The sequence below is a fragment of the Pinus tabuliformis genome, chromosome 5_2, assembly GCF_031772625.1.
Source record: "Pinus tabuliformis cultivar Carrire ecotype Pingquan chromosome 5_2, CPIR1, whole genome shotgun sequence".
NCBI lineage: Eukaryota > Viridiplantae > Streptophyta > Pinopsida > Pinales > Pinaceae > Pinus > Pinus tabuliformis.
In genome coordinates this window covers 840393331-840537509 of record NC_142306.1, presented here as the reverse complement: position 1 = coordinate 840537509, position 144179 = coordinate 840393331, and positions in this window count along the sequence as shown.

The following is a 144179-nucleotide window of genomic DNA, read 5'->3' as shown; positions in this document are numbered from 1 at the left end:
GGATGTGGTGACGATCTTTCCCTTACTTTGGGAGTGAACCAGATAGAAAATGAATTTCCTAGTCTAGGAGATGAGCTTGCTGCCTTTCTTGGCAATGATCAAAGAGGTGGTGGTAGGTGGGGCTACCTTCGTTATCCTGTATAATGAATTACACAAAGAAATAATGACAGCATGAGGCCTTGACTCATACACAGGATGTCACCTCCACAAGTATGGGTGGCCTAATAGTACATCACAAACATCTAGAGGTGTAACATCACACAAAACCTCGTTTGTGAAGGGTTTGATGCTGTAGGGAAGGCAACATTGTTGGCAAACTCGGAGATCTCTTCCTTCATGAAGCCACCCGATACTGTACGACTGCGCAAGTGGTGTAGTCGGTAGGCCCAACCGCTTCACGACCTCTACTGAAATGAGGTTCTTTTGGCTCCCACTGTCAACAATGAATTGCAGCAGTGAACCCTTCACCCACATTTGTGAGTGGAAAAGATGCTCCCCCTCCTCTGGATCTTCGGGCTCATTCTTCTAGATCTTGGCATTGGAAACAGTGACGCTAGGCTCCGCATCAATGATCTTCTTCCCTTTTCCATTCCCCTTTTCGGGTTTCGACTCAGGGTCAGAACATGCATCTGATTCTGAAGCCTTCAAATCAGCCACCAACGACTGCTTGGTCCGACACTCACTTGTGTTGTGAGTGGGACTCTTATGGAACTCACACCACTTTCCTGTGTCCTTCTTTGACTTCATGGTGTTGTTCTTTTCTTGCGGCTTCGACGGGTTGTCTTGGGTCACCCCCCCTTGGCTTTGTCCTTTGGTCTTCGGATTTACAGATCCAAAGTCTCGCTTCTTCTATTTGAACATTTGCTCAATTTTGACTTTGTATCGGTACACCGTGCCAAGCGAGGAGATGTTCAGGAACTCCATCTCTTCTTAGATGTACCTGTGTATGCAACCACAATATTTGAATATCAGATGCAGCTCAGAATCATTGATACCCAACTGTGTGAGAAGGGTATGAAAATTTTTTGTGAACTCCGCCACATCTTGGTCCCTTCCCTGCCGCATTTTGGTCCATTTTATGTATTTGTCCTCATAGCTTTTGATAGGGTAATACTACTCCTTAATGGCATCCCAGAATGAATTCCAAGTGGGTGTGGCTGAAAACAGTGTGCCCGTGTTTTCATCCTTCTGCTCGTAGTAGGTTTCCCACCAGTCCTTGATGTGGGGGGCTTCTTTGAGAAGTCCGAAAGTGATCTTTTACTAGCTGGAAAAGTCATGAACAGAAAAATAACCTTCTAGTAGATTTAACCATTTATCTACAACATCTGTGTCTATTTGACCCTCGAAGATGGGGATTTCAAAATTAACTTGTACCTTAAAGGGCGTGGCGTTTCCAGAGTAGCTGTTGGAAGCGATGCGTTGCATTTGGGTAGCCGTTGAAGGATCTGGGCAAAGCTATCCATCATCACATTCCTTTGTCGCTCGAGGGCTTCTTCGAGCAAGATTTTGATAGGATCTCCTGCCCCCTCATATTTCTTTTCATCCGCCATGGGAGGCCATCGTGATTTGCGAGGCTGGTCTTGCAAAGGTTTGACCAGTTCAAGCCCTAACTCATATCCCGACCTCGTTGGGGACATGCAAAGAAAAACAGAGAAAAAGCAGACTACTCTGATACCACTGCTACAGATTTAAACAGGAACGGAAAAAATTACAGAGATAACCATAAACACAAAGATGCAGTGGAAATAATACTTCATTTCATTAATGTAAAATACTGAGATATGCTTACAAACAGAAAATGGAAATAAACAACTAGGGCGATGGTAGCTCATCTCTGAGAAGAGATGTAGCAGCTACATGTCTCTGAACTATGTTACAATGAGGCTCGAAGGGCTATTTATTGTTGAGAAACAATGGAAAACCTTTAACATTCCAAAACCTAACCCTAGAAGATGAAACGCCAAATTGTGGGCCCCGTTTTGGGTAAGTTGGTACATCAACTTCCCAGGGTCGTAACTTTGGTACCAATCTTCGTTTGACGCGTACAATACCTCGTTAGAAAGATCTATCTGAGCACTACGACTTTGGGAAGAGAAACATTAGCCCATTGACCCTTGTTGCTCCCAGATTTCCCAAAGAAACGTCATTTAGGGCCTCAAAACGGCTCTGGAAGTTCAAGACCCGAAAAACTGCTAAAAATAGTAAATTGTGCTACAATTACGGAAACTGAAAAAATGAAAGAGACAGTTGTGGGAGTCCAAATGGGATAGGTGGGTGGCCACCAACATCCACCTGGATCACACACCATGGTCTCATCAAGTTAATAGTGGAGGATGTTTTGAGTAAATCAAGATTTCTTGGCCTTTGGTCCACATTCGAAGATATGGACAGAGAAGACTTCCTTGATGCCCAAGTCCTTGCACTTGGTGAGAACCCAACCTCAAGTGCTAAAGAAGAGGAATGGGAAGAAGAGGAAGGAGCAGAAGAAGAAGAGGTAGAGAAAATAGAGGAAGAACCACAAAAAGAGGAAGAGGTTGAGGAAGAACAAAAGGAATAAGAAGGGGAGATGTCTCCAGAGAAGCAAAGGTTATCTCCTGAACCCACTAAAAAGGAGGCAGTTTCTGCCCTAGCTGCCTTGAGCACACCTATCAAATCCAAGAAGAAAAGGCAGAGGCAAACTCCCCTATATTTCAAAACAAGGAAAAGCACTAGGATTAGACAAGGGAAGCCTCAAACACCCACAAGGACCCCTATTCTGATTGAAGAATCACCCAACAAGAGAGAGGAGCTGGAACATATTGAAAGGAAGGTTGAGGAAGCCACATCTCTTGGAGCCATCTCAAAGACTCCCATAACCTATGTAAGGAAGTCTGCCACTAGGGGAACCTCCTATAAGTAGCCCAAGGCACATGTTACACTCAAATATAAAGGAAAATGCTTGCTACAAAAAACACAAACAATGCTACAGGAAACACAGGTAGTGCTATAGGAAAGGCATAAAATACTATAGGAGGAGAAAAATGGGAAAAAAGAAGGCACAAAAGCAACACAATAGGTACAGGAGGGGGCAAATTCTCCAAGAAAATTTGAGAGAGATTTTCTAGAACTTCAGGAGCCTAGTCCACAACCCAATTTGAGCTCCTATTACAAGTTCATTGAAGGAGGAAGAGTGATCCCACAAAAATTTGCAATCCCTCTCTTCTTTGAGCTTGAAGTAGAGAGAGGAAGGACACATAGGTGGATGCAGATTGCCAAAGCTAAGAAAGTGGAAGATGTGGGCCTTATGGAAGAAAAACTCATAGAAATGGGCAAGGAGTTGAGTGAGTTGAGGGATAAAGAATACACCATGAGAACACAGCTGCAAGCAGAAAACAAATGGTTGAGGAAGAAATTACAAGAGAAGGAGACTCAATTGGCCACAATGGAAAGCCTCTCCATGGAGGCACTTCAATGCAGACTTCCATCCAAATCCTATGCACTTTTCCTAAAATACCAATGGATGCAGTTATAGATCAAGACATTAGCAGAGCATGGGTCCATGCCATTGTAGGACTATAAACAATTCATTGAGTTGTGTGACAAAAGTGGCATGGAAGAGATAAGTTCTACCTACACAACCTCACCCTAACTGACATGAATGTTTGGGACCCCAATGCAAAATTAGGAGACTTGCACCTGATGGCCCTTGCATCCTGGATAAGGCATGAGGAAGCTAGGGTTGAGGAGGTGGAGAGATTATTGGCAAAGGAAGAAAAGGAGCCCCTCTACATCAGGGGAGAGAAGATAAGTTCTGTGGATGTAATCAACAATCATAACATCATTTCCAATGATGCTAAGTTGGCACCTAGATACCTTTCCACCTAAGAACAAGCCATCTATCACTTTGAGGACACTCTCAGGATGTTGGAGACAGAGAGCCAACAGGCATGTAAGAGAAGGTGGACTACCCTTCCACATAGTCTCCAGATCAAAGAATATTTTTGGGTTGTGTTATATTCTTTCCACGACTAGTGCACGTAGTTAACCAGGGGGGTTTGAGGGGTGCAGGTAACCCCCCTTTATGGGGTTCGGGGTAGCGCCTGTTGGGCCTCCAAATTAACCTTAATTTTCACTCCATTTTCACCTTTTATCCTCATTTTGTCATCTCATTTCACCATATTATCATTACATAATCCTATATTTCCATTACCATATGAGTTTATATTCTCATTTTCCAAAGTTATTAATTTCATGTATTTAGAGTGAATTTATGATTAAAAGTTAGAGAAATAACATGTATTTTATTATACCTAAAAGTGGCTTGAGTTTGATGACAAGTGTAGATCATTTGGAAGCTTCCAAGGCACCCTTATGTGGCCTCCCAAGATCAAATTCGAATTTCAACTCAAGAGGTGGACCATATTCCAAGGAGAAAGATCATGGAGATTTTGATGTGTCATGGGATTTGTTTCTAGTATTTAGGGATAAGTTGAGACAAGTGTGGGTCTAGTAGATATTTAAGGGATCTACATTTATTGAGTAGATATCCCTAATTCATGTATAAATAAGAGGAGCATCCTCCAAATCATGTAATGAAGGAGGAGGAGGGAGAGAAAACAATTATCAGTTATTCATTAGCATTAGATTTATGTTCATTCAACATGAATAATACCATTTTCTCCAAATCATGAGTTATGAGTGTTGTTTGATTCTTAAGGTGTGATAATTGTTCATGTGTGCTCATTGAGGAATGGAAGGATCCCCATACTGAGATAAGTACACTTTGTTGTAGAATAATGTTGTGAATATACTAATTTCAATTCTAATGTTCATCTTATTTCTTTGTTGTAAATAATTGTAGATAATTTCAATATGAATTCATGAAATGGCCATGTTTTGTTGTGTGAAGGTTGATCTCCTTTCAGTATCTAGTTTTGATGTGAGAAGGGCAACCATGAACTCCTAAGTTAGGAGTCTCTTCTCCATGAGCTAGATTAAATTGAAATAAGATTTACTTTCTCTTATGCTTTCCTAGATTACATTTATGTGAATATTGATTCCCTTTCAGTATCTAGAGAAATCAAGTCCTCCTAAGTTAGGAGACTCTTCTCCATTAAGAACTGAAATGAAAACAATATTTACTTGCTTTCATTTACATGCTTTCTTTCCTGCTTTCTTAGGTGTTTGGCAATGTTATTATAGAAAGATGGTAGGACAACCAGGACTCTTGAACAAGAGACTCTTCTTTATCTTCTAAAGTAGAATAATTCCATTGATCAAACATTATTTTTATGCTTTCATAGAATAGAATCTGATAGTTTAGATTTGTAATATGCATTTCCATTCTAAACAAACTTCTTACACCTGTTTCATCAAAGGTCCCATATATATTGGTTTGCTTCTAAGTTTACGATTCCCCGGATTGATAAATTAAATGACAGGGATTTAGCAGACAACTAAATCGCCCAACAGCGCCCCAGTAAATTTTGTTTTTTGGACCCTATATTAGGTTGGGCGGACCTACCTATGGTTTTGTGCATGATTTTCGCACATGCTTTTGGACGCGATGGTTTTCGGTCCATGGTTTTGGACGCGATGGTTTTCGATCCATGGTATTGGATGCTTCGGCATGTATAAATATGTATTGTAACATTGAAAGGAAAATAATGAAAAATCAAGCTAGTAGTCTCGGTTTTGGGATCTAGGGGAAAATCTCTGTGTATATGTGTTTTATGTGTTATGCTCTCACATTGTTTATTTTTTGTGTTTTAGAATTCGCATGCAAGTAAGTTATGTACGGGGTTAAAACCTACATTTGGAATCAGAGCTATTTTGCTTCAAGGGATGCCTTTGTTGCTGAGGGGTTTCTCTCGGGCCTATGGAAGACCCTGTTCAGTGGGAGATTTGCGGGATCTATTTTGGTTGTGAAAGAAGTTGGCGAGCAGTGGAAAGATAGAGATCGAGAAATTTAATGGTCAAAGTTTTGAGTTATGGAAACTCAAGATGGAGGATCTGTTGGTGGATAAAGATCAGTGGATTGCGGTAGATCCAGGTACTAAACCAATAGGAGTGTCCGATGAAGAATGGGAGAAGTTGGATCGGAAGGAAAAAAGCACAATATGATTGTGTGTCTCATATTTAGTATTGCTGAATGTATCAGGGGAAGCTACGACGAAGGCTTTGTGGGACAAGTTAGGGACTTTGTACCAATCTAAGTCTCTGGTGAATAAACTGTTCCTACGGAAAAAGCTGTATAACATGAGGATGAAAGATGGAGACTCGGTGACAGAGCATCTGAACGTATTTAATACTGTGGTAAGTTAGTTATTATCTGTTGATATTAAAATTTCAGATGAAGATAAGCACATCAGTTTGTTGTGTTCTCTACCAGATTTGTGGGATAGTCTGGTTATTGCAATAGGTAGCAATGCAACTGCCTTGCAGTTTGATGAAATGGTCTCATCCTTGATAACGGAGGAAATGAGACGGAAAAATATGGAGAGACAGAATGGTGATGCTTTTTCTGTACAAGGACAATCCCATAACAGAAACAAAATTAAGTCATCGAGTGGGAGGTCTAAATCTAGAGGGAGATCTAAATCTCTAGGAAAACCGGTAAAGGTGGTGTGTTGGAAATGCGGAAAGGAAGGGCACTACAAAAGGGACTGTAAATCTAAAGCTCCTGATAAAGGAAAGGGATCTAATGATGCTTCTTCTGCAGAGGTGAAAACCACCTCAGATGAAGGTGGGGATGTGTACTTGGCTTCTTCAAGTACACATGTAGATCATGAGGCATGGTTGATTGACTCAGGTGCATCCTTTCACTTCACTCCCCATAGAGAGTGGTTTTGCGAGTATGAGAAATATGATGGTGGTGATGTCTTCTTGGGGGATGACAAGAAGGCTAGAATTGTTGGTTGCGGAAAACTAAAGTTGAAGTTACAAGGTGGAAGGGTTAGAACACTTCCGGGTGTTCTTCATATTCCTACATTAGCCAAAAATCTGATTTCTATAAGCAAGTTGGATGATGCAGGTGTAAAAACAATGTTTGAGGAGGATACCTACAAGATGGTTCGGGGGGCACTGGTATTGATGTGGGGAGTTCGAATTGAGACTTTGTACAAGCTGCAAGGTAGCAATGTTGTTGATGGGTGCAATAGTTTTGTGGTTCCTGAAAGTGGAGCAGAAAATCTAGTGGTCTATGGAGAGAAGACCATGATGTGGCATCAAAGGCTTGGACATATTGGAGAGAAGGGTCTTTGAATACTTCATGGTAAGGGTATGGTAGAAGGTATGAGTAATATCTCTCTGGATTTTGATTTCTGTGAAAATTGTGTATAAAAATCGGTTGAGTTTCCCCTTTGGTGGTAAGAGGGCGAAACATATATTAGAACTTGTGCATAGGGATGTGTTTGGACCTATGAAGGTTCCATCAGTGGGTAAGTCTGTGTACTATGTATCATTTATATATGACTTCTCAAGGAATACATGGATATATTTATTTAAGAAGAAATCTGAAGTCTTTAACAGGTTTAAAGAATTTAAGGCTCTGGTGGAAAACCAGACAGAGAAGAAGATAAAAGTGTTGAGGACAGATAATGGCGGAGAGTTTTGTAGCAAGGAATTTGAATAATTCTGTAAGGAGTGTGGTATAGCATGACATAAGACTACTCCACACACACCTGAGCAAAATGGAGTTACAGAAAGTATGAACAAGACGTTGATGGAAAGGGCAAGAAGCATGCTCAGTGGTGTCGGGTTAGGACAAGAATTCTGGGCAGAGGCGGTGGAGACAACATGTTACTTAGTCAACAGATCACCTTCATCAACATTGGAGGATAAGACTCCACAAGAGGTATGGACTGGCATTAAACCCTCTCTTTCACATCTGAGGGTATTTGTATGTGATGCATATGTACATGTTCCAAAGGAGAAACAAACCATGTTGGATAGTAAATCTGAAAAGTGCATATTTATTGGGTATAAGGATGGTTTAAAGGGTTATAAGCTTTGGAATCCAATAACAAGGAATGTTGTGTACAGCCGAGATGTGGTGTTTAGAGAGGTAAAAGATGTTATTAAACATGAAGTCCAACTAAAGGAACCTGAGAAGATAGAGTTTGAGCTTAAGGAGGAAGAATCAAAATCTACAGCAGAAGAGGAATTAGAAGATGAAGAGCCACAAAATCCGGGCGTGAGAAGATCAGTTCGAGAACGAAGGTAGTCGTAAAGGTACAATCCATCTACTTTCTGTTCAATTTTTTCTTTATCCGTTACTGATGATGATCCCAAAACTGTGAAGGAAGCAGTAGATTTAGAGGATGCAAAACTCTGGAAAGAGGCCATGGTTGATGAAATGGCATCTTTGCACAAAAATGAGGCTTGGGATCTGGTGGGGTTGCCGACTGGAAGGAAACCCATTGGCAGCAAATGGGTGTTCAAGAAAAAGACAAATGCAAAAGGAAAGGTGGAGAAATACAAAGCTTGGCTTGTAGCAAAAGGTTATTCTCAAGTGCCAGGAATTGATTTTGGTGATATTTTTTCTCTTGTTGCCAAGGTAGCTTTTATTAGATTCCTTTTATCTGTTGCTGCTGCTTTTGATTTTGAGGTAGAACAGATGGATGTGAAGACAACGTTTCTTCACGGGGATCTGGAAGAGGAAATCTACATGAAGTGACCCGAAGGCTTTGAAGTGAAGCGTAAGAAAGAACTGGTATGCAAGTTAAAGAAGTCTCTATATGGGTTAAAGTAGTCACCAAGGATGTGGTATCAGAAATTTGATACATTTATACGAGGACTTGGCTTCACTAGAAGCAAAGCAGATCACTGTGTGTATTTTAAATTAACTGGTGACCGTGTTATTTATTTGGTCTTGTATGTGGATGATATGTTGCTGGTTCCAAATGACAAAGAAATTATCCAGGATTTGAAGACCCAATTGTCCTCCAAATTCGACATGAAAGATCTTGGTGCTGCAAACTATATTTTGGGCATGGAAATTAAAAGAGACAGGGAAAAGAGGAAGCTCTGGTTAAACCAGAGGAAGTATTTTGAGACAATACTGCAAAGGTGATGCAGGATAGTAAACCAGTGCAGGTTCCTATTCCTATAGGTGTGAGGTTATCTGCTGAAGAGTGTCCCAAGACACAAGAAGAGGAAGAGGACATGTCCCATGTTCCATATGCAAGTGCAATCGGTAGCCTGATGTATGAAATGGTCTGTACTAGACCAGACATTGCACATGCAATGGGAGTATTGAGTAGGTTTATGTCAAAACCAGGGAAGGAGCACTGGACAAAAGTGAAGCGATTTTTCAGGTTTTTGCGTGGCACTAGTGATTATGGTTTGTAAATTCGACATGAAAGATCTTGGTGCTGCAAACTATATTTTGGGCATGGAAATTAAAAGAGACAGGGAAAAGAGGAAGCTATGGTTAAACCAGAGGAAGTATTTTGAGACAATACTGCAAAGGTGATGCAGGATAGTAAACCAGTGCAGGTTCCTATTCCTATAGGTGTGAGGTTATCTGCTGAAGAGTGTCCCAAGACACAAGAAGAGGAAGAGGACATGTCCCATGTTCCATATGCAAGTGCAATCGGTAGCCTGATGTATGAAATGGTCTGTACTAGACCAGACATTGCACATGTAATGGGAGTATTGAGTAGGTTTATGTCAAAACCAGGGAAGGAGCACTGGACAGAAGTGAAGCAATTTTTCAGGTTTTTGCGTGGCACTAGTGATTATGGTTTGTGCTACCAAGGAAGACCGGGATTGGACAGAGTGTTGGATATTCGTGGCTTTGTTGATGCAGACTAGGCTGGAGATCTGGATCAGAGAAGATCTACAAGTGGTTATGTGTTTAACCTATTTGGAGGTGCATTCAGTTGGATGAGTAAGAAATAATCTTTAGTGGTACTATCAACTACAGAGGCAGAATACATGGCAGCCACTCATGCAAGCAAGGAAGCAGTTTGGTTGTAGAGATTATGTTCAAGTATGGGGTTAGTACAAGGAGCTATAAGGATAGACTGTGATAGCCAAAGTGTAATTTTCTTGGCAAATAACCCTACATATCATTCAAAGACAAATAACATTAATGTTTAGTATCACTTTGTGAGGGATATGATAGAAGACAAAAAGGTGTTGTTGGTAAAGGTGGACACTTTTAAGAGTACTGCAGATGCATTGACAAAATCTGTGAGCTCTCAGAAGTTCTCTTGGTGTAGAGAAACAATGGGTGTTGCAGGGCTTGATAAATGACTAAGCTCTCGTGGCTCCCTGTGGAAAGAAAACAACAAGTGGGAGAATGTTGAGTTGTGTTATATTCTTTCCACAAATAGCCCACATAGTTAACCGAGGGGTTAGAGGGGGGGTGGACCCACCCTTCATTGCGCCGATTATGCAGCGGGGGGGTCATAGGGGGTTTAAGGGGTGTAGGTAACACCCCTCTATGGGGTTTGGCACAGAGCCCTGGAAAATTTTGTTTTTTGGACCCTATATTAGGTTGGGAAGACCTACCTATGGTTTTGTGCATGATTTTCACACATGGTTTTGGACGCGATGGTTTTCGGTCCATGGTATTGGATGCTTCGGCATGTATAAATATGTATTATAAGATTGAAAGAAAAATAATGAAAAAATCAAGCTGGTAGTCCTGGTTTTGGGATTCAAGGGAAAATCTCTGCGTATATGTGTTTTATGTGTTATGCTCTCGCATTGTTTATTTTCCGTGTTTTAGAATCTGTATGTAGTTAATTTCCGTATGGGGTTAAAACCTACAAATATCACAATCCTGCGAGATTGAAAAATGGATTGGCCAAAACACCTATGTACAAGAAGGCCGTGCAAATATTGAAGATCAACTGGATTGAACTGAATCTCAATCCACCTTTGCTATTGGGTCTACAGGAAGGAAGGAAGGAAGAAGAGGAAAGGAAGCAGTGGGAAGAGATATTGAAAAATGCAGGCTCCTATGCTCAGGAAGAGACACCATTTATAGAATCTTGGGATGTTAGAGAGGCCACGAGGGCCATGAAACACATGTATATAGATGAATAGGTTGCTTAGAGGATGCGAAACAATATTAGTAGGGGAGTGAGGATGAGGCTCATCAATAAGTAAACTATATGGGTCACAATGCCATTCTCCAGCTTATTAAATTGTCTTTTATCACATTTATCGATATATTTTTTTAAATTACGATTAATGTGAGGAGTAAAGATGTGTTATTATGTCATGTGTTCTAATGTGTGTTAAATGTAGAAATTGGAGAAAGTTTGAGTTGATTTGGGTGCAGGAACTCAAAGTAGACAAGAAAGAGAGATTTTAGGAGGTGGTCTCGCTCCTTAAGTCGTCCAATCAGTCGAAGATCTCCCACTCTATCTCATCAGCTCAGGTTCACTAGCAACAAAGCATGTTGATTTCATTTGTAGCCAACCCAATGCAAGTATAGGAAGAGTTAGACCCACCTATACTCGAGTTAGGGAGCCAAGTATCCCTATTTTATAGGGATTTGTTGGTAGTTCCACTTTTGTATAAATAATCAAGCTAAGGGACTCATTAGGATTCAAATTTTTGATAGCCAAAGAGGTAATTTTAGCTGGAACACATTTTGACTATCATGTTATGATGTATTTGACACTTTTTATAATAATGAGAAATTCTGTTTTGATCCAACACTGAGTTGACTCAGGGGTATGAAGCTCTTGGGTTAGGGCCCAACCCTAGTAGCATGAGTTCCTCTCTTGTGTATATATTCTTAGGCAAGAATGTTGATTAGTTGCTATAGTTTATTCATGTCTCTTTTAACTTAAAAGATTGATTAAGTTGTTGGTTTATTCATTCTTCCATTAGCTTAAAGGATAAATTAGTTGTTGCAATGCAATAGAGTAAATACATCACCTTCCCGACACTTTCATGACCATCATACACCCTTCCAACACTTTATTTCACCATTATTTCCCTCCAAAACCTCTCAACCAACTTCCTGTAGTAGTTAAGGGTATCCTATAACAGTTCAAGACATCCTGTAGCAACATCCTGTAGCAATCCTGTAGCAGCATGTTTCGACCCTGTTTTGACCTGCAATGATAGCGTAGCCTAGTTTAGGTGTAGTTTAACCCCTAAGCTTGGACTCCATGACTAGAAGTGCCACCTAGACTAGACCTTTCACTCCTTTCCTTCCTGCAAGATTAGATAGAATTAGCCCTTTTATTTCTAAATCCAGCAATTAGAACTTTATCTATGTTGCAAGTGTGAATGAGATAGTTAGTGCATGCATGCTTGAATTATGAAATGGTCGAGTAATTTTATATTTTCAAGCAACCTTGATAGCTAGGTGATTAAGTGCAAGATTAGCATAGTTTCCTTTCTGCAAGTGATTTGTGTCATCTCATAGCATTTACAACTTGGTAGCTTCCATTTCCTGAATTGACAAGCATTCACTTTCTCTGCATTAGAAATAGCCTTTACATTCTGATTTTAGTAGTCAAACTCCTTTGAGTTCAATAGAGGAATGGTCTGGAACCTTAATGGTCAAGTAACCCAATTGAGAGTGACATGAGTAGAATGATGCATCTGTTGTTTATATAGCACTATCACCTCCAAGTTTGTATGAAACCTTGGGTTGATAAAGTAAAGTTGGGAGCTCTGGGAGTTGCAACATCCTTGCTGCAATACTGGGGCTCATCATGGCAGTGGAATTATTTCCTGAATATATTTGTTGTGAGTGGAATGGAATTATTTCCTGAATATATTTGTTGCATCGACTTGATCAAAGTATCATAAGTTTTATTTTAGAAACTATTGTATAAATTTATTCTACTTTAGTTTTGTTTCTTCTCTTCATCATAGTAAATTTATTCTCTATTGTCCATGACCCGCTATTCGAATAGTAAGTTGGGTTGATTTCCATGAGGATACCTCATTTCTAATCTTCTAGACACCACTTATTAGGCAATTTGAACACTACAATTGACAAAATAATATCTAATACTAGTCCATCCACTAATCTCTTTGGTCCTATTAAACACTTTGCTCGTTTCAAATAGAAAGCTTTATCTCTTCCCCTTTCTTACATAGGTTTTAGGGTTGTTATTCATTACTTAATCATAATCTTAGCTAATCCAATTCCTTATTTTGGATTGCTCCATAAAAAATTCTTGTTTTTACATAAGGAGGTTGTCATACTTTGGACTTAAACTGTACCCACTATGATATCTATCTTCTATTATATTGACAACAATCAAAATTTATTTTGTGGAATGATTGTTTTATCCAACAATGATATTTGTAATGCTTCAGATTTTTGGTTGGATCGCATTCAAAATGGTTTTTGAGACATTTTCATACCTAAATTAAATGTTTGAAAACATTTTCATATCTTCCTTAACGTAGGACTTGTAACGTCATCATGTAACATGTTTAATCCATTTCTTCAAAGAAATCGATTCATGATAGGCATTGTTTTTCCCTTCGCTTGATTTCTTAATCATGGAACATTTTCTTTGGCACATCCGGATTGCACAAAAAAAAACAAAAAAAAAAAACTAGAATCTCTTCGTTATTGGTATCCCCGTCGCTTTCACACGTCCTCGCCCCTCCCTTGTCTTTAGATCTTCCATAGTTTTCCCTTCATTTTTTCTTTCCTCCCTTCATGCCTTATAAAGTAAACATTGTAGCCTTGTCCTTCATTTTACTACGCATACTAACTTTGTTCTTATACACTTACAAGTGAATTTTACCTGTAGCTCCTCTCTTCAAACAACAAAGTCACTTCACAATGGAGACAACCTTGACTAGTAATGCACTTTTATTGTTGATAGTCGGTTGCATCGAATTGTAGTCAGCCCTCCAGATTATTGCCATTGAACACATACACCCCACCAGGTCCACAAACCCTTGTTTCCACCTCTCTCTTTCTGACGAGACTCAGATCCATGAGGTATTCTTGCCTTCCTCCCACAATGCGCTTGCAACATCTGAAACCCTGTATATTGGCTCCATTATGCTCCTTATAAAAATCTCATGCACATTTTTTCATTAGTCTTCATGCATTTGCAACTTCCCCCCACCCCCCGGCTCCATTTCCTCCCTCTCCTTTTATCCCGTTTTGACTTGCAATTGATATATTGATGTTTATTTTCCCCTCTTAACTCACATTTTCCTTTCTTCCTATTTTCAGGTTCCTACGTGTCCTCAAACTTGAAATCCTCCAATTTGCAACAGTTATGGTCAACGAGACAACCCATCTCGTTCTCTCCACCGAAAAAAGACTCCATGCCTGCTCATCCTCGTCTAATGCATCCAGATTAACATCAAACCCCCTTATAGGCACCCAAAATCCAAACTCGCTAGACAGTGTCCCTGCAACTACAAACCTACTCTCTTTCAATTCCCTCACCCCATCACACAAATTTTTGTCCATTCAAGGCAAAGTGCTCGTAAAAAAAACCTACGTGAATACACCACCTCAAGCGGCTTTAGGAAATCAATTGGCTTTGACCTTGTTAATTGCAATGATGATGCAATCCATGTTCTTCCTTAAATGACTTGTCAACCTCCCTCCATTCTCTCATTCAAATCAAACAGATATAGATAGTTTCAAATGACAACATAAAGGTTTTGAACCCTGCCTACAATAATCTTAACCAACCTTTCAAAATCATTTTCTTATCCACATCGAACGTGTCTCCCTCTATACATGATGATACACCAATCCCTTCCCATAACTTCCATTTTGTGCTATTTAGTTAACTCAACCTTTCATCACTCAACACATTTGTTGATGTTATTGGTGTTGTCATCTCAACTTTTCCTACCTACATCATACACAGAGGCGATGGCTCTGAGACTCCAAAAAAAACTATCTCGCTTCATGACACATCTAGTTTTAGCATTGATGTGACCCTCTGGGGTGTACACTTCCATGCTGAGGGCCACGAATGGTCCAACATCCATATGGTGCGAACCACTACATTCATTGTGATCAAAGGGGGTCATGTAGTCGAGTTCAATGGTCAAACTGTTGGGACTATCCCCATCACCTACCTTGCTATAAATCCAGATATTGCTGAAGCACGCTAGCTCATAAAATGGGTTTAGGAAATAAGCATCAACTCATACTAGCCCTCACTTAGTTGAAAGTATATAAGCACACTCAACAGACCCATCAAAACAAAAATAATAGCTAAGCTAACTGCAATTTCATGCACCAAAAAAAATTTGTGGGTTTCCCTTCATGCTACATCTACATCTATCAACATGGAATATTTCTAATTTCTTGCATGATCCATTAACATTGATGGGGTGCAATGCATGAAAAAAACTTCCCACCAAAACGAAAACACATCGCATTGTACAAAATCTGAGGGCTTCCTTTGTGAATATGACTACTGCTATGTGCTCTGACTTGAATTGCATGACCACACTAGCCACCTCAACAATGTTGTTCTTTCAATGATTCCACAATATAAATTTTGGGCATGTTCGGAAAGGACCTTAGCCTCCTCTCAAGAAAGCCAGAAAATGTCAGGTAAATATTCAACAAGGTGAAAGATCGACAACTCCTCTTCACATTGGCTTTAAAGATAGACACTTTCAACAAAGTTGAGCACCTTCGTCCAACCCTCATGTGCTTTGAGGAGCTCCCCTACACCACTTCCGGGATGGTTTCCCGCCAGCTATAAACATGCCTTTCCCCTTCTCCTTTTTTCCCCATGTTCTTGTTTTACACACCCTTTCACTATACACCGATGTGTTCTAAACCCACCCCACCCGCGCGCCCAACCCCCCCTTTCTCCATTTATGACCAACTTCAACCTTTCAAATTCATTCCCTACTATGCCACTCCATTTCACTATTGTCAACTCTTCCCCCCTAATTTGCAGTTGCAACATTTCCTCCATACCCTTGCACACATCTGCATGACTTGTTAAAACCCTTTTGTCCACACTTCTATATCTACTCTTAGTTTTACACCTCCCCTACAACATTACTTCCTACTTTTGTATTTCTTTCTCGTAAGTATATTGCCACTTCATCGCTTTTACTTGTTCCTCACAACTGTATGGGCACTCACTCACTTGTAATGCTCCTCATGAATATATTGACATTCACTTGTTTCTCATAACTATATGTTTCTTGTAACTACATAGGCACTCACTCACTTTCAATTCCTACCCTTTCTCATCTCTTCATCTAAACTACAAAAAAACAAAAAAAAAAAACATGTATTCAATACACAAATTAAAATGTAACTTTTCAATATGGATAACATACACAACTATTGCTTAAAATTATGGTGGAATCCAAAACTTATCTTCCTTTAATCCAAACCATCTATGCATAATTATATCCATTCTAATAAAATTAATGGTCATTTGAACATCCCACTATTCACTATTGGAAGGCACCAACATAACAAAAACAAACACAAAAAAACACTTCTCTCAAATTTGTATTTCACCTTAGTTTCATACTCACCACCTCTTTTTGTGCAATGGCAACAAGTTAAACAAACAAACATATCCATTAAATTCTATTATTCATTGCACACATAAACACACACAAAAAACAATTTTGATTTATACACACAAACACAACAAAATGATCCTCCTAAACACCACTCATTTACTTTCCACGTTCCTACATGGCTTGCACAATTTTTTTCCTACCTCCCTTTTCATTCATAAAAAAACCTAAAAAAAACAAAAAACATCCAAATAACAAAAAAATTACATCCTCCTCTCTCAAATTAGCACATGACATGTATTGTTCCTCACTTTGTTCATCGTTCATATTGCTTACTTTCTTGCAAAGATACATGTTTGTTGTCACATTTCCATTAAACTTTTTCTTTTTTTTGTTATATATTTTTCAAATGCCACCCAGAATATAGTACCTCTGCTTGAATCACAACAAAAAATCATTCACTGCATAGACTACTTACCTTTGACATGCATGTTATACTTGCCTTTGCTTCAAATTCAACTTCTACGTCTAACTTTGAAAATACTCTTCTTTCTTGACTAGCTGCGCAATCCACTCCGGTGACTAACGTACGACAAATGCTTCGGCAATGAAACTACGCACTTCACAGGGACAAAATAAATACACATCATTGGATTCTCTACAATTCTCGTCGATCCACACTACCACATCGCACCACCCCATCTCAAACTTCCATACCTTCCCACCTTTCTCTCCCTCCCCTTCCATCCACCCCTTCTCCTTTGCTCCCACTTTCATTTCCTCTTACCAACCCACCAATTCCCTCCCTTTCCCTTCCTTCACCTCGCGCTTTCCCTGCCCAACAAGCCCCCCATGTTGCTTCCTTTTCAAATTCCCAACAATTCCACAACAACCGTCTCCAACAAGCACATCATCACTTTCGTGAACGAATTGATGCCCTCACCCCCATGCAAATATTTTCTACTTGTAATGAATCTTACCCTTCCATGAAAAAAAATGTAATGGCTTTGGTTCCTGCTCTTGTTGTATCTCCGAATGAATTGTCCATCGTTTCTCGTCCTCAAACAACATGGAACTAGGAAAAAAACTCGCGGTCCTCTCCTACCTAACTCAAGTTGAAGAGATGCTGATTGCTCATGTCAGCCCAGTTCTTCAAGTTACCCATGCACGTGGGGGCCAATACAAATATTTTGGCCATACTATTAGCTTCCCTTAGGATATCACTAACATTGTCACCTCCCTTCCCCGCGTGCTCTCAGAAATAGAAATCCTTGTTGTCAACAAAAGTACCTCTGAGCACACATCTTATGAGTTCTTTCTAAGTAGATCTTGCATCCTTGCAACATTGGAACTCAAACTAGAAAATGATCCATACTGCATTGATGTTCATATTGACCCAATTGCGCTTTCTACTTTGCTTATTGTCCTTACAGATGTCACCACCCTTCTACGCCATGTCACCACTAACTCCCCTTCACCCACCAAACCTACTCTGAAACCCCCACTCCTAAAATTCACCACACATGCCCGTCTGACCTTCTCTGAGCTTCATCCATCCTCCTTTGTTTCAACTCTTCCAATTTCTCGTATTGATATTGATGAAATACTTGCCTACATAGAATCTTCCAATCTCACACCCACCCATTCACTTCAATGGCCAATTATTAGTCTTTCTCCAATTAATGAATACAACATTGAGGGCTTCTTCTCTATGGCCTTCCCCACCCTCTTCCCCACCAGGTCTACCATGATTAACCAACCAAGAATTGTAAGAGTTGATATGCAAGAACATGCTTTGCATCTAATGCACTATCACAATAACTTTTTTGTTCGACACCCCAGGTTTCGCTGTTAGTTGTACAACCTTATAATGCACCATTGCAACTAGGCAACTGCCTCTATCTTCATTAAAAGAGACCTTGCAAATAATTTACTGGCCACCATTGCAGACCTTCGTCATCACCTTCAACAACTTTCCCACCAACCATTCCATAACATATTATGTGTTTTGGCTCATCCCTCTAAGGGATCCGGGCTTTTTGGACCAAGGCTAGAGGGGAACTTAGTGACATGATCATTCAACAAGGTAGCCCTACCTTCTTCTTCACATTAAGTGAAACTGATACCAAATGGCATGACTTGCATATGGCCATGCCTTCTAAACCTCCATCCAATGCACATGAACAATGTCAATGGAGAATCCAAAACATTGTTGCAAACCCGCATCATGCATCTCTATATGTCCATTGCAGATTCACAATCTTCTTAGAAGAGGTCCTACTAAAAGGGTTCCTTGTAAAGGATTTTTGGTACAGGTCTGAAACTACCCTTGTTTGTCTTCTCTCCTTTATGTACAATTTCTTTCATGCAAACCTCTTACTTGTTCTCCTTTTTTTGTACCATGAGTATGAATGACAACATAGAGGATTTGCAAATATACATGGATTCCTATGGTTCTCAAATGCATCTTAAATGGATGAACTCAACTCGATTGACGAAGAAATTGTTGCTGCTGCTAAAGTGTTTTTCGATACATTACTGTTAGGAACCCTCGCCCCCTCCATCAAAGAAATTCCAAAATCCATCAAACATCGGTTCGTGATCCTTGCCTCCTTGCAACACCTGAAATCCTCTCTTCCAATGAACAAAATACTACGAGGAGCTTGTTAACTATGTCCAAAGGCACACAAACTACCATTCCTCTACCTACCTTTGTAGGTTTTAACCCCATACAGAAATTACTTGCATACGAATTCTAAAACATAGAAAATAAACAATGTGAGAGCATAACACATAAAACACATATACACAAAGATTTTCCCTTGGATCCCAAAACCGGGACTACCAGCTTGATTTTTCATTTTTTTCCTTTCAATGTTACAATAGATATTTATACATGTCGAAGCATATAATACTATGGACCGAAAACCATCTTTTCCAAAACCATGTGCGAAAAACATGCACAAAACCATAGGTAGGTCCGCCCAACCCTATATAGGGTCCAAAACAAAAATTTTCCTGGCCACTGCCCTGGACCCCATAGAGTGGGGTTACTTGCACCCCTCAAACCCTCTGTGACTCCCCTGCTACGCAAGTGGCACAACGAAGGAGGGGGCTCCGCCCCCCTTATAACCCCTCGGTTAACTACGTTGGCTAGTCATGGAAAGAATATAACACAACCCAACAACCTTTGCAAAAGGAACAATTCCACATCATGCCGCTTTGGAGTCCCCTGGGAATTGGGTGATTCCTCTTCCATGGACATCAATACTTCAGGTCGTAAAACATATTCTCTTGCTAGAAATGATGACAAGCTTAATGTCCATAACCCTCACATGCTTGCGATTTGTAGGGCCAACATTGACTTACAGCCTATGCTTTCTCACCAAGCCATTTTGAACTACATATCAAAATATGCAACAAAAACAAAGTCTAAATCAGAAAGCTACCACCAAATGCTTGCCTACCTTTCCATGAGTTCTCCCCTCGACACCCCAACTGTCACTGTCATTCGCAAACTCTTGACTAAGCTCGTTGCTGATAGGGACATTAGTGCATGAGAAACATGCCACATGCTCCAAAAACTCCCACCAACAAAATGTTGACGCTCTTTTGTCTCCCTTAATGTTAAGAGAAAAATTTTCAAACATGTCTCACATAGCTTGGATGGCCATCTTCCAACAACACCCTTAATCACTTCATACATGCAAAGACCTCCCTCACTTGAATCATTGTCTCTTATTGAAGTCACATGTTCTTGGTCATTTTCCTCCCGTCGTAAGACATCACCATGGAAACACATCTCCCCTTCCATGGTCGTACACGTCATTCCTCGCTATACCTCTATTCCATCTATAGATTTAGAATTTTATGTTGACTTATGTTGGAGTGAACTTCTCTTGTACTTACCTTTCAATAAAATACCAAATGATATTGGCACAAATGACGAGGTGATTGTCGCACATTGGGAATAAGTTAAACGCACATACCATGCATGGTATGTGCATCGTGCACCTATAGACCTACCACTCCCCACATCTCCTGACAACTCTACTGTTGAAACGGACCCCCAATGCACCATGGACATGGATGAATGGAAATTCCTTTCCCAACTCCACCCAAGTAACAATATTCTCTTTGATGAGCTATAACTACTTGGCCACAGTGACTTCGATGAAAACCATAATTGGGCTTATTCCATTATCCCTTCACACTTGCAAGAGATGACCATTTGCTTCATAGAATTCAAACGCTCCTCCACACAACTGCGCCAAATCCCCTCCCCAACTACGCATTCCCTTTCCTCCTTGTCCCCAAGCCAACACATGGATTTCAATATCATTTTTTCCCACTTTTCTAGCAATGCCTCCAAACCACCGCTAAAGATGCTTGTCCAAGGCACTACTGGCACTGACAAATATTTCCTAATTGAATTCCTCAAAAATGCCTTCCTATTCACCTATGGCAATACAATGAGCCCTTTACTCTTGCTTGCTCCAACTGGTGTTACAACATTCCACATACATGCACTTACAATACACTCTGGCCTTCACACCCCCGTATCCTCTATGAAACCTCTTGAAATTCAATCCATACTAAACCTTCAAGGACAACTTCAACATGTGAAATACATTCTTATTGATGAGATGGGCTTCATTGGTCCTAAAATTCTTGCTCAAATTGATGACCGTTTGCAAGAGGTATTCCAATCCAATAGAAACACTCCATTCGGTGGCTTCTCCATAATCCTAGTAGGTGACCTCGGTTAGTTGCCACCTATCAAATATACACCAATGTATGTGGGCACATATTGTAGCAATTCTCTTTGGCAAATCTTTGATACAACTATCACACTTTCAACGATTTTTTGCCATTAGGGCACAAGCATTGCTTAGATTGCATTCGGACAACTCTTTTCCAATCTTCGTAATGCAACCCCCACACTACATGATTGACAACTTCTTATGGCACACACAAAATCCAAGCTTCCACCTGATGAGCAACAAAGATTCGACAATGCTATGCACCTTTATGTAACTAATGCATCTGTATCTCTCCATAATAAATCCATGCTAAAAAAATGGACCTGCCAACTGTGCATTTCTATGCTCAACAAAGGAAACAAATTCCATTTGCCACTCAAGAGGATGAACACCTGGCTACAAATTTACTTCTATGCGTTGGATAACAAGTCATCCTAACAAGCAATTTGTGGGTTGATGCAGGGCCTTGTTAATGGGTCACTTGGCAAAGTTGTTGCTATCTCCTATGCATTAGTTCTTGGTCCCCACAATTCCCATCATTTGTTGTTGTTGATTTCATTAACTACAAAGGTACACCATGGGACATTTCACATCTAAATTATGTGCCAATCCCCCCAGTAACAAGGGGCTCTCACACACAAATTCCCCTTCGCATGGCATGGGCCCTAACAATCCACAAATCACAAGGTATGACCCTCTAGAAAGCGACAATCAACATTGGAAACATCGATCGACAAGGCCTAATATTCAAAGCCATATCTAGAGTTAGATTGTTGAATGACCTTTGCATCTCTCCCACTTTTTCTTTCTCACACTACTCACACATGCAAGATAATCCTTACATGATACGTAGGAAAAGAGAGGAAACATACCTTGCCTCTAAATCTATGCAGCCACCTCCTTGAAGAAATTCTATTCAAGGTAGCTTAACTTCCTTCGCAATGCATTTTCAGATGTTTCACCTCATCTCTCATTAAAAAAACAAAACTCACATTCATGTTTCTTTTTTCCCTTCTCTATTCCTAATGTGTTGTGGTTGTTGCATGTTAATGCTATATATCTTCTATGTTTTAGTTTTCAATTATTCATTTATATATGTTTACTTATAACCTTTTATTTTTCTTGAACAGGAAAATGGATATACAAGCTGCTTCCCAGCTCTACCAATTTTTCCAGGAAATACATGAACAAGAAGCTACTCTTTTGGATATACAATCATGATTCCTACTCTCACCAAATTTGCCTCTATACCGTTTGTGCCCTACTCTCAAACTACTTAGAAGGATTAAGAATTTCATGCATGTCCTCATCCATAAACACAAAAGAGATGCAAACAGGCAGCTCCACTCAGAGTATCTTGACTGTGTCCCAACTTTGAATCTCAAATGGTGTTGCAGATGCCATGCACCAGCTTGTATTTACGACTAGCATTTTTTCAAATGGGGGACACACACAACTACGTTGTTCGACTACAAACATTTCCTTTCCCCCATCCACCGCATGTTTCTACTTTCATGGATAACACAAACCATTTCTTTGTAGCACTCTGCTTACTTGTCAATGTCTTATAAACACACCTCTTTTTCTTACATGCCCATTCGTTTCTTCTCACTATTTTTTTTCCTTGATTTCCTGCCTTTTTTTTATCTTCTCACCCATTTCCAAACTTTACAAACAAATAAATGCTATACAAAACATGCAAACTAACTTTTCGCATTACAACCATACAAAATAAGACAATACATCTAACAAAACTACTAAGTACATGTCCAAAACCGACTCCTGCCATGGTACTACAAATAGAAAACAATACATATCTAATTATCTATTTGGAAGCTAAATAACATTAATTCCCTTTTTCTTTTACTGTTTTCATTCAAAATTTTGGTGCCTTTCAAACACAATTGTTCTTGTAATACAAGAGGAAAAAATAACTTCAGTGCATGAACATATCAAAATGAACCCTTTCCCACTTGAAAGCATGCTACCTATTGGCACTTCAATCAAAAGCACAAACAACATCAATCACAAAAAAGGTTGATGCAATCATCTACTCTTAACTCATAGAAATACCCAACTAATAAGACAAACAATTACAACTTCCACATTGAACATGTCTCTTCTACAAAAAATCTAAATGTGTGGGAACAACTAGTCACTAGTGCTACTTAACACATTGATACAATAGGTGCTTATGCATTCGTAGACCAACATCTGGTGAAATATGACACTCATTGCAAAAAAATGGCATTTTTAATTATTTATAAAGGACAACTTTAATAAGCATTTTCCAAACTACATTGCCAATTGCAAAATTAATCTAATTAACATCCTTGAAAAAAAAACTATTCACACCCATGGAAATTAGATCTATATTATTACATTGATACCAAATATTTTGCAAAACAATTCAAATTTACAACTTTAAAACACTTTCATATAAAAACAAAATAATGCTTTGCATCTCTTAGGAGAGTACTGGTCATGGAAAATCAACAAAAATGACAAAAAAAATCAAAAACAAAAATAACACGCACTTTCACTTTTCAACCTTAACTACATTCCTTTTATTCCCTATATCACTCTTGTGGCTACGTATTGCCCTTGGGGTTAACTACTCACACTCAACTAACCTACAAAAAAATATACAAACCCATTATACTTTGAAATATGTTGTCTTAACCATTGTCTTCCACATTCCCTGCTCCTCCTATCAATGTTCCTTTGCACCTCTTGGTGCAATTGCTAGTATAATCACATATAAAATACTTTGAAGAAAAATTTATATTTATTATTGTAAACTATATCTTATAATAAATATAAAATGTGAAATTTATTGAAGGTGAGTATAACAGTAATATAGACTAATGATGTTAAATTTTAAAATAATATTTATGTATTAAATTAGCATAGGTATATAAATTAAATGGCTGATAAAATGCTAATAGGTAGCAATCCATAATAAACATCAAAACACTTACTACGTGATACATTTCATATTGCTAAAATTAAAAAACACATAAAAACTAAGTTTTAAGATTATTTTAAACTACTATTATTATTATTATTATTATTAAAATTTAAAAATAATATATAAGTTAAACATATATTCATTTAACAAAACACAGAACAAGATTCTTAACCATGGGGATTTATTCCTCACTTTACTATGGAGATTCTCAATTGTAAATAGACTTTGTTATAAGATGCATGCCCAAAAAGCCATAATTCGACATGGCACTTGTTCATATCACATTTTGTTAATTAATCAATTTAAGTAAAAGAGAAAAAATGGCATAACTACTTTGGAGATAGATCTCAACCTTTGATTTGTGTATACTATTATGAATATTCTAGAATGCTTCATCGATTTCTACCATCCACCTAATAATTATTGATAATTAAATTAAAATTATGGAATTTCAAATTGTCTTTTTAAAATAATTTTTATGATGTATTATTAATTTTTAATCATTTTATTGATGAAAAGAATTGAAATCTTATTACATAAATAAATTGAAAAATAAAATAAAAAACAAATTAAAAGGAAAAAACAAATGTACATAATACCACATGTACAACATGTACACAATGCCATGTGTATAACATATACACAACACCACATGCACAACATGTAGACAACACCACATGTACACCATGTACACAACACTACATTACACAACTGCAATACAACATATCTGAAGACCACAATGTCTCTACCAAGCAACCTTGCTTCATGTATCTTCCCACGCTTTATTGTTTGCATCCACAATCCAAATTCTGGGTTTATGGTTCCTTCCACCATCCAGGCTTATCCCAACATGGTGTAAATCACACTGCTTTCATTCAGTTGATGTATCCCTAAGAATAACCTATCTATAACATAAACACAGGCATAGTTATAAGCACATAATATCAAATCATATCCACATGATACTAACCTCATAGATTTTTCTGGGCTATTCTTCTCGCTTTCTCATAATACCAAGAACCTCTTCATGTCATTCACTTGCATAGGAAATCATTCCTCCACAATAATAATCCCTGATGGCCTTGTCATACAACGAAATACATACATGCATGTATACATATATAGACATCAACAAAATCATTATCATAACATAATTACTAGATATCATAAGGTCAAGGTTAGGAGAACTCCCTTTATCCATGCAATGCATGCACAACAATGAGAACAATAATTCCCAACATAGCCAAGGCATCTAACGCCTTAAATCCATTTACTTTACCTTTCCCGTTACATTTCTCATGATTTTCCTGCCACCGTCCAATTATCTCGATGGACCTAACTGACTTAACTGGTTGTTATATTCTTGCCTTCAATGACCCTTATACATGCATTGAGCTTCATCCGGGTCTTACATTTCCTGTCAAGTTTCATTCAACTCTCCCCAAGCTCCATTAAATTTCCTCTCTCCCCAACCAATTCCCAAAGCCCTCAAAACATAAAAGGAAAGAACAAGAAACACACAAGAAGAAAACCATGTCAATCCAGATTAGCATGATACATATAAAATCAAGATCTTAGTTGCAATGACCATAATCATGGTGTGTATGACCGCAATACATATAACAACAAGTTAACTTACACGCATGACCAACCAATGCACGCGCATATGACCACAGTAATCAACTAGCATCTCTCATGCATCTAACCACAACAACAATAAAATGAAATGCATGCATATAGCCACGATGCACATAACATCCATTAACCATCATACCGACATGCCAAACATACAAACCTATATGACAATTTTCTTTTACCCCGACTTCTAATGCTGCAACCTCACTCTGATAATCTGCAGCTCTTGCTCCATCACAGTGAACATATCAACATGATAACATACTAATAACATCATGATGATACAAATTGCATAATCACCACCACGATGTATGTTTGACCTACTATGCATCCATGACCATATATATTTAGCCAATCCAGTCCAAGTGTTTGAACCTAGAAGCTCTAATACTAGCCTGTAGTATCAAATATCACCCAAAGAGAACGAAACCTACTTGAATACCAGCCTATAGTATCAGATATTACCCAAAGAGAATGGAACCCACTCTGATACCACCCTATAACCAATCCTCCCACATTTACCCAATTTCATTGACTTTCGAGGGTAAACATGAGACAAAGAGTTATTATGAGATGACCTGACCTCCAAGCTCCAATTATGGAAGTGGAGTCGACAAACTGACAACTCACAACATCCCTCATGGCTACAAGACACTCATGGGCGAAAGGACCAACCCAGGTGATCAAACCCTGAGCTGGGTCTCTTTTTCACTACCCTAAACCACAACCACATGCATGAGAAGGTTAGGGTGCGGTTATAGGCCTCCAACTGCATGCACAACACTACCTCCATGTGTTTATAGACCAAAATCTCCAGTTTAGAAGGTTCGGTCTTGAGATATGAGCCACCTTTCCAGGCCAACCTCCAGATCACTGCCTAGAACTACTTGTAACTTCTTAGAATGATAAATGATATAATGAAAAATATTTTCATACAAAACTTGAACAAGAACTGACCCAAGACATGCCTAGTCCATAATAGACATTTCGTCAAACACATGGAAAACATGTAAGCTACAGGTCATGAATGCATATTTGATCATAAGAGTCTGAGATTCATCTAAGAATCACCAAGAAGGCCTTATTCCATCTACACATAGCTACAAAAACACTTATTAGTTCATACATTCATGAATCAATCAATAACTAAACAATTCATGACAAGAGCCATATATAATACACATCATATAACCAACATAGAAACCATGACAAGTCAACCATAATATCCCCAACATAATCACTACAAATTCTCATAGATCACAATAAGGGAATATCTCATATTAAGATATGAAAATTACAACCAAGTCAGGGACATCCACGTACCACCCAACCATAGATTGCGTTAAACCAAATCTCTCTTTCAACCATCACCCCCGTGCCATATTCCAAGCATGAATGTGGTATCCCATGGAATAAATCAAAACAAAACCAAACTAGGGCTTCTAGAGGAAAAACCACCTCAATTCTCAACCACAATGATTCCACCTTCACGATTGGACATCACTAACACCAACCAGATTGGTCTCTACCCAAGTTGTCCAAGGCTCCAGGAACTAGTAACTCAACCCACAACCTTTTAGGGCTCTAGATCATTTGTCCAACCTAGCTTCAGGGACTAGTAATTCAACCCAAAAAGGTCTCTATAGTGTTTGTCCCAACCTAAACTCTAGGTATACACTAGTACAAAATGGTTAATTAGTTACTAAAAAAATGAATAAAATTTGCATATAAACGACTATTTTTCGGTCGGTGATCAATAGTTGCTAATTTACAATATCTTATAATGGGACCAACTTTTAGTCATTTTTAGCGTAGTCATTAATTGGTTGTCTCAATTTTAACATTTGGGTGCCAAACTGACTCACCCGACATCATACTGCCCTACCGTAGGATATTTTATACTAGTTGTAGGATAGAGCGACAATAGAACTCCACGGTAGGGAAGGATGCACAGTGAAAATACTAAGTGAACAACGAATCAACATTGAGCAGCTTAGCCTACAACGCAATGAAGCGGTGGCACAAAACCAGCAGTTGGAGCAGATCGTAGAGGAAGCATGTCTCCGCACCCCCGAGTTCGAAATTGCGACAGACCTACCAATAGGAATGCAGATCCACAAATTGGCTAGTGGATTCCACGAGGCAAAGGAGGAAGCTACGAGGATCTAGCTGGACCTCAACCTGTAGATTGCTGAATTGTGATTAAAGGTGCAGTCGTCCACGCCTCCGGAAGTTTGAGAACAACACGCTGATGGTATCCAAAAATGGCTGGAGGAAACAGGATAGGCAGTGCAGACCTGTACAAATATGTTGGAAGAATCCTTCGTGGTCCTCACTTCCTTACAGGAGGACCCCACCATACAACACCTGGAAATAGAGGTGTGGGAGCTTCAAGTACAATATGACAGTGTGCGTGGAACGACGCAGACAGTTTTCCTGACCCAGTGGCTGGCGAAGCTACAACAGGTGAAGGCATTGAAGGAATAGGTGGATGCCGCATGACAGAAAGAGGTAGTACTTAAAGCGCACGTCCAGCCTTGGATTGATGAGTCTTTCCACATCATTGCCGATAGCGAACGAAATCTTGCACAAGTGAAGGTGATGCATGATTTAAGACAGGTATTTTCCCCTGAAAGCGAGCATTCAACAAAAAGAGTAGAACCGATCCAACAGACGACAAAACAGTGCATTGTGGACCTTTGCGTAGTACAGGCACAGTTGGATGGGCTTCGTGTAAAGATCGTCGCACCAGCAGTGACTCAAGACGAGTCATGATGATTGTGTTGGGGGCTTGTAGGGCAATAGATCCCCCCACAACATATTTTTTGGGCTTAAAGCCCGAGTTTTGGTCAATGTAATGTAAAGACTCCATGAAGTACGGGGGTGGAGCACGAAAGTCTAGGATGAGTCATAGGGTTGTCTGCCCTAAGAATTGTAAAATAATGTAAAGTTGAGTTGGCCTACCCATGGTCCACAAACCATGGGATTGTATAAATAGAGCGAGGCTCTAAGTGTAAAGAGAGCTTAGCGGGAGTAGAAAAGAAGAATGATATAGATGCGAAGGCATGGTTAGAAGATAGAAGTGGATCTGAAGGTAGTAGGTCATAGTAGTAGGTAGAGGCTTTGCAGTTGTGTGCATAGAGGCCTAGTAGAGTTTGCAGTTGAGTGTGCAGACCCCTACAGCTGTGTACGTCGAGGCTTAGTAGAGTCCGCAGTTGAGTGTGCAGACCCCTGCAGCTGAGTGCGCATGGCGGAGTCGAGTTTTAACGAAACTTGAGTATTAATAAAGATAAGTTTGATTCAAAATATTGTGCATCTAGTTGTAGATCTGTATTTCTATGTTCTAGTTATCTTTATGCATTTATATTGTTTTCAAGCACACACAATTTTCTGAAATTTGAATAAGTAATAAGAATATTGGGCCCACACAAACTAAGTAAGTACTAATATAATAGCATAGTAAAGATCGGATTGGAATAATACTATATTTACAAAGGTTCACACGGGTTGCGAAGGATAGAAAGCTGCGCGGAATAGCGCAACGCGCAAGTTAAGATCGCGAACCTCTAGAACCTTCATCAAGACATCCCTAGGGTGCGGAAACCTGGTTCCAACACCCTCCCATACTACTTCGAGTGAGACTTCAGTTCGTGCTCCGCGGGCTATTGCCAAAAGGGCTAGTGGTACTGGGATTTGCTTGGCTAAACTCACTTCTGAACCTGGGTCAGGCCCCACGTAGCCAACATCTAACATGAAGCTTAGGTCTTCTGCTAGAGGAAGTGCTCCTAATGTTTTGAAGAGGGAAACCTTCAACCATGAAAGGGAGGTCTCACCCTGCATAAAAGGGATAACTTCAACCTGAAAATGGAGGTCTCAACCTGTGATGGTTTAAGGATGACCAACAACTCTGGAATGCTTAATGAAATTCCTCGAACTCTTCCAAAACTAACAAGAAGCTGAAGTATTTTGCTAGAGGAAGTGTCTCCAATTCTTTGAAGAGGCATCACCAACTGAATGCATGATCAGGGGCATCTTTGTCTCTGGCTACAACTCTAAATCTCGTATGGCAGGTTGTGGCTCAGGCTTGCTTGATGTGGCTTTGAAGCTTGTAGATGACTGTCATTCCCCCCCTGTCAAATATAAGGTGAGATGATGGAGAAAACTCAACTGTAACAGAAAGATTGTTCAATACTCTTGAACAAGTTCGAACATATGACTGAAATATCTTCTTGGATTTTGATGCCCATTGCTAAGAAGGATCCATCCATGATGAATCTTTGTTCTTGCAGGAGGATTTTTTTTGAAGCATATGTTTAAAGAATGACTGGTTTTATGACAGTTCTTATATGTATGAAGATCAAAACAATGATCTTTCACATGGCCGATTCGGTCACAGTGTTGGCATTTCACAATCTGTTGCTGTTGCTGTGGAAGAGGGGCAAAATCTGGAATAGCTAAAGGTGAACTGTCATTAAGGAATCCAAGACTTTAAAACTGGATGGGCTTTGAGTAATCTACAATGTGAAAGGAAACCTCCTTATCATATCCAAGACCTGTTCTATGCTTGTTGTGGATAAGCTCTTCCCAAGGTCTGATGATGGGCTTGGGAAGTGCAAACTAAACTTCTGCATCTGCGTGTGACTTTGCTGCTTCATTGGGTACTAAATCTAAATGAAATTCAACAATATTGACTTTTTGCTGATGGGTGGTTGTCTCAATGTTCTGAACAAAAACATGTTCAAAATGATAACTCTTCCATTTTAGTTCCTTTTGCTGAAGCTGAGATTCAAGCTCCAAAAATTCTACCTCCTCTTGTGCATTATGCAAACAAGTATGAATGTCAAACAGAGTGTCTTTGTTGATGTGTACCATTTCGTCAACATTGGAATGTATTAGAGTACTTAACAACTATAATATATCATCAAGTCTTGCCATCTTTTCAACAACTCCAGTCAACAAATGATAAAATAATGATAAAAAGATAGTCATCAACTTGAGAAAGTATCTCCAAAAACGTTGTTTTTGTAATCAAACTAATCCCCAATGGAATGGATTTCATGCATTCATGGTGGATATCACCTCTAATTTAGTGCTTAGGCCCTTTGGGTTTGAAGTGGATCTGGCTAGCTCGGACCGAGTGTCAGGGTGTTTTACTATCAGCCAATCCTGCTGCCAACTCTAATATCCGACTCTAATACGGAGCCAGCTCCCAGCTCTATTATGCAGCCAAATTTTCAATGTTCTTCATGGAGAGGTATCTTCCCTGGTTTCAGAGGCTCTTGCGAGTATGGGTGCTCACATTTCTTCTGGATTCAAGAGGATTCAAGGTGATACCAGACACCATTCTCAAACTGAATTTCTACACAATCAATTTATTTATTTGAATGCACCACCACCAACTGACATGGAAGCATCCCAATCGCCAAGGGCTATCGCTGTTTGAAACAAAATAGTAAAAGGACGATCATGTTCAACATAATTGTTTTTTTTGTTTCTTTGCATAGGTGACGGGTCCGAATGGTTTCCAGGTACACTACTAACTACGATGGAAAGGCTCTTGGTATGCCAAAGATGTGGTGACCCAGGTTCGACTCCCTGCAAACGCACCAGAAGAGGAGTGCTCTCATTATACAGGAGTAATTCTAACATTTACGAAGTAAGACCTTTCAAACCCCTTGCGACTGTAGTGAAAATCATTCTTTCTCATATTGAAGTTGCTCGGGCTGCTACAACTTCTCTCCAAACCCTTGAACATGATCTTACCCGAAGCATTCCTCCGTTCATGAGAGTTCACCTTCACCTGGTTCTTGATATGTTCAAACATTTGCTTTCGGCGGTTTCTCAAAATAAAGTGATGATATTTCCGAGGAAAGTTTGTCTGTTTTACTCATCACTGAGAGACTTTTCATCAGCCGCGCATTTGTTATCCTTGAATTTGGTCGCACCTTGTGTTGAAAAGCTAACATCGTATTACAGTGGCAACATTTCATCCAATCATTGATTTTGTTATGTAATTAAATCATTGATTCTACTGTGTAATCTACACAAAAGGCTTCAACATGAGGCAACGTTGCAGGACAGGGCCATGAGAAGAACGACCCCTTCTTCTTCGTCTTTAGCCAAGGATCTAATCTTTTCATACCTAAGAAGCCCTCTCTTTATTCTCTCCACCTCGCGCCTCCTAGAAGCAATAATGCATAACTAGTTACAACTTCCATGGATAATGTAAACCATCAAGTTTCAAGCTCTAAATTGATTAGGGATGAAAAATGACTAAGAAAAGGAACAAAGAAGCTCACAATAAGCTATAAAGGTCAAGTGGACGTAGACAAGGGCCTCTGATAAAGTGATCCTGAGCCAGCGAAAACCCTATGTCGATGATAGAGAGCGCTGATAATGGTTGCAATGTTGTATGTTTAAGAGGAGGCAAAGCTAGCAAATCGAAGAATAATCCTTCAGCGCCAAAATCGTTAAACCCTAACAGCCAACCTAGGAAATTTCCAAGAAAGAAGAGCATTTATGAAATGGAGAAAATTGTCGAAACATTAGCAGAATAAATGGCATTCAATGCACAAGACAAGGAGTGTTATGTGAAGTGTTAACTCGACAGGCTATTTTTTATTTTATTTCAAGACTGCAAACAATGCAGATACTGGGCGTTACAATGTAGAGAATGAATTAATCATATTCGATAACTGGAAAAGGATGGAGCAATCGAGAAATGACAGAGGTTGCAACTAGAATTTAGCTGAGAAAATATTCATGAAATGTAGAATTGATGGCAGAACTGACCTGCACAGAAAGGCCATAAAATAAGTGGCTCAAATATGATCAGGGAAGGATATCACCCACTCTGATACCATGTTAGGCACATACATGGCAAATATAAAGTGTAAATGATAAAATTAGTGTGTATCTATTATTGACAATGATATACATTTATAGTACATTCGTGTGACCGTTGGGTTCCACATCCCAAGGTCTCTTAGACTCTCATGGTTGTTCACATTCTACACCAACCCATAGAGGATTAGGTGTCCAACATAAATGAATAAAACCATGTTAAAAGACTCAAAATTAGACGATAAATTCTGGGTTCAAGCAATTGATACTGTCGTATTCATTATAAACAAAGGCTTGCTCAGGAACAATTGTATCATTACTCCGTACAAACTATGGAAAGGAAGACCGACTAACGTCAAATACTTCAAAATAATTGGAAGTAAATGTTACATCAAAAGAGAAGACCAAAAATTGGGCAAGTTTGAATCCTGTGTTGATGAAGGTATTTTCGTTGGTTATTCATGCAAAAGAAAGGCTTATAGATGCTACAATCTAAGGCAAAAACAAATAGTTGAAAGTATAAATGTTACTTTTGATGAAGACTATGTTCTAAAGGATAACAATGAGATCATCTCTTCAAGAAAATCTGAGGGGCTTGAGGTAGAATCTGTGAAGGATGAAGAAGAAGCTCTAAAACAAGACCAATCAAATAAGGAAACACCAGTCAACCAAGAAGAAACAAGAAATTATTAGCAAGATGTACAAGAAGTTTCTCCAAAAGGTTCAAAAGAATGGTATCAAAAGAATCATCCGTCAAATCAGATCATCAACAACATAATTGAAGGAATTGGAACCAGAAGAAGTCGACAACTTCGTTCATCACAACAAGCCCATCTTTCCCTTTTAGCGAATTTTGAGCCTATCAATTTTGAGGAAGCTAGTCAAAATGAACACTGGGTAGAAGCTATGAATGAAGAACTGGATCAAATTGAGAAGAACGACAATTGGGAATTGATTCCACAACCAAAGGATAAAAATGTTATTGGAACTAAATGGGTCTTCAGAAACAACTTGAATGAGGATGGACAAGATACAAGGAATAAAGAAAGATTAGTCTGCAAAGGATATGCACAAGTTGAGGGAATCGATTTTGAAGAAAAAATTGCTCTCGTTTCCAGAATAGAGACTATCAGGATGTTTCTTGATTATGCATGCTCAAGAAAAATCAAGTTCTACCAAATGGATATTAATTCAACCTTTTTAAATGGTGAATTGGAAGAAGAAGTTTACATTGAGCAACCCGAAGGTTTTCTGCTCACTGACAAAGAAAGCTACGTTTTCAGATTAAAGAAGGCACTATATTGTCTCAAGCAATCTCCTAGGGCTTGGAATGATCGTCTTGATAGGTATCTACATCAATAATGATTCAAGAAAGGAAGCGTTGACATCAATATCTATGTGAAAGTGGATCAAGATAACCTAACGATTATCGAGGTATATGTGGATGATATAATCTTTGGAAGCAATGATGACACATTAAGTATACACTTTGTGACAAAAATGCAAAGTGAGTTTGAAATGTCTATGCTTGGCGAGATGACATATAGTTTGGGGCTCCAAATTTCTCAATAGGATAAAGGAATATTCATATATCAAACCAATTACATCAAGGAGATGCTAAAAAAAGTCCAGATGGAAGATTACAAGCTAGTCCTTACCCCCATGATAACAGGTTGCAAGTTAACCTTAGAAGATTCGTCAAAGGATGTGGAAAAAAGATTGTATAGATCCATGATTAGTAGCTCCTATATGTGACAGCCTCCCAGCCTGATGTGATGCAGATAGTTGGACAAGTAGCAAGATTCCAAGCAGCACCAAAAGAATATCATATTATTCTCGTCAAAGTAATTCTTCGATATCTTAAGGGCACAACAGAATATGGTCTATGGTATCCCAAAGGAAATGATCTGGTTATCTAAGCTTATACAAATTCAGAATGGGTAGGAAGTGTTGATGATCATAAGAGTACTAGTGGAGTAGCATTCTATCTAGGTGGTTGTCTTGTTTCATGGTTAAGTAGAAAGAAATCTTCAATCTCGTTATCCACAGCAGAAGCAGAATATATCACGGTAGTAGCTTGTTGTACACAAGCTCTCTGGATGAAGAAAACTTTGCAATATCTTCAAGTCAAGTTTGATGAGCCTGTTCCCATATTTTGCGATAACACTAGCGCCATCAGTATCTCCAAGAATCCTATGATGCATTCCAAAATGAAGCACATTCCGATTAAACATCATTTTGTTAGAGAGAAGGTCGCCAAAAGGAAGATTAGGCTTGAATATGTTGGCACAAAGGAAAAAATTGCTGACATCTTTACCAAACCATTACCTCGTGAAGCATTTGAGTATCTTCGCTAAAATCTTGGGATTCTCCCAAGTTTTCATTAGACCCTTTCTCTTATCTACGCGAGTAGAAAGGGGGAGTGGAGGTGTGTACAGGTCTGCAAGATGGCTGTTTTTCATTGGGATTTACCCTTTGCCATTGATGACAAAGGGGGAGAGAAGGAAGTAGGAAGAGGTGTCATGATCGTAGGGGGAGTACTTGTGTTGCCATCAATGCCAAAGGGGGATATTGTTGATAAGTGGTTGTCATTAATGTCAAACCAAGCAGCACACGGGGCTATCCCGATCTTGCAAGGGAATTTTGACTTGACAACTTACTCTATTTTGAGTCAGTTATCTTCTAGATGGATTCCACTCGTCGAGACGTTTCCATTGCTATATGAAACGCCAAGTAATTCTTCACAGTTTGAGAGATATTCATGTTTAAAGTTAGTAACCCTAGTTAGTGGGCTAAAACCCTATGGGGTTGTGGCATGAAACTCATAATTGGTTGTGGTCATTGAATAGTCAATAATTGATAAAATATTTTTTGCCCCTAAAATCCCTCCAACGTTCACTTGTTGAGGACCCTCTCAACTCAAGATATTCATATAAATAATGACCCTCATATCCTCTTCTAGTAGGGATTTCATGGCTGCTTTTATTTTATTTTATTTATTTATTATTATTATTAGTTTTTCTTTATTTTCTGTGAAGCTGAAATTAAAACCCATTTGAGCCAACATCTTGATGAACATTGCGATTGAATTTCAGGTCTTGTTTCACTATATTTTCGGAGATATCATCTTAGGAATTTATGGTTTTTGCAAGTTCCTGAATTCCATTTCAAACTGGTGACACTGGGAAAATCGTCATAACTTTCTCTCTGAGTATGGGATTCAAATTTCATAAATAGTAGTAGAAAGAGGACGGATTGTAGTTTGTTGAGTAGTGTTTTCCAAGCCAAAGGTCACAACAGTGACACATGGCACTTCTTACAAGTTCTCTCTACTGAACCAATCTATAATCAGGTCATCATGGGATATTGGGCATAATGCTTTCTTGAAGAATCCAATCTTGATCAGACCTGTGGGGTTGGAAAGAGGACTCAGAGGGCTACCCCAAGAAGATATTTCAAACCTTGGATATTCGAAATTACATAGATACAACGGATTCAATATCGAGCTCTTAGAAGGCAATAAAAAGCATGCATTCAAAGATCACTGCAGTAAGGACCACACATCAACAGTCAAGGGTAAGTCTCGTACAACAAGGTAAGTATGATTAGTGTTTACATTTGAATTTTAAGCATCATCTCTGACATATGTTTTTGCAATACAACGTAAGTATATACAGTGTCTCGGTTATATCTCTATGTCTCTATATGTCACAATTAGTTTTGATACTACACATTTTATGCTACATATTCTTGATGCTACACCAAGTTTGCTAAATCTATATGATGTTGAAAGTTCATGTTACTTGTCTTGTCATGGTTGATAAAATGGTCTCTGTTGTTGTACTTAGAACTTGGTTCATCACAAGTCTAGAGTCTGTCATTAGTTTCTATTGTATATATCTTTAGGTCAGTTTGGATATAGTCTTGCATAGAGTCTAGGCCTATATCAAGAGTGGGAGTCTTTGTCTATTGCCGCAACAAGTCAACAAAAAAAGTGACAAGAACACTTCAGGTATGAATTGTAATTTTAATTTGTATTTATTCATTATTATGCACTTAGATGTTTGCAGGCAGAGGTAAGTTGAAGGGTATTTGTTTTGTTTTGGGTTTGGTTTTGCCGGGAAAATTTTGATTAGATTCAAGCACAACATCAAACAAGCATCCAAGAGATGAAGTATAAAATCAAAGGAATCATTACAGCGGGACATCCTTTGAAGACATGGAAACCATCTAAATATTGTGAAGAAGTATCAAGGCCTAAGAGTCATTTGTAAAAGAGTCATCATTGTAAAGTTGTAAAAGAGTCATCATTGTAAAGATTGTAAAACAGTCATTTTGCTTAGAGTCGAAGAGGCATTGTTGGGAGGTATAGGAGTCATTGTTGGGATGATGTCATGGTTGAGTTGCAGGTCATAGAGTGATTGGGTAATTGGTCAAGTACAAGAAGATCATTGTAATATCATTATAACATGGATCATTGTCCCTGGTACGGGAGTCCACACTTTTGTATTTACTTTTGTCTTTAAAGGGTGGCAGGGAGGTGCTAGGAAAGTGCATGAAGTCACCTATAGGTTGGATCCTGTGAGCACTTCAGGGTGGTAGGTTGGTCTAGGGGGTTGGGGCATCCATTCAATTGATTACTGAAGAAACCAGGGCGTTGGGGCGTCTTTCTAGTGGGAGATAGAGAAGAATGGTTTTCTAGAATTCTAGGAAGTTGTTGCTTTCATTTCAGTTGGGGCTGAAGATTAAAGAATTTATTAGAAAAGCGTTCGGTGGTTTTTGACTCAAAGGGATTTTTCCACCTAAATTTTTTGTGCCTACTGTGTTCTTTTATTTATTGTTATTATTGCATAAATATTAATAATAATTGAAGATTAACTAATGCTTTGAAAAAATTTAAAAGTGTTAATTTCTAAGGAATATTGATTCACGCCCCCTCTCAGTGTTTTCAACAATTTGTATCAGAGCTTGGTTCCTTCAATAACATTCTAACAACTGGAATGAGTTCATGGAGTATACTAAGAAAAGAGTTCTTTTGTTCAATGGAAATAAATATGCACTTTGGAGTGGAAGAATGTAGGTTCATTTTTCTGGCGCAAGGATACGAAGTATGGGAAATCATTGACAAAGGCTTCACACTGACCTAGGATAACCAAGGTAAGAAAAATATGGTATATGATGCAAAGGATAAAGATCTTATTATCAGTGGGCTTATTGAATCTATTTATCTTAAGTTATTGAGTTGCAAAACTACTAAAGAGGTATGGGGCAAGCTTGAAAATATATATGCAAGTGACTCAAAGGTGAAAGAAGCAAAGCTTCATATTTCCAGGGAAAAATTTGAGCAACTCAAAATGAGGGAAGATGAAGATATTGCTGCATACTTTCAGCATGTTGATGAAACAACAAATACATTGGAAGGTTGGGAGAACCTGTTGAAACGAAAATTGTTGTCCAAAATATCCTTAGAACCTTGCCAGCAAGATTTAACCCTAAGGTATATGTCTTGGAAGATAGATCAAATCTGACCAATCTTAACATCGATGAATTACATAGAATTCCTACGGTATTTGAAATGAGGATTGAAGAAGAAGATGACACATCTCAATTAGAAACATCATTTCCGCATCCAAGAAGAATAGTAAGGATAAGCAAACTCCGAAAGCAAAAACTTGCAATTGTAAAGATGAGGGAAAGGAAGAAGATGAAGAAGAATTCTCAAATAAAGAGTTTGCCTATTTCACGTAGAAAATGAGAACAAGTATGGGAAAATTGAAAGGTAAACTTCCATTAATATGTTTTGATTTTGGTGAGGTTGGACATTTTGTAGCCAAATGTCCTCAAAAAAATGAGGTTGTTACGAAAGGAAAGAAAATTCCCAGGAATTTCAACAAGAAAGGTAAGAAGAAATGGTTTAAGAAAAGTTTCTTCTCCAAAGAAGATAGCTCCTCATCCGAAGAAGACAGTCATAACAAAGAAGAATTCAACAGAAGAGTATTTTTTATGGCCAAGCACAATAAGCAAGAGGCACATGATGAAGAAGGAGACGAATAAGAAGAAATGACTGAGGTTGAATTTAAAAACGAAGTGATAAGGGTTATCAAAGAGCTCAAGGCCGAGAAGAAGCATGTCAACACTCTTGAAGACAAATTAAAGACAGAAAGGGAACAGGTCCTAAATCTTAAAATCAAGGTTGAAGAATACAAACGAATTGAAGAATCACTCATGAAAGAATTAAAGGAAAGAAACAAGGAAAAGGAAGCATTGGAAGCTGAAATCGTTTCTTTACGAAAGGAAGCAAAAAATGGAAAGACTCTTCAAAACTACACCAACAACTCAAAGAATTTGGATGAACTCATCAGCAAGCAATGATCATGCAGTGACAAGACTGGTCTTGGTTACAAAGAAAAATTTGAAAAGGAGTCAAGTCCTTCTATGACAACTAAAAAAGATGGAAATGCAAAATCTACCAAGTAGGTAGATCTCCCAGCCAGATCAAGAGATCAAGACTCACGAGAAGAACCTTGGAAGACAATTCCTCGAAGAATATTTCCTCCCAGGTATCAACCTATCTTTTATGGTCATTGTTATTCATGTGGAAGGTTTGGACATAGAGCTGCAGAATGTCACATGTATGTTTGGAATTAATATAATTCTAGGAGATCTCTTAGAAATGGATATTCCATAACTTAGCAGAATAACAACAGATTTGGTCATTTGAGATACGATCTCGAATGTTACAAATGTAACAATTTTGGACACTTGGAAAAAGATTGCAGACTTGGAAGTTCTTCAAAGGAATTCTGGAAAAATCAAAATGAACAAGTATGGAAAAGGAAGACTGAAAGGTGTGCTCTCGCTCTCAAGGCTCAAACGAACAAAAATGTATGGTATGTTAACAGTGGTTGCTCGATGCATATGACTGAATATAGAAATAAGTTCATTTCCTTGAAAGAAAATAAGGATGGAACAATGTCTTTTGGAACTAAAGGGTCTTCAAACGTCATAGGAGCAGGTATAGTCACTCTTGGAAGAAAGGATGCATTAACAAAGGATGTTTTGCTGGTTGAAAAGATGAATCACAATCTACTCAATGTTGGACAGATGTGCAATCAAGGGCACACGATGTTATTCAACTCGAAGAAATGTGAAATCAGGAAAGACAAGTTTGGTAAGATTGTGGCTACAGCAAGTAGAGCTCCAAATGAAATATATATTTTGGATGAGACACCTAAAGGTGTTTCTTGGCAAAAGAAGATGAGAGTTAGTTATGGCACAAACGAATGTGACATATAAATTTCGACAATTTGGTCAAGATCAACAAAAAGGAGGCAATTAGAGAAATGCCGAAAATCTCAAAACCTACCAATACGATATGTGAATCTTGTCAGCACGACAAACAGACAAAAATCGAGTTCAAGACAAAGGAACATTGTGTGTCACCTCCATTGGAATTAATACATACTGATCTATGTGGTCGTATGAGAGAAAAAGGTTTAGACGATGAATTGTACTTTATGTTAACGATAGATTATTGCACTAGAATGACAACTATCGGTTTCCTGAAGAAAAAGTCTGAGGAATTCAAACGTTTTAGAATATACAAGGAATTGGTTGAAAATGAAACATATTTGAAGATCAAATGTCTAAGATCAGATAATGGTGGAGAATTCACGTCCAAATCATTTCAGCAATACTGTGACGAACATGGAATAAAAAGGCAATTCTTAACAACTAGAACACCAAAAAGAAATGGAGTAGCTGAAAGAAAAAACAAAACCGTACAGGAAATGGCTAGAAAAATGTTAAAAGGCTCAAACTTAGACGATAAATTCTAGGTTCAATCAATTGATATTGTCGTATTCATTATAAACATAGGCCTACTCAAGAACAATTGTAAGATGACTTCGTAAGAACTATGGAAAGGAAGACCAGCTAACGTCAAATACTTCAAAATATTTGGAAGTAAATGTTACATCAAAAGAGAAGACCAAAAATTGGTCAAGTTCGATTCCCGTGTTGAAGAAGGTATTTTCGTTGGTTATTTGTGCAAAAGAAAGGCTTATAGATGCTACAATCTAAGGCAAAATCAAATAGTCGAAAGTATAAATGTTACTTTTGATGAAGAATGTGTTCTAAAGGATAACAATGAGATTGTATCTTCAAGAAAATCTGAGGGGCTTGAGGTAGAATCTATGAAGGATGAAGAAGAAGCTCCAGAACAAGACCAATCAAATAAGGAAACACCACTCAACCAAGAAGAAATAAGAAATGATCAGCAGGATGTACAAGAAGTTTATCCAAAAGGTTCAAAAGAATGGTATCAAAAGAATCATCCGTTAAATTAGATCATCAACAACATAAATGAAGGAACTGGAACCAGAAGAAGTTGTCAGCTTCGTTCATCACGACAAGCCCATCTTTCCCTTTTAGTGACTTTTGAGCCTAGAAATTCTGAGGAAGCTAGTCAAAATGAACACTGGGTAGAAGCTATGAATGAATAACTAGATCAAATTGAGAAGAAAGACACTTGGGAATTGATTCCACGACCAATGGATAAAAATGTTATTGGAACTAAATGCATCTTCAGAAACAAATTGAACGAGGATGGACATGTTACCAAGAATAAAGAAAGATTAGTTTACAAAGGATCTACACAAGTTGAGGGAATCAATTTTGAAGAAACATTTGCTCCCATTTCCTGAATGAAAGCTATCAAGATGTTTCTTGCTTATGCATGCTCGAGAAAAATCAAGGTCTATCAAATGGATGTCAAGTCAACGTTTCTAAATGGTGAATTGGAAGAAGAAGTTTACGTTGAAAAACCCGAAGGTTTTCTGCTCACTGACAAAGAAAACTACCTTTGCAAATTAAAGAAGGCACTATATGGTCTCAAGCAAGCTCCTATGGCTTGGCATGATCATCTTGATAGGTATCTACATCAACAAGGGTTCAAGAAAGGAAGTGTTGACAACAATGTCTATGTGAAAGTGGATTAAGATAACCTAACGATTACCAAGGTATATGTGGATGATATAATCTTTGGAAGTAATGATGACAGATTAAGTAAAGAATTTTCCACAAAAATGCAAAGTGAGTTTGAAATGTCTATGCTTGGTGAATTGACATAATTTTTGGGGCTTCAGATTTCTCAGCAGGACAAAGGAATATTCATATATCAAACCAAGTACATCAAGGAAATGCTAAAAAAAATCCAGATGGAAGATTGCAAGCCAGTCCTTACCCCCATGATAAGAGGTTGCAAGTTAAGCTTAGAAGATTCGTCAAAGGATGTGGACCAAACATTGTATAGATCCATGATTGGTAGTCTCCTATATGTGACAGCCTCTTGGCCTAATGTGATGCAGGCAGTTGGACAAGTAGCAAGATTCCAAGCAACACCAAAAGAATCTCATATTATTGCCATCAAAAGAATTCTTCGATATCTTAAGGGCACAGTGGAATATGGTCTATGGTATCCTGAAGGAAATGATCTAGTTATCCAAGCTTATACAAATGCAGATTTGGCAGGAAGTGTTGATGATTGTAAGAGTACCAGTGGAGTAGCATTCTATCTAGGTGGTTGTCTTGTTTCATGGTTAAGTAAAAAGAAGTTGTTAATCTCGTTATCCACATCAAAAGTAGAATATATCACGGCAGCAACTTGTTGTACACAAGTTCTCTAGATGAAGCAAACTTTGCAAGATATTCAAGTCAAGTTTGATAAGCCTATTCCCATCTTTTGCGATAACACCAATGCTATCAGTATCTCCAAGAATCCTGTGATGCACTCCAAAACGAAGCACATTCCGATTAAATATCATTTCGTTAGAGAGTAGGTAGCTGAAAGGAATATCAAGCTTGAATATGTTGGCACAAAGGAATAAATTGCTAAAATCTTTACCAAACCATTACCTCATGAAGCATTTGAGTATCTTCGCCAAAATCTTGGGATTCTCCCAAGTTTTCATTAGTATATTTCTCTTATCTACTCGAGTAGAAAGGGGGAGTGGAGGTGTATATAGGTCCGCAGGATGGCCATTTGTCAGGGGGAGTTACCATTTGCCATTGATGACAAAGGGGGAGAGAAGGTAGTAGGAAAAGGTGTCATGATAGCAAGGGGAGTACTCTTGTTGCCATCAATTCCAAACGAGGAGATTGTTGATCAATCGTTGTCATTGATGTCAACCCAAGCAGCACCAGGGGCTACCCCGATTTTGCAAGGGAATTTTGACTTGACAGCTTACTCTATTTTGAGTCAAGGATATTCTAGATTGATTCTACTCGTTGAGATGTTTCCATTGATATCCGGCATGCCAAGTAATTCTTCACGGTTTGAGAGATATTCATGTTTGAAGTTAGTAACCCCAGTTAGTGGGCTAAACCCTATGGGGTTGTGGCATGGCACTCATAATTGGTTGTGGTCATTGAATAATAAATAATTAATAAATCATTTTTGCCCCTAAAATCCCTCCAACGTTCACTTGTTGAGGACCCTCTCAACTCAAGACATTCATATAAATAATGACCCTCATATCCTCCTCTAGAAAGGATTTCGTGACTTCAAACAAGTCATTGTGGAATTTTCGCTATAATTTTTTTCTGCGAAGATTCAAAATCTGAAATTAAAACCCATTTGAGCCGAAATTGTGATGAACTTCCTAACCAAATTTCAGATCTTGGTTCACTATATTGTTGGAGATATGATCTAAGGAAGTTAGGGTTTTTGCAGGCTCCCGAATTCCATTTCCAACATGTGATGTTGGGAAAATCGTCATAACTTTCTCTCTGAGCATTGGATTCAAATTTCATAAATAGTCACATAAATAGGATGGACTGAAGTTTGTTGAGTAGTGTTTTTAGAGCCAAAGGTCACAGCAGTGACACGTGGCACTTCGTACAAGTTCGCTCTAGTGAACGAATTGTAATTTTAATTTGTATTTATTCATTATTATGCACTTCCATGTGTTTTGCAGGCAGAGGTAAGTTGAAGGGTATTTTGTTTTGTTTTGGGTTTTGTTTCACTGGGAAAATTTTGCATAGATTCAAGCACAACATCAAGAAAGCATTCAAGAGCTAAAGTATCAAATCAAAGGAAGCATTGCAGCGGGACATCCTTTGAAGACATGACAACCATCTACATATTGTGAAGAAGTATCAAGGCTAAGAGTCATTTGTAAAAGAGTCATCATTGTAAAGATTGTAAAAAAGTCAATTTGCCTAGAGTCGAAGAGACGTTGTTGGGAAGTATAGGAGTCACTGTTGGGATGATTTCATGGTTGAGTTGCAAACCATAGAGTGATTGGGTAATTGGTCAAGTACAAGAAAATCATCGTAATATCATTGTAACGTGGATCATTGTCCCTGGTACGGGATTCCACACTTTTGTATTTACTTTTGTCTTTAAAGGGTGGTAGGGAGGTGCTAGGCAGGTGCATGAAGTCGCCTACAGGTTGGATCCTGTGAACACTTCAGGGTGGTAGGTTGGTGTAGGGTGTTGGGTCATCCATTCAGTTGATTACTGAAGAAACCAGGGCGTTGGGGCATCCTTCCAATGGGAGCTGGAGAAGAATGGTTTTCTAGAATTCTAGGAAGTTGTTTCTTTCATTTCAGTTGGGGCTGAAGATTAAAGAATTTATTAGAAAAGCGTACGGTGGTTTTTGACCTGGAGGGGGTTTTCCACCTAAATTTTTTGTGCCTAATTTGTTCCTTTATTTACTGTTATTACTGCATAAACATTAATAATAATTGAATATTAACTAATGGTTTGAAAAGATTTAAAAGTTTTAATTGCTAAGGAATATTGATTCTTGGAGGCCATGATACCTATACTGCTGAGAAGTTGCTCAAAAACCTGTGGTACTTGAAGATAGAGAAGACACTCACGACAAGACAATGTCAACTAAAAACATAAAACAACTCGAGAATCAATCAAATACAAACTGGTGACTGCTAGGAAATATTGCACAACATTGACTCCGGAAGGCTGGGAGACTGTCAGTTGGAGCTGCGCATTGCGCAGTCTCAGTTGCCAGCGAGGCTAATTTGTGATTGGAACCGCGCAATGCGCAGTACAGTGAGGCTGACTATTGACTAGAACTGCATAATGCACAGTCCAATGAGGCTGACTGCTAATTGAAACTGTGCAATGAGAAAAACAGTCAGGTTGGGTTGCTGGATGGAACTACGTATTACACAACTCCAGTGGGTAGGACTGGGGCACTACCTCCCAGGATTGCACAGAGAAAAGCTAAGAGCCACTATGAGCAGCCTCTATAAAATTCCTAGAGGCAAGGGAGAGCCTTGACTGCCGGGAATGCGTAAAGCATGTTGGGAGAAACAAGATCTGGGCCAAGACAACCTAGATCTGCCTAATGGAAACCTGAAAATGCGAAGGACTAAGTGTGTGTGCAAAGCTAGTGCAAATTTGAGTGAATAGACATGCATGCAATTCAAGCAAGTGCAGAAATCAATCAAATGAAAAAACCATGAAGCTCATGAAGATAGTCACTGCAACGACGACCGTTAGAGCAGAAACAATGTTATGCATGCGACACTAAGGAAAGGTAATGAAAACTTGAAACAACACTTCTACAAGCTAAAACACGTTGAAACACCAATGTTCGTTCAATAAAACAAAGGAAACAACACTCATACAAGACGAAAAATAAAAAACCACAGAAAAAGCAACAAAAGTGGTTTGAAAAGAAAAACTTGAAAAAGTTGTGCCAATTGTGTCAAACGTTCCTATATGCCTTAGGAATGCAAAAGCTTCAAGATCGAATATGAATAATGAGATCTGAGGCATCATTTAAATAGATTTGACGAAATTAGGGTTTATGATGCGCATGCCACAAATCTAGGAAAAGAGACACTTGGTGGGGAGTTTCTAAAAATGATTTTGCATGTAAATCCAACTGCTAAAACTAGATCCCTAAAATCTAAGGATGCTTTTTCACTTTTTTCTTTTTTATCTTTTCAAGAAAATCTTCCCGACATGCAAGGAAGGATTGCATAGTTCTGGAGGGAGCCGGGAAACCTACCAGCACATGCAACGAACAACCACTGAGGGAAAACTTCTGTGTTGTTTTTGGGCTGAGTGGCCCTGGTTGGCTGGCCAGCTCTGCACAATTTTCCAAAGCAGTGTTGTTGGCTAGTGCTGCACATTTCTGGAGAGCAGTGCAACTAGCCTGGCATGCTCTGCGCATTTCTAGAGAGCAGTGTTGGCTGGCCTACTCTGTGCAATTTTCAGGAGCAAGGTTGGCTGGCCTGCTCTGCATAATTTTCTGTAGCAAGGTTGGATGGTGTGCTTTGCGTAATTTTCTGGAGGAAGGCTGGCTAGGATGATCTGCACAATTTTTTAGTGTAGGGAAACTATTGGGCTGCTCTGTGCAATTTCTGAGGGGAAGATACATTGACCTTAGGATTGCACAGTTTTTCCCAATAGCTGATTGATTGGATGTGAACCAAGTGTTGGGTCAGCTTGTGGTTGACCGACGAAGCAAGTGAATGAAAACAATTGTTAAGCGACAAATGAAATGAAATAAACACATTAGTGAAGGATAGCTGCTATGATTTCGAGGAGGGAGACTCCAAAATGAAACGAAAGAAAAATTTTGGACGGTGGTTGTAGCCACTAGAACATATAGTCAAAAGAGGAGTGATGAGGTAGAATCGACCAAAAAATCCCTAAATAATAATAGGATGGTCGACAAAAACCCTACAAGACCTAAAAAAGGGAGAAATCAAATACAACCAAAGTGAAGATAGAAAAGGGCATTAAGATGTATTAATTTTTATTTTTATATTAATGTTGATGTTACAATTTTAAGTATGAGTAATATGTATAAGGTCAATATTAATATAAAGTTTTTTAATTATTAATATTAGAATTAGAATGTTAAGAGTAAGGTAATTATCAATTTAAATTTATTATTATTATAAAGTATAAAATAATAGTGCTACTAATATAAAGTGAAGTAATTATTATATAAGGTAATATTAATATAATGTATTAAATATTAATGTATTAGGGATATGCATAAAGTATTTGTTAATGTAATGGTAATTATTAATATAAATTAATTACATTAATAGTATTGAATATGCGTCTAAGGGGAACCTCATCCTTGTGAATCTTAGGAGCACCATAAATCCTTGGGGTATATGGATTATTTTTGATCAATTTCTTGTTGTCATGTTCATTACTGGGTTTGATTGAGTTGCATACATCTTTTGAGATTTTCTTCAACGAGTTATTTCTTAACTTCCTATAACTCCAAATATTGTTGAAATGATCTAGAATATTTTCATTGTAATCTTTCTTATTCATGATAACTGCAACTTCGTTCTTGTCTTCTTTCAAAACAACAATGTTAGGGTTGTTTCTTTAGGGTTTTAGTGCTGGCTAGCTAGATGTCAAATGAGGAGAACATTTCTCTCCTAAGGTTTACCCACGTTTTGCAGGTAAAAATCCCCTCTATAATTGATTCTATGGTTACCTTAGTACAATAAACAACTTGTAAGTGAAGAATCTTAAGGTGCACCAACAATTCTATAACAAAGTATGTTTTACTTTTTTTATTTTTTTCCTAACTGGGAGTTACAGTGCAAAGTGAAATGTTTTATTGTTACTAGAGTGATCCAGATTTAAACAGGAACACAACAAAATACATAGATAACCATATACGCAAATATGTAGTGGAAATAATACTTCATTTCATTAATGTAAAATACTGAAATATGCTTACAAACAGAAATGGAAATAAACCAGCTAGGGCGATGGTAGCTTATCTTTGAGAAGAGATGTGGTGGCTACATGCCTCTGAACTGTGTTACAATGAGGCTCAAAGGCCTATTTATTGTTGAGAAACAATGGAAAACCATTAACATCTCGAAACCTAACCCTAGAAGATGAAATGACAAATTGTGGGCCCTGTTTGGGTAAATTGGTACATCAATTTCCCGGGGTCGTAACTTTGGCATATTATCTTCGTTTGATGCATACAATAGCTCGTTAGAGAGATCTATTTGAGCACTACAACTTTGGGAAGAGAAACATTGGTTGATGGACCCATGTTGCTCCCATATTTCCCAAAAAACGTCGTTTAGGGCCTCAAATGGCTCCGAAAATTCAGGACCCGAAAAACTACTAAAAATAGTAAATTGTGCTGAAATTACGGAAACTGAAAAACTGAAAGAGACAGTTGTGGGGGTCCAAGTGGGACAGGTGGGTAGCCACCAACTTCCATCTGGATCATTCCTCCCCCCTTAGGAATCAATGGTCCACATTGCGTTGAGTTCATCCATCTGTTGAACTTGGTCACTGGTGAGCTGTTTTGCAATCTCGGATGTGTCCAGTAATGGTGGGAAGCATGGTTGAGGGAGGTGCACATTGAACACTTGGTGTAGGCAAAGGAATGGAGGAATGTTGTGCTCCAAAGCATTATTTCCCACAACCTTGGTAATGGTGTAAGTACCATGTCGGTGTGGTCGAAGCTTCTGATGAGCTCTTGTAAGGCGTTCTTTCTGAAGATGCAACTAAACTTTGTTGTCCACTTGAAGCTTATGTGGTAACCTTGTGGGTGAGGAGAAGTTGTTCCCGTGTTCTGTCATGACCATATCCTTTTGTTGTTGTTGTTGCGTGGAGGAACCCTTCGCGGGGGTCATGGATGTGGTGACGATCTTCCCCTTACTTTGGGAGCTAACCAAACAGAAAATGAATTTCCTAGTCTGGGAGATCAGCTTGCTACCTTTCTTGGCAGTGATCAAAGAGGTGGCGCTAGGTGGGGCTACCTTCAGTATCCTGTATAATGAATTACACAAAGAAATAATGACAACACTAGGCCTTGACTCATACACAACATGTCACCTCCACAAGTATGGCTGGCCTAATAATACATCACAAACATCCAGAGGTGTAACATCACACAATACCTCGTCTGTGAAGGGCTTGATGCTGTAGGGAAGGCGACACTGCTGGCGAACTTTGAGATCTCGTCCTTCATGAAGCCACCCGATACTTTACGGCTACGAATGTGGTGTAGCTGGTAGGCCCAACCACTTCACGACCTCTGCTGAAATGAGGTTCTTTTGGCTGCCACTATCAACAATGAATTGTAGCGGTGAACCCTTAACCCACATCAGTGAGTGGAAAAGACGTTCCCCCTCCTCTGGATCTTTGGATTCATTCTTCTAGATCTTGGCGGTGGCAATAATGATGCTGGGCTCCACATCAATGATCTGCTTCCCTTTGCCATTCCCCTTTTCGGGTTCTGACCCAGGGTCGGAACATGCATACGATTCTGAAGCCTTCAAGTCGGCCACCGGTGACTGCTTGGTCCGACACTCACTTGTGTTTTGAGTGGGGCTCTTGTGGAACTTGAACCACTTTCCTGTTTCCTTCTTTGACTTCGTGGTGTTGTTCTTTTCTTGTGGCTTCGATGGGTTGTCTTGGGCCACCTTGCCTTGTGTTTTTCCTTTGGTCTTCGGATTGATAGGTCCAAAGTCTTGCTTCTTCTATTTGAACTTTTGCTTGATTTTGATAGTGTATCGGTACGCAATGCTGAGCGGGGAGATGTTTAAGAACTCCATCTCTTCCTAGATGTATCTGCATAGGAAGCCGTAGTATTTGAGTAAAAAATGCATCTCAGAGTCCTTGATACCCAACTGTGTGCAAAGGCTATGAAAAATGTTTGTGAACTCCGACACATCTTGGTCCCTTCCCTGCTGTAGTGTGGTCCATTTGATGCATTTTTCCTCATAGCTTTTGACAGGGTAGTACTGCTCCTTGACAGCATCCCGGAATGAATCCTAAGTGGGTGCGGCTAAACATAGTGAGTCGTACTTTCATTCTTATGCTCGTAGTAGGTTTCCCACCAGTCCTTGATGTGGAGGGCTACTTTGAGAAGAGCAAAAACAATCTTTTCCTGACTCGAAAATTGATGAACAGAAAAATACCCATCTAGTATATTTAACCATTTATCTACAACATCTACTTCTATTTGACCCTCGAAGATGGGGATTTAAAAATTAACTTGTACCTTAAAGGGTGTGGTGTTTCCAGAGTAGCTGATGGAAGCTGATGTGTCGCCTCTGGGTAGCCGCTGAAGGATCTGGGCAAAGTTGTCCATCATCGAGGGCTTCTTCAAGCAAGATTTTGATAGGATCTCCTACCCCCTCGTCTTTCTTTTCATCCACCATGGGAGGTTGTCAAGATTTGCAAGCCTGATCTTGCAAAGCTTCAACCAGATCGAGCCCTAGCTCCTTATATCCCGACCTTGTTGGGGACATGCAAAGAAAAACAAAGAAAAAAGCAAACCGCTCTAATACCACTGACCCAGATTTAAATAGGAATGCAACAAAATACAAGATAACCATATACACAAAGATGCAACAGAAATAATACTTCATTTCATTAATGTAAAATATTGAAATATGCTTACAAACAGAAATGGAAATAAACCAACTAGGGCGATAGTAGCTTATCTCTGAGAAGAGATGTGGTGGCTACATGCCTCTGAACTGTGTTACAATGAGGCTCGAAGGCCTATTTATTGTTTAGAAACAATGGAAAACCCTTAACATCTCAAAACTAACCCTAGAAGATGAAACACCAAATTGTGGGCCCCGTTTGGGTAAATTGGTACATCAATTTCCCAGGGTCATAAATTTGGCATACGATCTTCGTTTGACGCATACAATAGCTCATTAGAAAGATATATTCGAGCAATACAACTTTGAGAAGAGAAAAATTAGTCCATGGATCCATGTTGCTCCCATATTTCCCAAAAAACGTTGTTTAGGGCCTCAAAACAGCTACGGAAATTCAGGACCCGAAAAACTGCTAAAAATGGTAAATTGTGCTACAATTACGGAAATTGAAAAACTGAAAGAGACAGTTGTGGGGGTCCAAGTGGGACAGGTGGGTGGCCACCAACATCCACCTGGATCATAGAGAATGTGTTTGCTACATAAGTTGTTTGAAGAGGTAGTGAAATCAAATTACATAAAAAAACAACAATTGACGAAGCATATGTTTTGGTGAGACAAACGATCATTAGGCATACCGTTTATAGATAAATATCACGTCTTTAAGGGATTGTTAAAATATTGATGATATTCTCTTCTGAGTTCTAAATAGTCTCTTTTTATTGGAATAATTACTATTGTAATCAATATGTCGCATTAATTATTACATAGTAGATTTAGGATCAAGGACAAATCATGAAAATTGCACCTAAATGCTAGATAATATAATTTAATATCTAAATATTCTATTTCATGAGATGATCAAAAGTTAAAGTGCTAAATTTTTCATGATTTGACAATGATTTATGGACATGTTACACATATTTTTGGTAATACTTGTCAACAAAACTTAAATCACCAAACACATAATTTTCTCTTATAAATTGCATGTGTAACTTATGGGATAATGTGATGAGGTTATGAAGGATGATGAATAACACTTAAGATCCAACATCAATTAAATTTTGTATCTTGATCAACTTAAGTCTCATTAAATATTATTGTGCTATTAATGAATATAACTCATACTTGGTATCTCAATGATTTGTTGGATAGTTGTTGTGAATGCAAGCATTTTTCATCATAATCTATGCAACTTGCAAAATTTGGTTAAAATGTGTGGATGCCATAATATCATAGTTCATAGTGCAACTGGTTATTGCTAAGTTCCGAACACATATAGTATCAACATCTCTATTACATGATCATAAAAATCCTTTGACTTGATAATACATGGTTGTAATGTTTATGCTCGAATGATCCATTTATATTGAGGCATAATTGGGTAATTTATGTTTCACTTGGTTATTGAAGATTGTCATAAAACACTTTATCTATTTCTAGCACTATAAACACAGGTTTTTATTATCTCACTTCATTTGTAATTAGAATCTTGTGTTTATTAACATTAATCAAATAAGTTCCTTGCATACTTCGTCACATTTCTCACATTCTAAGTGGTTGTTTGGTTAAAAAAATTCATAATCAATCCAAGCTAAAGAATCACTCTAACATCTACAACGCGTTAGCCTGATTGACCTTCGGGATAACTCTGTAGACTAAGATATATTCTTTCCTTTAGCCTAAAGAGTGGGCCAAGGTGACCAAGGTGACAGTGGGACATTTTCCTAGTAATTACGTCTAGGTTCTCCTTTTCATGGTTAAGAATGTTTCACATATTTAGAGTTTGCACAATGACACCTAAGACATTTATTCCACTAGGTCTACTCCCCCTACATAGACACTCTTGCAATCCACGAGTCCCCAAGTCGACTCCAAGACTCCATGCAAGCACCCAAATGACCTTATGTTGTCTAAGGCCCAATTTGCTCCTTCAAGATGCAAAACATTATTCCTAATAAACATGTTTCTCCAAGCAAGCAACCATATCCATGTGCCCATCATGTGAAATATCACCAAAACTGTTGAAGGATCTCCAATGCCCTAGGGAAGAATATCACACAAGCTCCCATCTAAGATCAAGGAACCTTTCAGTAATACATCTCTAGTGTGCAAATCCAACATGGACCACCTCTTGTGAAAATATATCATGGATTAACAAGGGAATAAACATACACCATTGATCTGATATGACCATATACTAAAAACTGATGTAGAATTGATTAGCCATTAATGAGTTTGAATGTTAACTGAATGCACAGAAATCGAGGAAAACTGCTTAAATTGATCACTTTACAATAGCTCATAAACCATAAGTAAGATGCAAAATAGAAGTATAAACAACAAAAGCACAGTTATACTAGGCATCAAGATTGATTAAGGAGTTCGTCCCTGATGGACTACGTCTCCAGGTCCACTTTCAAGATGAGCGACCGTTTTATTAGTAATGAGAAGAAAGGAGTCGATTACACAGTGATTTGGATAGACTGAACTTGCACATAGGGAATTTTGACCTCTGTCATCAGATAGCTCTTTGAACCATCTTTCCAACACCACTTACGGTTTCCAAATCCGATTCTGGATGCTCCTAAGACACTGAAAGCAAAATAGCCTATGTCCTCCGAAACTTGCATACAAAAACCAAAACCACTCCAGCTATTTTTCAATGAGAAAATCTGCCTCTTATAGGCTTGTAGGTACATAATAATCTCCATGGGCTTATTACAAGATGAATTGGTTGCTCCATTATGAATTTTGGAACTCGGTCTTATGGTTTTGTGCAACCTAGACTAGGTTGGCATGGTCACCGAATTAAGTTTAACAAATAAACTGTTGAAAACCCAAATTAAAACTACAATAAATTCTAAAACCGCAAACAGTTTGGCTGCGCAGATTGTGTGGACCGCTGGCATGTGACCAAGCGGTCTAACTCGTGGCGGCTACCTGGAAGGGTTATCCCCGCAGCTCCGGCGACCAACCCGCCGACGCCTTACCTATGCTCACATGGAAGTTGACCCCGCTGCGGTTACCACTGATGGCTTTCCAATAACATTCCTGCTTGATTGTTCACATAAATTTGCTGCGGTTTGAATCCCCACGCGGTTTAGGTTGGTGGTTAGTGCTAACCTCCGCTGCAAACTCTTCTTCCTGTTCACATGACATGGTCCAGCGTGGTCAGATGTTGGCGGTTAGGACTGTGTTATGAACAATTTTGTAATGTTTTGTGTGGTAAAATAGGCCGAGAGCTATTGTTTAGGTTTGTAATGTATTAATTCGTAGTTTAATGTATTTGCATTAAGGTTTGAGCTTAGGTAAGGATTTTTAATAATGATTTTGAATGGAATGTTGAGTATTTGAAATAGGTAATGGTGTTTAGGTCTTTAGGATTAGAACTAGCATTAGGTTTGGATGCATTTTGATTTAGCATAGGTTTTAGACTAGGGTTTAGCATAGGATTTAGGGTTGGTACATAGATTAGGATTTATTTTAAAAAACCCATATGTATAGTTTTGTCACAGTGCGACGTTCGAGAAATTCATCACATGACGACAATAAACCCATGTCGATCATCGACAAATGACGATATCAAACCTCTGCCATGACGACAACCCACGCTCATTGTTGACTCCAGCTATCTTTGCAACAGTAACTCGGATGATGAATCTATGCTACTGACGACACTGTTGTCGACACATCAAATCTGCAAAGTCAAACGACAAAACACATGTCGTCGACCAATCATGGCGGAACTGTCGATGAACATCAGTCGACATCCAGGTACAATACCACATCAATTGAATGCCATGAACATTACTACGAACATTACCTGCACAACCTGATCATAACCAACATTGTCGATCTGTCGAAGCTGAACTGAAGCGATGACGACACTGAACAACACCCATGAACATTGATGATGCCACTTTGAATATCTATGCAATTGAATCAACAGATCCTCCTAGATCATTCCTCTCCACTTGAAAGCTTTTGGACCACAAAAGTTTTACTAAACATTTAGTCGATGAGGGTAGAACTCCCTCTCTTTCCACCTTGACTTGATGATGTACCAATACATTCGATCAATCACCTACAAGTGATGACCCTGATGATGCTGACCATGATACCTTTTGATTTAGTGACCTGTTTCTTCCATCCGCAGTATGAACAACTTGCGACGATGGGAAAACAACCTATTATCAACATGGAAATTGAATTCTTTCCACAAAGAATCATGAGTTAGTGATTCAAAAACATCTTTGAAAACAATATTTGTAGAAATTTGTTCAATACATCTAATGGGTATTAACAATCTACTTTCTGGAATAACTGAAATATTCAAAGACTCCTTTGATTTTGACTTCATATCAATTACTTGACTTGATTTACTTTCTTGTTGACTGATTACTAAGTGAACTTACTACACAGAACTCATCCAGTTGTGATGTAAAAATTGTTGCAACTTAGTTTGATTTTGAAAGTATCTAAGTTGTTATGCTCCTATACCAATAGGTGTCATAGTTCATGATTGACTTGGTTAGCTCTGCAATATGTTCATTCCTTTTTTGGTTTTAAAGGTTTTCCATATTATGAAAAAATAAAAAAAGTTAAAAAATGTAAAGAGGGTTACCCTAAAAGAAAAATCGAAGGGTGAAGAGAATAAGTTGATCAAAAAAGTGAAGAGATGAACCCCAAATAAAAAGACCAGGAAAGTGTGCAAGTCCAAATGCCACTACTATTTCATTTTTAGTAAATAAAGCATCATGTACAGCTTGTTGCACTTTTTTCCACAGTTGATCATTGGCCAAATAGCTTAATCCTGGCCAGTTCATGTTTGAATTTCCTGTTTTAGATATAGAGAATTAAAATCTGTCCAAATTGTTTAAAATTGGTAGATAAATAGATAGGTAGAGAAACAAAGGAGCTCAACTGTTTAATCTGAGCCCTTGGAAGAAATAAGGGCAGATTTAGATAGGCTTATCATGTAAAGAAAAGAAAAGATGAAAAGGGTTTGCTAGTCCAAGTGCACCCATGGAAAAAGAAAAAAAATGTTAGATACAGTAGGTTGGGTAGGTAGTTTTGGTGTTGCAGAAAGAGACTTGTGATTGATTTTTTCTCTCAGAATGATAATCTTACCTCTATCACAGGTACTATGGCAATTTTATATTTTTAGAGCAACTCAAGCAAAGCATGACTAATCTCCCTTCATTCCTTTCCCATATCATTTACTAATTACCCCCCAGGGACATGAAGATCTGCTTAATATCACTAAGTCCTCTCATTCCAATCCATATCAGGTGCCTAAGTAAATCCCCATTTTACTTAGGGAAATAGCCTTATTTCTTGTATAAATTCTTGTTTCTCCCTTTAGCTTAAGTTCTTAAACATTGTGACTTAGCGCATTTAAACTCATTTTTACATATTAACTTTAACATTATTATTTAAATCCCGCCCCATTACATGTTCCCATATTATAGATATAATAAAAACCCTAAATATTAATATTTTCCGTCCCCGGTTATATAACCATATTCACTATTTTTAAGGGGATTAATAGATCCATTTGGGATTTATTAATAACCCGCCGCACGCCATCCAAAGGGTTAATTAACATTTGGTTAATTAATAACCTAAATTAAGATAAACCCCGACAACCAATGATATCGCGCCCGAAAACATTAGAATCATGGTTTAATTACATCGGTCCCACTGCTTAAAGTACATGCCATCTCAGGAGACCGCCCATCGTTCAATCTCAGCCCTCGCATCCGACGGCTATAGATCATTTCGCGACCCCCTCCATCGCTGCACTTTAATGTCCGGGGAATTGGCAGTATCGCCACCCGTACTAGGACGTGTGTCGCACTCCCGCGCTGCTCGCGGCCCGCCTGTCTGAAACCACTTTAGCCCACAAGCGGTTCGGGGTAAACCACTTATCGCCCTCTCGCTGACCCCTCACTGACGTCACTGCCACGTCACTGTCCCGTACCCTCCACTACGCGACAAGTTGTCCGTTATGCTGACGATATCTGCTCAATAAATGCCAAAAATACCCACCAAACAAATTTTCGTTAAATAAATGATAAAATGTCATTTTCGCCCCGATTTTCTCCAAACTGTGCTCCATGCAAAGTACGTCCACTCGACTGTTCGAGCAGTTAGCTCGTCCCTCGGCCAAGAAACTCCTATGTCGTACTCGGCAGTCCGCCATTCGACCTGCAAATTCGTAGTTTTACCTCCGCAATCCAGGTATTTATCCGTTTCTACCCTGCAAACCTGCAATTTCACTTTTCCACTGAAAATTCTACCTGAGAAAGCCAACTTTGAGTTGAAATCAGTCTGTTTAGTTCATAAAAGACTCCTAAACCTGCTGTTTAGCCCAATTCTACATAAACAATCCCAAATTCCAATTTGAAAACACAAGAACCAAACATGGAAGCCCCCGCAGCCCTGAATGTCGCGCCTGTAAATGCACCTCACAAAGACTTAAATTATCTGCCTCTTGCAAACAAAGATTTTCAAATAAAGGACCTAACCACTGATTATAATCATCTTCAGGCCTTCTGCCAAATTAGGGATAGTTATCTAAGCAACTCTGATATTTTTGGACTATGGGAATCAAACCTTCCCATGTACTTCCTTCCCTCAGTCCATGTTTTTCCAGACATCATTCACCAATGCTGTGCCAACTATGACCCTGTTCATAGGGCAGTTATGTCTCCTTCCCAAACTGTCCTTTTTTCCATAACTACTGAATCCATCAATGAAATGCTACATTTCCATTCCACTGAGCCCCTTGCTTCTCTCTCCATGGTATTTTTTCTTGAAAAAGATTCTCAATTTCCTAACTCATAAATAACATGTATTGCCCAGAAGTTCATGTCACCAAAGCACCAACCTAAAGGCCCTCCTCTTTATCTGCATGCTTTTTTCACTGAAACCGGTAGGCTTATTGTTGACATGATATCCTCAGCCTTTGGATTTAGGTCCAGTGAATATGTGGATGATATCACCCTGGTTCTATTATCAATATTTACTCCAGGACAACCCCCTGTTGTCAAGTATGACTATGCCACTTTTATTGCCAACAAAATCCATAATCAATTTATAAATTTGGATAGAGAAGGAGTCTTCAAATACACATCTTTTATATACCATCTGTTGTTTTATTATCAACCAAACATCTTCCCATTTCCCATCAGGAAATTAAACTCAAAGGGAAATCGAAGGTCTGTGATATTTTGGAGCTCAGTCTTCCACAATACCTATGAGTGCCCTTATACTTATAGTGAATTCATTGACTTGTTTGTACACCCAGCCTCCACTCTGTTCATAGGAGCTCCTCCTCCTAGGATCACTGGGGATATGAGGAAGATTTTACAGCTTTGCAAACAATACAGAATAGGTGACTGGTACTTCTACCAGATTCACACAGAGATCAGAATATATGGGTGTGAACTTCGCCCTTTTAAGTTGCCTAAATATGTGCCCATGAGGTTATTTGCATTAGAATATTTCAGGCAAATCATAAATGTAGATTTAACCCACTTCTGTAATGTAAAGAAGAAGGCTCAGTTGAGAATCAAAAACCAGTTAGGCCCTTATGTTATCCATGATAGGGAAGCATGGAAAGATGCAGAATAGATCTTAGAAGAACACCTCAGATTGAAAAAGAGTTTTGGGTGGGTGCCATATGACCCATGTAGTTTCATAAGTGACAAGAGGGTAAGATACAGGCTATCGGTGTATGTTCATCATAGGATCCCAGAAATTGAACAATATGAAAATCAGGAAGAATGGGTAGAAGGGACCTTAATAGAAGAAATTAGTGAGCAAGAAAAGATGGAAAAGGCTATGAAAGATCTTGAAAAAAAACCTTGACCTGGACTCTTTTGGACAGGTATATTCAAGCTGCCTCAACAGTTAGGAGTTGGAACATCCTCTACTGGAACTTCTTAGCAGCCTGCACAGAAAACCAGCACATCAGTCACAGGGACTTCAAAGGGCAAAGAGGTGGAAACTACGGAACAACCAATAATGATAGATCAGCCAGGGGGGTCCAAAGAAAAGGAAAAAGTAAAAATTCCTCCAGCCCAAACCAGAGTAGCAGAATTTCAGCGTTACAAACTCCTCTAAATGAGGAAAAAGGCAAGAAAAGAGACAGAGAAGAGGCCACACCTATCAGTGGACCTGCTGAGCAACCAGGAGCAAAGAGACAAAGACTGAATCCTCTGTCAGAAGAGGAAATTATTGAAGAAACAACATACAATCTAAGAGGTGAGAGGGTAGTCAGCCAGCAGACTTCCCCAGTGGTGGATACATCAACTAGCTCACATAGACATGAGCTAGAAAGGCAGCACAGTGTAGAGGTATCGTCCACCAGGCCACAAACCAAACAGACCTCGGACATCAAGAAAACTTTCATAGAGATAAAGGCCAAGAATGATCTCGTGAGGATTGAAATCTATAATCAATACTTAAAAATGGCCCCCTCAACCCAACAAACATTGATGTTTGCCTATGACATTAAAGAAGGAAAAATGATTATGAGTTATTTTAAGCCAAAGGTGCAGCAACCCCAGTCAGCAGCAGATTATATCAGAACAAACTTAGAGGTCCTAGCCAAAGACATTCATCCATTGGACCAAATTGAACTTCACAAGCAGACTGGGGAAATGGTTTATTCCACATTAACTGACAAGGCAATGTTGGCCCACTAGTTGCAAAGTTCCTTGGACAACAAAACAACTCAGTTGCATTGGGAAAAATCTTCTTCTCTGGCCAAGGATAACAGAATCAAATCCTTAGAAGAGATCATCATGGAATTGGGACATGACCCCAAAGATGCTAAAGGCATAAAGGCATTAATCAAGAAGAAGGAAGAGGACATTGTTGCCCTAAGGAAACAATTGAAGCTACCTCCTTCAAGGCACCCTCAGACTGTAGAAATTATAGAGCAGAAATTAGAAGAAGACATGATGGACCTGCTCATGAAACTCAATGAAAGATTAACTGATACAGAGCAGGCGCTGGAAAAAGCATTAAAAGAGAAGCAGGGAGAGTCGACCTCCCAGCAACCTGAGGTAATCCCAACAGTCACTACTGCAGCCCCCTCAACAATTGCATCAGCATCAACTCCAAATGTCCCAACACCTACAACAGAAGTAATTACAGGTACAGAAACAGCAGCAACAACACCAGGCAACAGTACAAGTATGAGCATAGAGGAATTAATAAAGGCCATGGAAGAATTGAGACTCCAAGTGTCAGAGCTGAAGCAAGTAAAGGAAAATTTGGAAAAGGTGGAAAAAAGTTATGATAAATCCAAAATAAGTGTGGCAGAGAAAATAAGAGAGGTTAAAGCTTTAGAGAATAAAGTGAGAACATTAGAGAAGGATCTCACTATGGATAAGCCTCTGGCAAAAATCAAAGGAATTCTTTGGACCAACATCAATCAATCCCTAAGTAATGTTTGGCCATCTATCCAAGCAATTTATGAGCAGATTGATTTGGTGAATGCAGCACATGGTGAAATCCAAAAAGAAAGAGCTTTACTAGGACAAATTCCTGAGCAGGCCAACCGGCTCATACATTTTTTGAATTACAGAAATAGAGAACAACTGGAACAACTTGGCATCCTAGACAGGATAGACATCATTTTGGATATCAAAAGAGTTCTAACCAAGAGGACTTTAATGCATAATTTTTGAAAAAGATGCCAGGATATGCAAGTAGAAATTAATTCTTTCATACAAAGGTTTACAGTTTTGCAGGATAAAGGGCTACCAAGTCTTTTAGGAAATAATGACTGGCTTATGAAACACGCAAAATATGTACATAAGTTGAACACATATTTTTTTGATCAAGTTAATTCATCAACAAGTGCTTCAGGAGTAAATGCACTCCCCACAGCCAAAGTCTCTATGATAACTTAGAAAATTTATTTTATATTGAGCATGAGGTAAAACGTCTGTTTCAGCTCCAACCTAATTTTGTCAGATATACAGAAGCTGATGAAACCCTGAGGAAACTTCAGAGGCATAAATTTCCAGAACAACAATGGTGGGAAGACATGTTGGGGATTTTGTAAATTTCTCTTGGATAAAGCAGAGATTTCGGGCTATTTTTCCGTGATAAGATAAACAGAGATAAATAAGGCTCAAGCGGGTCAAAGTGTATCTGATCAGGGTCAAAGAATGTCCGGCAACGACGAAGTAACCAACACAGAGTATCAGTGGAAGATAGCTGTAAACTGACTTGCAAAACCTACCTTCGGTACATCCAATAAAGAAGGAACGGCTAGCACAACATCAATTTATTGTTTCCCTGTTTCCGAGACTGTTTGTCTCTATCTTTTTGTAAAAAAGGGGTTAATCATCACTAGATATTATCTCCATAAGATATTTTGTAAGATATTTTGATATTTTGTATAAATACCCCCCAAACAAAGTATTTGGGGTTGGTTGGTGGGTATTCATAGTTTTGACTGTAATACTAAAATTTTCTGGAATAAAAGGCTGTTGGAACCATTTGTTGTCTGGCCTACTGAATGAGGATTTGATGCAGAAGACTTGTCACAAAATTCTTGAAATTAAACTCCAGATCAATAAGTCCCCTATATCTCTTGTTTTACAGTTTTCATGTTTGCTATATCATATGTGTTCCACAATCTGAATAGTAAAGAAAAAGATTAATTCAGAATTGGCTTGACTGCACTTTGTTTTAAATCTTTATTATTCTCTGTGTTTTCTTCAGAATTAGTATAGGCAGTGAATTCTTAATTGCTCCTACTTCCTGGTTCTTTCATTTTGATTATTTTCTAAGGAATTTGTAACTGCTCCTTAACAATAATCATCCATTTTCCCTCTTTCAATATGCTGAAGGATTCTTAATTTCCCTTCAGCCATTTGAGTCCATTCCATTTGATTTCGGCCTAAATTTGTTCCATGTTTGACTACCTTGCTCTGTGATGCCATCTTATGTGAATAAACCTAATCCAGAAAGCCACCTTCCTTGACTCCATCATGCCCAATGGACTGAACTATTCAGTTTTCCTTACTGCTCTATAGAATTCCACCATCCAAACACAAACAAAACCCTTGAACTTCATAACTATCCTAACATATTTCAAAACAAAGCTAAATCATAAAGAGAAAGTCCTCTCTGGATGCAGATTGGCTAGAATCTGTATCTAAAAGATTGGTCTATGGTTACCTCGGCCATATTCCCTTTCTTACAACTTTGGGGAACAACCTAAGTGATAACATCATTGGCGACTCCATTGGAGAATGAACTAATTTGTTTGTTACTGCTATCTACTTCATAAGCTACAAATGGAGCCTAAAGTTAGCTAGGTAGCCTTTGAAACTGCTTTTGCATTGCATTTATATAAGTAAATAAATGTTGCTTCAGTCTATCTCCAGTCTAGTTTATGTTTAAAACAACTGTTTCAAATTCTTGATTAGTTCCCTCTCTCGAAACACTTTTAGGAAAGCTTCAAGGTTCCAATATCTAAAAAATTTCTAGAAGAGACTATCAAAGTTGTATCCTTAAATTATTCCAAAAAAAAAAAATACAACCTAGAAACTGGCTCCAAAGAAGATTCGTTACACTAGATCAAAACTGGACCCTAATCCTCCACTTGTCTTTGAAAATCCTAATCTGATTCCTAAGATCCTTAGAAGACAGGAGAGACAACAGAGTTCTGCTAATTTACACCCTGACAAACATTTGCAGAACCCTATCCAATCTGAGCTTGCCTCTGGGAAAATACCAAATCTTTCTGTCATTGCTACAGCTTCTTCAAGTTCTCCATCAGCACCCCACACCATTCTTCCCACTCCTCTATCTGCAGTGTACATTTGCATTGTTATCCCTGCTCTACCAGTTGTCACAGTTATATCTACAAACATGGCAAACGGATATTCTCCCCTGCAATTACCTGCAAATCCAAGGGCCATGCCACAAGACTGTCAAGGTAAAATCACCTATTTTGACAGTACTGGCACTTACATAGCTCAACAACATACAAAGAAAATGACAGATTATTTTGAAAATTATGAGATTAATGATGATGATGTCAGAATGAAAGTATTTGTGCAAAGTTTAACTGGAGATGTCAGAACATGGTTTAGAGCCCTCCCTGCAAACAGTATCAATGACCCACAAGCTCTTTTTCCGACCTTCCTGAATAGATGGAAAAATTAGAAAGATCCTCTCCACATTTTATCAAAATATGAGGGCTTAAAGAGAGGTACCCAAGAAACTGTCCAAGATTACTGTACCAGATTCAATAATGTTTACAATGCTATTCCTCAAAATCTCAGACCTCCTCCAGATTTGGCCTTGATCAAATTCCCTGATGCATTTGACTCAGATATGGCATACCAACTTAGGGAAAGAGCTCCTCGAGACTTAGAAGAGATGCAGAGTATAGCTGTTAGCGTTGAAGCCAACCTCATTTCTAAACGAGCTCGAGCTAGAACTGAAAGGAGGATACCTATTAAAGAAGAACCTTCTGCCTTTGAACAAAAAATAGATGCTATTATTAAAGGAATGGATAGACTCGGTGATAGAGTAGAAACAATTGAGAGGAAATTCTCTTGGGATGGTCAACCGAGCAATACTGGGAGAAATCAAAATTTAAAAAAAAACTAAAACCCTAATGCTGGAAAGGTTGCGCCTGACCAAAACATTAGGCCCCCATTCCAGGAAAATTATGCTGAAGCCTCAACTTCTGATCAACCAACAGAAGACACTCAAATTAACTTAATGGGCCTCAATGGTGAACAACAAGTCTTCTTGACTCAAGATGACTAAGAAGCTCACACTTTCAAACAATTTCAAACTCAACCAGGTGAATCATTTGATTTTAGGGAGGGATATGATACAATCATTTATAAAGTCCACAAGCAATACAATCTGAGGAGCAGAAGAATAGATGTCCCTAAGGCCAAAAAATAGAAAGAAACCAAGTAGCCTAACAAAGCCAAGATAAATAACACACCTGTACAAACCCTTCTTAGAATAGCTTCTAATCCAAATAATCCAGTAGTTGAAGATGTATCAGACAATCAATAACCTAACAAACAACCTTCCAATTCAACTCCTCCTAAGGGAAAGATAGAAGAACCTCCAGAAATTGGCATAGAAGCAAATTCAGTCCATGACGCCACTCTTGAAAAGAGAAAAACACTGAAAATACAGCAGAAAAAGAAATCTCACTGTCCCAAATATCAAAATTCAAACTGAAAAACCTTTCAATCTTGAGACTGAAATAGGAAAATTAAAGATAGCCATTCCATTGATAGAATTGGATAAACATGATGTCTACAGAAATCAAATTAGCAGATCACTTCAAATTTCAGAGAACAAAGATTCAATAAATCTCTTTGATGACCAGCCTGAATTAATTTTTGGCCCTGAGGTAAACGGAAAATCAATAGATGGAGGAGTCCCTCCTTTCTATGTAAGTCTGAACATACATGATAAAATACTTCATAATGCCATGTTTGATTCTGGTGTTTCTCATAACTTAATGCCTAAATCTGTAATGGAGAAGTTGGACCTAGATATTACCAGGCCATACAAAGACTTGTTCTCTTTTGACTCAAGCCAGGTCAGATGTCTAGGATTGATCAAAGATTTATGTGTATCATTAGTTCAATATCCCGCCAAGACCATTTTAATGGACATAGTGGTAGCTAATATTCCACCAAAATACGACATGTTGTTGTCTAGATCTTGGGGTGCAAAACTGCATGTATCTTTACAATTGGACATGTCCTATGCTACTGTTTCAGTATTTAGTCAGCCAAAGAGATTGTACCGAGAAACTTTAATGAAATATGTGGTAAGTAGTCAGGAGAAACCCCAAAATTTTCCCATCTACTCCATGCATTCTGACATGGACTCCATTCTATACAATGCTGAAGTTAATTCACCAACTCATGTCAAGGTTTTAGCACCTGAACAAGAAGGAATTATAGACCAAAAATATGGTGTTCAAATTCAAGAAGTTTCTCAAAACAATGATATAATAGACACTCAAGAGAAACCAGATGAAACCAAAAAACCAGATTTCCCTAGTAAACAAATTTCTGACACTCCTGATTCTAACTATGAACATGAGATCTTGTGGTATTTAGAATTTGATGATTCAGTCAATAAATTAGGGGCAGGTGCAGGCATTTGGGTACACAATCTACAAAATGATCATGCTGAAGGGCACGCTTACAGATTAAACTTCAGATGCACCAATAATGTGGTTGAATATGAAGCCCTCTTGCTAGGACTTAAATTGATCAAAATTTTAGGGGCAATCAGGGTATCAGTTTTGGGAGACTCTGATTTAGTCATTCAACAGATAAAAGACAACTTCCTCACAAATGATCCCAGATCAAGATCTTACAGAAAAACAACAATTGAGATCCTTAATACATTTCTAGAAACACAGCTTGCCAAAATTCCAAGAAAACATAATTTGCATGCTCACAGCTTAGCAACATTTGCCAGCACTTGTAAATTGCCATTTGAACCCAACCATCAGTTTACAGTTGAAATTAGACACAGGCCAACCATACGTGACAATGTAAAAAAATCGCAAGTGTTTGATAATGATACTCAGATTAACAATTTCTTAACCCTAGAAGAAGAATTTTCCAGCACTAATATAGACACGGACATTGTTGGCGAGGTTGATCAAAAAGATAAAATTGAAAGAGACATTTCAGCAGAAACTGCAACTCAAAGACTTCACCCAACAAAATTTACCAATGAAAAATTGCAAGATCTGAAAGAAGGGGACATCGATGAAATTATCGGAGCAGAGGTTGAAATTATTAATTTAAAAGACAATTATTTGCCCACAGGATTAACTCCTTTGGAAGATTTCTTTGATTCTAATGATATCCCAAAGAAACCAAAAATGTAGCCTCTAAACTCAGACATTGAAGATTGTAACATAGGAACTAAAGAAAACCCGAAAATGATAAAATTATCCAAAACTTTGCCTCCTGATCAAAAACTTAAATATGTTGAACTCCTCAAAGAATTCCAGGATGTCTTTGCCTGGAGCTATGAAGATCTGAAATCTTATGACACCTCTGTAATTCAACATACAATACCCCTCAAGGAAAATAAAAAACCATTCAAGAAAAAACTCAGAAGAGTTAACCTTGTACTACTCCCCTTAATTGAAAAAGAAATCAAAAGAATGTATGAAGCAGGGATAATTGCTCCCATCAGGTTTTTAGAATGGGTGTCTAATTTAGTACCCACTAGGAAGAAAATAGGAGAAATCAGATTGTGTGTTGATTTAAGGAATGTAAATAAGGTTTCTTTGAAAGACCACTACCCCTTACCTAAGATGGACCACATTTTACAAAGGGTAGTAGTGCCTCTAGGATTTCACTGTTAGATGGGTTCTCAGGCTTTAACCAGATTCTAGTCCATCCTGATGACCAGGAAAAGGCCGCTTTTACAACATCATGGGGAACTTTCAAATATGTTAAAATGTCATTTGGACTTAAGAATGTAGGGGAAACCTTCCAACGAGCAATGGACATAGCTTTTGCAAAAGAAATTCATGATTTTCTGGTCATATATCTAGATGATCTTACTGTGTTTTCTAAATCAGATCAGCAACATTTAGATCATTTAAGGCAAGTCTTTTTAAAATGCAGACAGTATGGTATTTCCTTAAATCCTAAGAAGTCATTGTTCGGTCTAGAAGAAGGCAAACTGTTAGGCCATATAATCTCCCAAGATGGCATCAAAATTGATCCTGATAGAATAGAAGCCATTTTACAAATACCCCACCCTAGAAATATCAAAGAACTTCAAGATTTCCTAGGAAAAATTAACTTTTTAATAAGATTCATTCCTAATTTGGTTGAATTAATTAGATTCATGAATAACATGTTGAAGAACGACTCCAAGGTTAAATGGACATTAGAATCCAAACAAGCATTTGAAGAAATTAAAATGGCTTTGACCAGAACACCAGTCCTTACAAGTCCAAAGTTTGATAGAGACTTCATAATATTCTCATTTGCATCAGAACACACCATTGTTGTTGTTTTACTACAAAAAGATGATCAAGGATGTGAAAAACCCATAGCCTTTTTTAGTAAAGCACTTAGGGATGCACCTCTAAAATACCCAATCATGGAAAAACATGCTTATGCACTTGTGAAAGCCATTAAAGAATTCAGAATCTACATATTATATTCCCATGTAATAGCCTATGTGCCAAGTGTTGTTGTCAAATATATCCTGACTCAAGAGGGGATTGAGGACAAGAGAGGCAAATGGATAGCCAATATATTGGAATATGACATTGAAATAAAACCTACAAAGCTTATAAAAGGACAGGGATTGGCTAAACTCATGACTGAAACCAATTGCCAAGCCCTGGATATTAATGAAGTGGATAATGAATAGGAGATGGCGACTCCACAAATCAGCCAGGCCTTCTTAGAATCATCTTGGTACGCTGATATAACTCATGTATTATTAAACCTGCATGCTCCTCCAGGGTTATCCAGAACAAAGAAAAGGTTTTTAAAAATGAAAGCTTCAATATTCTGTATTTTAGATGGTGCTATTTTTTGGAAAAGTCATGAAGGTATTCTATTGAACTATTTAATAAAAGATGAAGCTGACAAGGTACTCAAAGAGTTTCATGCAAGGGACTGTGGTAGACATCTTTACTAGAAATCAACTGCAGACAAAATCCTAAGGGCTGGATTCTAGTGGCCAACCTTGTTCACTGATGTCAAGAAGTTTGTCACTGCTTGCCACAAATGTCAAATTTTCGAAGGCAAGAGGAAACTTCTACCTCTACCCCTTAGACCAGTTTCCACTGAAAGACCATTTCAACAATGGGGTTTAGACTTCATTGGGCAAATCCATCCTCCCTCTTCAAGCCAACACAGGTGGATCCTCACTGCCACAGATTACTTCACCAAATGGATAGAATCCATTCCTTGTAGGCAAGCTAATGATTCAGTGATCATAGGATTCCTAGAAACCAACATCTTGTCTAGATTTGGAAGACCTAAAAAGATCATAACCGACAATGTTGCTGCTTTCAAATCCAAGAAAATGATTAATTTATGTAACAATTACCACATCACCTTATGCCATTCGACAACCTATTACCCTCAAGGTAATGGTCTAGCTGAGTCCTCCAATAAAAGCCTGATTAATATTATCAAGAAAGTGTTGGAAGAAAACAAGAAAAACTAGCATAAGAAACTTACCAATGCACTATGGGCAAACAAATTAACTACCAAGAGATCCATTGGGACTAGCACTTATGAATTAGTCTATGGTATGGAGGCTATATTTCCTTCATCATTAGGGGTCCCTTTAATGAAACTACTGCAATAAGCTTAGGTACAACCCAATGACATCAAAGAAGGCTAAATCAGACCATCCATTTGCAGCAAACCAGAGAAGAAGTATACCAAAGATCCCAAGTGCTACAAGAAAAACTCAAGAAAATTTTTAATAAGAGCACCAAGGCAGAAGATTTTTACATAGGAGACAAAGTGTTAAAATTGGATTACAAGAGAGAAGACAAAGGAAAACATGGGAAGTTTGAATTCCTATGGAAGGGACCTTTTGTTATCCAGGCTTCACAAGCCAACAATACTTACTTTTTAAAGAACATGGATGGTTCAGAAACAGAAGAAGGACCAGTGAATGGTCGAATGCTGAAACACTATTTTGATCCAGTTTGTTGATATATCCTGAATTTGACTTGTACATAAGAAAGTTCAGTTTCTGCAGCTTTTACAACAATAAAAATGAGGAGGAAAGTGTAGAAAAATTTGAAAAGCAGTGAAGGAATTTTAACCATTTTTTGTTTTACTCAAGAAAAATATGTATATTTTACATGATCCGTTTGTAAAGTTTTCTACTTTCAACAAAGGAAGATTTCAGAGCACAGCAAGAGTTATGCATAAGGCCATCTAACCTGCTGTTCTTGACTTTTCACCAGGAAAAGCCATCCCCAAGTGGAGCCAGTGTTATGCTCTTATACCAATAGGTGTCATAGTTCATGATTGACTTGGTTAGATCTACAATATGTTCATTCCTTTTCTGGCTTTAAAGGTTTTCCATATTACGAAAAAATCAAAAAATTAAAAAATGTAAAGAGGGTATACCCTAAAAGAAAAATCAAAGGGTGAAGAGAATAAGTTGGTCAAAAAAGTGAAGAGATGAACCCAAATAAAAAGACCAGGAAAGTGTGCAAGTCCAAATGCCACTACTATTTCATTTTCAGTAAATAAAGCATCATGTACAACTTGTTGCACTTTTTTCCACAGTTGATGACTGGCCAAATAGCTTAATCCTGGCCAGTTCATGTTTGAATTTCTTGTTTTAGAGATAGATAATTAAAATCTGTCCAAATTGTTTAAACTTGGTAGATAAATAGATAGGTAGAGAAACAAAGGATCTCAATTGTTTAATCTGAGCCCTTAGAAGAAATAAAGGCAGATTTAGATAGGCTTATCATGTAAAAAAAAGAAAAGATGAAAAGGGTTTGCTAGTCAAGTGCACCCATAGAAAAAGAAGAAAAAATGTTAGATACAGTAGGTTGGGTAGGCAGTTTTGGTATTGCAGAAAGAGACTTGTGATTGATTTTTTCTCTAAGAATGATAATCTTACCTCTATCACAAGTACTATGGCAGTTTCATATTTTTGGAGCAACTCAAGCAAAGCATGACTAATCTTACTTCATCCCTTTCCCATATCATTTACTAATTTGCCCCCCAATACATTAAGATCTGATTAATATCACTAAGTCCTCTCATTCCAATCCATATCAAGTGCCTAAGTAAATCCCCATTTTACTTAGGGAAATAGCCTTATTTCTCGCATAAATTCCTGTTTTTCCCTTTAGCCTAAGTTCTTAAACATTGTGACTTAGCGCTTTTAAACTCATTTTTACATATTAAATTTAATATTATTATTTAAATCCCGACCCATTCCCGTTCCCGTATTATAGATATAACACATATTTCATTAAATTTGGAAGTATTCTATTACAAGGCCTTCAACAACATTCATTCTTTTGTAAATCGCCGTATTAACTTAATTCAACATAAAAATAATTAAGTAATTTCAAACCAGGTAGAGATCATGAATAGGTCAAACATAAGTTGTTATGTACAATAGTATCAATACACAATATGAATGTGAAATCAAACTCTTAGAAGCAATTGATTCAAGCTAAATCATATTAGTATGTCTAACATCCAATAAAGATATTATAGTTATGGATAACGAACTAGATTCCTTGATGTTTGAATTTTGTGTCTGACGACTCTAAACCCCTTTCCCACAACCTATGGAGGACTTGTTGATTGAAAGATGTTGATGCGAGGATCTTAGTGTAAATGGAAAGGATGTGCATCCCTTGCATTGCATTGAAAGTAGTCTACTAAAAACTTAGTAAAATGTTTTTGTGCTCAATTTCCTACGGTCCCTTTATGCCTTTATGAAGCACTAATGACGGGGTGATCATTCGTCTTCATAGCACCCAGGCATCCATCATAAAAGTTATGCATTTTTGATCTAGGTATTTCAAGAAGGTTTGGCACCATTGATCTATCTCCACTCAAAGCCAAGTACATAAAATGAGAGTTCTTAAATGGGTATTCGATTCATTCCATTGTGATGGACAATGTCACAGATTGAAGTAAACAAGAATTAGTGGTCTTCTTGTAAGTAGTGGAGGCAAGGGTTTTCAAAGATTAGTATAGTTGATGGTAGTGTGGATATTTATCTCTCCTTTTCAACATTGTCAAAGCCAATAATAGTCTCGATGTAATAGCACCAACCAATTGTATGGAAAACCATGATCAATCATTACTTTCACTAAGAGGAGAAATGATAAGAATTTTTAATGAGGAAGAAATAATTGTGAAACATAACTCATGGATTTTAGTTGAAATTTATATAAGTCCCCGTGTTCTTTAATTATTAAATACTTAATCTAAATACAAATAAATTATATTTAAGATATTGATTTTGCATATTAAATATGTATTAAAAGGCATTCATCTATGACACTTTATTTTTCATGTAGTCTGAATAAGCCACTTAAAGCTCATATCAATTAATTCTAATTAGTTTTGTAAAAGATATATCTTAACTTACGTTAAGAGCTTTTTTTCAAAAATAAATTACATTTATAAACTTATATCAATACATATAATTAAATGGAATTGAATAAATAGCTTCTAAGTCTTGTTGGATTCTATGAGATTATTTTAAGTACAAATAATTTATTTTAGAATTGAAATTTACAAAATGTTAATCTTGATGGGAAAATCATGTCATAAGGTGAAAAAAATTTAAATACATCCATTTGTGACCCATCTCTTGAATGAGCTTAAATATTCTACTTAATGCTCATTGTAAATTCATTAATCCATGTTTTATTTGAAAATGCATTTTTTTTATATGGATTTTTATTCTAGAAATAGTAATGTCACATTTATACATTCATATTAAACCACATGATAGTTAAATAAAATCAATTAATGGTTTCTTGACTTATTGACTTATATGGCATGATTTCATATAGAAGTAATTGATTTAAGAATGCATAGTTAGAAAAAGTTGTTGATTCAAAATAAAAGAAACGAGTTAGAGTTCATCAACAATTGATTTTAAATTATTAATTTTCTAAAAAATATATTTTACTTACATTAAGAACTTGATTTCAAAAATAAATTTCATTTATACATACATACATACTAAATAGAATTTAATACATACTTGTCTTGTTGGCTTCTATGAGATTATTTCAATTACAAATAATTTATTTAAGAATTGAAATTTACCAAATGTTAATAGGGGTGGGAAAATCAAATGTCATATGTTGCATAAAGTTTAAATTCATTTATTTATAACTCGTATACGAATAAACTTGAACGATATACTTAGCATTCATTACCAAATAATTATTCCATGTGTTGTTATGAAAAAAATTTAATTTTACATGGAATTTTATTTCAAAACAAAATGTCACATTTATACACTTATATTAAACCTCGTGATAGGAAAATAAAAGTCAATAAATGGATTTATATAGGCCACTTAGAACTCATTATCAATTACTTATAATTTGTTTTCTAAAATATATATATATATATATATATATATATATATATATATATATATATATATATATATATATATACTTACATTAAGAGATACATTTAAAAAATGCATCACATTTATAAACTTTTATTAATGCATATAACCAAATAGAATTCTTCAAGTCATATTGGTTTATATGAAATTATTTAAATCACAAATAAACTATTTAAGAATTGAAAATGAAAAAATGTTAATATCAATGAGAAAATCAATGTCTTATGGTGCAAAAAGTTTAAATACAACTATTTTTTACTCATCTCTTTAATGAGTATAGATCATCCACTTAACACGTTGTTAATTAATTATTCCATGTTTTATTACGAAGATATTTTTTCTTTACACAGAGTTTTGTTTCATTTCAATACAATATGACATTAATACACTCTTAATAAATTATGTGATAACTAAATACAAGTCAATAAATCGACTCCTTATTAAATTATGTGAGCTGAGATGATTGCATATACAAATAGTTGATTTAAGAATAAGTTATGGATTAAAAATTGAATTCCCTACAATTTAACGAGTAGTATTCACCTATGAGCCATCACCCATTAGCCTAAAGTGTCCACTTAATACTTATTATCAACAAATTATAAGACTTATTTTTGGAAGAATTGCATCATAGTATACGAATATTATATATCAAATTTATACAATCATATTAATGGAAATAACTAAGTATAAGTCAATAATATAATTCTAGCTCAAATCATATGATTTCAATTTATTTAATATACAAAAAATTAACTTTAAGTAATAAATTCAGATGCCTTACACTTCAAAGACATAATTCATCCATGATAGTGTCTAATCAAACCTTGATAGTCCACTTAGCAATCATTATCATTAATTATATGTTTTTTTTAAGAAATACTAAATTATTTACAATAGATTTTTATCTCAAAAATTACAAATCACATTTATGCACTCATATTAGTGCATTTTATATGTAAACAATGAATAACTAACTTTGTGCCTTATTGATTTTCAATATGATATGATTGCAGTTACAACCATTAATTGATTTAGGCATATAAATTTATGAAAATCATGGATTAATAAATCACATATCTTATGCTTCAAAAAGTTCAAATAATTCAGCCTTAATAGTGAATAATGCATTGTGAATAGTGAATAGTGCACATAACATTTATCAAGTAAATTATCATAGTTTCTTTAGCAATAATTACACCTTTGTTTGCAAGGATTTATATTTCAAAACTTATATTTCACATTTATATATTATGATTATTGGTGCATATAAGTAAACATATATCATTAAAAATAAAAAGCTTCGATGGTTCATGCAAGATAATTTAAATGACACATGCACACGTCTTAAAAAGAAATCGATACAACAAAGCCATTGCAAAAGAAATTATAAATAATAAGAAATATTAATATTAATATAATTGGCAATTCCCATATATTTCAAAAAATATAAAATCATACAAATTGATTCAACAAAAACTATGTCCAAAATGTATCAAAAATTTGGAATGTACTTTTCAACAAATTTATAAAGGAAATTATCTCCATCCAATACAATGAAGTACATGTTCTATTTAACATTTGAATGTACGAATGCTTTTTATTGATAAGATGAAGTGTCTTAAGAAAGGGGAATAAAACTTGCATAAGCCAAGTATCTTGCTCTTTCCCTATACAGGATTTTATCAACATGTGGTTTGATCGATATCCAATGAATTGAGAAGTATGCTTTGTTGTATCTATTAGCAATACATTTGATTCTTCATAATTATCTCCATATTGGGACCACACATCAGTCAACGTTTTCTCATAAAATTGTCTTGTTCTTCCTGCATCCAATTTTGTTTGCAAATGACAATGGGACCTGTCCCATGCAAATTTAAAGTCCTCTATATCAATATTTGATTTTTCTAGTACTTTACGAATATACTTGTCAGTGACATTTAATGTCCATATTGCGACATCATAATTTTTTAAGCAACATTTTCATACTTGACTGAAAATGCCTTAAAAAATAGGACCCATCACCAAACTGCCAATCTGGTTCTGTTTGAATATGAAAATTTAGTTCATCTTTGGCATATGATTGGAATAATACTCCTTCCATTTCAAATATCACCATCTTTTGACTTGTAGTAATGCTCATCTGCATCTACACTGCAACCACATGTATGATATTAACACATCTCCACTTCAACACTTCATTGATTAAGGACATAAAAACCTACCAATTTAAAAATGATGTTAATATTTATTATGAATTATTTCCATTTGTATGCAAAGGGAATTTTACAATGAGTTAATAGTAATCACAAAATACAAATACAATGGCCCCAATAACATGAACAAACTAATGATATGTTTACTTTATACATACAACATAATGCCTTTATTTAATTTGTATGGAATAAAAATATTCTAAGAACGCATTGGCCCACCATTTAAATCATTGATTTTATAATTTATAATGATTTCTTTAATTACAATTGAAAAATATAATTACAATGGTCTAATGAAAGTAAACAAATAAATTATATATTAATTTCCACATACAATATAATACAATTTTTAAATTTCAAACCTAATTATTTATATGCTAATTTCTAGAGTCTCTACCTTAGATTCTTTTGGTGCTTCTTTTAGTACAAATTGTATGTTTATTGTTGGTGCTACATACAACCTAATCTAGTTTTTCAACTTATATGGAATAAAAAATGTTATAAAAATACAATGGGCCATCCTTCACATTACTAATTTCTAATAGGTATAATGATAACTTAAACCAAAATTGAAACAAATAATTGTAATGATCTAATTCAAACAAATATACCAATTGTCTATTAATTTTCACATTTAATGTAATCCATTGTAAAAAATTCTATAGCATGGAAAATTTTGATATGAAAACATTAAATGGCCATTCAAATCAATAATTATTATCGACACAGTATCTCACCAAAAATAAGGAAAATAAAAGTACTTTGCTTTTAGTAAGGACAAACCAAATCAACAATTATTTTATAAGTGTTGTGAAATAAAACTAATAATTCATGATGTCATACATATAATAACATGAAATAGACATCGGTCATATTAAGGTACTTGTAAATGTAATTGAACATCTTTAAAAATAGCTTACACATTTGTAGCCTTCTTGAGTATATGCACATTCTCCATAGCTCATCGAACAACCAATTATCCTCTTGATCTGTTCCAATGAATGGAGGGGCAAGACTCACATTTTCTTTGGGATTATCTTTCACGCTCTCAAGTGAACAACCCACTATCATAGTATTGGTTGCATCGTATTGTGTATGCGTTTCCCACACTTTTTTCAATGATTTAGTGTGTATAACTTTGTTTGGATTGTCAATGACCTTATGTCCATTTTGTGGTTTACAATCTTAAGAAGTCCACATAAACACAAGTTTAACTTGAATGTTTCTGAAACCAACTTTTTTAAAACTCTATTGTGTAATAATTTTTTCTCTATTGTGTAATCAACATCAGTTCCCATTTTCTAAATATGCTTTTTTTTTTGCTTCATCATCAATGCTATGATAAGAAATGTCCTTTAGTTAAAAAATAACTAATTTATTTTTAGTTATTTTGGCTGCAACACAATGACAAATAATCTAGTCAAACCATTTTATTCATGTTACAAAAATTACTAAATAAATTGTTGAAACAATACACTTATCTTCAGTGGTTTTTTCACTATTTATAGATGAAATAATAAGTTCTTTTATCATCTTGATAGAACTTGGAGTAAACATATTAAACATTTAATCAACTGCCAATAGTACTTCTTATTAAACATTCAATCAAATACCAATACCAAGAAAAACATTAGTAATGAAACCTTTAAAAAGAAACACACCGACACGCACCTTTAATCACATCATTATATGTGTAACAAAAATGAACAAGAACAATAACAAGTGTAGAACTCACAATAATAGCTAATCATGGTGTTAATTAGAAAAAGGGAACCCCCAAATAATTTATTATGTTCTTTTAATCATGACTATAGGCAAGTTATCACCTACTAGCTTTTCTTCTAGCACGAGCATAAACACATTTCCAAAAAACATTACATTGTGAATAAATAAATAAAACTGTAGAGACTACAACAACATCATATTTACATAAAATTGATCTTTTATAGTCATGTATATTCTTAGCTTGCTTTAGAAACCATAAAATCAAAACACAATGAAAGAACATTAACTATAGCAATTATTAGATTTTCTTCTAGATCTTCATCTAGCACAAAGAAAAACACATAACAACATTGCAAAGTGAAAGAAATAGAGAATGTGATAGAATTACTTCTAGTAGAAACACAAGCATATTGCCAACAAGAATGTTGCAAAGAAAAAGAAATATTTGTATCCTAGATTTCTTTTTATCACAAACACAAGGAATATTGCCAATAAAAACATTGTATGGTGAAATAAATCTAGCACATGTTAGAATTATTTTGAGCATGAACACATGCATATTTCCAAGAAAAACATTCCAAACCGAAAGAAATCTAGCACAAGCTAGTTTTCCTTCTAGCACAAACACAAGCACATTGTCATTAAAAATATTACCAAGGAAATGGAAATGTAACACATGCTAAACTCCCTTCTATCGCATAAAACAAGATTGCCAACAACAACATTGAGTTGTAAAGTAAATGTAGTGCATGCTAAATTTCCTTCTATCACAAGCACAAAAACATTGTCAATAAAAACATTACAATAATAATATTTCTTGAGACATCTCCGTGCTTATGCAATTTGACACTGCCTTTTAGAAACAATGAGGTTTTAGTCCATGCCTACATAAATTATTGTTACAATATAAAAAATGTTAAACCCTCAAATGATTAGAAGGCCCTTCATATGGAATATGTGGCCTAAGAATGAGTTATGGTAAAAACATAAGCATGTTTCCAACAACAACATTGCATTGTGAAAACAAAAACATTCTATATTACCCTCTATCACAAACACAAGCACATTGCCAATAAAAACATTGCAAGGTGAAATAAATATATTGTAAGTTAAATTTCTTTTTAGCATAAAAACAAACACATAACAACATTTTAGGGTGAAATAAATATAACATGTGCTAGAATTACTTTTAGCAAAAATATAAACATGTTTCCAATGACAATATTGCAAAGAAAATTAAATGTAGGACATGCTAGATTTATTTCTAGTACAAACATAAGCACATTGCCAATAAAAACATTGGAAAGGGACATAAATTTAAGCATTGCACACTTCCTTCTAGAGGACAAAAAAAAAACTCATATCAGCATTGATAGGTGAAAGAAATCTAACATGTGCTAGATTTGCTTCTAGCACAAACACAAATATGTTGTGAACAACATCATTACAGCAGGGTAAAGTAAAATCTAACACATGTTATATTTCCTTCTAGCACAAACATAAGAAAATAACATTATTTTATGGCTAAATAAACCTAATACATGTTGGATTTACTTATAGCACAAACACGGACATATTACCAATAACATAATTGTAAGGCAAAAAGAATCTAGTACCCACAAGATTTTCTTGAAACAAAAACAAAAACACATTGCGAATAATAACATTGTAAGATGAAAGAAATCTAGTGTGTGCTATATTTCATTCTATCATAAACACAAGAACGTAACAACATTGCAAGGTCTCATAAATCTACTATGTGCTAGATTTACTTCTATCACAAACACAAGCATATTGTCAACAACAACACTGCAAAAAAAAGAGATCTAGCACAAGCTAAATTTCCTTCTAGCATAAACAGAAGCATATTGCAAAATAAAAATATGTAAGACAACATTCGATTTCCTTCTAACACAAATAACTATATCGTCAAAAATAACATTGCATTGTGAAAAGAAATATAACACGTACTAGATCTCCTTCTAGTGCAAATTCACAAACATATTGCCAACAACAACATTACTAGACAAAGCAAATCTAACACAAGTTAGATTTGCTCCTATAAAAAACAAAAGCACCTTGCAAATAAAAACATTACAAGGTGAAAGAAATATAATGCATACCATATTTCCTTCTAATGCAAACATAATCACATAACAACATTGTGGGGTGAGAAAAAATTCCAATATATTTACTTCTAAAACAAACATATAAATATTTCCAATGACAACATTACAGGACAAAACATATTTAGCACAAGCTAGATTTCATTTTAGCCCAAACAAAAACATGTTAGCAATAACATTGCAAGGTAAAAAAATCTAACATGTGTTATATTTCCTCTTAGCGCAAACACAAGCACATAGCAACATTGTAGAGTGAAAAATCTAGCATGTGTTAGATTTATGTCTACAACAAATACAAGCATGTTGCTAACAATAACATTGTAGAGTATAAAAAATCTAGCCTATGCTAAATTTTCTTCCAACAGAAATACAAGCACATTTCAATCTGAAATAAATCTAACACATGCTAGATTTTCTTCTAGCACAAGCGCAAGCACATAACAACAGTGTAGGACTAAAGAAGTCTAGTGCATGCTGGATTCATTCTATCACAAACACAAGTAGATTTCAAGCTAAAGGAAACAAAACACATGCTAAATTCCTTCTAGCACAAGCAACCATATTTCCAACAATAAATTTCATTGTAAAATAAATCTAGTGCATGCAAGATTTCCTTCTAGCCCAAAGATAAGCACATTGCCAATAACAACATTGCAAGGTGAAAGAAATCTAATGTGTTTTAGATTTCCTTCTTGTATAAACACAAGCAGAAAAAAAACATTGTAACATGAACGAATTATAGCACATGATAGATTTACTTCTAACACAAACACAACCATGTTGACAACAACAACATTACAGGGCAAGGAAATCTAGTGCATGCTACATATTTTTCTAACACACACAAGCACATTACAGGATGAAACAAATCTCTTGTGCTAGATTTCCTTCTAGCACAAACACAGGAACATAACAACATTGTAGGGTTAAAGAAATATAACACACACTAAATTTAGTTCTAGCACAAAATGAATTATATTGTCAATAACAACATTGCAATAAAGAAATCTAACATGTGCTAAATTTCCTTCTAACACAATCACATGTAAAATTCCAATAACATTGCAAGGTCAAAGAATTCTATCGTGTTTCTTTCTAGCACAAACAACCAAATTCCAACCACAACATTGCATTTTGAAAGAAATATAATGCGTGCTAAACTTCCTTCTAGCTCAAACACAAGCACATAAAAACAATGTAAGGTGAAAAATATCTAACATGTTTTATATTTACTTTTAGCAAAAATACAAGCTTATTGCCAACAACAACATTATCAAGCAAAGGAAATCTAACACATGCTAGATTTCATTCTGTAATAAACTCAAGTGTATTCCTAATAACAACATTGTAAGATGAAACAAATCTAGCAAGTGTTAGATTTCCTTTAGCACAAATAATAACATAACAACATTATAGCTTCAAACATATCTAGTGCTTGTTAGCTTACTTCTAACATAAATACGAGCATGGTTCCAACAACACTGCAGGGCAAAACAAATCTAGAATGTGCTATATTTTCTTCTAGCACAACCACAAGAACATAACAAAATTGTAGGATTAAATAAATTCAACGCATGTTAGATTTACTTTTAGTACAACTACAATTATATTGCCAACAACAACATTCCAAGGTAAAATAAATTTAACACACAATAGATTTTCTTCTATCACCAATATAATCATCTTAGCAATAATAACATTGCAAGGTACAATAAATCTAACGTGTGCTAGATTTCCTTCTAGCTCAAATACAAGAGCATAACAACATTGCATGCTAAAAGAATTCTACCACATGATGAATGACAAATATTATTTTTTCCTCCAAAAACTTATTGAGTTTCATTTTCATTTGTTATTATATTTTTGAATACCTATCTAAGAATGTTTGTTGAATAGGATCATATAATTATTGAATTATATCACATCCTGGATGATTTTAGTGTCATGAATCTTTGAATCAGTGTAATTCTAGGAGAAAAAAAAATCTGTATATTCCTTGAGGAAATGAAAAAATGTAGCCCTCTCAATGGGCATGTATCTAATACCTAGATTAATATTTTCTGGGTATTATTTGTTACAGATATTCATTACCTAATATTGCATTGCGTAGGTATTGGATTTGTATTTTGTTTCCCCCTTGAATTTATCTTCTGAGTCATGATACTTCTCCATTTGAACCACATATTTAAGAAATAAGTTCTCACTCTTTAGTTTTGCATCTAGAGACAATGTATTAATTTGATCACAATGTCAATTTTCATCAATGGTGATCCCCTAAAAGTATCTCCCTATGTGAGGAATTCTAAAATAAGGGCATCATCATCAAAAAATATCTAGTTTGTAATATTGTTTGGTATAAAATGCCTAAAAAAATGTTCATTAGAAAACACGTCCATAGAAAATTTTCTCAGTGGTATAAATATAGGAGTTGTGTTTGAAAGTAAATTTTCATTTGCATTTTGACTTCAATATACATAATTAATATTAAATGTATCAAAACTAGAAATAATAATCCATGCCTCATCTATATAATTCTTAAGGTGATTAAAATACAGTGAATTGAATTTCCTAAATGTTTGATAACTATTTGTAAATCCCTATTAGTTGGAGCTATTTAGCTTCCAAATCTATCACCCTTTTAAGACCTTGTATCAAAGCCTCATACTTAGTGACATTATTTGTGCATGGGAAATCCAAGCGACAAGACATCAAATATTTGTATCCTTTAAGATCTTTAAGAGTGCACCTAGACCTTTCACTTGAACTCAACTTAGAGCCATCAAAAAATAAAAACCATACATTCTAATTTACATCTAAATTTACTAATTTTGAAAATAACTTTGTACATGTTCTTGCATAATATATAGATTATTTACAACAAGCTAATTTGAGTGAGAGATCTTAGATTTTTTACACACATCTACAAAAGGTGAACATTCAACAATAAATTTCCAAAAAAGAGAGTCAAAATAGTAGTTAAAAAGTGTAGAATTAAAGAACACAATGAATACATTTGAATCATTCAAATCAGTGATTGTGTGCTTCATATGCCTCTTGCTTGTTATTTTAATTTGATTAGTATTGTCGTTATATGGAAGCCAAAGATGTGACCATTCTATCAAAAAAATATCCATTTAGTTTTTCAAACCAACCGTTGCTTAGTAATAAAGCATATGACTCAACCACTATTTTGGAGTAGAAAAAAGTTGAGAAGTACACACATTAATTCACTATGCACTTTAACATTCGAGCATTCTAGTTGAACTTTGGGTGGGCTGCAATAACTGGTAAACTTTCGCGACTAGATCTCCGAATTTTGCTACTAGGTTTACACAAATTCAAAGGTGTAAAGTCATGTTGTTCACAACTTTACAAAATAACAATGACTGGAACCCAGACATCTAATGTTCACATTACACGGGCAAGGGTTGCAAAGTCCATGTTGAACAATCCCCTTCGACCTCTTCCACTAGCCCAAAGTAAACCGAAAGGAAAGCATGTAGGAATGGAGTCAAATATTTATGGATCTAGTGTTATTGTTGAACCCCTTAAACAATGTGCAGTGTTATCATATGTGTCTAATATCTGTAAGGAAGCACCCTTGATTGATTTCTTGAAAAAACCAAAAGCAATTAAGGTTGTATCTCATAATGCTAATGCGAAGGGGAGAGGCGAGGATTTCCTTGGAATAACAAGAAGATTACTCGAGAGCCAAATATTAAAAAAGAGACTTCACCAGCTATTTGTAATGTTGACAATGCATCTGTTGGTAATGCAATCGGTTTTGATAAGGAAAATCTTGTATCTCTCTCAACAAAGGAAATCATTTTCCTTTTCTATAGGGAAATCCCTTTCCTAGTGAGGGAAGGATATTCCTTTCCTCTAACTCAAGGAATCACCTACCCTGTATAAAATGAAAGACCTTTTCTTGCAAAAGATTAGAGAATTATAAATCTCAAAAAATAAATATAAAAGTAATTTGAAGAATGAAATTGAGAATTGGTTGAAACATGTGCTTGAGAGGATATCCTAGAAAGAAGTAAAGCATAGTTAATCATTAAAAAAGAATGACTTCTGGAGAGAAAAATTATAACTACCACTACTACAAAAAAATTACTTTTGGAGGGCAGGGGGGGATCTGACTCCAAAAGTGGGAATTAAAAGAAATATTAACATTATCTGCAATTTTTTAAAACCTCCATCATACCTCCTCCCCCCTACCCCTAAAAGCATCACCTCTAAAATTCAAGCCTTTTATGGGCGTTTTTTAAGAGATATGAATTGCCCCCAAATGTGTCAGTTTTCAAGGGGGGTTCCAAACTTGAAAAGTGACTTTTGGGTGGAATTTTTTAGAACCCCCCTCTCTTCAAAGCATTACCTCTAAATTTCAAGCCTTTTAGGAAAGGTTTTTGAAGAGATAGCGTTGATGGATAGCCCAAATGGTTGGTTGAAGCCTATCTGCCAAGTCATTGGCCCTCTGTTACGAGGCGTTGGTTCAGTTCTCCTTGGCTTCGTCAGGGTCAAGCCCCAAAAGTTGGGTCGATTAGGCATGAGGTCCCTTCACGTGGGCTAGACTAAGGGCGTTGTGAGGACAAACGAAAAGGTTTTTTAAGAGATATGAACTAGCCACAGAAGTGACTTTTAGGGGTGATTGAAATAGCCCTCAAAAGTCATCTTTCAAGGTTGGTTGTAAATCGCCTAAAAAAATTCACTTTTGGGGGTGATTTGAAACCCCCTTGAAAATTGACCTATGTGGGCAATTTAAAATCCCCCTCATAGCAACGTACAAGGTCAGCTTACAACCCCCCTTGTTGCAACTTATGAGGGTGGTTTAAAACCACCTTGTTGCAAAGTTTGGGGACGTTGGGTGCCCCCCTCGTACTAACTTTTGGGGCTGTTAAGAGCCCCCCTCGTGGCAACTTGTGGGGGCATTAGAAGGCCCCCTTATAGTAGACTTTACATACATTCACATTTAGATAGACCCCCCTTATAGTAGACTTTACATACTTTCACATTTTTAGATAGGCCCCCTTATAGTAGACTTTACATACCTTCACATTTTTAGATTGTGATACTTTCAAACTATTATGTTGGGCACGAGTGAAGAGGATCAAAAAGTTGGGTATTTGTATCCAATTGAAGTTGGCTTACACGATGAGTCATTGAATTCATCAAATCAAGGAGAGTTTGCAAATTGCATTGAATCAGCTTTGCACAAACCTTCATTCAAGCATACAATCATCTCTTTGCATTCACTCCATAATGAAAGCACTGAAGAAAATGGATGATGTCATTGAATATAGTGTTGAACTTGATGTATTCTATGGGAATTTTAGGAGGTGTCTCAGAATGTTCTTTCTGTTTTTTTTTATTTGCACTAAAGGGCATGGCATTATTAAAGCATGAAGGGGAAAAATCTTTGCATATTTCCCAATAACAACCAAGCAAGTTGAAGGACCAATCCCTCCTAGCCTCATCCCTTTACCTCTTTGTATTATGTTTCCTTGCCAACAAACCCTTACGCTTTATTTCGATAGCCTTTGGCAGGGTATCACTGGTAGTAGAGTTTGTTTAATTCTCAAGGAGCTTTCTCTCCTTAACACAAAGAAATTCATGTATATTTCCATATAATGAATTTTCATTTAGTATCCCGCAGTTGGTTTGTTCTCTAACTCTTTGAGTTTGTAGTCTATTGGGTTGTTAGTCCATTTATCATATTTACTTTCCCTCCAAGTGCAGCCCTCAAGTCCAATATTTTCCCTTATGTTTTTTCTCCTCACTCTTTCATCCCGAGGGGGAAATGCAAGAGGTGGTCAAGGTCGTAGCCAGGGCCAGGGTTGTGGTTGTGGAATAACTCAAGCTCAACATTGAACTACCCGAAATCAAGGTCGCATAAATAACAATGATTTAAACTTGGAAGAAACTCTGTCTTAGCAAACTAATGCACACACACATGCTCGTTAGATTATTTTGGGTTGGGAGAGTGAATTGAAGCAGGAAACATATAATGAACTGGAGCTAAATGAATGGCAGGATCTCATCCCTAACCCAGGCCATACCAAAGGCCGACACAACCAGTTCTACAGACCCTTTACCTTTTCTGGATGATGAAAAATCTCTTAGCAAAAGCTTTAACATCCAGCTTTGAAGGAATTTCATAGTTAGCAACAAAAATACAGGAAATCGACAAGGAATCCCAACTCATTCAATGCCAAATTCAACAACAAAATGCTCGTTTAAGTTGTATTGAGAATCATATTCCCTACCTTCCACAAATTGAACTATCGGGCTCCAGTGCCAAAGACTTGATGCCAATTGAATCTTTTGATGATTATCATTTTTCTTAGCATAGTTTTGGCTCTCAATTTTTCTATGTATAAATCAATAGTATGCATTTTTTATCTTTCTGTTATAGACATAGAGTAAATAGGAGACGCATAGACACTCAGGTTTATATAGCCTTGCCTAACATTCTCAGGCTTTTCAGATTTTGGATGGCATATAATGTTGTCAAATAGCCAATTTACATGGTTTCCCAATGAGCAAGTTGAGGCCATCTAATTATGGATGATGTTTATGTAATTCCTACCTATTTTTTAAAATGGAATAATCTGCGAAGCTTACTAAAATTATTTCTTAAAAAAAAAATAACTTTTTTAAAATAAAGTATTTAAAATTATAATAACTTTAATAGTATAATTGAATTCTAAATTTCCAAAAAATAATAAATTACTTGCAAGCAGCACCACAACCTCCAAAAATTAAAAATTAAACCTACCTAACAAGGATCACAGCATATAGAACAGGCAAAATACCCACAGCCATAGGTAATGCACTACAAAATTTTCTATGCTCTCTCCAACTACATGCACGTTTGCATGGCAATGTCGCATGTCAAATTTTTGCAAGTCACCAAACACATATATTGTTGGTTGGTTGATGGATGGATGCTATCAGTGACAAGAACATAAGAAAACAATATGTCAACGTACAGACAACACAACTATAGAAGACTCACATCGTAAGAATTTGAGACAAGCAAACAAAGAACCAAATGAAAAATAATTACATTCGAAGAGGCCAAGTGTGTTTACAGTCCAATGTGCATTTTTATAGGTCGTAGTGTATGTTTTCGACAGTTTTTGGCTATATTTGTTTGGTCAAATTTTCCTATGCAATTTGTTCGCAATACATTGGAATCAAAAATTTGATTTGTGAATTTTGTATAATAGTGGTGGTTTTTTAAGAGCTGAATTCAAAAACAAAAAGCAAGATTTCACCCAAAAATAAATGCTTCCAGCCAAAAATTCCAAAGAAATAAAATATAATAAGGATACAATATCCCTTTTATAAAGTAATAAGGAAAAATGGAAATTATTTTATTATTATTAAATTGATAATTAATTGAGTTTGTCTTGAATAATTGGGATTTTTTTGTCATAATGACTTGGAACCTTGATATTAAATCTAAACATAAAAATTCTCGATATACGTGATAACATTTCTACGGTTTTGAATTAAAAATCTATTTTTTCTGCACAACCAAAAAGGACCATGTTTCCTACATCAATGTTCATAATGATAAATCTTGTGACTTATTTAGCTGAAAGTCTAAAATATTGCTCAAGCAGCCTACTCCCAACAACTAATTTTACTTTGTTGATCATAACATGATTGTTTCTCATTATTATCACTTCCCAGTTTTCTTTGGAGATTGAACAAATACAAATGGAGTACAAGACCATAGCAATCTCAATTCTGGATTTGAACATGTAGAACTCACTCTTTTTGTTTGTTTCTCACCAATTATTCCAAAGCCATTAGATTTCTATGCTGAAGTTTTAAATCCCATAGCTTCCATGAGAGAAAATAGATTTATGTACTGAATTTGCCTACAGATTTTAAAAATTGAAGTTGCCTCATCTTATCAGGCAACCTAGTCATATCTTCCACCTCATCCCCTTCTCAGGTAACACTCAATTTAGGCGATTTCTTCAGTCTCATAATGTAGCAACAAATGTCTCTCTCTTCTCAGGAAACACACACCTAATTTAGGCAATTTCGTGAGTCTCATAATGCAGCAGTAGAAATAGATGTCTCTCTTTCACCAAGTTAAATCAATAAAGAGGTAATCCAATTTGTCCAAATGTCTAACTTCAAACTTCAAGGATTAACTCATAGTGTGTCATCCTTATCTCTTCACATACCCTTCATTGCAATTAAATCAAACCAGTCTCAAGCCATCTGGGAGATCCTTGAGACACACCTCCACCCACTGAGCCCTTTGGAATTCAACATGCTTTGGAAAAAAAAATGTTTCCTCCATCCACTATCATGATTCATGGGTTTTGGCAACAGGCACCTAGGAGAGGACATATGTAATAACAACCCATTTACCACACAATAAAGCATGGAAAGAGTACTATGATCAAGCTTCACAGTTTTTTGGTGCTAGAAGAGGAGGTTTCCCATAGTCTACAACAACTCAAAGTGCATCAGAAAATTTGATATATGAATGAACCTATGCTTTATAAATTTGCATACATACATAATCAATTATAGGCATGAGGTATACAACTCAATTTTGGATACCTAAATTATTATCTTTGGATATTCAAACAAATTTATAATTCCTTGTGTATATGCTTTCATAGTTATTCATGTTCTTACTTCAATTTTTTGAAATATTTTTGGATGTTCCAACGAAGTTACAATGTAAGTTTTCACAATTATTCATATTGTTACTCAGACTTTCTCAAAACAAACTATATAAAAAAAATTGAAACATCAATATTTATAGTGAACACTCCACTTAGTCAAAAACAAATAAACAAAATATCTTATCGTTTCCTACAGGATTGGAGGGTGGGGTACTTTCAAACTTTGTTACATGGGAAAAAATGACATCACACTGCACATGGGTGCATATTCAATTTAAACTTGGGTAGTTATTCACATCACCATGGTTAAATGCAAATCCTAATCAACAAGAAATGTTGCATCAAAAGTAAATGCAAAAACCCAATCTAGATTCTGTTATATGAGGAGAGATAGAATCGTTCCAAGTTAGGAAGAAATGATAGCATCGTTGATCCAACAAGTGGTACACTAAGCCCAAGATAAATACCATTACTTGGAAATTGATGGTGACCATAAACTTCAAAGGGGGAGGTTTAAATCTCTAAGATCGAGTTCAAAGATTTGCATTACAAAGGAAGCTACAGTACAAGACATTGTGACCTTGGGGGTCGGTTTGCAAGTTGTATAAATCAACTTCTGAAAAAAAGATAGTCCTGAAGGGTGTTACTGCAGGTTTGGAGAGTAAATTTTTGAAGGTACAAGGTGATGGTTTGCAAGTGGGAAATGTGTGATTTGTTTCAACTATTGGAGAATGGTTTCTTGCAAAACTTCTACATATTCTCAATTTCTTTGCATTCAATTGCATCTTCACATATATGATATGTCCATAGAAACAACCTCAAAACCCCGTGAAAATGTTCATACTAATGGTGAATATCATATTTAAAAGCATGTTACAAGTTTAGGATCCATTGCACGAGGAGATAGTGGGGATTGGGGCTGCAATAAGTATATTTTCAAACACTACGCTTATAAGGTATAAATATTGTCCTGGTGAACTGAAGAATGTTTTTAATTTCTCAATCAGTTTTGTATATAAATTTTCATAATTGTAATGAATAATATATAATGTAGAATACCTATTATGGCACATGATATTAGCTGAATTCTCTTTATGGCGATCATAATTTTATTTATTTATAATCTATTTTTTTTTAATCATGTGATAGATATTACTGCATTTCTTTTGCAATATTGGGTGTCATTGCTTGTTCTTCCTGGATGAATAAATCATTCTGCTAATATTGATTCGTTACCGTGTGAATAAATCATTTTGCTAATATTGATTCCATAGAGAGATACAGCAAGCCTACTGACCTCATCAAGCTTCTCAAAAGAGATGGCCCAGCGTGGGATCCAGCCTTTGATCGCTTCGCCAGCGACAACAATAAACCAGGCCGGCCATCCTGCAGTAACTCTCGCCTTCGATGTTCCTGGGAGAATTCCCAAGCCTAGGATTAGAATTGGCATTCGGAGAAAACTCTCCCTGTGGCTGCAGAGGATGAGAACAAAAAGGATAGTGTTGCTTATGCTAATAGTGCCGTTGCTTTTCGGCGTCGTCCCACAACAATGAAACTGGGTCGGCACCATTGTTTTTTTCCCTCTCAATTTAGTCCTATAATCCCCCATGTGTCTGTTCTCAGCCTCAATGCTATGGTCCATGACTGCAGGGGCTACCAACGGCTGAGACGCCATATAAGAAGATCAACTATTGGAGGATGCCCCCTTCGAGCTCTCTACATAATATGTGGCTCTTGTAAAGGGTTTGCTGCAAATGCACTCTATAAGAATAATTACAAAACCTACTCCAGAAGCCCTCCTCTGCCAACCTGAAAACCCCAAGAAAATCCTCGAAGCAAAGAATTTAAATCCCAAAATGACGTTGCATCCAAGGCTTTCCTTTCCCGTATTTGTTCTTTTATGAACAAGTCTTCAGCGTGGATCTGTTAAAAAAGTAATAAAGGCCGCACAATAAAATACCCTAACCAGTTCATATTCACATCATTTTGTCTGGAGAAAAGAACAAGCTGCATTGCGTCAAGACCTCCTCTTCTTCCTCTAGTATTCTTCTTAAACACACATCATGGTTTCGAACCCCGTGATGTGAAACCAAGCTAGTTGCTTGGAACCCAAAAATGCACTTAACGACAGGGTTTTTCTTCAATTTTCTCTGAACCAGCACGTCCTAGGTTCGAATCCCAGAAGCAGAGTGCTTCACTGAAATCTGGAGCTGCACACTCACTAGCTGCAACGCTAACCCCATCTGAACGGCCAGCATTCTCATTCCGTCAAATGCATGTTAACTTGGACAACCCTGATTCGGGGAGACCATACTCGCCATTGGGTGCAAGTTTGAATTACTGAAAGATCTATCTATATCTCCCATGGATTCAAGGAGGTCATGGATGCCATAGGGTGCAGGTTAGAATCCTTCAAAAATCCATTTTTGGCTGTGAGAATACAGAAGAGCTGTGCAACTAAAATGACATGTCTTTTTATCGCTCATTATTTCTTAATTTTAGAAAATTAATTTTCTAATTTTTTTTGTTTTTTTTTTTTTTTTAATTATTTATGGTTTCTTTTCTTGTTTTGCTTTTTTCTATTTTTATTTTGCTTTTACGGTTTCTTGTTTTGTTTTTTTATCATAGTCATTATTTGAAAATTAATTTTCTAATTTAATTTATTCATAGGTATAATATATATATATATATATATTCATTGTGATGAGTGATCTCAAATGAGATTTTTTGGTTGTTTTTTTTTTTTTATCATGGTCATTATTCCCTAATTTTATAAATTTAATTTTCTAATTTATTTTCTGATTTAGTTACTCATAGGTATAATATATATATTTCATTGTGATGATTGATATAAAATAAGAATTTTTTGGTTTTTTATCATAGTTATTATTTCTTAATTTTATAAACTTAATTTTTTAATTTAGTTTACTTATAGGTAGAGTATATGTATTTTATTATGATGATTGATATAAAATAAGATAAGATTATTAAATTTATGTCCAATTAATGACCATAAAGTAGGTCAAATGGATTGTTGAGTACAATGATGTCCATACAAAGCGGGAGAACCAAATGGTCTCCCTAAAAAAAAGATACAATGCATGAAATAAATCAACATCTGGCTGTAGCGGAGAAGATCCAGGAGCTAATAAGTCTCAAGACTAGATCCATCTCTCCTAACATCTGAGGTTGAATGAAGAGCACTAAAGAAACTCAACAAAGTCTGGTGGGTTGATGAAGAGTCGGTGGAAAGTGCAAACTGTCCACTAAATCGTCGCTTGGGGGGTTCACTTGCCGCTGAGATATGGAGGACTTAGTCCGTCTCCCAGGGATGGATCTAAGAAGGATTTGCCACTGAGATCTCGTGTGGCAGGGTGAGGTCCCGCGGATCCTCACTGATCTAGTGTCTAGATACGTACTGGTATCAATCAATTTCTTCGTGCCCCTGTCTGAAAGTAGTACCCTGAAAAATGACGTGATCCTCTGTGTGGGGTCTGGTCTGATGGGAGGCTGAAAAATATGCGCTTGGAACATGAGAGCCTCTTGAATATATAGGGCCAAACATCTTTGATCTAAATAGAATCTCTAATAAAACAATGAAACCTTCCTCTAATCTTGTAGTAGACAGGGCATTCAAGAATGAAGTGCACATCGGTCTCCACTTCCTGTAAATGACATACCTGGGAGATTTTGTCTGGGCTACCCACCCGGTGGTCCATCTCTACCTGAAGTCTGTGACAACCTACTCTGAACTAGCCTAGAGGAATGTGAATATCATGCATTCAATTGTGAAATGTATACTGGGGTCGAACAATGATCCTGTCTCTCCACAGTTGCCTTTCCGGCTTATAGTCCATCCTCCACACTGGTACCTCAGATTGTCCGCATGACTGCCTGCTACAAGCATCTTCGGAGCATTCTTGTCAAGAGGCGATAATGAAAGGCGTAGGAAAGTTATCTCACTTCCTGCGCAGTCATCAATAAGCTGATCAATGAAAGGCGTAGGAAAGTTATCTTTTGGACACGCACGATTGATATCGCGGTAGTCAACACAGACCCGGATAGTGCCCTGCTTTTTATTCACAGGGACTATATTGGACACCCACTCCGTGAGGGGGATGGCATAGATGAAACCAGCTCGAAGAAGCTTTTCGACTTCGGCTTTGATGGCTGCAGCCTTTCGAGGGTGCATTGGATGTAAGCGCTGACGAACAGGCTTAGCATCTGGATAAGTAGGTATTTCGTGCACCACAATACTAGGGTCGATGTCGGGCATTTCCTCGTAAGACCATGCGAAGACATCATGGAATTCACGAAATAAAGCGGTATAGAGTTGAACTTCGTCAGGAGTGCACGTGACTCCAATGAAAATATTCTCGACAATCCCTGGTTTGACAGAGATGTCGATAGGCTGGATTTGCGTGATGTTACCCATATTGCCCTCCGAAGACACTTGGTATAGCTGGACAGGTGTTTGGAGGGGCGGAGATGGGGCACATGAAGCAAACCGCTCGAGACATGCGACCATTTCCGAATGTGGAGGGAGAAACGAAGAGCGATGGTGGTGATCTGACCAAGGGAGCTCTTCTAGAGACATAGTCTCTATGATGGCCTCATCGGAGGGAAATGTTTCCTTCAGGGGATCCAAAGTGGCCTCATCACCCAGCCAAGGGAAATGATCATATGAATCAGGAACACTGCTTAAAAAAGCAGGTTCAGGAGGGGGAGCCGATGCAGCGACAATCTCGATGTAGTTGAGCTCGGCAGGACTCAACGGCATCATATCACCCCAAGAGTCTTCCTGATTCAAGGGAGGAAGAACCCATGGATCAGAACGTACTGAAATCATGTTAACAGGGGCGAGATTCGGAGGTGGGAGGGGAAAGACTCCCATTAAGGAGGGATCTTTGAACAGTCCGGCACCCACACTCACTAATGACTTGGAGGTATGCTCCACGAACGGCACATTTCCTTCAGAAGAAGAAGAAAAAAAGGACAGATGGTCCACCGTGACGATTCTTCCTTGATGAGGGAAGCGAACGACACGGAACAAGGAGGAAGCCACGGCTTGCATGGCGTATGTCCAGCTTCATCCAAGGAGGAGGTTGTAAGTGAGATTAGCGTCAACAACTTCAACCTCTACCTCTATGGTTTTCCCTTCTAAAGAGATAGGCAATCGTGGGAGGATACCATATGGACGAGATTCTCTTCCATCGAAAGCTTCCAGGGTCGTAGGAGACTGGCTCAGAGCAGGAGAACCAATAGCCTTCCAGCAAGCAATAGACATGATGCAGGTCGAGGCACCCTCATCAATGACTGTACGGTGAATCGTTTTGCCATTGATGAGGACCTGTATAAGGAAAGCCACTTGGTGAGGCAGTCTCTGTGTGAAACCCTCGAGATCAAAAGAAATTAAATCCGAATCTGCCGGGTCGATGCCACCAATGGCTGATAGCAAGGACTTCCTCTGGGAGGGGCAGCTCTGGAGGACTTCTAACGCGGACATAGTAGACAGAGCCTGAGCTAAGTCCTCGACAATGCTATAGTGCTGGGCAGCACGAGCATTGGGGTTATAAGATGACTTCCTGAGTACACCTTTGGGAGGGGGTCGGGGGATCGTCTCAGTGCTGGGCCGTTCGATGTGAAGGGGACCAGAACTGGACAGGGGAGCGCTAGAGGTAACCTCCAGCTCTTTCCCGGCTTGAGATGGATAATCTTTCGCTCGAGTTGAAACATGGATGGGGATCGTTCCAGCCATGAACACTTGAGAACCGAACGAGGAAGAGGATTGAGAGGGATCTGCCACCATTTGGGTCTGCTGGGAAGGGAAAGGCTCTTTAAGCACAACAGGAGGCCCTGGAGCACCTTTCAAAAGTCGACTAACTTCGGACTGCCTTGGGCAATCCTTGGTATAGTGATCCTCATCGCAGATGAGACAAGGATACTTAGGTTTTCGTTTAGCTCCTTCCTCGGAGGGAGGCTTAGGAGGATCCTGCTTGGGCTGTCCAGATTTATCTTTAGCTTTCCCTTTATTTTTCCCTTTCGAGGATTTGTCCGCCGCGGTGGACTGAACGGCGTTTACCTCAGAGGTACTCCCAGAAATTGATTGGCCCTGAGAAGCATTTTCGTTAGAGGCGTTCTGTTTCTGCTTCCCAGGGTTCGCGGCTGATTTCTTTGATGACGAATTCACAGAACCAATGACTCCATCAACAAAAGGCTTTGGTGGAGCCTTGGGCTGTCCAGGCCTCGGGGCATCTGGCAAGTACTCATACAAAGTACCCGACTGAGAGTATACTAAGTCGAGGTACTGAGCTCACACGAATTCTTACTCTTCAGTTACACACGCTCCCATTGCGATGTCTTTTGCAATCTTAGGGACAAAGGAAGTCGTGAACCAATCGGTCAGGAGTTGATCGGGAATCCAAAATTTGATCAAGCGACGACGCCTTCTCCATTCATGTATATGATCAGAGATGTGCGTAGCCGTATCCTGTTTGAGAGATGTGAGGAGATGCGTCCCAGTCTCGTACCGAATAGGTAACTAAAAATGAGTCAAGAAGGCCATAGCCAACGAGTTGAAATCTTGAAACATGCCGCGATTCAGCTCGATATACCACTTAGCTGCTGAACCAATGAGAGTCCTCTGAAACAGGCGGAGCTGGATAGAATCATCAAGCCATGAGTTCGATGAACACCAAAGGTGATAAGTCATTACATGGGCCTGAGGGTCTTCACCAGCTTTGCCATCAAACTTTGGACAATCACCTGGTATTTTGGTTGGAACCGGTGGCCAATATGGATTATGCAAAATAGGATCATTTGTTAACTTGGACACATCAGGCAGTTCCAACGTCGCTAAAAACGGTAACTGAGGGTTAAAGGACATTTGTGGCTGCGGATTCAAGGCAACATTAGGGTTCCAACCAGGTGGCGGTTGCCCCCATGGGCTCTGTCCAGCTGGACCCGGCCCGAAAGGGCCTGGTGCGTAGGGACCTTGCCCATAGGAGCTCTGTCCATACGATTCTGGCCATATGCGGACATTTGTCCCTGTGTCTGCCCCCCAGCTCCCCATGTATTAGAAACTTGCCCTACAGGCGCAGCATACTGATAATTTTGGTAAGGAGTGACCTGTGGCTGTTGATAATTTTGATAAGGAGCAAACTGAGTTTGCCCATGGGGTTACTGGTAGCCATATGACCGTTGGGCCCCATACTGAGCCTGATAGGGAGGTTGCATCTGGTAAGAAGGTTGAGGCTATAGCCCACCTTGCATTTGATAACCCATTTGAGTTTGAGGCCCAGAGTAATGTCCTTGAACCGGCTGGGCTTGGATCATCTGGCCCGAAGGTTGACTTGGTTTGATTTGGGATGGACCTGGCTGGTCGGCAGGATGAACTTGCTGGGTGCCAGGTTGTCCGTTGAACACCAAGGGTTGTCCTTGCGGAACAGATGACTGAGCCGGCTGAACAGCTAGTTGACCCTGAGGTTGGCCAGCTTGTTCGGATGGATGATTAGGGCGGACAGCGGGTTGACCTTGCTGTATAGAAGGTTGGCCCGTCTGCCCCCCAGGGTGCACAGACTGAGCAGAGGGCTGGATTTGTTGTATAACAAGCTGCCCCCCTTGGTGCATAGGCTGAGCAATGGGTTGGCCTTGCTGTATAGCAGGCTGCCCCTGCTGCCCAGAACGATGCATGGATTGAGCAGTGGGTTGACCCTGCTGAACGTAGGGTTGCCCACCCTGCCCAAGAGGATATCCCTGCTGGACTGCTGGTTGACTTTGAGGAGTATAAACTGGCCCAGCTTGTCCAGATGGGTACCCCTGCTGGAAACCGGGTTGGCCTTGTTGAGTGTAAGGCTGCCCTGGTTGTCCAGTTGGGTAACCTTGCTGGGTACCAGGTTGCCCTGGATATCCAGAAAGTTGACTCTGATATGAAAACGACGGACCCCCAACGGCCGAGGGTTGTCCCTGCGGGCCCCCAGATTGTCCTGGGTAAGGCGGGCCATAAAGTGGTTGCCCTTGAGGGATTTGCACATAAGGCGGCTGGGCTTGATTTGGCGGTCCTTGGGGCTGTCCGGGAGGATTCCGATGCCCTCGGAAAGTATGAGTAACGGGATCATACGTAACGTCCAACGGTGCCGAGTTCTCAATGAAAGGTTGACGAGGCAGGGATGAAACGTTCTCGAGGTACTGGCCGTTAGCATCATAATAAAAGAGTGGACCTTGGTAATCTGTGTCCACAATGGGCTGCCCGTGGGCATCATACGGGCCTGCTCCTGGAACACCACCAGAAGAGGGCTGAGCATTTTGTGCAGGATCAATGACTCCAGACGAAACCCCTGGCTGGCCCTGACTGTAAGAGGGACCAGCCCCAGGGTTTGTAGATGAGGATGTTGTCACAGCACTGACGACCAGAGTCGAGTGCGCTACACAAACGGTTGGATTGGTAGGAACTGAGGTAACAGGCGTATTAAGACCTGAAGTAATAGGTGTATTAAGAGGTCGCGAAATAAAGGGCCCTGTGGTGGCAATAAGACTAGGATCCCATATAGTCGTAGAAGTAGTTCTAGCAGCTATCCTATCCCTCACTGACTGATATCGTGGAGGGAGTGGAGAGGTAGCTGGGATCGGAGTTTCAATGTCTGTCACCACGGGTGTCTCACCTGTGCTGGAAGATGTCTCATCCATGGGGGAAGTAGACATCGGAGACGACATACCGAGAGGAGTACGAGGGGTATAATCGCTGTCAGGCTCCCAGATAGGATTCCAATCTTCTATGTAATCTTCGTCGCCCAGGGCACGTACATTGATAGGCTGGATACTCTGAACAATGGGAAGAGTATCGCTTACAACTGGTACCTCTGGAGCAGCAGAAGATGGAGAACCTTGATCACTTGGACCGAGAGTTGACGGGTCAGCCAGGATGACAAGACCCCTTAGAAAACCTAAAGAAAACTAACGATAAAGACCCTACTCAAAACTAACGCACACAAGATCTAACCAGGTGATGTTATCGTGGCCGAATAAATTTTAAGACACAAGAACCAAACTTGACCTTTTCATGTTTCAAGAGTCGAGAAAAGGACGAAAAGATGACTCTAGTCTCCTTCGAATGTTTAATGAGCACGAAGTGACAAGACGCTCACAGGCACCTTTTCATTTAGGGAGTCCGAAAAGGATCAAAAGTGATTGCTCTTGAGACTCTAGGTATAGGGTTTACCAGGCGACCCGTAAAACTGCTTATACACCTTAGCAATCGTATGAGAGCCAAGGACTTTCCATACTGTAGTCAATCTTCCCGAATGCTGTGTTCGGTGCGTTACGGTTCACAAGGCGGCAGACTCGGCTTCCTATGGATAAAGGATAAAAGCCTAGTGGGGTCTCCCTATATACACGACGGTACGTGAGAGCACAGTGCGTGTTAGACCACTATCGAGTCACAGAAGGAGGAATCACCCAACCATAATGTGAAACAACAGTGACTATGTTTAAAGACGCCGGAACACGTCTCTAACCTAGACCTCTAGATATTTGCGTTTAGTTCTAATGCGTTTTTAGGTTAATTCAGTTCATTTTATGGTTGATCTTGAATTAAGTTTCGATTTCAGGTCCTATTGTGTGTTCTCTCACAATTACCTAGATGCAAACTACATGCCAAAGAATACCATTTTGTTCGATGAATTCTAGCTATGAGAAGGTAAAGAATTTTTTGATCAAACAAAATGAACACGAGCAATCAAACAACCTAATGCAGCTAAAAGCAAGGAAAGGAAACTTTTCTTTTGAAAATGTGAATCAATGAAATGTTCTTTTCCTTTTCAATTCTCGAAAGCAAAGCTACTAGTTTGATTTTCTTTCAATGGCACAAAGCATCCAAATGAATTTTGAGGAACAGGAACACCAAGCAAATCACTTAATGAAAGCACACAAAGTTCCCAAAACATCCAAAAAAGATCTCCAAATCAAAAGGAAAAACCAAGTTCCGCACGAGCTATGTGATCTAAGCTCGGCAAGACAAACAGGAATTCAAACAAGGAAGAAGCAAAAACCGCTCGGAAACACAACCAAAAACACTTCAACAATCACTGAACAAGTGTAAAAAACAAATCTGAAGTTGGCTGGTCAAACAAGAGAACAAGATCCCTACGGAAGGCTTGACACACACACGACCACTAGATGCCCTAGGGTTAGAGTGCGAAATCAATGGAGAAGAGAAAACACTCGGAGGATGAGAGTTACAACCAGTAAATTAGAGATTCAACACAATCCAGCAACTGTAAAAGTGATGGCCGAAATACAAACCAAGCAGCGAAAGCAAAGAGGAAGGTGTTTGCAAAACCGAAAAATGAGAAAAAACGAAACCCTGTGGACCAAGACTTCGCAAGCAAGTACCTCAGAGTTCAGGCAATGAAAAACAAGTCATAGACCAAGTGGAGAGAAGAGGGGAAAGTCAAAGCAACAGGTTCATGAGGCTAATTTGGACAAAAATGAACTCTACAGGATCAGCGCGGGTGGCTTTCAGCAACTCGGCGTTGACAAGAGAAGGCATGTAGCAACTTTGCGCCATCATCGCGGAAGAACATGGATTAAGCGCACTGTCTCAAAAACAAGGTCAGCGCGACTGTTAGTCATACAGGAGCGATGACAGGGAAAACAAAGAAGCAGGTATGCGACGTCGGCGCGTCTGTTTTGAATTAAACCGCGCTGAGGGTAAAAAACGAGTAGAATCAAAGCAAAAGCTCCCAAACCAAAGGTAGAAACCCTTTAACAATTAAGACACTTCCCAGATGGACCCAGGAAGTCTACAAGCAGAGAATCAATCCCCAAATCTTGAAAAGAGAGAACAATCAAATTCAAACAAAAGAATGGACACAAGAGACAAAAGGCTGAACTCCCCAGCGGAGTCGCCAAATTGTTGGACAGGCAAATCCCCTCTACGGATAGAGGCGATCCCTACTAGCCCAGAATGGGTCTAGCAACAATCAGTCAATGCTACTATGCAAGTTCCTAATTGCAATTAAAAGGTAGGCAAGAACACCTACTTGGATTCCAGCGCTGTTGTTTGATGAAGAGATGCCACCTTCGCTCCTCCGCTCTGGCTGGTCACGATCTTCCGCGATCTCCGCGAATAGATACCTGCACACACGAAGAGGAAACAAACACAAGCGTGAAATCTAATAAAAGCAACTATACATTAGTCAGAAAGGATGTAATTCACATTAACCATTACATAGACAAATGAGAATGGAACAATAATAGTAGTCATCTATTATTAATCAAGCAGAGAAGAGTACAACCAAATGTTCTAACGTCGGTATCCTTCTCAGGAGGGGCCAGTCAGCAAGTGTCTCAAGCATTCACCTTTGGAAATGATTCTCCCAAGACAAGAAACTCTCTCTCTCACACAAGCAACACAAAACAACCTTCCCTAAGCTATCAAGCACTTCCACACTTATCACACCAACTACCTATAGTAGCAGCAATCTGAGCACTATAAGCTCCACACAATCCAAGCTATCCCAAAATAGCTGCTCATGGTAATGGTAGAGGTTTATATAGGAGAAGGAGTCTCCTTGAATGGTGGAAGGATGAGCTTATCTTCAAGGGAAGTAGTTGCAAAGGGTCGAACAGACATGCCATAGAAGGGAGTCGATATTCACAAGGCCAACAACCAAGTCTGGAGTTATCTGGAAGGCTGGCTGTTGGAACAAACTCGCCCAAACTGGATCAGCGCGGGTGCATAACTGGTCTGGCGCGCTGACGTCGCAAAGACATAATGGAAAGGGCCATGTCAGCGCGGGTAAATACAAACAGAGGCTGTGCTTGTCATGAAATTCGATCAGCGTGGGAAAGTCGTGTGCTTCCGCGCTGGCAGTGCACGCGGTCTGTTATGAAGCGCCGGTCATCGCGGATATTTTAGAAACAGACGCGCTGATGAGGAAAACTTTGGAAAAGTGGGTTTTTGGCCAGTTCAGAAGGCATGAACTTGATTATTGTGAACTCCCGTCACAGTAGGGTGACTGACATGGAGACAGTGACAAATTACTGTGTAACACCTAGTAGTACTTTGCTAAGTATCGGAGTGCAACCCCATGCCGAGCCATTAAGTCTTCTTGAGCTTCAATACATTCATTTACTCACAAGAGACGAGTAGTGAAGTAGTCGAATCCATCCCTTCGCACCTCATAGTCCTTGGTTTCGTGTTGCAGGGGCTTGTACAGGACCGACCCATATGGATTTCCCATTGCCCCGTACCTTTATTCATTTCCTTAGCTGTCGACTCGTCTACCTTTAAAGCTTTGTACCATGCTATCGGGGCATCACCACATCGAGACCTTTACGCTAAGAGGCATCACAGAATAGTGAATCTCGGTCACTTTTGGCCCCCTCTGACTTAACCCCCTTTTGTGTTTCTGCATAATAGGACCAAGGGCTGAGACCTGGGGAGCGAGGTTTAAATCAGAGATCAGCAATCAACGGTTTATGACACAACCTTTGTTATCTCCCCTTGACACCTATGATTGTCGATCTGTGGGAATGGGCTCACCCAGGATATTACAATGGAAATACAGGAGGAAGGACCTCTTTACCTCTTCTCATAACGGTGGTCGATTGTCCGAACGCAGAATCCTCATAAGGTATAACTCATAAAATATTGCATCCGAGAGGGTCCTTCACATATCGCAATCGCAGCTCGGAAGGATCTTCGACGGAGGGGGGCCTTGACTTGTGCGATCGTCAATCGTTGATTTGAGATGGGTGACATCATTGCTACCATGTGTCACCTTGTGAGTGGTGACACATGTCACTAAGAAGTTCCCCCATAGGACCCATGAAAATGCCAAATCTGTGTGCCATGTGTCCTCCGTACTGCCACGTCATTTTCGTACTGTCACGTCACCTCCATACTGCCATGTCATGATCACGTCAGCTGCCATGCCATATATAAGGACCAATGGTATTTTGCAACGTGGTACCATGGAGGGAGAGAAGAAGGCTCACGTGTCCCTATTTTTGTGTCAATTTCCTTTGATAAATATTTTCGGCCTTCCAGAAAATTTAACACTAAGGGCCCAAATTTTAGTGATTTTTGTGTTATCAACGTTTGCGGCTTCATGACCATGTGTTTGTGTGCACCCTTTTGTTCATGCGATTGTCGATATGTGATATTGGCGCTCTACATTGTGAGTTTCCAATACACTATGTCCCATGGGCCTTCGACTACTGATAAGCAATATTTGCTCTACCTTGGACCCGTCGATAGCCGATTTGTGATATCAGTGATTGACTGATCACTGATCTTACCCTCAATGATACTTCTTGACTACTGCAACCTCTGACATGCTATTTACGATATCGACGATTGCTAATTGTTGATCTCGCTGCCCTCCTTTGTTGTTGCTAGAAGCTCTAATTGCAATTTGCGATCGGCCTTTTCCTTTGGTCTTTTTCTCTTTGTTTTATGTCTTTCGAAGGGTAACTTCAACATCACTTAGGGATCCCTTTATATACTTGTATACTAACATCACTAAGTACTTTGTTTTTGGGGAAGTCATCCGCCTAGGTTACTTCAATGCTCATACTAGAGGTCTCCACACCCTCTTCGCGATGAATCAGAGGATGTGTTTTGCACCCAAGGGATAGATCCAGATTCAGTAGGGCATCACCAAAGGTCAGATGATGCTTTGGGGCCCACTACATTTTATGGTAAGCATCTATTGTAGTTGGGGGAATCCCAGGAGTGTTGATTCTAAATGGCCTCCCCTATTTCCAAGACTCTCGCTTTTTCACATGTCGGCCATATGGTGCGGGTGCGAGTGTACTTGATTATGTCCTCACTAGACATAAATTTCTCCCTTTTATTCACCATTTCTCAGTGTCCACCACCCGCCTTGCCGATCATGCACTTCTTTCTGTCTCTCTCTGGTTTAACCCTCCCCTTCCACTTGATCCCTCCCCTTGGGGCCCACCCTGAACTACCTTATGATTTGACGAAGGAGACCCTGACATCTTCTCCTCTACTATATGCAATATGCTCCCATTAGAGACCCAATTTGCTTGATTCTAATTCTACTAAATACACCTGCATTTCATCTGCCATTTGGAAAGCAACACTCAAATCCTTCCCCCACTCCACTTGTTCTATTTCCATCTCCCCTAAAGTTGGATCTTGCCCCATGAACAAGTGGTACAATGATGAATGCAAGACTCTACATCGAGAACTTCAATATGCTTTAACTCACTCTCCACCCTTCCACTCTGACGTCAAAGCTTCTTATCACCGTCTCCTTTGTTATGATCTTCAATGTGGTGAAGAAAACCTTAGACCTTCAATTCTTATTCAAAGGGGAGAGATTGAGATCACTAGCACGTATACTTACTTGGGGGTGCAATTCTCTGGTCCTCACTTCAGTTTGCAACCAATGCTTCAACCTCATATCAACAAAGGATATGGATCCTTAGCCCTTCTCGAGAGACAGAGCTTTTGACATCACTTCCAGGACATCTTGTCCAAGATGATCCTCATGGACACATTGATCTGTCCCATTGTTCTATAGGGCTTAGAGTTTTGGGGATTGTCTTTACTTCAGTTAGATTGGGCTTCATCTCAGAGAGTCCATATTCTTCTTCTCTGCCACATCATTAGAAGTAAACTGACACTACTGCAACACATCATCCTTGCAGAGTTTGGAGCTCGGCCCTTTCAGCTTGAGACGATCTTTAGATTGGTTTCATTCTTGCGTTGTGTCCAGGGATTTGCATACTCGATAAAGAGTGGGGACCGATATCCTTACTTGACATATTTCTCTTCTGAGAATTGCCCATTCTACTCCCTGAGGCTAAGCTAGATGTTGATTTACAGGATATTCAAATCTTTTAGAGTTAGTGGGAATTCAGTTGGATCGTCTCCCTCCTTTCTAATATTCCTTAGATGCTCCTGGTCACCTTTTACCTATTAGACATGAGCTAAACAAGATCATCAAGGAGGACATCTATAGATAGTTCGTCTAGGTCACCTAGGTCAATCCTCCAAGAGGGTTGCGCCCAAAGATGGCCTTCTACGCTAAGCACTTCTTGGAGTTGAGAGACGAGATCATTGTTCGACCCCAGTATACATTTCACCATTTAATGCATGATATTCGCATTCCTCTAGGCTAGTTCAAAGTAGGTTGTCACAGACTTCAGGTAGAGATGGACCACCAGGTGGATAGCCCAGGCAAAATCTCCCAAGTATGTCATTTATAGGAAGTGGAGACCGATGTGCATTTCATTCTTGAATGCCCTGTCTACTACAAGATTAGAGGAAGGTTTCATTGTTTTGTTAGATATTCTATCCAGATCAAAGATGTTTGGCCCTATATATTCAAGAGGCTCTCATGTTCCAAGCGCATATTTTTTGGCCTCCCATTAGACCAGACCCCACATAGAAGATCACGACATTTTTCAGGGTACTACCTTGAGACACGGGCACGAAGAAATTGATTGATACCTGTATGTATCTAGACACTAGATCAGTGAGGATCTGTGGGATCTCACCCTGCCACATGAGATCTCAGCGGAAAATCCTTCTTAGATCCATCCCTGCGAGACGAACTAAGTCCTCCATACCTCAGCAACGCGTGAACCCCCCAGGCGACGGTTTAGTGGACAGTCTGCACTTTCCACCGACTCTTCATCAACCCAACAGACTTTGTTGAGTTTCTTTAGTGCTCTTCATTCAACCTCAGATGTTAGGAGAAATGGATCTAATCTTGAGATTTATTAGCTCCTGGATCTTCTCCGCTACAACTAGATGTTGATTAATTTCATGCATTGTATCTTTTTTTTAGGGAGACCATTTGGTTCTCCCACTTTGTATGGACATCATTGTACTCAACAATCCATTTGACCTACTTTATGGTCATTAATTGGACATAAATATAATAATATTATCTTATCTTATATCAATCATCACAATAAAATACATATATTTTACCTATAAGTAAACTAAATTAAAAATTTAAGTTTATAAAATTAAGAAATAATAACTATGATAAAAAACCAAAAAAATCTCATCTTATATCAATCATCACAATTAAATACATATATTATGCCTATGAGTAAACTAAATCAGAAAATAAATTAGAAAATTAAATTTATAAAATTAAGAAATAATGACCATGATTAAAAAAAAAACCAAAAAATCTCATCTTAGATCAATCACCACAATGAAATATATATATTATGCCTATAAATAAACTAAATTAAAAAATTAATTTTCAAATAATGACTATTATAAAAAAACAAAACAAGAAACAGTAAAAGCAAAAGAAAAAAAGAAAAAAGCAAAACAAGAAAAGAAACCATAAATAATAATTAAAAAACAAAAAACAAAAAAAATTAGAAAATTAATTTTCTAAAATTAAGAAATAATGACCGATAAAAAGACATGTCATTTTAGTTGCACAGCTCTTCTGTATGCGCAGAGCCAAAAATGGATTTTTGAAGGATTCGAACCTGCACCCTATGGCATCCATGACCTCCTTGGATCCATGGGAGAAATAGATAGATCTTTCAGTAATTCAAACTTGCACCCAATGGCGGGTATGGTCTCCCCTAATCAGGGTTGTCGAAGTTAACATGCATTTTACGGAATGAGAATGCTGGCCATTCAGATGGGGTTAGCATTGCAGCTAGTAAGTGTGCAGCCCCAGATTTTAGTGAAGCACTCTGCGTCTGGGATTCGAACCCGGGACGTGCTGGTTCAAAGAAAATAGAAGAAAAACTGTGTTGTTAAGTGCATTTCTGGGTTCCAAGCAAATAGCTTGGTTTCACATCACGGGGTTTGAAACCATGATGCGTGTTTAAGAAGAATACTAGAGGAAGAAGAGGAGGTCTTGACGCAATGTAGCTTGTTCTTTTCTCCACACAAAATGATGTGAATATAAACTGGTTAGGGTGTTTTTGTGTGCGGCCTTTATTACTTTTTTGACATATCCACGCTGAAGACTTGTTCATAAAAGAGCAAATACAGGAAAGGCAAGCCTTGGATGCAACGTCATTTTGGGTTTAAATTCTTTGCTTCGAGGATTTTCTTGGGGTTTTCAGGTTGGCAGAGGAGGGCTTCTGGAGTAGGTTTTGTAATTATTCTTATAGAGTGCATTTGCAGCAAACCCTTTACAAGAGCCACATATTATGTAGAGAGCTCGAAGGGGGGCATCCTTATATGGTGTCTCGGTCGTTGGTAGCCCCTGCAGTCATGGACCATGGCATTGAGGCTGAGAACAAACACATGGGGATTATAGGACTAAATTGAGAGGGAAAAAAACAATGGTGTCGACCCAGTTTCAGTGTTGTGGGACGACGCCGAAAAGCAACGACACTATTAGCATAAGCAACACTATCCTTTTTGTTCTCATCCTCTACAGCCACAGGGAGAATTTTCTCCAAATGCCAATTCTAATCCCAGGCTTGGGAATTCTCCCAGGAACATCGAAGGTGAGAGTTACTGCAGGATGGCCGACCTGGTTTATTGTTGTCGCTGGCGAAGCAATCAAAGGCTGGATCCCACGCTGGGCCATCTCTTTTGAGAAGCTTGATGAGGTCAATAGGCTTGTTGTATCTCTCTCTATGGAATCAATATTAGAAAAATGATTTATTCACACAGTAACGAATCAATATTAGCAGAATGATTTATACATACTGGAAGAACAAGCAATGACACCAAATATTGCAAAAGAAATGCAGTAATATCTATCACATGATTCAAAAAAATTAGATTATAAATAAATAAAATTATGATCGCCATAAATAGAATTCAGCTAATATCATGTGGCAAGAAGACACCAATTTTTTTTATCGATTTTCCCAGTTCCATGAGAAGCTAAGTTGTTCATGGCCATAATAGGTATTCTACATTATATATTATTCTTTACAGTTATGAAAATTTATATGCAAAACTGATTCAGAAATTAAAAACATTCTTCAGTTCACCAGGACAGGATTTATACCTTATAAGCGTACTGTTTGAAAATGAAGCTCGAATCTGGCTTAAATTCATCTAGTATTACTTGTGCTACTTTAGCTACTACCTTTAAGCGAGCTTGTTCATTCAGCGCAAGAAGCACAAAAGACAACACTTGAGCTTTGGTGCTTCGAAGTTACCAGGAATTCAAATTTTGGAATTAGTAAGAATATGTCTGGGTGTGTGAAATTTAAAATGAACTGGAATTTTAATAAACATGATAAGAACATGGAATTTTCATTACAGGAACATTGTTAGCATGGTAAGAACATACGGTGTGAAAACCAAGAGAATCCATTGGTGTGTAGGCTTATGAGAGAGAACTTATTGGCTTTCTTAGGCTTGCGAGAGAGAATAGCTATTAGCAAGTGAGAAAGCTAGTACGTCCTCTCCCACAATCTTGAGCATTCGGTTCTTATCACCCCTATCGGCAGCATTTCTCAGTTGAGGTTGTACTAGTTTAAACCTTTTTCACTCAGTTGAGGTTGTGCTAGTTTAAACCTTTTTTCACTAAAATTTCTCTACCTGTCAATGGTGTGTAGGAAGATCTCCAGCGTACATGGAGGTTTTCACTAGAAATTTGTTTAGTTTAAGAGTCGAAGCCTCCCTAAAGAAATATATGGTTTTAGGAGATTCTTTCCTAATATGAATTTGGAAGTTTTGTGAAAGGTACATGCAAGTTCTCAACACATAAATTGTTTAGATTAAGAGAGTAGAAGCCTCATTAAAGATATAAATGATTTCAGAAAACTCATTCCTAAGATATATTTGGAAGTTTTGTGAAAGGTAAATCCGGTTTGACAACATTTTGATGAAAAAGTGCAAACTACAATGTTTCAATTAAAAAATAAATAGATGAATAGAGCTTAAAATGCATTAGAAATCAATTTTATCACTGTTTTAACATCTTGTTTTAATTTTTGAAGAAAATGTATTAGAAATTAAACTTATCACTGCTTGGCCATCCTATTTTAATTTTTAACTTACAATAGACATGATTATGCTAGAGGACTATCCTATTTAGATTTTTAACTTCAAATAGACATGTTTATGCAAAAGGACCAAGTTCTATATGGAGTTATAGTAGTGATTTCTGATTTAAAGGATGTAATTAATTCGAATTTTGTGCATGTCCCTGCTTAAGTTCCCAGTTCTATGGCCACTTATAATAGAGTTGCAATATTGTGCCATATAGTAATTTATCTTTTAAGAATTACGTTGGCAACAACATTCATGAAGACTGCACTCTGATTCCATGAGAGATCAACACTGTCCATTAAAGGTAACCATTAAATATTGGGTGTGTTGATTCCTAAAAATGGTAGGACAAGCGCTCAAGATAATAGAATGCTCTAATAGCATAAGTCACTGGGTGCTTCCGAATATGGCTGATGTGGGTCAGCATGGGGGATTGATGAAAGCATGGGGCATTAATGAAAGCTGAGATTTGCATGATCACAATCAGGAAGGCACAATCATGGATATGGCTCAAGGAGAACTATTTTCTTGCTATAAATACAAATTCACAGTGTAAAAAGGTGGATGAAAGGTGTCTAAATTTTCTTATAAAACCTAAAATTGGGGAATTTCACCCTTCTATAAACTAAGATGTCATTTGCAAAATTGTTGATTTTTATATAATAGTATGGTTTGTAGAAATAATGCTTTATTATGTAGAGATTTTATAGGACCGTGTTGCTTTGAAAAAATCCTCTTTGTAATATCAATAATGCTAAACCAGAAAATATTAACATAAATTTATAGAGATTGATGGCCATACATACCCGTAAATTCTCATTTCCAATTCTACCCATTCCCATGTCAAAGAAGGGTAAGCGCTGAGAAATATAGAGGAACATGGGACCCACGCCCCTAGATACTACGAAGTTGTTGAAGGGCCTGTTGAAATTCTATGGCCACTTATAATAAAGTCACAATATTGTGCCATATAGTAATTTATCTTTTAAGAATTGCATTGGCAACAACATTCGTGAAGACTGCACTCTGATTCCATGAGAGATCAACACTGTCCATTAAGGTAACCATTAAATATGGGGCGTGTTGATTCCTAAAAATGGTAGGACAAGCGCTCAGGTTCTCTCTTCTCTCCTCAGTCGCCCTCCTTCCCTCTTTGTGCTTTCTTTAGGGGCGTTCCTTTATCTTTTGCTTCTCTGTCCCTTTCATCCTCATTCCTGACTCAGATAGTGTTCTAGGAGACCCTGGTTTCGACTCTTTCTAAGTCTAGATTTTCCCAGGTCTCTTTCCCTAGTACCACTGAATTTGGCATTACTATAATTATGATGTTAAGGAAATGCAAGAATACATACTTCCAACCTGAGTTGACGCAGTTGCATCCATCGGCCTGCGTCCTCATCCTGCGTCCACTGCCTTTCTATGCTCTTACTCTCACTCTCTCTTTCTGCATGCAACTATCTTCTTTCTCTCTTACCTTTTGTTTTACCTCACTATCCCTACTGCCTTTCATCACACCTACCACCTGTCCTCCTAATTTTCTCGCCACCCTTTTCCTTATTCCTACTCCTCAGAATGATGGCCCTCTGTCCCTTCCAGCTCTTACCCTCATTAACTCCCTCGTGCCTCCAGCTGCTCCTACCGTGGGTTCTTCTCTATATTCCTGCCACTTGTTGGCATCTCTTCGCTCACTCTTTCGATGGCTCCCATGCCTTCCTCTTTGCCTTCCCTTCGTAACCCCGCCTGTCTTCTTTCGGGTCTTTCTCCCTCCCTGCCTTGTCCTTCCACCTGCCCTTTTTGTTGTCCTCTTCCTCCACATCTTGATGTGTTCTCTGTCCTTGCGCTCGAGTGGATGGTCCTTGACATCTCCACTTCCCATCGTCACTGGGCCACCTCCTCTTCTCTGTCACAGCCCGATCAGGGGTTTTGGAATGAAATATTGGTGTTAGAAATGTGCTTGTGTTTGTACTAGAATAAAATCTGGTATGCAATAGATTTCTTTTGCAATGTAATATTGTCATTGGCAACGTGCTTGTATTTGTGCTAGAATGAAATATAACCTGCATTGGATTTCTTTTTCAATGCAATATTGTTGGAAATGTACTTGTGTTTGTGCTATAATGAATTCTATCATGCATTGGATCCCCCCCCCCCCCCCTTACAATGTTAGGGTTGCCAATGTGTTTGTGTTTGTGCTAGAAGTAAATAAAGCGTATGCTAGATATCTTCCACCCTGCAATTTTATTTTTGGCAATGTGATTGTGTTTGTGCTAGAAGAAACTCTAGAATGTGTAATATTTTTTTTACTTTGCAATTTTTTTGAGAGTAATATGCTTCTATTTATGTTACAAGGAAATTTAGCATGTGGTGGATTTCGTTCGCCTTAGAATATTGTTATTGACAATGTGCTTGTGTTTGTGCTAGAAGGAAATCTAGCATGTGCTAGATTTATTTGACCATGTAATGTTGCTTCTAGCAATATGCTTATGTTTGTAGTAGAAGGAATGATATTGATTGTTAGCTTTCATTTGAGGTGCAATGTTATTGTTGGAAATGGGCTTCTACTTGTGATAGAAGGAAAGCTAACACACATTATATTTCTTTCATAATGCAATGTTGTTATTAGAAATATGTTTCTCATTATGCTAGAAGGAAGGTTAGAATGTGTTAAATTTCCTTCATCTTGAAATGTTATTGTTGAAAATGTGTTTGTATTTGTGATACAAGTAAATATTTCATGCATTAAATTTTGTTCACAATGCAACATTATTGTTGGAAATGTGATTGTATTTGTGTTAGAAGGAATTATAGAATGCACTAGATTTCTTTGTTCTTGTGCAAAAAGGATCACCCTCACAAATGTTAGTGCTTTGATATTGTTATTGGCAGTGCATTTGTGATCATGCAAGAAGGATACCTAATAATTACTAACTTTCTTCTAAACACCATTACACTTATGCAACCAATGCACTAGGAGTGACATTGTATCAATAATCACAATGGTTAGAATTATAGCTTTTGATGTGCCCTTTTATTGAATTTGGAACAATTTATGAATATCAATGATAGTGCAAAAGAAGTGTATATAAATATATGTTGTTGTCGGCACTACATTTGTGCTTGCGTTGGAAGGAAAGATAATTGTATAGCTTTCCTTTTCGCACAAACATAATAATCCAATCATAATTATTTGATCCATGGAGAATAATGTGATCTTTGTATAATTTTGAAGTTTATGAATAAATTTATTATTGAGGTATACTATATTTGGTATACTATATTTTTCTTCTAATGCAATTTCTTTGCTTTTAGAATAAAAATGGAAATTATCTAGTATTTACAGTAGCAAAAATTTTATTTGGAAGAGAACCTCTAGTTTGGCTTTCGATTATCAAGTTCAAACATCAAACATCCTCACTAAGTGAAATATAAATATAATTTGTCCTTCTCATGGGGATTTTAGACATCTTATGTAGCATCGATCTTGGAATTTCTCATATTTTCCAAAGGACCATGTTTTGGTTCTTTAACTTCTACATATTTCTTATGATCATTATTCATACACATGCATCAAAACTACAAGTGTCATTTCTAAAGTTAAATAAGAAGTTGGTGGTTTGATATGAGTTGATATTTGTCATTCTATGATACTATCTACATCTCTAATTTCCTGTTCTTCATATATATCTTTTTTTGTGTAATTTGTATGTAAAGTAATTTTTAGTAGTAGGCACTAAATGGTGGGAAATAATGTTTCATTACATACAATATGACTACCATATTATTTAAATTATTGCATCTATATTACTTTTTCGTAAGTTGTGTGTTTTTTTGAAAACATAAAGTCACACTTTACATGGTTCAACCTGTTAATTACAAATTACAATTTAGTTGTTGTTATAGAATTTATACAAGCTATAATGGAAAATATAATTTTTCCAAAAGGGGACTATGTTTATTTCCTTATTAATGATCAAGTCATTGGGCTAGGAAGGGTCAAATCTATAGAGTCTAGAACTTATTATATCAGAGAAAGGTTTAATGCAGGTTATGTTACAATTTTGATAATTGATGTCACTCAACCACATTTGATTGATGAGGATGTTAATGAAGAGGACATACATCCATGGAAGATCATAGATTTGAGACACAACATATGTAAATCAAAATATTGAAGTATGTGTTAAATATTGTTGATAGTATAATAGTTGTTTTCTTGAGTAAATACTAACCTTATTTACATTTGTTTGTAGGTGCAAATGTTTCTTCTACATTTTCTATTGGAGATAAGGTAGATCTTCTGCAACATGGAGTGAAGGTGGGCGAGGGCTCCATATTCAATGCAGAGCTTGGGCATAAAGTGCATGGAAATATGGTAAAGAAAGGATTCATAGTGGTTAAAATTGATAAGGTGTTAAAAGATGATGCTCGTCTACCACATCCAACAGTATTTGAGCATACACTAGGGGGTGCATTGGAATCTTATGAGGTTTGGCCAAAATCAGATTTGGAGCCTCACTGTCATGATCATGCCATAAATCTTCCCAAGATAGGGGTAGATTCATATTTACAAAGGTTTCTCTTACAAATGAATGCATGGGAACAAGCATGTGCATTGCCAAAGGAATTCTAGTTAATGTTCGTGAGGATGACATTGTTGAGGGTGAAACACTAGGTGAAATGGAATTTGGTGTTTTTTTGGAAGAGGTAGATGGAAATTGTGGGATATGTAGAATTGGGGATAATTCTATACATTGTTTGGTTATATGTCCAATAAATAAGTTGGTGGAAAAAAAAGGTGTGATATTAAGGGTCAAGGAAAAGTACAAGGAGCCACCCAAGAAAATGGTGATATGGGATGTTATAGAGGACACAAATCCCTTAAACAAATGGGATGTGTATCTTTGTAATGAAAATTATAGAAACTCAATTGATATGCATGTGACAAGGTCGTATAAAAGGATTAAACGAGTTATGGATACAAAAAATTTTGCAAAATGTCAAACAAAAGTAGATGAAGAGAAAGAAATTCGACTTTTGGCAGCAAATGTATGTTGTAGAAAATATTGTCTTCAACATGTGGATAGGAAGGACATTGCAGGTGCTAGAAGGGGTATGAAAAATAAATAAAAATGGTATTAGGGAATTTTTCTTGAATTCACTCATGTCAAACACAGTCATGTCAAAGGCCATGGCCTGCCATCTATTGCTAGAAATGTAAAGGACATGAGATTTAATGGGAATATTATTTGTAAGAAAGCATGGTATAAGATACATAAGATTCCTCAAAGCACATTCTATAACTGCCAACAATATTTCCAACATGGACATATTAAAGCTATTCATGGTAACGCCAACACATGCAAAGCACGAGCTCACACAACAATAGAAATATTGCACAAAATTGTAATGGATAATTTAGACTTTTCACCAAACCAAACACATTAAGTTGAAGAAGATGGAACATATGCTCCTTTAAGATTGCTTCCTTCGATTTACACACAAAATTCTTTGTTAAAAGAGATTAATGAGGCTCTTCACAATCTCAATTACCCATTAATATCATAGTCAACAATGAGCAAGATCTGGAATACTAAGTTTCGAGATGTGGCATTTTCAAAGAACACCAACTTCAATAAATGCAGTGAATGTATTGTGTTGAAAGCACAAATGAAGTCAGCAACTACAAAATAGTTGGAAGAAAAGGCACGAGGTAGGCTGAACGAACATAACAAGATTGTTATGTGTGGAAGATATTACTACTATGCCCATAGAATTATGTCAAAGCGATTTCCAAAGGAGAATTTGAGCATTATGCATGATAAAATGGAAAAAACAAAGACTTCAATCCCAAGGCTACATATCAAATCAAAATCTATTGTAGGAACAAATTTAGGTTTGTCATTGATAGGTATGCTTACACATGGGCATAAGACATGAGGTTTTGGCCATTTCTCCCTACCATTTGTACATATGGGATCACAATTTACTATTACATCCCTTGCAAAGTGTTTAAGGGACCTTGAAGACCCACAAATGGATATGTATGGTGATCTACTTTATGAAAGTGGAAGTTAAAGAAGCCCACTTACAAATGCATTACTTGACACCTTTATTTACTCAAAATGTCAAGTGTACAAGGATGATTTTATATCTAATGGAAGATCAAAAAGTCAAAATGTTGATTTTAAACCTCTGCCTCCACATTTTTTGTTATAATTGGACAATGCAACAAGTGATAATAAGAATCAATATCTTTTCATGTTTCTATCACTTTTAACTACACTTATTGTCTTCATCACTATTGCAGTTGGGTTCTTGCAAGTGGGGCACACCCATGAAGACATAAATGGAACCTACGGAAGAATGTCTTCCAACCTAAAAAGTAAAGATATTTATTCTTTATTTGAAATGATGGATACATATTGCATAATTGAAGAAAATCGAGTGTTTCCACCTACACTTATTGGCAAGGTATATTACTTCAAAAGTTTCCTTAATGGATACATCAAGGATGGAAAAATGCACTGGCTAGACATCTTAATGTCCAATACTTCCAATTTCTTGTACTCAATGATGTTCCAATACTAAGGTACAAAGAATTAATTAGAGGATATTAAGTGGTCAGAACCACTTGAGTTATGGAATATAGATGATGAAGGTCAAACTATAATTCCCATAGGGAAGCCATATTTCTTAGCTTCCAAACAAAATGATGTCTATTTAAAAGAACTAAAGGAAGGGATAACATCATACATAAAAATGTGGAAAGACACTATTGGGAATGAGGATTCACCAATTGTTACAAAGGAATGGAAAAATAAAGTAGTGTATTTGGAAAGAGTTCTTGATACATTAGATGGAATCTATAATGATCATAGAATAATAAATGAAAGTGATTCATTTTCCAAGAATTTCTGGCCCAAGAAAAGGCACATTGTTGATGTTGATCGTAATACACTCCAAGTAATATCAAGTATTATGGATGGAGATTTTGATAACGTGATAGATGAACGAGTATATGTTGGACCCAAATGCAACAAGCCAAAGCCAACATTCAATATTATGATTGAAGTTGATAAAGGAAAGATGTTGCTAGTTAGATAAGGAAATGAGGATGCAGGAAAGATGATTTGGATGAAAAATCCTTCTAATATATCTTAACGGATAATGAAAGTGAGAATCTTCATGTAAAGGTTGTTTGGTGGAAGCCCATGTCAGGGAAATACAATGGAAATTTTTTAGAGCAATATTAGGTACCAAATCCCAATGACACAAAACTTGGCTCTATTCCAATTAATACCATAATGTGGGCATGGATGCCAAAGAAAAAACATTGCAAGAAGACCAAGATAAATAAATATGGTGTAGAAGCCATTCTTGATCTACTTGAGCGAATATCTTGAGATTAAGTTTATATGGTTCATGAATGTAATTTTTTTTGAAGGATCTATTAATATACACTCAAACACACTTTTCAATATTTGTTGTATATAAATTATTCTCTTCATATTATTTTTGGAGTTTTATATTATTTAATATTTCAATTTAATCATGTGTTGATACAAATTAAATGACAGCGCTATAAAATATTTAAGTTTTCAAAGCTTTATTTGACCAACATGACTTTTCACCATATCAAATATGCATAATCATATTCAATAATGCACTTGAAAACATATTCTAAACTTGGTCTATTAAAACAATAGTGGAGTACCTAATTAGTATTCTGTTTAATATAAACCATTTAAACACTTAATGAATAAATGCTAGACACCTGTAATAATGTTTGAAGTGAGTTTTCCTTAACATTCTTTATTATAATTGAAATAAATCAAATTTGCTATTTTGTTGCACTCTAATTTATAAAAAAATTATTTTTATCATTGAACAACACAACTAGAATTACAAAATATATCCTCTTATAGATTTGGAAGTGGTGCCAACATTGTACTAGTATAATAAATTTTTACTCAACATAGGAAAAGTAGTTAGTGTCAATTTAAAATGGTCAATAATAGTAAGAAAAACAATATTAATATATTGTTAAATAACTTTATAGGTAAGATTTTCTTTACAAAATCTATTATTCATGAGTCAAATTTCATACATAAATATAAATATATAAATATTAATGATAATATAAATAATATAAAGAATCTAAGTTTTAGATTAATGCTAATATGTTCTTTTCAATATAATATCTTTAAACACTACACGAATAAAAACTAAACATTTGTAATAAATAGTTTAGTTTCCTCTTGTATTTGAAAATTATCAAATTGCACTACTTTGTTACTATTCTAATTCATGATTGATTTTGATCATTAAAACGATTAGTAATTGTTCTACAACCAAGTATGCGGGGATGTGTAAGTTTGTTTGTTCGTCTGTGCCCCTTTAAAATTAAAATTTTGTTTTAAATAGAAAAATAAAAAAAATGAATATGTTGTAAAGTAGTTGAATTGAGGCTTCTGTGATCCATAATAGTTGAAAGAATAACTTCAGCATAAATCACATGTAGACAGACATTTGTCGACGCGTTTCAAACCAACCAGTGTGGTTCATCGGTGAATTAGATGTTTAAATCTTATACTTTTCAAAAATATTTCACCTATAAATTCAAATAAACTATTTGAAGATCTATGTTAACTAATTTATGTCAATATCAACTTCATATATATATATATATATATATATATATATGGTTAACATTTTTATTTGGTCTTTATATATAGTCTATTTAGCATTCAAAAATACAGTTTGAACAATGAAAAACATCACATTGTATTTTGCACTCTAAAAATGTTTGCACATGAATAAATTTGATCCCTACATCCGCACTTAAGATGGATCTATGATGGTATATATTGGACACATTACTATGACCATTTGTCATTAAATAACTTTATACTTAATATATGTCTTGCATATTAATCTATTATTCATTAAGTAAGCCCCAATCAACTTATTTTTTAACATAAAAGTGCGAATAATAAATAAAAATAAATTATGCTACTACTCGCATTCAACATTTAATTTGATCCTAAAAAAATATTTTCTCCTCAACTCTAAAATGGTGCAAATTTCCTACAATAGTATGAAATGATGATGGTGATAACGATGATTATCATCCACTAAGACCAAATATGGTATATAAGAAGGCAAAAAGATATTACCCAAAATTATTTCGAATTTTATTGTTATGCTCAAAAAGCATTAAAAGAAGTGTTTCAAGCTCATCATAATTATGTTTAGTTAAAAGATCAAGAAGGTTGGTAGTGTCACAAATATTTGGAAATTTAAATCCAATATGAGTATAAACTCGATGGTCTATGAGATTTTTTAAATCTTCATCGATATTACTAGTGTTGCAAAGGTGATAGACTTTTAAATTGTGCCAACATTGTCTTAGTAATAATTGTAACTTAACATGTACATGATATTTACTATATCGGATTGTAATTAAATGGGTTAATAATAGTAAAATACACATCATTCTTTTCATAAAATAGCTTTAACAAACTTATATTTTAATACAAACCATAAAAATATTAAAATAGATAATGTAAGGAATCCAAAATTAAGACGTGAAAGATTTTCTTTTGCAAGTTTATATGAATTTGTTTAATAAAGTTTATCATGATAATTTTTCACAAAAAATGATGAATATCTACATTAAAATTAGTGAACTAAGTGAATTTCTAATTCCCCATTTTGAAAAAATTTAATCTAGTTAAAGTTACATATTCTAGATCCATTGAATACTTCCAAATTTAATGAAATATGTGTTATATAATAAAAACCCCAAATATTAATATTTCCTGTCCCCGGTTATATAACCATATTCACTATTTTTAAGGGGATTAATAGATCCATTTGGGATTTATTAATAATTACATCTTTCCCACCACTTAAAGTACACACCATCTCAGGAGAACACCCATCGTTCGATCTCAGCCCTCGCATCTGACGGTTGTAGATCATTTCGTGACCCCCTCCGCCGCTGCACTTTAACGTCCGGGGAATTGGCAGTATCGTTGCCCATACTAGGACGCGTGTCGCACTCCCACGCTGCTCGTGGCCTCCCCGTCCGAAACCACTTTAGCCCACAAGTGGTCCAGGGTAAACCACTTACCACCCTCCTGCTGACCCCTCACTGACATCACTGCCACATCAAGGTCTCGTACCCTCCGCTACGCAATAAGTTGTCCCGTCATGCTGATGATATCCGCTCAATAAATGCCAAAAATACTCGCCAAACCAATTTTCGTTAAATAAACGATAAAATGTCATTTTTGCCCCAATTTTCTGCAAACTGTGCTCCATGCAAAGTACGTCCACTCGACTATTCGAGCAGTTAGCCCATCTCCCGGCCAAGAAACTCCAGTGTCATACTCGGTGGTCCGCCATTCGACCTGCAAATTCGCAGTTTTACCTCCGCAATCCAGGTATTTATCCGTTTCTACCCTGTGTGGAGTACTAAAGAAGGTATGTTTTTGGTAATTATTTCAGCATCTTTTCATTAGAACTTACGAACCTTTTGCATCATGAACTAGGAAAATGATAATAAATTGTAATAAAACATGTGAGATTAATATGCAAGACGAAAACACTAACAATTGTCATTTCCTTATGCAGGAAGGAGGAAAAACGAGAAGTTGTCGTTCAAGAGAAAATGACAAGGACGGGTTAACCGCTGTCCCTTTAACAGGAGACCGTATGCAAACAAGGCAAAGCAAATTAAAGTAAACCAGCCCTGGAAAGGAAGTGGAGATATCGGCTCGGCATAGGAAAGGAAAGAGATGACTGAGGACTAATGGTTCGGCGAATCCCTTAGGATCCTTGTGTTGGGTCCCTATAATACTAGTGATTACCCCATTACTATTGTAGTTGTACCCCTTATTAATATTGTTGTGCCCCTATTATCCCCATATTGTTATTACTGTGCCCCATAGAATCCCTCTATTGTTATTTTTGTAGCTTTATATTATTATTGTTAGGTCTACTAGGTTATATTGTGACTCCTTAGACTCCTATATATAAAAAGGAGGTTTTGTCATTTGTATCATCCAAGAATTGTTCATTTATGTAATGTAAAGGAGGTTTCCCCCTCAAAGAGGTTGAATTCTAAGGCGTTGATCTATCTCTTCTATCTTTTATTGAGCTGGTTTCATAACATTTGGTATCAGAGCTTTGGATTCTAGGGTTTCGCTACTCCAAATAGGTCATCGTGGCATTTTCGCTATAACTTTTTTTCTGCGATGTTTCAGAAGTTGCAAAAAAAACCCATTTGAGAAGAAATCACACTGAACCATTTGAGGAAGTTGGTCTTTTTGCAAACTCCTGAATTACATTCCAAACAGGTGACCTGGGGAAAAGCATCATAACTTTCTCTTTGGAGATCATATTGAAATTTCGTAAGAAGGTACAAAAAGATGACGGATTGTAGTTTTGTGTATGCAATTTTCAGATCCAAAGGTCGAAACTGTGACTCGTGGCATGTCGTACAAGTTCGCTCTACTGAACTAGTCTATAATCAAGTCACTGTGGGAGATTTCACATAACTCTTCCTTGGAGAATCCAATTTGGGTCAGACTTGTGGCATTAGAAAGAGGACACAGAGGGCTACTGCAGGTCACAAATTCAGATCTAGATGATTGTAAAGTACAGAGATACATTAGAGGCAATATCGAGCTCCTACAAAGTGAAAAAAGGTGTGTAGATTTTCTTAAATTTTTGCTTAAGCTTGGTTTGAAAATTTATTTTGAAGGAATTCAAAGGGCATAGTAGAGCATTATTATCGGTAACTGATTCCCCGAGAAAAGAAAATGCAAACACTTAGTAAGGAACCTGAAAGCTCTAGCATGACTCATGAAGAAGAGAAAGAAATGCAACATGATATATCAAAATTGCAAGACCAAGTGCAACAACTGTCCCTTGCACAAAAAGGAATAGAATCTAAGATGGATGGTTTAAAGAAAGGCGTAGAAGCTAAGATGGATTGTTTAAAGAAAGGCATAGAAGCTAAGATGAATGATGTGGAACCTAAGATGGATGATTTGAAGATAGATTTGAAGACAGACATGGAAGAATTGAAGATAAATATGAATAAGTTGCTACAAGAAAGGGTCATTACTAATGGTGAAAGGGTAGTAAAGGAAACTCATGATGAGAACAAAAAAAATGTTAATCATGATTCCATAGACTCTAATGTTAGATCAAAGACCCACCATATTCCAAAAATCGATATGAGGAAGTTTGATGGCAAGGATCCCGCAACATGGATATTACAAATGGAACAATTTTTCGATCTCAATAATGTGCAAAACACACAAAAGGTATGTATTGCAACTTTATATTTGGAACCAAATCAGTTTGTATGGTATCAATGGCTTTGCTCTCGTAAACAATTTATCACTTGGGCAATTTTTACGGAAGAATTGATAGCACATTATGAGGATACAAAAAGCAACATTTTTTTTAGCCAATTGATAAGTCTCAAACAAAAGGGTTCAATAATGGAGCACATTGAGGAGTTCCAAAAATTGAACATAAGGGTAAAAGATATTCCAGAGGAGCATAGGATTGATGTATTCATAGGGTCTTTAAAGGATAATATCCAACATGATGTTCGCCTTTGGGAACCTGATTCAGTAGAAAAGGCATTCAGGTTAGCAAGAAAAATAGAAAGCAAAATTATGGCAACCAGGAAGCATACCACTCACAACTATAAAGACAGAAGTGTTGTTGCCGCTAGTATTCCACAACCTATAAGGTTGACACCACAACAATTGGAAGAAAAAAGAGCAAAAGGGCTTTGTTACAGTTGTGATAGAAAATACACTAAAGGTCATAAGTGTGCTAAGAAGAAATTATTCTACATAGATTGTGAAGAGGAAGAAGAAAAGGAGCAAGAAAGGTCAAAAGAAGAGGATATACTCCAGGAACAAAGCCTAGATAAAGAAGAAATGAATCCGACCATATCTTGTAATGCATTGGCGGGAATTACCACTCCTCAAACCATCAAGATAGAAGGACAAATCAAGAAGAAAAAGGTAATAGTGTTGATTGATTTAGGAAGTACCCACAATTTTATTCTTTGTAAGGTAGCAAGAGAATTGAATTGCTTCTTATATCCAGCACCAGAGTGTCAAGTGATGGTTGCAAATGGAAGAACAATAAATTGCTCGGGAAAGTGCCATAATATCAAGCTATCCATGGGAGAATATGTATTGACTAGCCCAATGCTTTCCATTCCAATGGGAGGTGCTGATGTAGTATTAGGAGTCCAATGGCTACAATCCTTGGGTACAATAGCTTTTAATTTTCAAGAACTTTTAATGAAATTTTCTGTGGAAGGAAAGGAAGTTGAATTAAGGGGTATTGCAGGGAAACCGCGAAAGATAATCAGCTCTAACGGTATTACAAAGCTTCTAAAAAAGGAACAAAGAGGTGTAATTGCACAATTATGTTCGCTAGATGTGTCCACAGTGGAATCATCTATTTCTCCAGATCTCCAAAAAGTCTTGGACAATCATTCCAAGGTATTTGAGACTCCTAAAGGTCTCCCACCTATTCGTGATCATGATCATGTTATTCATCTGATTCCAGGAAGTGTTTCTCCAAACATCACGCCGTACAGATATCCCTATGCCCAAAAGAGTGAAATTGAACGTATGGTTGCAGAAATGCTAGAGGCTGGTATAATTCAACCAAGTCAAAGTTCTTTCTTTGCTCCAGTAGTATTGGTGCACAAGAAGGATGGATCATGGTGCATGTGTCCAGATTATAGGGAGCTCAACAAGCTCACTATTAAAGATAAGTTTCCCATTCCTGTCATTGATGAATTACTGGATGATTTGCATGGATCAATTTACTTCACCAAGTTGGATCTTCGTTCAGGATATCATCAAATCAGAATGAAGATTGAAGACATTCCTAAAACAACATTTAGAACTCATGAGGGTCATTATGAATTTTTGGTCATGCCTTTTGGCCTTACCAATGCACCTTCAACATTTCAAGGTTTGATGAATTCAATTTTCAAACCATTCCTTAGAAAATTTGTGTTAGTATTTTTTGATGATATACTAATCTACAACAAGTCTTGGAAGGATCATGTTGAACATGTTGACAGGGTGCTACAACTATTGGAGGAGAAACAATTATATGCAAAAAGATCCAAATGTTTCTTTGGAGTACAAGAGGTGGAATATCTGGGTCATATTGTATCTCATGAAGGAGTTAAGGTAGACCCTAGCAAAATTAAAGCCATTAAGGAATGGAAAATTCCCACATCCATAAAGAATCTGCGAGGATTTCTCGGGTTGACAGGGTATTATCGCAAGTTTGTTAAGAATTATGGGAGAATAACAGCACCTCTAACAACATTATTGAAGAAAGATGCATTTTCATGGACTCCAGAAGCAACAAAGGCATTCGAACATTTTAAAGAGGCAATGTGCCAAGCACCGGTCTTAGCTACACCAGACTTCACAAAAACCTTTATTGTGGAATGTGATGCTTCAGGAAATGGAATTGGTGCTGTTTTAATGCAAGATGAAAGACCCATTGTTTTTGAAAGTCGTCCAATCAAGGGAAAGTTTTTACACAAAGCTATTTATGAGAAGGAAATGTTGGAAATACTCCATGCACTTAAGAAATGGCGACCCTACCTAATGGGAAGACACTTCAAGGTAAAAACGGATCATGATAGCCTTAAATACTTTTTAGAACAAAGATTATCCTCTGAAGAGCAACAAAAGTGGGTCACAAAGATGTTGGGTTATGACTTTGAAATCATCTACAAAAAAGGGAAGCAAAATGTGGTGGCAGATGCACTCTCAAGAAAGGATGAGGATGTGGAGGCATTGTTGTGCGCCATTTCTATTATCCAACCAGATTGGATAAACGAAGCAAGGAAGGAATGGAAGAATGACGAAGAAGTGTGGGCACTTATTCGAAAGTTACAACAAGATTCCAGTATGTCTGATACATTTAGCTGGCAAAATCGTTATGGTACGAAGATCGCTTATACCTCTGTAAGAATTCCCAACTAAAACAAAAGATTCTTATGGAATTGCACACTTCTCCCTTAGGAGGGCACTCAGGATTTTTAAAAACTTACCACAAGGTTAAGAAGGAATTTTTTTGGGATGGCCTTAAATCAGATATTCAAAAGTTTGTGGCAGAATGTTTGGTTTGCCAATAAAATAAAGTTGAAACAATTAAGACACCGGTTCTATTACAACCTTTATCCATTCCAAGCCAACGTTGGGAGGAGGTTTCAATGGATTTTATCACAGGTTTACCCAAGTCTGAGGGAAAGAGTCTCATCATGGTGGTAGTTGACAGACTTACCAAGTATGCACACTTTTGTGCATTATCACATCCATTTAAAGCCAGTACAGTTTCTACTGCATTTATGGAAACAATTCAAAATCTACATGGAAACCCAAAGATTATTGAAGTGACAGAGATCCCTTTTTCACTGGAAATTTTTGGATAGAATTATTTTCTTGTCTTGGTACTCAGTTGGCTCATAGCTCATCTTATCATCCTCAATCTGATGGGAAAACTGAGATAGTAAACAAATGTTTGGAAGGATATCTTCATTGCTTTGTATCTGATAAACAGACATAATGGGTCAAATGGTTGCCTCTCGTTGAATGGTGGTATAACACTTCCTTCCATACAGCAACAAAAATGACCCCATTTATGGCACTTTATGGGTATCAGCCACCATCCATCACATCATATTTAAGAGAAAATTCTAAGGTTCAAGCAGTAGAACATCAACAACAAGTCCTCCAACTCTTAAAGGATAACCTCGTGTTGGCACAGAATAGAATGAAACAACATGCAGACCAACATCGTAGCGAAAAAGTTTTGATGTAGGTGATTGGGTATTCCTACGGCTACAACCATATAAGCAAATTTCCCTCAAGCAAGTTAAGAAGGATAATAAATTATCACCAAAGTATTATGGTCCATACAAGGTGTTGCAAAAGATTGGTACTATGGCATACAAATTGGAGCTTCCTACAGCTTCTCAATTGCACCCAGTTTTCCATGTTTCATGTTTAAAAAAGGTTATAGGTGACAAGCTCCCAGTTCAAACAATATTCCCAGAACTTGACGAGGAAGGAAAAATTATATTGGAACCGGAAGCAGTCACAGAAACAAGAACTCGACAGCTATGAAATCGATCAATTTCGAAGTATCTTATCAAGTGGAAGAACTTATCCACTGAAGATTCCACATGGGAGGATGAGAATTTTATACAAAAGCATCCAGAACTTCTCAAGCGTTGAGGACAACACTTTTTTGAAGGAGAGGGGCATGTTGGGTCCTTATAATACTAGTGATTACCCCATTACTATTGTAGTTGTACCCCTTATTAATATTGTTGTGCCCCTATTATCCCCATATTGTTATTACTGTGCCCAATAGAATCCCTCTATTGTTATTTTTGTGGCTTTATATTATTATTGTTAGGTCGGCTGGGTTATATTGTGACTCCTTAGACTCCTATATATAGAAAGGAGGTTTTTTCATTTGTATCATCCAAGAATTGTTCATTTATGTAATGTAAAGGAGGTTTCCCCCTCGAAGATGCTGAATTCTAAGGCATTGATCTATCTCTTCTATGTTTTCTTGAGTTGGTTTCATAACACCTTGATCCTGAGCGATCGTTGTTTTATCTATTTCTGCACTTAGATATCTCCGCCTTCGCCCTTATAAAAGGGGCAGCACTGTTAGCTCGAAGAGGGTTGGTTATGTTTTATGTAATTTCCTTTAAGATCAAAACTTTGATCATCGAGTCTCGTTAAGAACTGATCTATTGTAATTTCGTTTTATGCATTAATACAAACTTGGTCGCTATTTCATCCCTGAGTTTGGAATAACTTCAAGCGGTGTACCCCTAGAGGCTAAGGGCCCGGCCCTGGAGGACACTTGCTCCTGTACTATTACGTTTGGTTTATGCATGGTTTGCTTATTAGCGTGATTTGGTAATCTGATGTGTTTGTTAGTTTACATCACATGCTCTGTTATGCTTACTTTACTGAGATAGAACTATTGCATTGACTCTGCAACGTATCACTGTTCTTCTAAGTGTTGATATAATACTGTTAGTATTTACATAATATTGTTGCTGTTCAATTATAGAGCCTCTGTGTCGTGCACTTATTCATTGGTATTACGGGATTCATCTTAGTGATTATGTTCTTTGCGATTGTTGGATCTATAGACATTGTTGTTCCATTCTAAAATGCAGTCGTAATATTTTATAACTAAGAGTGATAATTGGTTTACCGAGATCAGGTTACTATTAAGGTGTGCCATGTGCATATATGGTTTTGAAGTACTGTTCTATAGTTTATCATTAATCAGTGTTGTTCCATTTTGGTGTGTTGTTCAATTCATCCTTAAGAGTGAAGGATTGCCATTCAATTCCTGTAGATCACGATTCGTGCATTTGATCTTGTAAACTAAGGTGTCACTTCTTGCTAGACTTGGTCGCTGTTACAGTTTCCTGTTTGCTATTCTATTTCAGGTTTGCCGTTCTATTTCAGATTTTCCGTTCCATTTCTTACCTGATGTTCTATTTCCTGTTCTTTGTTATTTTGGTGTGAAGAACGATCCAGGGCTGTAGTGAGCACTAACATTTACTGCCTGGCTCCCAGATCCACGATCTGTTCTCTGATTTACCTTAGTTCCATCAGTTTACAAAGGGATGAGTTACTACTACTGAACCCTTGACGGATAACTTGCTTAGTTTTCTGAATGAGTAGTTTAATCTTTTGAAGTAGTTTACTGTAAACAAGCATCTGTTTACTCTTGTATTTCTGAACATTGTACTACTAGCATTACTCTGACAAATGATAGCCTCAGACTGAGACACTCTTTGAGATAATAAAGCATTCCTGGATTGACAACTAATGTGAGGTAATTAGAGGTGAAAGATACCCTTTTTATAGCTCCACATTTTGGCGTCGATGCTGGGGAAAGAGTGTAGCCATTTGTTCTTTTTTCAGAGTAGTGTACGAACCTATTAGGGAAGAATTGGGTTTTGAAAACGGAAGGTAAGAACCTACGTGTGGAGCATGTAACAGCCCTGCTCCCTTACCCTCTTTCTTACAAATTTGCTGTTGTTTTGTTTGGGAAGAATCTAGTAGTTGATTGGTGTGCATGACTAAGCAGAAAAAGCCAGAAAAGAATTCCAAATCTCTACCCAAGCCAGAAAAAGCTAAGGGGTTGGTGACCCTTGGCAGATCAACCTTCATAGACGAAATCATCAAGAAAGCAGAATCTCAGCCTTTAGTAGGACCCAGAAAAGTTATTTCTAGACAGCCTACTAGTTCCCTTCAAGCCACAGGATCACCATCTGTAGCCTTTGCTGAGGTGCATAGTCAAACTGAAGAGCAGGACTTTCAAGAAATTGAAAATTTTACTCCAGAACTATTGCAAGAAGGGAATTTCAGCAATCTTTGTGAAGGAGGAGGAGAAACAGGGGAAACTGAGGAACCAAGGTCTCCTCTTGGGACAACTCAGCCATTAAATAGCCCAGACAAGGGAAGTGCTGCAAAAGATCATTGTTGAAGAAACTCAATCTCCTCAGACATTAGGCACTCTCATTATCCCAGACAGAGGAAGTGTTGTTAAAACCAGTCCTGTTAAAGCCATTCCTTCTCAACCTAGGAATACCCTCCTAGATATCCCAGAAGGTTATTGGCATATATTCGACCAAATGGCTCAAAACCAGCCAAACACCCAAACCTCTACATTGCAATACCCCATAGTGGATACTGCAGCACATGTGCCCATGAAAGCAATCCCTCTTCAACATATCCCAACATTCCACGGTCTTACATCAGAAGATCTAGATGCATTTCTATTTGAGTTCGATGTGCTGTGTAGGGGATATGATTACACCACCAACCCCAAGAAACTAAAATTATTTCCCTCTACATTAAAATGGGTTGTCTTAAGATGGTTTATGGGATTAGGTGGTGGGGTTATAAATAATTGGGATCAAATGAAAGAATCTTTTCTAAAGAAATATCAGGACTATTGCAGGTCTAGAGAACTGAAGGATGAAATATTCCAGATTGTAGCTAGACCAAATGAAACATTAGAGGAGTATGTGGAACGTTTTCAGTATAATCTTCAAAGGTCTCCATATGCATCACTACCTTTACCTGATAATGTGTTAAAAACAACATTAATTAGGGGCATGAAGGAACAATGGATCGAAACATTAAATATTATGGGAAAATGAGATATTTATCAGGAAACTTTTTGTTGACATTATTGACTTATGTATCAGGAGTTCGAGAGGCAGCACAAGATTGAAATTGATAGAACATGATCGGTTTGTAAGAGATAATAAAATTTCGACAAAAGGAGTAACGCGTGCAGAAATTGGAAATCTATTGGAAAATTTTAAAACTGATATACTAGGGACGCTAACTACACAACTTGATGTTATGCAGGCCAAGCAGAAGCAAATGGAGGCAGAACAGAATTTGGCAATCTTCTGTCCCCGATGCAGGAAGAAACATAGCCATAAGGAGTGTCCACTAGATGCAGTCTGAACATGCGCCATCTGCACAAAAGATCACCTTACAAAAAGTTGTCCCTCACTTCCCGGATTAAAAGCAGTATATAAGGAAGTAGAAGAAGAGCCAGAATCGGTATATTTGCTCAACCAGCGCCGTCAGTGGCAGCCGCGACAATCTGGTATGTTTTCAGACCCGACCTCTTCTTTTCAGTCTCCGCAGTATAATGCTCAACAATATAATATGTGGCAAAGTCAATCCCAACCCCCGCCCCCAAATTGGTCACCTCAGTTGTTTCCTTCATCAACCCTGTGGCTGAATCAAGCAAGCCCATCTAGTTGGCCGAATTTTCCCTATACTCCACCATATTGGCAAAGTAACGCATACCCACCACAATGGACTCCGCCTACTTCACAAAGTTCAGCTTGGCAAACAAACTGGCAAAGACTGATGCATCAACCAGTAGGAACCATGCCGCTCCCTCAACCTACACTGCCAACCCTACAACAAAATCCCCAGTCTAATCTGAGACCGCAACTCCCAGCCCAACCCAACACCAATCCAAATAACAGACCGGTCCAATCTGTCCAAATAATAGAAACATCAGAAATAGGAGCTGATCTGAGGGAGTGTAATGATCTTTAGTTAAGATCTAGGCGTATTATTGAAACTGAGGGAGAAAGGATAGCCCATGTTGAAAATCAATTACCCAGAGAACATCTGTCACAATAAGAGGATGTGAACAAACAACAAACTCATAACCAAACAACCACATCCTCTCCCTCGTTCCCAGAACGATTAATCATACCTCGACCTACACAATATCCTGATTTTGACATTCTAGGAGAATTACAAAATTTGTACATAAAAATTCCATTCCTCCAAGCCATTCAAGACATTCCGGTATATGCAAAGACTATCAAAGAATTGTGTGTAAAGAAACCAAGGAGGAATACAACAAACAATCCAAGAGTCCAAGTAGTTGGCACTCTATCTGACTTATCATCAGGAAAAGAAACGCCCATTAAATACGAGGACCCAGGAAATCCAATAGTCACCGTACAAATTTATGGTCAAACCTTCCCTAATGCCTTAATTGATCTAGGAGCTGCAATCAACATCTTAACAACTACTACTTGCCAAAAGATAGGCATTACATCTGTAGAACGCACCTCTACCTTGTTAGAGTTGGCTGACCGATCTGTGGTTAGGGCAGAGGGCATGCTACATGATTTCATGGTATCTATTGACTCCTAGGAATATCCAACTAATTTTCTGGTAATAAATCCCAAAAGCCAACTTGATGGACACCCATCGATTTTAAGAAGACCTTGGATTGCAACTGTCGATGCCTATGTTGGCTGCTGACAAGGCAATATGACCATAACAAGGGGAGCGTATATCAAAAACTTAGCCTTATACCCTCCAACACAGCCAAGTTTCACAATTATCAAAACTAATAAGCACCTTGTAGCATACCTTATTGACAACATTAGGTCTACATTAACTATACAAGAGGCACTTGATTTTAAAGATCAGACAGAGGATGATTCCATTAATAAATTTATTAGTCAAACTAAATCCATATCCCGCACACAGTGTCACATGATAGAGGCAGCGTTCAACAACGAATTAGAAGAAGATCCTCTTAGAGATACACATGATCAAATGATATCGGTTACCTCTGTTGCAAATAGTAGAATTGTGGAAATCGAACTGAGAAAAACCTTAAACATTAATGCCAACCTCACCTCCGAACAAGAAACGAAGCTCATCCATCTGTTGAGGAAATATAAAGAAGCATTTGCATGGGACTATCCTGATATGAAAGGAATTGACCCTCAATTATGTACCCACCACATTTACATAGAAAAATATGCGAGCCCTGTTCGCTAGCCTCAGAGGAGACTTAATCCTCATCTAAAAGATGTGGTAAAAGTTGAACTTCAAAAACTTTTAGATGTCAACTTCATCTATCCTATCTCCGATAGTAAATGGGTCTCTCCGCTTGTGGTGGTACCAAAAAAGAATGGGAAATGGAGAATTTGTGTGGGCTACAGAGAACTAAATAAAGCAACACAAAAAGACCACTTCCCTCTCCCATTCATTGACCAAGTATTAGACACTTTGGCAGGAAAGAAATTCTTTTCTTTCCTGGATGGCTTTAGTGGATACAATCAGATCCAAATTGCCCCTGAAGACCAAGACAAAACCACTTTTACTTGTCCTTGGGGAACATTTTCCTACAGAGTTCTACCTTTTGGCTTATGCAATGCTCCTGCCACATTCCAAAGGGCTATCCTCAGCATTTTTGTAGACTTAATAAATGAAGGACTTGAAGTATACATGGATGACTTTACACCATATGGAGACAATTTCGATCCAGCATTGGATACACTGGAAAAAGTCCTACAATGCTGCATTTCTACCAGGCTTTGTTTAAGCCATGAAAAATGCTATATGATGATGACTAAAGGACTTATTCTCAGACACTATATTTCAGCAGTTGGCATTCAGGTAGACCCAGCCAAAATCCAAATAATTTTGCTTATTCCCACTCCTACCACTCAAACGGAGGTACGCAGTTTTCTTGGATTTTCTGGTTATTATAGGAGGTTTATAGAACATTTTTCGCATATTGCTGCACCTATGTATGCACTAACTGGTAACATTGATTTTCTTTGGACAGAAAAATGTGAACGTGCTTTCTAGGATCTAAAGAAGCTTGTGTCCATAGCCCCAGTCCTTCAAGGGCCAAATTGGGATTTGCTATTTCAGATATCATCTGATGCCTCAGATATAGCCATTAGAGAAGTCCTTGGGCAGGAAGAGGATAAAAAACCATATGCAATTTATTATATTAGCAAAAATTTATCCCCTGCTGAATTAAATTACACTGTTACTGAGAAAGAATTTTTAGCTGTAATACATGCTGTCAATAAATTTAGACATTACATTACTGGTTACCCTGTTATCTTGTATACAGATCATTCTGCCATCAAATATTTAGCAAACAAACCTATCACAAATGGCAGAATAACTAGATGGCTAATTTTATTGCAGGAATTTGATATTACAATCAAGGATCGACCTGGAAAAGAAAATCCTGTAGCTGATTTTCTCTCAAGAATGCCAAATCCAATCGATGCAGCAGCAGTTGAAGATTAATTTCTCGATGAGCATCTGTTTGATGTTGTTGTTCAAACACCCTGGTATGCTGATGTTGCCAATTACCTAGCGGTAGGTAAACTACCGAAACATCTAACACCTAATGAGCATGTAGGAATTTACAGGGTAAGTTCCTCAGACAGAACACCAAAAGGACACCGCTCACAACCAGATCGCAGATCAATACACCAGTATTTTGACGTGGTTAAAACCCTCAAAGAGGGAAACAGTCCACGGCCTGAGCCAACGCGACCACTTCAGGCAATTTATTAATAAAAGAATGAAAATTTACATATGTTTCTCTCATGCACGGATTACCCTACAAATGACCCTCCATGCGCTTTAAATAGAATTCATGGACCAATCGGGTGTCAAGCCACGGATCAAGTGTCGGTAATACCGAGGAGAGAATGAACCGTCGGATCACTACATATCGTGACCGTCGGATTGTAAGTTAAAAAATGTACAACGGTAAAGAAACACACTTTACCTAACTCTATACTAGACCAAGTTGTACTTAACTATTTCCTATGTGTCGGAATATCCTAACATCCCCCCTTAAGAACAACTTGGGATAGGATTGAAGGATTTACAAATATGACACAATAGGAGAAGGAAGGAGGCACTAGAGCCTATCCCCCCTTAGTGACAACTTCCTGAACTCCAACCATAAATCGAAGTTTAGTGAACTTCGCCTCTGTGAGAGCCTTTGTGAAGATGTCTGCAACTTGATCATCTGTTGAACAATATTGCACTTCAAGAACATGGTCGTGAATGAGCTTTCTGATGAAGTGCATGTGCAGTTCAATGTGTTTGTTGCGCTGATGTTGGACTGGATCTTTGCATAGCTGAATGGCACTTTGATTATCACACCAAAGTGTAGTCGGATGCTGCTGCTCAAAGCCAAACTCTGATAGGATCTGACGAAGCCACAAGGCTTCCTTACTAGCTTCTATGGCACCACGATACTCTGCTTCTGCTGATGAAAGAGAAATGGCACCTTGTTTCTTGCAAGCCCATGTAATAGGTCCTGAACCAAGAGTGAACACATAACCGGCAGTAGACTTCCGATCATCAGGGTCACCAGTCCAATCGGAATCAGTGAAACCAACCAATAGAGGAGATGCTTCGGCACTGTAATGAATCCCAAACTGAATTGTACCTCGAACATAACGAAGTATTCTTTTAGCTGCTTTCCAATGACTTTCACGGGGGTTTTGCATGAACCGAGCAACAAGGCCAACAGCAAAGGAAAGGTCAGGACGAGTATGGGTTAGATACAAAAGTTTTCCTACAAGTTGACGGTATAAGGTAGCATCAACTTCAGGAGAAGTACAAGTGACTGAAAGTTTGACTCCAGACTGAAAGGGAGAAGGGGCTGGCTTACAGTCTTCCATGTGAAAATGACGTAGAATATCACAAGCATACTTGGACTGGGAAAGGGAAATACCCTCCTTGGATTGCAAGACTTGAAGACCGAGAAAATAGTGTAAGTGTCCTAAGTCTGTCATTTCAAATTTCCTTTTAAGGCTAGACTTCACATGGTTTATAAGGTTGGGATCACTACCAGTAAGGATAAGATCATCAACATAAAGAACAAGGATGATAAGAGAGTTTCCCACTTTCTTGGTGTAGACAGTATTGTCAGAATGACACCTAGAAAAGCCAGATTCTAAAAGAAAGGTATCCATTTTGGCATACCAAGCCCGAGGAGCTTGCTTGAGACCATAAAGGGATTTCTTAAGTCGACATACAAGGCTGGAGTCTGTTTGTATGAAGCCAATGGGTTGTTCCATATAGATTTATTCATGCAAGTCCCCATGCAAGAAGGCAGATTTAACATCCATCTGATGGACTTCCCATTTGAAAGAGGCAGCAAGGGAAAGAACAAGGCGGATAGAGTTCATTTTGGCAACAGGGGAGAAGGTTTCAGTGTAGTCAATGCCTTCAACCTGTGAAAAACCCTTAGCAACAAGACGAGCTTTATGTTTATCAACTTTCCCATCTGGTCCATACTTGGTTCTATAAACCCATTTGCATCTAACAAGTTTTCGTCCCTTTGGTAGAGGAACAAGATCCCATGTATCATTTGCCAACAATGAATGATATTCTTCATTCATAGCTGCTTCCCAATCTGGATGGCCTGAAGCTTCTGCAAAGGTGTCAGGATCATAATTTACTGGAGCTTGACCCAGTAAAGAAGAGGCTCTCTCGAACTGAGAACGTGTACGTCGCTAATCTGTAGGATCACCGGCAAGATCACCTGTTGCATCTCGAGTAGCACGAACCCATTTTGGAAGCTGGGGAGCTGAAGGAAGATCCTGAGATGGTGGGGGAGGATTGTCATCCTCACTTTCATCATCTGAAGAAGAAATGTTTTCAAAAGTAGAAGAGATAGGGAGAGGTGGCACAACCGCCGGACTAGGCTCGCAGGCCGATATATTTTCATCAAATTTTACATCTCTTCTAATGATAACATTTTTGGACTTAAATGGAATAAGTCTATAGCCTTTGACATCTTCAGAATATCCAACAAAAGTGAATTTTCACTCTTAGGTTCTAAAGCTTTATGCTTTTCATCTGGAATATGGGCCCACGCTTCACTTCCAAGAACACGAAAGTGACTTACATCTGGTTTGATTGAGCTCCATGCTTCTTCTGGAGTGATATTCTTTAAAGCTTTAGTAGGAGTGTGATTTATTATGTAATTTTCACAGTTAATTGCTTCTGCCCAAAAACTAAGACCAAGTCCTTTAGATTGTAGCATACAATTAGCCATTTCCTTTAAGGTGCGATTCTTCCTTTCAGCTACACCATTTTGTTGTGGAGTATATGGAACAGTATGTTGCATTTGAATTCCATTCTCAGTGCAATAGTTGATGAATGTGTTTTTAACATATTCTCCGCCATTATCAGATCTTAACTTAAGAATTTGATGTCCAGTTTGTTTTTCAACAAAGGCCTTGAAGGCCAAAAAAGTGTTAAATACTTCACTCTTGAGTTTTAAGAAGTATACCCAAATGCGTCTGGAGAAATCATCAATGAAATTTAAGAAATACTTGCAGCCAGAGAATGACACAACTGGAAGTGGACCACATAAATCACTATGCACAAGTTGTAAAGGGGCTGAGGCGTGCTAAGAGGCACGTTTTTCAAAACTGTCCCGATGATGTTTTCCGAGTACACATCCGGAACAAACACCATCTCTGCAAGATACCATAGGAAGACCTGTCACCATATTTTCTTTACATAGATGCTGAAGGGAGCGATAGTTTAAGTGACCAAATCGCTCATGCCAAAGTTTGCTCACTTCATCGTTATGAGCAACAAATACTGAGGGAAGATTTGATGACCCAAAGTTGTGAAACTTATACAACCTTGTAGAATCATCAGCAATGCCAGTAGCCAAAATCTGTTTAGGATCTCTTAAGTCCTTGATTACAACATCATGAGGTGAAAATTCAACGATTTTACCTTCACCTGAATGAGTTATCTGATATACAGATAGAAGGTTGCAAGATAAGGTTGGAACACATAATACATCATTAAACTGACCATTGTCTAGATGAACAGTTCCAGTCCCTACAACACTAAGAGATCTATCATCACCAACATATATATTTTTGGTGTTACAATCATTTAAAGAAGAAAACATGGCTTTGTTTTTGGCCATGTGATAAGAAGCTCCATAATCAATGAGCCACTCATGAGAATGAGAAGAAGAAGATACATTTAATGCATAGCCAGACCAAGATGCTTGACAACCACATGCAGAAAGTGCCATTCCTGAAGATGAAGTTGAAGTTGAAGATTGCCCCAAATGGATGTTATGCTTCTTCATTGCTGCTTCCAAGGCTTCCATATTCTTAAAGCATTTTGATTCTAAGTGGCCATCTCGATTACAAAAATTGCAATGTCTATCAGTGTTCTTCCATTTGTTTTTATTTGTCTTATCATTTTGTTGAAATGATTTTTCATTTTGGGGCTGAAATTGCTTAGGACCCTTGTTTGGTTTAGGACCATTCTTTTTAGGATATGACTTCTTAAGATTCTTTGAATTTGGTTGCTGCTGGGTGGCTAACGCTTTCTTGGAAGAGTTTCCAAGATTAAGAAGACCAAGGTGTAAGAGTTTTTCTTGTTCTCTTATTAAAGAATCACAAAAAGAGTCAAAGGAAGGGGGCTTGTAGTCTGTTCCTTGAGAAATGAAAGCTTCTCTTGTAGAATGGAAGGTGGAAACAAACACAGAGTAGGTTGGTCCCAACTTTGTAAGAATGGAATAGATAAGGTTACTATCTTCTTTCTTAACTTTAACACCTTCCAAAAGATATCTAAGGGTCTTGAACTTGGACAAGAAATCTTCAATGCAAGAAAAATTATTAGGGTCCAATGTAAGCAACTCATTTTCAAGTTGATGGGCTCTAATTTCATTTTTAATCCCAAAAACTTTATTGATTTGTTTCATTGCTTCATCAGGAGTATCAATTTCTGCAATATGGAATCTAAGATCTGGAGAAATAGACATCCCTATCAATCCACGTGCTTGATCTTGCCTATTTTCCCATTTAGCAGCCTTATCTTCATCCTTCGGTTTCTTTTCTTGGCCTGAGGCTATTCTGTAGAGACCTTTACTTCTAAGTAAATCCTCAATGTAAGCCAACCATTGGAAGTAGTTGGTGCTGTCAAGGGTAACTTGGTATTTACTTTCCATTTCAATGGAAACTGAAGCTAAAGATGCTGAAAATAAGTGTTCCAATGGATAGATCTCGAAAAAATAGGCTGGTTTAAAAAAAAACGGCTCTGAAAACGGCTTCCAGATGAAGAAGTTATGGCTTTTTGAAAAAAAGTTGTTGAAGTTGCCGACGAAGTGGGGGAATGTGCGGAAATGAAAAAGTCCGCCCCCACAAAATGGAGACTTGAACCCAAGACCTCTACTCTCTTAAAATAGCTTTGAACCAATTGATCTATACAAAAAATTTGAGAGAGAGAGAGAGAGGGGGGGGGGGTGCTTTGGGTTGCGTGCTTGCTTTGAGAAAGCTCTTTTTCCCTACAAAACAAAAAACACAAAACCCAACACGGACATGCAAAGAAAACAAACCTTATGGCTCGAAGTTAGCTTTAGCCGAAAAACTAAATATTTTCAAAAATGAACCTTGCGGCTCAAAGTTAGCTTTGGCCGGAAACTAAATATTTTCCTCAATGTTTCTGATTTTCCGAGATCACCCTAGGGCGCAGGGAAAAGAGCATACGCATGAGAAAAATCCTTCCTTTCTGTTTCTGATTTGCCCAGATCACACAGAGTCACAGGGAAAAGAGCATACGCAGAAATGAAAGGTATAGATCCGGTAATAAAAAAGGCTAAATAAACCGAAACCGAAATAAACAGAGAGAAAATAACAGTAAACTGCAAATAAACATTGTATATCTCCAGATCTTAAAAATGACGCAGCTAGGGCTACCGGAAACCTTTTCACGTGAAACGAAAGGGGTTCCTCACTGGAACAGATGCTCCCAACACAACAGAGCAGTCCTCTCGGCCCGAAAGCAGTCAGAAACAGTAGATCTAGGAAACGACAGTCGGATGCAGTTCTACCGGCTTCAGATTTGGATCACCAACGGACGCGGCCCTCAAATAGCTCTGATACCATGTAGGAATTTACAAGGTAAGTTCCTCAGACAGAACACCAAAAGGACACCGCTCACAACCAGATCGTAGATCAATACACCAGTATTTTGACGTGGTTAAAACCCTCAAAGAGGGAAACAGTCCACGGCCTGAGCCAACGCGGCCACTTCAGGCAATTTATTAATAAAAGAACGAAAATTTACATATGTTTCTCTCATGCACGGATTACCCTACAAATGACCCTCCATGCGCTTTAAATAGAATTCATGGACCAATCGGGTGTCAAGCCACGGATCAAGTGTCGGTAATACCGAGGAGAGAATGAACCGTCGGATCACTACATATCGTGACCGTCGGATTGTAAGTTACAAAATGTACAACGGTAAAGAAACACACTTTACCTAACTCTATACTAGACCAATTTTTACTTAACTATTTCCTATGTGTCAGAATATCCTAACAGAGCAAAAACAGATTGTTCAGAAGAGTGCTCGATTCTTGTGGGTTGGAGGCTACCTGTTCCACACAGGGGTAGACATGCATACCAGAAGATGCGTTCGAAAGGATGAAATCTTCGACATTTTAAAAGCCTGCCATGATGGACCATGTGGCGGACATTTCGCCAATCGTAGAACTGAACATAAGGTCCTGCAAATAGGGTATTATTGGCCTACAATTTTCAAAGATGCAAAAAAATTCGTCCAAGCTTGTGACAGTTGCCAAAGAGCAGGACGCCCTGGTCAGTCCAATGAGATGCCCTTGAACCCACAGTTAGTCATTGAACCATTCGAACGATGGGCCCTTGATTTTGTCGGACCAATTAACCCACCCTCAAATCAGAAAACATATATCTTGGTGGCAACAGAATATGTCACCAAATGGGTTGAGGCAGAGGCATTGCCGAGAGCTACAGAAGATTCTGTCATACAGTTCTTGTTCCATATATTTGTGTGTTATGGCCTTCCAAGAGATATAATTACAGACAGTGGACCACAATTTTCTGGGAACAAAATAGCTGCAACACTCAAAAACTATCATGTCCAGCACAAAATCACTACTCCATACCACCCACAGGCAAATGGTCAGGTAGAAAGCAACAATAAAATAATAGAAGTAATCCTAACAAAAACAATCGCGTCACATAGACCTGATTGGGCTGCCAGACTACCAGAGGCACTGTGGGCTTACAGAACAACATGGAGAAGTACCACTGGTTACTCACCTTATCAATTAGTGTTTGGCAAGCAACCCATTTTTCCCATAGAATTTGAAATCCAAACACTGCGAACAACACAGGAAGTTGGCTTAGATTTAACGGAGGCACAGATTAATCGATTGCAGAAGATCAATGAGCTCGATGAAATCAGGCTTTCTGCAATCCAAAATACTGCACTTATCCAATAGCAACAAGCTAAATGGCATGATGCTCTCATTAAAAATAAAGTCTTCCACGAAGGAGACTAGGCACTTTTGTACGATTCCAGGTTTCAGGACTTTCCCGGGAAACTCCAGACTTGTTGGTTGGGACCATACGATATCCAGAAGGTACATGAAAATGGTACTCTTACTCTAATCATTATTGACAGTTCTGGATATGCCTTCAATGGCCACTGAGTTCGCCTTTATCACAAACCACTCACTGGGGAGTCCTTCTGCCAGCAGCTACGCCAAGACTCTGATATGGAAATTTTGGGGGAGGGAGAGAAGTCTTCCTCACCTATGATTCATTAAGTAATTTATCTCTTTTCACAGTTTGTACATAATTTCTTTTGTTTTTGTACATATTTTTGAATCAAATGCTTTGCCGCTACTTTTCGAACCAGCAACAATGTTATTATTTTTGTTATTCCTTTTCTCAAAGGGACAACATTTTTCGTTCTGCTGTTCCTTTTTCAAGCAAAATAATTCCTTTTCTCAAAGGGACAACATTTTTCGTTCTGTTATTCCTTTTTCAAAAGAACAACACCTGTTTTTCCTTTGGAAAAGGAACAAAACTTTTGCTTTTCGCTGTTCCTTTTCCAAAGGAACGGCACTGGCGTGTCTTGATGTTCCTTTTCCAAAGGAACAACACTTTTGCTTTTCGTTGTTCCTTTTCCAAAAGGAATGGCATTTGTGTGCCTTGTTGTTCCTTTTCCAAAGGAACAACATTTTCGATTTTTGTTGTTCCTTTTCCAAAGGAACGACACTTGGATGTCTTGTTGTTCCTTTTCCAAAGGAACAACATTTTCAATTTTTGTTGTTCCTTTTCCGAAGGAACAACATTTTTGTGTTTTGTTGTTCCTCTTTCAAAGGAACAACGATTTCGATTTTTGCTGTTCCTTTTCCAAAGGAACGACATTTGTGTGTTTTGCTATTCTTTTTTCTAAAAGGAACATCACTTGTATTCTTTTTCTCTTCCTCTTTGAAGCAGCAACATCCTCGTATTCTTTTTACTTATGCTTGTTCCCCTTGCTGTTTTAAATTAAGGATGCTTACTGTTCCTGTTCTTTCAAGTCTTTTGGAATACAGCTATGCACTTATGCAATGGATACAAAATCACAACATACTGAAATCAGGTGAATTATAAAATCGTTATTTTTATAAGAGATTGCTTTGAATTGGTAAAAGGATAGAGGGAAGGACACACTTACCTCCATGGCGATTGTAGCAAGATTGATGTGTTCTCCTGTAAGGCCTGGATTGATGTGTTCTCCATGGCGATTGTAGCATGATTGATGTGTTCTCCTATGAGGCCTAGATTGATGTGTTCTCCATGGAGATTGTAGCAGGATTGATGTGTTCTCCTGTGAGGACAGGATTGATTAAGTTCTCTTGTCGAGGCATCCTACCCATACAGTCTAGGACTAATGGGAAGTACCTCTCATCTGATTAATGAGTAGGGAAATGAAGTTAGGGACCATAGTAGTACCGATGGACGCATCGTTGTATCTACCGTACTCCCTACGCTAGGATGACCTCCATTGATCTGGGATCAATGATACTGGTCTGGGACCAGTGGTAGGAGTTGTACATACTATGACGCTGACTTCGGGTCGGCTGAGACTGGTCTGGGACCAGTGGTACATACTCCGAGACTGACTTCGTGTCAGTGCAGGACTGTTCTGGGACCAGTGAGAGTCGTACATACTATGACGCTGACTTTGGGTCGGTTGAGACTGATCTAGGACCAGTGGTACGCACTCTGAGACTAACTTCGGGTTAGTGGAGAATGATATGACTCATTCTCGATCAATTCTTCTTTTTCATAGTTCAGCAAAGCTGAGCAGAGTAGAGCCAGCAGAGCAGAGCAGAGCTACCAGAGCCAGCAGAGTAGAGCAGAGCCAACAGAGCTGAGCAGAGTTGGGTAGAACAGTGCAGGGCACTGATAGCAAAGATAGTACAGTCGGACTTATGGATCAATGAACGGAGTTCTCCCTAGTTGAGAGGGAGTGTTAAATTGGCAACTAGGGCCAAGCTCCATGTGGGTCGGCTTATTTATGGCATCTGATATTTTTATTGGATCCCTCTCGTCGAGAGGTGTAGGATTGATCCAAAGATCATCCGATTCCGATAAGTATTCATGGAGATATGAATTTATTTTGTTTATGTAATTATTATCAAGCCGACCAGTTATTATGAAGGCTCTAGAAGCCTAAACGATGTGTCTATTCATCATCCTCGCTTTAGTATAAATAGAAGAGTTTTTGATGTCAATTGGCACACTCACTCTTCATGTGATCTCCTCTCCATGTCTGGGTTTTTTGGAGATAGAGAAAACACTAAGAGTATTTGCTATGATGCCCTAGCTGTAGTAGCATAATGACCTAGATCTAAACTCTGCTATGGAAGAAACCCTAGATGTCACTAAATATGCAGCAACCGGAAGGCAAGATCTTATAACACAGTCCAAAAGGGAACCTACGCACCAGGTATCGTGTAATCTGGGCAACCATGACATTTATGGTGACAATCAGGATCATGCTAAACCATCTCATATATGGAACGCAGATAGATAATGCATAACGCCATCGTGAAACAAAAGGTAGCTGCAGTGAAGCCATAGTTAAAAGAAACGTTGTTCTAATGAAGAATCTTACCACGCTGTCCCTACATGCTGAGCAGACAATCCATACGTTGTGATGAAGAGGTGCATTCATATATACGCTGGTTAATATATTCATATATACGCTAGTTATATATATTCAAATGTACGCAGTCACGTTGGTGCCGCAGTGATGAAGAGGTGCATTCATATATACGTTGGTTCAGTTATACGCTGGTTAATATATTCAGTTATACGCTGGTTATATATATTCATATATACGCTGGTTATATATATTCATATGTATGCAGTCACGTTGGTGCTGCAGTGATGAAGAGGTGCATTCATATATACGTTGGTTCAGTTATACACTGGTTAATATATTCAGTTATACGCTGGTTATATATATTCATATATACGCTGGTTATCTATATTCATGTGTATGCAGTCATGTTTGTGTCGTAGTGATGAAGAGGTGCATTCATATATACGCTGGTTCAGTTATACGTTGGTTATATATATTCATATATACGCTGGTTAATATATTCATATATACGCTGGTTATATATATTCATATGTACGCAGTCACGTTGGTGCCGCAGTGATGAAGAGGTTCCGCGGTACAACACAGTCTACACGCTGTTCATAATTTGGATTCAACGCAATCAACGAAGACTCCATCACATCAATAGCTAGATATACGAGGGCTATGATATATGAATATATATACGCACAGTATTATTGGATATATATACTCGCAGGTGGAAAAATATAAATTGTTATATATAACAAATGTATGTGGTTGACAGAATGGATATATATATACTCACAGGTGGAAACATATGAATTGTCATAGGCAGCAACTTCCTAATAAAGGGTCTATACGTTGTCATGATAACTACATGATACATTGGTTCATGGAGAAACCCTATACGTTGAGACCTGTTAACGCAGTAAGAACCAGTTTAAGAAGTCTGCTGAATAGGATCTATAACCTAGCTGCTTTGCTAGGCTGCAAGCCATAGCAAGGAGCTAAGGCTGATATCAAAAGAAGCAAATTGTTGCAGCATGATGAAGTAATGAGAAGGCAGAGGCAGCAACATGATGGGCAGCACTATGAGATCATGTGCATGGCAGGACAATGATACATTAGCAGGGGCAGTAGCGTGATGATGATGCACCTTTAGTTTGAACAACATTATGATGGATAAGATCATGGACATGGGCAACATGATAATCATGATTAGTGCAGCATGATCCAGTATGCAGTGGTGCAGCTTGAGAACTTGATGTAGGATGATGATAGGTGAAGGAGTCACCTTGGAGGATCAGTTGAAGCAGAATGTCTTCAACTGATCTCATCGTTATAGAAGATGATCTATGCTCAGATCTAGATAAGTCAAAGTGTTGACTTCTGTTGTAAATATACTCTCTCTCTCTTTCTCTACTGAACTTTGAAGATAAAAGAAGAATTGATCAAGGGTTTCCCCACACATTGTGGGGTTTGTCCCTGGCTCGCGCCATATCCTGTGTCCTCTTGTCTTGGCTTGTCTTCTGCGATTTTATATTTATGTTCTATCTGCAGTTTATTGTAATGTTGATGTGATTGCTAACTGTGAAAATTTAAATAAATTGCTCTAGCATAGAACATACCTAAACTTAACAGGTTGATACGGTTAATAGTCAGCCATAGCCTTACCCAGCAGCAGAGCAGCTGGGAAGAGCTAATTTCCATAATATAAGGAAGATTGACCGCACCATCCCCAAAACGTAAACATGCCACTAGTACACCCGAGCATCCAGAAAAATGCAGGAAATCGGTTTGGCTAGCACGGCTACGAGGGAGGCTGGAGAAGCCCCAAGGAAGCACCAGCCAGCCGATAGAAATAGAAGATGAGAAACCCCCACGATTAGAAGGGGAAGACGATGAGGAAGGAGTGCAGGAAGAAGAAGAAGCTGAGCAATCAGAAGAGGAAGGAGAAAAATAAGAAGAAGCCAAGAATCTGAAGAAGAAGGAGAAAAAGAAGAAGAAGTCGAGCAACTTGAGCAGGAGGAGGAAATGGAACAATAGGAAGGTAGCCCATTGTGGGACCCATTGGGAGAAGATGAATTGGCCAAAGTTTTGGCCAATATGGGCGAATATGGCCAACCTTCCAGTCTATCAGACCTCCATGCCAAAGAGAAACCTCAGGAGGAAAATGCACCTGAAGAATCACATGCCAAAGAGGCAAAAGAAGAGAATCTGCCCGTTCATGATGAAAACATGACAGGAGATGTAGAAGAGGGACAACCCGTTCCTAGCCAGACGACACCAGAAGAAACTCCGGAGGCAGGGGGTAGAAAAGGAAGTCACCCAAGAAATAACAGAACCAGCTAGGGTTCTTGCCCCAGAGCAGCCAGAGCAGAACAACAAAGAAGCACCCCAGGAACAAAATCAGGAAGTTAGTCACAGTCCCAGCCGCAGTGAACAGCCTGTTGTTCCTTTTAAGGAAATTCATGAAATTAAGGAATTGCGAAAGGAACAACAGAGATTACTGAATTAGCTCCACCAGCAGATTAGGATTCTAAAAGCAAGACAAAGGATAAAAAGGACTTCGGAAGGAAAAATGCAACCACTCCAGCAAAACCCCTCAAGACAAAGGGGCAGAGGACCAGAGTCCATCCTGCTATTCAAAACCCTGTCGAAAACCAGGATGTTGTTCCAAATGATGCTGGGAAGCAGACTGCTGTTCCAATTGAAAAGAAACAGCAATGCACAGGTATCCACGTTAAGATAGAAATGTATGAGATGTTGACCCGCGATAAGGAAATTCAGACGGAGAAACCATCTTCGGGAGTGATAAGAGTCATGAACTCAAAACAACGCAATAGGAAAATTCAGGAAAAACTCTTGGCCTCCACTGTCGCATGGGAAAGAGATCCAAAAACGGTAACCCTGCGAAAGGGTTTGAAGCAAGCTCAGCAAGCAGCAGAAAATCTTAGAGAGCAAACAGTCCCTCGAGAAAAGTATGAAGAGCTACAGCAACAGCTTAAGAACGTCAATCTATCTGAAAGCCAGGCCTTTGAAGGGTGGCGAAGGTAAGAAGAAAAAGTCGCCAAGGTAACTCATAGGTTAGATATAGTTATCAAGCAGATGGATACCTTATGTTCCTTATACAATGACGTCCTAGCATGTAGAGCCCCTGCTAAGAATTATGCCTTTTTTTTAATGGAACGATATTTGCAATTGAAAATAAAGGTTGTTAAAGCAGGTGCTCCCATACAAATTAACACCATCGATTATTTTATAAATTGCTGTAAACACTACGGGGTAAAATTTCAGAGACTACTGTGTGAGTTTTATTTGCATAACCTTGTATTAGACCAGGAGACCGAGCTGAACCCTGGCCCTTTTGTTGGGGATATCCAATTACAGGCATTTATTTCATTTGGGGTTAATCAAATTAAATGGCTTAAAGCCTATAATGCTTTCGAAAGACAAGAAAACGGATTAGATTTGTGGATAAGAGCTGAGCCTAGGGATCTAGTACATTTGTGGAGAAAACATAGAAACCTCATGAAGACTCCAGGTGTAATTGAAGCATTAGGACCCATGCATGAGGCAATCATTCGATAGGGATTATAATACTTTTTCTCTATCCAAGACCCTGCCATTGATGCGGCTAAATTTCAGTATTAGATCTCTAATCCGAATATCTAGCTCAGGGAACCATTTAAGTATGAAAATTTGAAATTAGCCACCAACCGCTTGCACCTCTATGGCGAAGTCATTTTGAGGGCAGGGCCATCCTGGTTAGGATATAGGTTCTGGAGTCCAATTATTTGGCACCCTGCACCTGGATACCAAGCCCTGTATGAGATGCCTGAGGGTCAGACAAGTAGTTTCTTTGAACACCTAGTTATGCATCATGGCTGTAGGCCTTCACATGAAATTACATCTCCAGCCTACTCACTCACTGCCTTACACGTCAACTACAATGTTTTCATGAGGGCATGAAAAAGGGTAAGCAGGGGGGTGTGTGGAGTACTAAAGAAGGTATGTTTTTGGTAATTATTTCAGCATCTTTTCATTAGAACTTACGAACCTTTTGCATCATGAACTAGGAAAATGATAAGAAATTGTAATAAAACACGTGAGATTAATATGCAAGACGAAAACACTAACAATTGTCATTTCCTTATGCAGGAAGGAGGAAAAACGAGAAGTTGTCGTTCCAAAGAAAAGGACAAGGACTGGTTAACCATTGTCCCTTTGAAGGGAGACCATATGCAAACAAGGCAAAGCAAATCAAAGCAAATCAGCCCTGGAAAGGAAGTGGAGATATCGGCTCGGCGCAAGAAATGAAAGAGATGACTGAGGACTAACGGTTCGGCAAATCCCTCAGGATCGCTGTTTTATCTATTTCTGCACTTAGATATCTCTGCCTTCACCCTTATAAAAGGGGCAGCACTGTTAGCTCGAAGAGGGTTGGTTATGTTTTATGTAATTTCCTTTAAGATCAAAACTTTGATCATCGAGTCTCGTTAAGAACCGATCTATTGTAATTTTGTTTTATGCATTAATACAAACTCGGTTGCTATTTCATCCCTGAGTCTGGAATAACTTCAAGCGGTGTACCCCTGGAGGCTAAGGGCCCGGCCTTGGAGGACACTTGCTCCTGTACTATTACATTTGGTTTATGCGTGGTTTGCTTATCAGCGTGATTTGGTAATCTGATGTGTTTTGTTAGTTTACATCACATGCTCTGTTATGCTTACTTTACTGTGACAAAACTATTGCATTGACTCTGCAACGTATCACTGTTCTTCTAAGCGTTGATATAATACTGTCAGTCTTTACAGAATAGTGTTGCTGTTCAATTTAGAGCCTCTGTGCCATGCACTTATTCATTGGTATTATGGGATTCATCTTAGCGATTATGTTCTTTGCGATTGTTGGATCTATAGAAATTTTTGTTCCGTTCTGAAATGCAGTCGTAATCTTTTATAACTAAGAGTGATAACTGGTTTGCCGAGATCAGGTTACTGTTAAGGTGTGCCATGTGCATATATGGTTTTGAAGTACTGTTCTATAGTTTATCATTAATCAGTGTTGTTCCATTTTGGTGTGTTGTTCAATTCGTCCTTAAGAGTGAAGGATTGCCATTCAATTCCTATAGATCACGATTCGTGCATTTGATCTTGTAGACTAAGGTGTTACTGCTTGCTAGACTTAGTCGCTGCTATAGTTTCTTGTTTGTTGTTCTATTTCAGATTTGTCGTTCTATTTCAGGTTCACTGTTCTATTTCAGATTTGTCGTTCCATTTCTTATTTCGTTGTTCCATTTCTTACCTGTTGTTCTATTTCATGTTCTTTGTTATTTTGGTGTGAAGAACGATCCGGGGCTGTAGTGAGCACTGAAATTTACTCCCTGGCTCCTAGATCCATGATCTGTTCTCTGATTTACCTTAGTTCCATCAGTTTACAAAGGGATGAGTTACTGCTACTGAACCCTTGACTGATAACTTGCTTAGTTTTCTGAATGAGTAGTTTAATCTTTTGAAGTAGTTTACTGTAAAAAAGCATCCGTTTACTCTTGTATTTCTGAACACTATACTACTAGCATTACTCTGACAAATGATAGCCTCAGACTTAGACACTCTTTGAACTAACAAAAAATTCCTGGATTGACAACTAATGTGAGGTAATTAGAGGTGAAAGAGACCCTTTTTATAGCTCCACACCCTGCAAACCTGCAATTTCACTTTTCCATTGAAAATTCTCCCTGAGAAAGCCAACTTTGAGTTGAAATCAGTTTGTTTAGTCCATAAAGGACTCCTAAACCTGCTGTTTAGCCCAATTCTCCACAAAAAATCCCAAATTCCAATTTGAAAACACAAGAACCAAACATGGAAGCCCCCACAGCCCTGAATGTCGCGCCTATAAATGCACCTCACAAAGACTTAAATTATATGCCTCTTGCAGACAAATATTTTCAAATAAAGGACCTAACTATTGATTATAATCATCTTCAGGCTTTCTGCCAAATTAGAGATAGTTATCTAAGCAACTCTAATATTTTTGGACTGTGGGAATCAAACCTTCCCATGTACTTCCTTCCCTCAATCCATGTTTTTCCAGACATCATTCACCAATGTTGTGCCAACTATGACCCTATTCATAGGGCAGTTATGTCTCCTTCCCAAACTGTCTTTTTTTCCATAACTGCTGAATCCATCAATGAAATGCTACATTTCCATTCCATTGAGCCTCTTGCTCCTCTCTCCATGGGATTTTTGCTTGAAAAATCTTCTCAATTGCCTAACTCAGAAATAACCCGTATTGCCCAGATGTTCATGTCGCCAAAGCACCAACCTAAAGGCCCTCCTCCTTATCTGCATGCTTTTTTCACTGAAACTGGGAGGCTTATTGTTGACATGATATCCTCAGTCTTGGGATTTAGGTCCAGTGAATATGTGGATGATATCACCCTAGTTCTATTATCAATAATTACTCCAGGATAGCCCCCTATTGTCAAGTATGACTATGCCACTTTTATTGCCAACAAAATCCATAATCAGTTTATAAATTTGGATAGAGAAGGAGTCTTCAAATACACATCTTTTATATACCATCTGTTGTTATATTATTAGCCAGACAGCTTCCCATTTCCCATCAGGAAATTAGAATCAAAGGGGAATCGAAGGTCTGTGATCTTTTGGAGCTCAATCTTCCACAATACCTATGAGTGCCCTTATAATTATAGTGAATTCATTGACTTGTTTGTACACCCAGCCTCCACTCTGTTGATAGGAGCTCCTCCTCCTAGGATCACTAGGGACATGAGGAAGATTTTA